The sequence below is a fragment of the Schistocerca nitens genome, chromosome 1, assembly GCF_023898315.1.
Source record: "Schistocerca nitens isolate TAMUIC-IGC-003100 chromosome 1, iqSchNite1.1, whole genome shotgun sequence".
Classification (NCBI taxonomy): domain Eukaryota; kingdom Metazoa; phylum Arthropoda; class Insecta; order Orthoptera; family Acrididae; genus Schistocerca; species Schistocerca nitens.
In genome coordinates this window covers 999,578,417-999,722,595 of record NC_064614.1, presented here as the reverse complement: position 1 = coordinate 999,722,595, position 144,179 = coordinate 999,578,417, and positions in this window count along the sequence as shown.

Here is a 144,179-nt window from a genome sequence, read left to right as displayed (position 1 = left end):
ACAACTGACGGAAAATGCTTCAATGCTCTAATTACGCACCAAAATTGTCGTCCAAAAATCACCACTCGTAAACAAACGATCATGATGCAACAAATGCACTTCGAATTGGGAAAAATCACTGTGAGAATACAACTACCGCAAAAACTGACGCCAAAAGATCACGTCAGGAGAGAGTGGATGCACAAAGAGATCCATCTGTTGGCAGTGACATACTGCTCCTTGTCTATAGAAATCTGTCACAGATGGACAAAAGGCCCAAGAACAGGATGCTTCCTGCAATCCATTAAAAGCATTTCTCGGAAAGACTGGCCCCCAGGAAAAATAGCGAAACACTTAACCATTTTAAGAGGTTGAAAAAAATCTGCGAACTATTTGTCACGGATGAAAAACTAAACAGTGTGCGTTTGAAAGTTCTTGATATGCCTCCACTGTCTGAATGTGTTTCTCAGCTAATTAAAAGCAATCCCAAGTGCGAAAAACATTTAAATAATACATTGACTCTCTGACTGGTAGACGTGTCAGACGCTCCACAGCTGTGTGTGTGTGTGTGTGTGTGTATGTGTGTGTGTCTTCTCGTATACTGTGGAAAGATGAGAGTCCTGCTCTACACATGGCACAGAAATAGAAGCAGAGGGTTTTTACACAGGTCATTTGCTCCTTGTGGTGTAACACACTATGTATCTACCCGTAGTGCTACTGTTCTTAACATATCAACTGCTGTAATGTAAGCTTATTTATTTAAAAAAGAGTGACTGAATGAACAGAAATACTCATTTGTTGCATGAAGTATTACCATCGTGTATTCTTCAGGTGTGATTCTTATGCCTGCTACAATGAATATTGCACTGATGGATTGCACGTCACATCATGTAAAGTGTGTAGTCTTACACTTTTAAAACAAATACTATGACCATGCAGATAGGGGATATAGGACTAAAATCAATGAAATCTCCAGCTAAATAAGTAAACTCACTCAGTGGCGCAGTTGATGGACATTCCAAGTTTGGAATCAGTTCTGCCTGTTGACTTGATTCCCACTCCATCATGTAGGGAACTGCAACAGGGAGGTGAGTTGAGTTGCAACAGGAAGGTGAGTTGTGTATGGAGCTGATTTCTCCTGCTGCTGCTGCCAAGATTGTCCATAAGTATATGATCATATTGCTTACCAGGTGCTGTCAGCTACTTCTGTTTGTACCACTGCAATTTGATACATGCCCCAACTCACCCAGAGTATATACAATTCATCGATAAAACATAAGTACATGGAACACTGTTTGGTGTAAGATGGTTGATGTTATTCTGTTATAAACACAGCACAATTATGCTATTTCATGCGTTGGGTTCCCAGGTGTGGACCCCACGCCCTCTCTCCCTCACTCGACCACTGACTTAATGCAAGACTGTATAACTGTATTGAAATCTGATGATGATGATGAAGCCCCATACTCCTTGACGGAGCGTATGGGAACTATGTGGGAGACCCGCACCGCCGTACTAGCCAAGGTCCTAGCGGAGGTGGTTTGCCATGCCTTCCTCCGACTATTAAAATCTAACAAATAGTACTTACAGTGTCTGGATATGTGATTACGATAACCTTTTCGTCCTCCTTAGCCAAAGTACATTGTATTACCAGTTTGTGGATTGAAAAATACACCTACAGAATGGATTGTCTGTTCGACCCCATGCAAGCATGTTTCAGTGTTTTAAAGTATAACAAACAGTATTTACAATGTACTTCTCTGTACTTTCACAACCATGCGGTGACAGCTAACAAATATGTTACAGAACACTTGCAACACAGTTTTTAACAACATTCTGCAAGTTGGCAGCCGCCTTGGATGCTTTCCTAGAAAAGAGAAATATATGCCTGTAAATTAACATGGATCTGCATTAAAGGGTGATAGAAAGTAAATGGGATAATTGCTTGAGACAGGTTATAATGAAGTAGACAGATGATACAATCTAGAGAGTCGCACATGTTGTGGTAGGTGATATATCATACATTTAAATATTTTTTTCCATTGTTCTCTCAGACTGTTTAAGTTGTGTGATATAACTGCGTTTAGCTCAATACAATTGTGTGTTCTGGGTGTGAGATAGAGCGCTATCTATATAAAACTGTTAACAGCAAAACCTCCCCATAACGCAGTCGCCTAAGGGCTTCCGACGCATATGGGGTGAATCATGTTTACCAAACAAATGGAAAACCAGTTTCGTCACCTTCCTCTAGACGAATGAAGATGCATGTAAAGTACTCCATTTCACTGCCACATCTTGGACCCAAATCGAGTCATTAGACTCATAACTGCAGTAATTCGAAGTCAGTGACAGTGGTTTGTGAGGTACTGCAATCTCTGTGTACACATTTTCTTGATAGTTGTTCTGTGTGGAAGAGGCAGCGTTCTGTTCACTGAGTTACTGTACCATGACGCGTAATTTCACATGTGAAACACCGCTGATTTACCTTTGCATGTTTCCTCATACGATACAGTTGTTTCTTGCGTTTTACATTGCTGACAATCATTTTGTAGGACTGATGCTAGTACAGCACAATTTCCCAACCCTAATCGGACGTGAACAGTGGGCGCTGCACACCTGTGCAGTGCATGTATCGCAAAGAACTTTCTTGTGTGTAGGAAGTAGCTTCATCATCTTAAAGTATGGCACAACAGTGAGTGAGATAAGAAACTTGCATGTTGAATGTATGTCAGGAGTTGGAAGTATATTATCTGCTTTGGAATATTAACAGCGTTGCTTTCCTGACTAATATATTGGACCCACAATATTTTAACAATACAAGATATTTATGTGCAGAAACATGTAACCTTACAAATGTGAATTGCTATTCTATGATCATCTCTCTCTTTCCAGTATCTTCTTGGCATGAACTCCAAACACTAGGACAATACTCCAGAATTGATAGCACAAGTGATTTATGTAAAATGTTTCAAATTCCTTCCATGTGGAGCTGTATTATGCGTAAACCATACATTCTTCTTCTTCTTCTCCTTCTTCTTAACCAGATGTTATATCACCACAATACACCAATAATGAGAGTTATCTCCTCAGCATGCATGCATCTAGAGAGATCATGCATAATGTCAGAGGTGACGTAAGATTGGTACAAAACAGTATTTGCAGAATCGCAGTGGATAATGGATAATGGAATGATACTACTGGTTTGTATCAAAGTGTCTGTCAGTTGTGTTTGTTAGGATCAGGTGTTATGCTATTGCCAAAACCAAACTATCGAAGTATATTGATTAAGTGGAGTTCAGCTCATTCTGTTATTCCAGGAGACATCGAATGTAGTGGGTATAGCGCCTTCCTACTTCTGGTCAGTTCCAGATTACGTCAGAGACAATGTTGCAGGTAGGATTGATTAACGACGCAGGAACAGTTACAAGATGCATCTAGAGATTCACTCAGGATCTTTTATGAAGTGTTTCAGCTAATGAATGTAGATTTTTCACCTCCTCTCTGCTGCTGGTTATTTCTCATACTATGAAACAGTATTTGTGTCATGTGCTGTAGGCAGTGTAACAGGTTTCACGATATGTCCACTTGTATGTAGCACTTGGTAAGTAACGGAAGTAATGATTTACCAATGATACAGAAATTGAGAACCATGCTGCAGTGCCAATGGCTGGTAGCATCACGAGATCGACGCGATGGGACGCTTAGTTGACATGGCAGGTCGTCTAGAGCAGTGATCTGGAAGTCGAGTAGCTGGGTACAAAGAATTGAAATTACAGAAAACCTGGTTAAATTGCGAAAATTGATTGAAAGTACGTCTGATCGAGAAAAATAGGACAAAAATTGTCATTATAGAGCTCCGAAATCAGCAGTCCGCACAGTCATCATTGACAACAGTATTGTAGACTGAGTTCGCAGTTTTATTCAGTTGCATGTTACGAAACAACGAGGAGTAAGCAGATGAGAACTGCAGCTTGCTGTCTGGTGTAAAAATGACTATATCTTATTTCTGACAAGTGGATAAACTATGTGAAAGCCGCTGTTCTGTACTGATATTTGTGCGTCTGAAATGTATGTAATACACACGTACATGACGATTCATTTACAAGGCTTCCACAGACACTAAATTTCAGTGCATGGAGGCTAGCAGAGCATGACTGCTATGGGAGACTGCTGGAAGTGGACTGTGGCAGCAGGGGTCGTCAGTGTCAGCATATTAAATAGCGACTACCTGCAGCAACCTCAGCTGCTGTCGACCACAGCGCTTGCACTCTGGTGAGAGCTACCTGTTCTCATTGATAGACACAGACGAGTGTAGTAACATGCTGTTGGCCATTCCTCTCCAGGAGAATTGTCTTTGCCATTTCGCTCTTGTTCCACGGTTTGGCACTTCCTAGAATTACATTTGATTTACGCAGACCTAGAGCAGTATATCATTGTCAACCCAACACTAACGAAATCAGAACATCCGCAGTGGATGGTTCTCCTTCTCTTCCGTCAGCAACATGTTCGATCAGGCCTGGAAAACCAGTATTCCCACCTGCAGGGAGAGGAGGTCGGATGACAGGAGATTGGAGGGAGTTAAGACTGGTTCTAAGTTGTTTAGTATGTATCCACACACTGAGCTGAAGACACATGCATGCACTGTTCTGGTGGAAAACTATTTTTTTCATTTTTTTTTATGCTTGTGTGATGTTACTACAGTCTTTCGTCTTGCTGTAGGACCAAGGCCAAAATTCACTCATGGCATAATATAGCCATTGTTATTGCGCTTTTTAAATAGTTGCTCGCTTATAAGAGCATTATGTCTCATGGACTACTCACAAGAAAAACATGTCCATCCATCCCGGAATTTTCATGTTCACTCCAGTTTCGTTATCACATTGTTGTTCGGTCCTACCATCAATACGTTATTGCTGAAGTCTTCTAATCACCATTGCGTATGGAACTTGCTTGAGGACTGTTGGGTGCTGTTAAGTACTTATTTTGTATTATACTCAATAGAAGATACAGTTTTATTGGTACAGTATTCGTTGTAGCAAGTACTTATTTTACTGGGGATTTCATTGATTTTAGTATACCATCTATTTGCATCGCACAGTATTCGTTCTAAAAGTGTAAGACTACATTCTTTGCACTATTTGAGGTGAGCTTATCGGTAGTGTATTTGTTGAAGCCAGCATAAGAAACACGCCTGAAGAATACACCATGGTTTAGTCAGACACTTTTTTTTAAATATATGAGCTGATATTACAGCTGCTGAGCTGTTAAGAACAGTTTCACCATAGGCAGACAAGCAGTCTGTCACTCGCAAGGGGCAAACTACATGTGTAGAAACCCTCTGCGTCTATTCCTGCGCCATCTGTACAGCAGGAATCTCGTCCATCCGCAGTACATGAGAAGACACACACACACACAAACACACACACACACACAGTGGAGATGCTGAGACCTGTGTCTTACGTCTGTTTTATTTGGATGTTTGTCTTCTGTGACATGGATTTTACTTATCCGAGGACCACTTTTAGACAGCGATGCCACATCCAGAACGTTTGAAACCACATTGCTGTTGACTTTCAGTTCTTCATCCATGATGAATAGCCAGGAGTTTCGCTGTTGTTCCTGGCGGCCTGTCTGTCCGCAAAATACGTTTAACAGCTTCCAGGAAGCGCCCTGTTCTGGATTCTTTTGCCCACCTGTGACTGATTTCTGCAGATCAGGAACTGTATATCAACTGCCAGCACATGGGCCTCTAAGTGCATCATCGGCCACAGGTAACAACATGGCTGGAGAACCGTTATTCCTACCTATGGAGGGAGGAGGTAAAAGGTGAGGTAAGACCGATTTTAAGCTGCTTAGTCTACGAGATAAACAAACAAGCAGCTGTGTTCACTGTCTCCTGATGTGATCCTCTGGGATCGGGTTTTTAGGTGGTTGTGTTATCACAATGATTTTTCTCAATTCCTAGTGCATGTGTTGCATTATGCCAACAGTAAAATTCGGGGGCAGTGGTGTTATGGTGTGGTCGTGTTTTTCATGGAGGGGGCTTCTATCTCTTGTTGTTTAACGTAGAACTATCCTAGCACAGGCCAACATTGACATTTTGAGGACCTTCTTGCTTCCCGCTGTTGAAGAGCAATTCGGGATTGGCGATTGCATCTTTCAACACGATCGAGCACCTGTTCATAATGAACGGAGTGTGGTGGAATGGTTACACGACAATAACATCTCTGTAATGGACTGTCCTGCACAGAGTACTAATCTGAATCCTATAGAACACCTTTGGAATGTTTTCGAACGCCAACTTCGCGCCAGGTCTCACCGACCGACATCTATACCTCTCCTGAGTCGAGCACTCCGTGAAGAATGGGCCGCCATTCCCCAAGAAACCTTCCAGCACCTGATTGAACGTACGCACGCGAGAGTGGAACCTGTCATCAACGCTATGGGTGAGCCAACACCATATTGAATTCCAGCTTTACTTACGGAGGGCGCCACGAACTTGTAAGTCATTTTCAGTCAGGTGTCCGGATACTTTTGATCAGATAGTGTACAAGCTCCTCAGCAGCTATTTCACTTGCAGATCTGTAGGAGGCAACTCTTCCTACACTTCATTGATAGTTTGCTGCCTCGTCCCTTCTTACCATGTATCTTTCTACAAGTGTCTCAGTAGCTATATACTTGTAGATCCGTCGGAGCCAGTTCTTTCCGCAGCGGCTACAGGACAGTTCCTCGCTCATTTAGATTGGTATTTTGGACTAGAGCGCACAGAAAATTGAACACACACACACATTTGTGTGTGGTCAGAAAGACGAAGAAAACTCGTTTCAATCGTCCTCAGTCGAGCACCATAGACCATGGCGAGCACCTCTGGTTCATTTAGTCTGGAGTAGTGGAATAGGAGGAAATTGTTTCCTGCACTGTGGACTGACCGGCCATTTCAAAAAACATGAAGAACTCCGGCACCGGGGGTAGTCCTGACGAGTTGTGAAATGCATCCACAGGCCATCCTGCTCCATCACCATTATTTGCTGAAAAATATTTCCCCTATACTCGTCAGTTATTGCCCTGTTCCATTCTTCATGCAGTATGCTATGGATGCAGTCGTCAGCTGTGTGCTTGCAGATAATACACTTATTAAACACTTACCCGTCTGATACCAACATCTCATCAACTGAACACATTTCCCAGCGTTTTAATTCATTAATTTAATTAACCTTTAAATATACAAGCAATAGATTTCTGGAATTTACCGTCCACTTCGTGTCATGTGATAAATGTCTTCACAAGACTATTTTTCTGTCATCCCACTAATTTTAAGCACTGGTGTTCGTTTGAATTTCATGCAGCGCGACTGTGGGGTAAATGTCAGGTCGGATTCCCTATCAAATATTAGGACATTCTTCCAGTAAGATGTAAATAATCCGTTTACAGAATAATGCATTAAAAGGTACTACAGACGTAACTCGCTAGTTCGACAATAAAGGGGATATTAAAAAGGGTTTTCAATTTCAGGAAGATTAAGGTGCGTTTTCCTAGTGCTTAGGTCTTATAGTTTAGGATTGTATTTATAGCAGTAATTTCGACGTATCTGACGAACACTTCAGTGCTGTCACCGTCTTTGTGTCACAAATAATAGAATTTTAAGAAAACATATTCTTGTTACGTTTATGAATTTCCATTTTTCGATAATAGTTCAGTGGCTGCATTGTCATAATTTTCTTGCGGTGCACGTCTGTTAAGTACTTTTGGCCCTTTTTTCTTTAATCAAACATGTAGGGGCCTGTTAATTTTGGTCATTGAGTTGTTTGATGAATAATGGTACCGCTTAGGAAAACGGCACGAAGGGGTGGAAAGGTACTTTCGCTGTACTGGGTATGTATGACTGGGGGCCTCATTCAATGTGATGACGAGGTGCTTTAAGTAGACACTGGCGAACAGGGCGCAACTGGGGGTTGTGCTGCATGTTGGAACATACGATACTGTCGTCTGAGCCCTGAGGTCATACAGTGACTGGCAGAGAAAAATGTGGAAACCAGCACTGCTCGCAGAGTTTCAACGAAACTCACTGGCTACTGCATTCTTCGCAGAACTGTATGTTCCCCCAACGTCTGAGTCGAGTGGAAGGCTTGAACCAGAGGCTTCTAAGGTTCTGTGATAATCTAGGCTGTGAACTCGTAGACTTGAACTGTAGCATCCTCCTAAGTGGGTCAAGTGTGCGCTATACATCAGAGGCTGCTACCCAGATATCTGTGTGTAGTATGCACATGATGTTTCTTTTTGTGTTTTCTAGGCGTTGAAAGCTGGTTAAACACGAACATTGGTAGAAGTGGAATTTTGCAGAAAGCTTAAGTATAAACTTAAAGTATAGGTTAATGGTAATTAAGGTGGTGTACTTGTTGCAGTTCACAGGAAATTCGGCCGCGGTGGCCGTGCGGTTCTAGGCGCTCCAGTCCGGAACCACGCGACCGCTACGGTTGCAGGTTCGAATCCTGCCTCGGGAATGGATGTGTTTGATGTCCTTAGGTTAGTTAGGTTTAAGTAGTTCTAAGTTCTAGGGGACTGATGAACTCAGAAGTTAAGTCCCATAGTGCTGATAGCCATTTGAACCATTTTGTTACCTAGACAAATGTATTCCCGACATTTCATTACTGTGCATTAATTATTTTTGGTGTTGCGATTTTTTTTATCAGCGTAGTTCTTAAGCCCATTCGTGATGGAAATATAGTGGATTTAATGGAAGCAAAGAAAGGTGACCTCTCTGAGGATATCCACGTTGAAATTGATATAAGTGACCGGTGACCATGAACTTGATATTGTGTACTCAGTGAAACCGTTCATGATGGCACGTACTCTATTGTCGTATACGGTCATTGTAAAGATACGTCTAAAGAAACGGAGAGTACAGCGTGAAAAGCTAAATATGAAGCTATAGGTAGAGAGATGTTGAATGAAGCAAATTTAGCTGTCAAGTGTGAATTGCATAAGAACTTCAATGACTGCCATATCAGAATACAATCAAAACATCTCTCACAAAACCCTAAGGAAATCTGGTCATATTTCAAGGCTTTTATATCGTGGGGGAGCAAAGTACTCTTTGGATAAGATATTATCTTTGACCTTAGCGCTGCCCAAAAGTAGCGGCAAAGTTTCGGCGAGGAATGTGGCGGGATGCTCTGTCAACATACGCAGAACACACACAACTACGACAGAACACACACACACACACACACACACACACACACACACACACACACACGCTCGCGCGGGCGAGCGCGCGCTTACACACACACACACACACATACACACGCGCGCGCAAGCGCGCGCGTGCGCGGAGTTTGCTCTCCCACTCACAGCTCCCTATTTTACAGCCATAAGAAAATGAAAAAGCCAATCAAGAGAGCTTCCAACACTAAGGATGGGCAGGGGATATGATATCATTCTCTTGCAGCATACTCCTCCAAAGTGAGGGCATCTGCGTAAGGTCTGCATATTATGACTGTCTCCAATGCTCGTATTTTGCTAGTCTGCATGCTGTCGGGTCCTTGCATGTGTACTCTCTCAAAGCTAGTACATCATATAATCTATGCATCTGTATACATCTGTGAAGGAGTTGGACTTTCTGTCCTCCATGGAGGTTCAAACAGGCACTGTAGATGTTGAGTACAAGAAAACTCACAGATATGTGCCAAGTGAGGTGGCACAGTTGTTAGCAAAAGAGATTTGCTTTCGGGAGGGTCATACAGACTTATGTTTTCCGTCATCTTCCACTGAGGCTGACTTCCTTCTACTTGCTTTTGTTATCTGAGCTTGAGCTCCATCTCTAATAACAGCGCTATCGCCGGGACCTTAAATTCTAATATTCTGATTTCTTTTGTGTCTGGTTCAATACAGGGTGATTTTGTTCACCGCGTACAAACTCAGGGATTGATCGATGACAGGATATGGAACAAAAAATATCCAATGAACTTAAGTCCGTAAGTGCATGGGTCCCGTACTACAGATCATTTATTCAATCATGTTTTGTTAAAGAGACTGCAGTCTAAATCGCGCTGTACCATGCAGCCAGAGTTCCAGAATTCATGATTTTCTCCTAGAAGGTGGTACTGTTCCATCTTAAGTCATGCCCAAGCGCACTCTCCTGTTACAGTAGTTCGTAATATTGTGTACGATTCACTTCTCTTGCTCAATCACCTTGTAGTGGATGTGATACAGCGTTTTACACAAAGGTTCCATATTCGAATCGAGAGCTTCCCGGCATGGTGTTTACTTACGGAAAGACAAATAGCAATGGGCACCAGGCAGAATGTTTGTATCAGGAAACCTATCCCTGCCGATTCTCGTAATCACAGCATTCAGTGTTTCGCCGTTTCTCTGCGACAAGGCCGTTTCAGATAGCAGGAAATCACGGACTATCCGAAATGTTCGGACACCAGACTTGGAGGAAAATGTGATAAACACATTGGAAGGTGATCGCTTTGTCAGTATCAGGTAGCTGGCCGACGAGCACAGGGTAAGCCAGAGGACAGTGTGGAAAATTCTCCATGACAATCGTTACTAGCCTTATCACTTACAGCTCGTGCAGCGCTTACTAGCGACAGACTTTCCACATCGGGAACAGTTTTGTCACTGGTTTCTTCAATAGGCTATCACAATTCTGGGATATGAAACATCCATCCTATTCACAGATGAGGGCACCTTTATGTGTAGTGGTGTCTTCGACTTTCATAACAGTCATCTGTAGGATAGAGTGCACAACTCCCATGGTATGGTGACAGCGAATCATTAGCATCGGTGGAGCTGGAATGTGTGGGCGGATAATTGATGACCGTCAAACTTCCTGGCAGATTAAAACTGTGTGCCCGACCGCTGCAAAGAGTGAAAATCTCATTCTGGAATTGATGACCGAATTTTGGGACCAGTCTTCCTTCCTAATAGGCCAGAACTATCGGTGTTTCTTTTGGGTGGCTTTGCTTCCCCTGCTCGAAGAAGGGCCATTGATGATGCGAAGGGCTATGTGGCTGTACCATGATGGTGCTCCAGCCCACTTCGCCGTTTACGCCCGAACGCATCTCAATCGTGTCTTCCCTGGTCGAATGATCGGAGAAGGTGGTTAAGTTGCACGGTCTTCTTGTTCACCGGTTCTCAACCCGTGCGACTTCCGGTTATGGGGCGATCTCAAACGTATTGTGTATGCAGAACCCATTCCAGATGTGGAGACACTGGAGCAACATATTTACACTGCCTTTGACACTGTGCGGATGCAGCCTCACTGATGTGAACATGCGAGACAGAACATGCTATGGCGTGTACATGCATGCGATGAGGCACATAAGCACATAGAAACCATTTTCAACACATACTGTAACTGTGGCTGCATGGTACAGGTCATATTAGACCTCAGCCTCTGTAACAATGTAAGACTGAATAAATGGTATCATTTCCGGATATAAGTTAATTAGACCATTTTTGTTCTGCATCCTCTCAACGATCAGTCCCCCAGTAGTTTGTATACATAGAAAAAATCACCCTTTATAATATGGAACAATATATTGCCACAATACACATACAACAAGTAGGTTATAATTACATTGTCATGACACATCTACAGACAATTTGTTATAGTTTCATAACATTAAATTATACCATTTCCACATCTGTAACGAGTATGTTTCCACTTCAGGGCAGTGTGTTAACATCACCCTAGGTAACAATTTCATTTTCATCCACATCCATTATTTTATTGCTAAGGCAATCTTAAACCAAATACTGCTGACTAGCACTGTCTTCTCGCAAATGACTCCCACAACAGCACTCACTTATCATCGAATATAAAGTATTTATCGTGTTTTGCCGACAGCGACAATTTGCATTGTTCATAACAGAGACTTTATACAGCGTGCATCGAAATATGTACTCAACGGTGGATTTATTAACATCATTTAATATACATGCTCAATAATCGGCAGTGCAAAATTCCCTAGCGGATGAGCTGATGGCTGTGCATACAGGATCCTAATGGGGTACTCAACGGGGGACAACACTCTGCAATCTTTTCATTGGTTTCATCATTGCTTCTTCGATGTATAGATTTCAATCAGAGCATTCGCTCTTAGTCTACCATTCTTATTTATTTATTATTTTCTGTCCATCGATGCATACTTTGATATAAAGAACGAAAATAAAAACTTATCAGTTTTTTGTTGCAAAAACTAACTTACAGCTGTATATATTGTTTTACGAAAGGGCATTACAACTTTAAATATTGCACTGACTAATAGGTTTTCTCTATTAATAAATGCTTCAGGTTATTTTTAAGGTGTTTAAATTAGCTATTTTGAGGTCAGATGGTAGTTTGTTACAAAAAATTGCTCCTAATGCAGGTGGACTATGGTCCATATCGATTTTTTTACTTTAAATTCTGTGAAAGTTTTCCCTGCCCCATATATTGTAGTTATGTACATTACTATTTACTAACTTGTGTTCTGGATTTAGTTTCACAAACATGATCCTGCAGGATGTATATAGAGTAGGTGGTAAACATATGATATTTCCAAAACCTTTCTCTACAAGGCTACCATTCTTACTTCCTGTTTTTCAAGTTTAAAAATCCTGTCTACATAGACTGCTGGTGCCCCATCCTGTATCCCAGAACCATACTGAAGATGTGGGTGTATACATCCGAAATGTATTTGCCTTAGGCTATCATGGCGCAGGGAGGCAGAGACCCATTTCAGTAGCTACGCATATGTACTGATTTTCTTAAAAATATGATTATGTACTCTTTCTATGACAAGTGTTCATCAACAACAAGACCAAAAGTTTGTATCTATTCACGTAGCTAAGTGCCAGTGTAAACTTGAATACCATTTATGTCCTGCTTATAGCCAAGCATGAACTGCACTGTCACTGTTTTCTCTTTATTTACAAGTGACTTAATTGCAATAAGGTAAGTTGACAGAAAATTGTAAATGATTTCATTGTTGTTGGCAGCAGTTTCCATATCATGGCCCCAACTGACAAAAAATGTGTCATCGGCATAGCTTACAACCTTAAAATTTTGAGGTTCATTTAAAGCATTAATATACACAAGAAACTGAGAAGGTGCTAATATATACTTCCATGAGGCATACCACACAGAAGTATCGTCAGGTTGATTTAGTTGTTACCAACTGTAAGTTCCTTTTTATAAGTTAGCTTGTTACACTATTTGCTGTCTTTCAAACAGGAAGTAAGTAATTGTAAGGCTATTACTGTCATCCCATATTCTAATTTATGTAATAGAACTTTATGATTCGTGATATCACAAGCTGTATCCATATCCAGGAAAGTGCATGTTTCCTTCACTCCTTTATCCAGGTTGTTTACTATTTCACATATAAAATTTCCTATTGCTGTTACAGTGGATCTTTCTCTTTTAAAATCATATTGTAGATCCTTCAATGGATTATGTTTGAAGAAATATTCTCGAATTGATTTAATACTATTTCCTCTAGAAATTTAACGATATTGGCCTATGGTTCTCTTGTGTCAGTTTTTATTCCGTTCTTATACACTGTTAGCATGTCAGTGATTTTCAAGAGGTCAGGTAATTCTCCATGGCAGGGAGATGGATCAGCAGGGTGTCACAGGCTTCGTTAATTCTCCTGTATATTCCTTTGGCAACCTTACGTGAAATGTTATCCCAGACGCAATATATTTTAGCCTAAAGTTTTGAAATAATTGCCAGGAGGTCCCTGTCACTAATGTAAAGGATAAAAAGGCTTGTTAAAGTTTCTATCACTAAAATTAGTTCCCCAGACTGTAACATCATAACACAGTGGACTGCACCAGAAAATACATTCAATTATTGCCGGATTTTCGAAGCTAATACATAAAATCAAATGCAAACGTATTCCCATACACGTATACTGAAGGCAGCCAACATTAATATTCTGCTGGACGTGATCCTTTTGCTAAAGTGAACTTAATGGGTAGTGGCAGTGCTTTGAGCAGCTATTCTGTTCAACAGCCAGAAAGGAAACCTTCCTTTCTCTATACCATTTCCGTTTCATAGCTCTGTCAATGCGTTGTGAGGAGCTGATTGGTGTCATACGCTAATAACAAAATGAGTTAAGTTGCTATTGTCATTATTTCAGTATACTAGAGTTGTTTGTGCAGCGAGTTGGCGACTGTAAGTTTGTTTCAGTGAACTGTGTATGTTAATGAACAAAAAATCAGGACAACTAACTACTGATATTTGATATCGACCATTAAATAATATTTCAGTTAACCGAAACTTCGTTTATCGTCATTAGTAGAAAAGTGGGTTGGTGACGAATCGATTATAACATCCATTACGTTACTACCGGATAATTTTCATTCAGAGTAGATGCCTTATTCCATACTGAAGGGATCCTTAGGAACATGTGTCATTACAAAGTGTATCACGGGAGTAGGGGTGTTAGAAGTACATTACTTGTGCCAATTTCATTAAACTTCTGTTTGAATTTCTCACACTTTTTGAGTCATTTATTATTTTATAATTTTCTTGTACAGTTATGCAATTGTGTTCACGAGATGGCTGTTTCCGACACTGTTTAAACATTATTTTCCAGGTTGTTTCACTCACACTGCTGGAGTTGCTTTTAGACAGGCATATTTCTAAGCTTTAATGTTAGTCAAGGAATCAGTATTTTTTCTGAGGAGTTTGTATTTTGGAAAAAAAAGGGATTGTAATTTAGTATTTATGAAGAGTACAAAATGTTCTTTCATGTTCTCTCTCAGATGAATGATTTCATGACGGAAATTCTCAGGTTTATGATTTATAGCTTTGTTCACTAATGGACATGTTCCATTTAAAGTTCTATTGAGTGGTTTATTATACACATGAGTTGCATTCTATAATGGTTCCAATTTTTCATTCAATAATGCCCTCTTAAGTTAATTATAATTAAATTTTTTATGTGTAAATGTGTCACTTTCACTCATTCCCACATTCGCCATATCAATACCTACAGTAAGAGCTCTGAGGCTGGATATGTGGTTTCCAAAGGTTGTTATGTTTAATTGCTCCTTTGTTACGTTTTTGAGAAGGTGGTCAATGCGTGTCGTGTATCTGTAGTAAGTCTTTCATGTTCTGAGTTTTTATGGTTATAGTTATGTCGCTGTACTATGTCGATAGAATGCAAATAATTAAGGGCATTATTTAATGAGTCAACGCTGATGTCCCCAACAAACAGCATATGTTTTCTGTACGCTGATGTCTTCTCCAGCAAGTCCTCCAGACAATTAAAAAAGATTCAGTGCTGTTTCCTAATGACCTATGTAGAGCTGCTATAAATAGTCTGTGTTCCCTAGTTTTAAATCTAGTGCCGCAACCTCAAGTACCCTTTCGGTATGCTACTTGACTTTTTCACATGCTAAATAATTTCTGCTGTAAATGCCTATCTCACCACCTTTTGTGTCCTTCTACAGAATGATTTTATGAGTTAGTAATTATTTAGCTTGTATCCATAATTTTTTTTCTTCCTTGCAGAATAGTACACTTGCATGATTAAATGTGGCTTAGTTGCATTAGGAATATGCCCAAATGTTCTGTTTTATACATATATAGATACATACATACATACATACATACATTAATAGTTGTTCCATAGATAATGATGTGGAACGTGTCAGTTTGCATTACTTTTCTGCACAAAAAACAATATTCTTTCTTTCTTTTACAGCTGCTACTTCATATATAAAAAGTCATCTATTGAGTATAAGGAGTTGCCATTCAGAAATTCTATTATTTTGTTTTTAATTGTTGGTTGGCTTTCTGTCAGACTTTTAATGTTATTTGGCAAATGAGCAAAGATGTAGCTATGCACTTCGCTGTTATTTTTGAATTGGTATGGGTTAGTAACGACAAATTTCAGAAGTGGAATGTCTGCATTTTGAAGGTGCTGTGGATATCGCGACTTTCTTAAATAAATGTCTGGAAGGTGATCTTGCATGGGCTGCAGCTTTCAGTCTGATTACACCCGTTTGTGCAATGAATGCCTTTTCCCTTAGAGATGAATTACCCTAACTCATGATGCCATATGAAAGCAGTGAATGAAAATAGGCATGGTAGACTAATTTAGTGATACGTTTATCCCCAAAACTTGCAGTGAGCCTAATAGCACAAGCAGCTGAACCTATCCACTTTAGTAGATCATCGATGTGTTTCTTCCAATTCAATATCTCATCATTACACACACACACACACACACACACACACAGAGAGAGAGAGAGAGAGAGAGAGAGAGAGAGAGAGATTTTGATTCTGCCTTAGCAACAGACTTATGTCCGTGGTCTATATTAATCAATAGTGTTATGCTATTTACTGTACAGAATTGTATATACTGTGTTTCCTCAAAATTTAGTGAGAGTCCATTTGCTGAGAACCACGTAACAATTTTCTGAAAGGCCTTAATTACAATTTCCTCAGCTGATTCTTGTTTGTTGGGTATGATAACTAGACTTGTGTAATCAGCAAAAAGAACTAGCTTTGCATCTCCATGGATATAGAGTGGCAAGTCATTAATAGATATTAAGAACAAGGGACCCAAGCCTGAACTTGTGGAACACCATTGGTGATATCTCCCCAGTTAGAGGACTGCTGATGAATTTTGCAGGCTATCTGTACTGTTAATTTCAACATTCTGTACTCATCCAGTTGAATATGAACTAAACCATTTGTGCACTGTTCCACTCATACCACATTACGTAACATTGTCTTGAAAAATTTTATGATTCACGCAATGAAAAGCCTTTGAGAGATCACAAAATTTCCCAATGGGTGATGTTCAGTTATTCAACGCATTTAATATTAGATCAGTGAAAGCATGTATAGCATTTCCGTTGAAAAGCCTCTCTGAAAACCAAATTGACATATTCTTAGTACTTCATTATTGCAAATATGTGATGCTACTCTCGAATACATTCTGTTTTCAAAAATTTATGGATAAGGCTGTAAGAAGTGAAATTGGGTGGTAGTTAGCATCAGATCCATCCCCTTTTTTACGCAACGATTTAACAATAGCGTATTTCAGTCTATCTGGAAAAATGCCCTGTTTCAGTGAGCTATTACATACGTGGCTGAGAATCCAACTTATCTATTGCGAACAAGCTTTTAGTAATCTGTTGGAATTGCCATCAATTCCATGTGCGCTTTTACTTTTGATGAATTTATTATTTTCCTAATTTCAGAAGGAGAGCTGGGATGAATTTCAGTTTTACCAAATTGCGTAAGCGTTGCCTCTTCCATATGTTGCCTTGAATTTTCTAATGAATAGCTGGATCCTATTTTCTAGACAACACTTAAAACTGATTATTAAAAATGTTTTCTAATTCTGAGTTCTTGTTAACAGACTTTTCATTGAGTTTGATAGAAATACAGTCTTCCTGTGCTCTCAGTTGCCCTGTTTCCCTTTCAACAATATTCAAACTTGTTTTAATTTTATTATTAGATGTGCTAATCTCACACATAATGTACATACTTCTGGATTTTTTCTTAACTTCTGTTAATACAGTGTAGTAGTTTTTATAATGTTTCACTGTTTCTAAATCATTACTCCTCCTAGCTATAAGATTCATTTCCCTTTTCTGTTTGCAAGGTATTTTTGTCCTTCTAGTAAGCCATGGCTTTCTACATGGTTTCTTACAACTATGTTTCACTGTTTTCTTATGGAGACTGTATTCAGATATACTCACAAAGGTATCAAGAAATAGGTTAAATTCTAAATTAGCTCTAGGTCCCCTGAACAACTCATCCCAGTCTTAATGTTCCAAGCTCTCCCTACAATTTTCAAATTTTAAATCGTTAACTGAATGCACTATTTTGGAGGACTGTTTTGCATTACTGTATGGAAATATGTCTTACACTGTATGTATCTGTTCATCATGATCAGACAGACAATTCTTAACAAGAAAAGTTTTTATTGGATTAAATTTAGCTTCATCTACAGAAACATTGTCTATTAGTGTGCTGCTTTCCTGTACCACCCAAGTAGCAAAATCAATAACTGACGTTAAACTGAAAGAACCAAGTAATACTACAAGGTCAAACTCTCTATCGGACTCTTTCAGAAAATCTACATTGAAATCCCGACAGACAATAATTTGCTTCCCTCTGTCTGACGGACAGCACAACAAAGAATCCAAGTTTTTCAAAACGAGCAGTAAATTTCCCAATGGGGCCTATACATGGTTACAATTATAAAAGTACCAGTATTTAGTTAAAGCTCACAAGCACATGCTTGTATATGTTGCTCTACAGAAAATTTTATAGTTTCGAAATTTTTCGCACTGTGACCGATTTTAACATGTACGGAAACTCCTCCTCTCTCCATAGTGTCTCTACTTACATCCACATCTACATATACCATTACCATACATGTGATTGTATGATGATCAGACAGGTGTAGTACATCTAGTCCACTTTCAGTTTTTAAATCTTCTAAACAAAGAAGAAGTTCATCTACTTTGTTTTTTAATCTCCTGATATTCTGATGCAATATACTAACATTAATTTTCACTGTGCTTTTATGAGAAATTTTTGACATAATAACATTATTTTTCACTGTACTGTTGTGAGAATCGTGTAATATTTTAACATCTCTAGTACCTGCGTGACTGAGCTTAACATTAAGCTTAATTTCTATCAATGTTGGATGAGTCGACACTGATCTTAGTAAAAAAAAAAAAAAAACACTCCCATGAGTTTCAGTGCCACCCCCTAAAGATTGTGCTGTCATCCCACGCAATTTACACTCCTCTTTCCTACTGAGATGTACTTCAGAACCGACACTCCCAGGGTTGCAATCACGCTGTACTGATAGGGGTGGCCTAGGAAAACATTTCAAGTGCCACGAAAAGGCCACAGGCGATGCCATAAAAGGCATCAAAGAAACCATCCTCTCTTGAGATTTGATCTCCTCGCAATTCGTGGTCTAAAACACAGTTCGCAGTTTTGTGAGCAACAGATGGACGTTCTTGACAAAATTTGACTCTGCTCTCACCCTTCGGACGATTCAGCTTTTTTCTAAGGACATCGTAGGGCTGCAATATCATTGAACATGGCGCAGTGGCAGGTTTTCCCTGTAGATGGGGTTAAACCACTAGGCACTTTTCAAAACCATTACGACATTTACACGTGATCAGAAGAAGCAAATTGTGTTAATGGCCTCCTGTTTCATACTCTCCTGTGGTTTGATCACACAGGTGTGGAGTTCGGGGGGTAGGGGGAGGGGGGGGGGAGGGGGTGCGACATTGACATGTGTGAATAAAATTGTAAAATGGCAAAGGCTCTCACTAAGATCCACCAATTTGGCAACATCGTCGGTGCCCCCTGCGCACTTTTGTTGGATACTTTAAAAGTGCTTCTGTACAGAGACAGTCATTCACTGATTCCTAGTCGCTGGAGTGACAGACATCCCTTTCGATACCCCTTAGATTTCCCATGCGCCCAGCAGGCGCTGGTTTAGCGATGTACTACCACTCATCTGTTTGTGTGTCGAATTAGTTGCCTATCACACCGATGCCTAGAAATCAGTGAGCGCCTGTCTGTCTGCAGTGTCTGCCAAAAGATCCAATCATATCCCCATAGAAAATGTATGGTATTATTTATAAGAGCGGGCAAAACGTAGCAATCAACATCCCTGCACGTTGTGGCTCGTTACAGGATTTAATTTCCTATGAGTGGCTTCAGCTGAATACGGCATACCTAGAGAAAATTGTGGACTCTTTTCATCGTCGAATAGAGCCTGTAGACGATATTATATGCTATGAGCGGATGTCACCCATGGAAAACTGAGATTTGACCGTTTTGGTATAATGCAAGTTTGTACCTAATAGCTGATTGAACTTTTGATATACCAAACACGACAAAACAGGCTAATCCACGCATGCACCTGTGAAGTATTAAATTTCAAGTGCAAAACTTATAAATAATACACTCTGGGACCACAAAAAAAGAAAAAAAGAAAACGCACATGTAACAATTTTTCGTATGGGCCAGAAGTCAATATATGTGATGTTCATGTACAGACAAACAAATTGTGTTCAGGAAAATTGGCTGATGTAGTGAAGAGAAACAGCTTCAGCATGTCAATAACGCGTTGGTCTATCTCCGGCCCTTATACAAGCAGTTTTTGGCTTGCCATTGATTGATAGCGTTGCTGGATGTCCTCCTGAGCGATGTAGTGCAAAATTCTGCCTAACTGGCCCGTTAGGTCGTCAAAATTTCGAGTTCGTTGGAGGGCCCTACCCATAAAGCCTCAAACGTTCTCAGTTTGGGTGGTATCCAGTGACCTTACTGGCGAAGGTAGTATTTGGCAAGCACATAGACATACGCTAGAAATTCTCACCTTGTGCAGGTGGGCGTTACCTTGCCAAATGTAATCCCAGGATGGTTTGGCATGAGGGCCAACAAAACGTGGCGAAGGACGTCGTCAACATACCACTACGCTGTAACAGTGCCGCGAATGTGACAACCAAAGGGATTCTGCTATGGAATGAAATGGCATCCCAGATCACCATTCCCGGATGTCGGGTTGTACGGTGGACGATGGCCAGGCTGGTATCCCTCCACTTCCTGAGGAGTCTCCAGACACATCTTCGCCGGATATCGGGGCTCCGTACGAAGCGGGACTCATCACTGAAGACAATTCTACTCCGGACAATGTGTCTGGAGGTCGAGTGTGGCCGAAACCACTGCAGACGAACTTGTTAGTGTACAGAGGCCAATGGCAGTCCGTTCAACGGGCACCGTGAGCTCCCCCCCCCCCCCCTCCCCCTCCTTTCCGTGACCCGCCTTCTAATGATCCTTGTGCTCACAGAAGCACCAATTGCACTTCGGATGGATAATAAAGCTGATATGGGATTATATGTGCCTCTCTGACGATTGCTAGGTCGTCACGTTCTCTCGTCTCTCTACGTCGACTGCTTCCTTCTTGACGCTGTGTTCCGCCATGGGTCACCCATTCCAGCCAATATCGTCCAATAATGGTATTGCTCCTATTCAAATATCGAGCGATTCGCCAATTACTCCAAATGGCTTCTTTGAGCCCAACAATACGTCGCCTCTCAGATGCTGAAATCTATATAGTTCACGTGCCTGTCTGCGAAGCATACTTACTGTCCAACTGAGTACACGGAATGATATTCTCATAGACTTCATTCCCCTTATTAATATCCTCGCCAGTTGCGCGGTGAAACTGCGCTGCGGCGCCACACATTAATTCATCAGCCACCAAAGTTAACAATTTTGCATTTTCCAACAAGATCTGCATGAATATCTATTTGTGACTAATTTGCAAATTTGTATAGCTCCTTCGAGGTGCTTTCGTTTTTCTTTTTTTAATTTTTTTTAACTACATATTGGCTCAGAGCCACTTCCACTAGTAACGCTACTTCGAATGATGTGTTAAACAAGAAAAAATTTTCTCATTATAGAAATTAGTTTCTTATTGGAATACTTCTGGTTTAATGAAATAGCTATAAGATGAAAGTGTTTACAGACCGGCAATATAAATATTAACACACCAAGGTTAATTACGTGAAAGCAACAATAACTAGCCAAACGACATACCCGCGTCTCTGCAAGATACCACCTCTACAATGACGGCGAAACTCCCGAATGGAAACGAGGCTGCCAAACCCAACTACATAGCCTCAGCAATAGCCAATTTTAAGGCTCAGGCACCTCGTAAGCCAATACAATTAAAAGATCGATGATGACTGCAATGTCCGAAGGTATCTCGAAACCAGCACCATCCGTATTACAAGGGAAAAGTACTTATCTTGTGCTCGAAGACAGCTGATAGCGGGCGGTCAGCTAAGGCTTACCCATCTAGGGACTGTGTGACGAAGGGGTCGGGGGAGGGGTGGGTCCGGCCACAGCATAGAGAAAACACGTCATCCCTCCGGCTGAGGAAACACCATCAGCTCACAGTTTATGATAGCCTGTTAACAAACAGCCAAGGCCAGTATCGACTCAGGTAAAACAAACAATAGCCATAGTTCAGGGAACTAACTGGTGATGAAATAAGAAATCGCAATGATCGCAACAGACCTATAGGTATCAATAAGAAAATAACAAAAATTCAAATGGCTCTGAGCACTATGGGACTTAACATCTATGGTCATCAGTCCCCTAGAACTTAGAACTACTTAAACCTAACTAACCTAAGGACAGCACACAACACCCAGCCATCACGAGGCAGAGAAAATCCCTGACCCCGCCGGGAATCGAACCCGGGAACCCGGGCGTGGGAAGCGAGAACGCTACCGCACGACCACGAGATGCGGGCAAGAAAATAACAGTAAAAACATCAAAATCCAAAAGTTAACTGACGTTCATGAATCGAAGCTGAAGCTTGTTGGTTCCAAACACGGCCCACCATTCAGCGCCGGCCGAAGTGGCCGTGCGGTTAAAGGCGCTGCAGTCTGGAACCGCAAGACCGCTACGGTCGCAGGTTCGAATCCTGCCTCGGGCATGGATGTTTGTGATGACCTTAGGTTAGTTAGGTTTACCTAGTTCTACGTTCTAGGGGACTAATGACCTCAGCAGTTGAGTCCCATAGTGCTCAGAGCCATTTTGAACCATTCAGCACAGCGAAACTGGCTTCAACTCTCTCATTGGCATGCCACGTCCCGGGGCTAGCAGGCTGGCTAGGCTACGCATGAAGACGTCAGCCACGGACTCAAATCTGCGCACAAATGTGCCCACCAACGGCTCACTGGACTCCGTGCCCAAGAGGCCAGCACAAGTGCCCGCCTTACTCGTTGGGCCGACTTCTCACGTCATCCACCTCACTCAGTTATCACTCCCCAAGTCCCACCCCACAACACGCCCAATAGCCAACAACAACCTCGAGCAAGGATCTTAGTGGCCCCAGAGCAGAGGGACGTCACACGACAGATCGAGTTAGTGGCGCCAGGAATTCGAAAGGCGACGCCAGAAGCCCGACCACAGCTCAGCCTCCCACTCTTAAACCTCTGGACCCTGGTCCAGTCTGTAGAAGAGGAAGGGAAAGGTTAATTAACGGGCTTAAGTTGATTAAGATGCACCCTTTGTACCTTACCAGTGGCCAGATGCTTGACAAGCAAGTTGACAGGTCCTAGAATTTTGATGCTAGAGCATGGACCTATGAAAGAAGTGAACTTCGCGAGGTTGGCACCACCCCTCACCTGACCTGCACAGTTCTTCACAGAAATCTCATCTCCTACCTTGCCCTGGAAGGGGCGTCCATTCCCATTATATCACCTTGCCTGGCGGTGGTGGTTAGTGTAATGTTATTCCTGGCCTGTTCCCAATTTTCCCTAAGATCTTTAGGAGTAATTGACGAAGGTAGGAGGTCGTTGCTATCCAACAAGTTGAATAGAAACAAGAAAGCGGCAGTAACTGCCTTGCATGCTTCCTGCTGCGCAGTGTTAAATGTAAAATTGAGCCAAGGCGAGGTGGTATCCCACTTACTCGGAGACTTATGATGGTAAATGATCAAAGCTGACTTATGGTTACGATTTACTTTCTCGCCAAAAGATGCTTAAACTGAACGGAAACAACTGCCAGAGCGTTATCGGTAACAAGAGCCTTAGGGGGTCCAACCAGCTGAAGATGGTCAGATGTGCAATGGTAATGGCCGCCGTGACCCCATGACTAGGAATTAACCATACAAATCTGAAAAACGTGTCATCGACCACCAGAATATACCGGTTCCCCTTCTTGCTGCGAGGAAGACGCAATACGTAATGGATAAATAGTTAGTCCATAGGGTTCCTCTCGCGGTCGGGTCGTACAACCCCTACGGAGGAATATTACTGGGTTTAGCCTTCTTACACGTTTCACAGTCACCCACTAATCGCCTGATATCCTTATACAATGTGTCCCAAGTGAGGTGAGCCTTAACCTTTTCCAAGGTTTTATAAGAGGCTCAGTTGTCCTTCCACCAAAGAATTATCAAAATAGTAGGAAACGGGAGGCACTAGCTCCTGAGGCAAACAAAATTTTAATGGTGTGGCTTCGTTAACGCTTTTACATAGTATACCACTCCTGATGGAGTAGTCGCTAGCCTCACCACCAGATAAGAGTTGCTTTCTTAATGAACCCCACAAAGGATCTTGATCGTGTTTGGTTTTAAGGTCCACGAACAATAGGGGAATTTCAGCTAAAACGGTACTCATAGCTGTGTTAGACTCACTAACGCATTTATTCGCGACAGACCCTTTATCCTGAAACTTGCAACTAAGGGCGTCGGCGACTTGGTTGTCCGATTCTTTTATGTGTCGCACCTTGAAATGAAACGCCGAGATGAGGACCGGCCACCGGGCAATCCAACCAGTTTTCCTGGGTCGAGCCAATACCCAACTTAGAGCGTAATTATCCGTCCCGAGATCAAACTCCCCATGTTCAAGATAGAACTGAAACTTCTCTAAGGCGAAAGGAACAGCTAACACCTCGCACTCACGAACAGAATAATTCATCTCGGGACAAGAGAACCTTCTAGACGCGAAAAATAATAGGCGTCTTATATCTTGATCTTCCTGCATAACACTGCAGCGATACCGGCATTAGAGGAATCAGAATGAGCGATAAATCTTTTGCCGATATCCGGGATGGCTGAGATTGGCGGTTTGGTGATAGCGGTCTTGAAGGCTTCAAAAGCCGCCTGTGGTTCCTCACGCCAGACAGACTCGAAGTCAGCCACGGAGTCAAATCGGCCCACTAATATGCCCAGTAACCACTCGCGGGACTCCGTGTCCAAGACGCCTGCGCAAGTGCTCGCCTTACTTGCTGGGTGGACCTCTCACACCGTCTCCCTCGCTCTGTTATCACTCCCCAGTCCCCACGCCACAAAACACTCCGTCCCCATCAACAACCTCGAACAAAGATCTTAGTGGCCTCAAACCAGATGGATACCACACGACAGGTCGAACTAGTGGCGTCAGGAATCCGAAAGACGACACCAGCAACACCGCTATAGCTCAACTGGATACCCATTCGAAATCACAGAAGAATATCTTAAGATAGTCTACCATTTCCAAAAATCTCATAATACAGCTTTAATGGAGGAACTTAAGGTTTTTGTACACCACAAACAGCAAGGAGAAGAAATTCTAAGTGATTCATAGTAAACAAATGCACTTGAAAAAAGAATAAATTCTCCAAAAGCATGAAAAAATAAGTAATTCGTGTGGTTTTCATAATGTAAATCTTTCGTTCGACCAATCGGCTGTGAGCGGGCAGCGTTAAGTAGTGAACGTGTGGGCATAACGCAACATCGTTGCCGTGTCACAAATCACAATGTAGCAACATTTCTAAATCATGTTTTCAAGAGGTTCTCCAGAATGTTTTGAAGTAGAAAGAAGTGTGTGCAAACTCTCTCCAACACCCGTTGATTCCTGAACAAAAAGAATTATGCTTGGATGCCTGCTTTGACTCCATTCATATGCAAAACATGGGCATTTCTTTCCCGGAAAAACTCGTGACGAGGCTTGGTGTTACCAATAAGAACCTACCACAAAGCGACAAAATGCCAAAATCCACATGAAGGGTGAACTCTTTGACGAAATAACCAACACTGAACGCGATGTGACGCTTGAGTTGAACAACTTCCAGAAGAAAGACATTTCCGACTGTTTCACGTGATTGTATGGAAGTTTGTTCGTTGTAATCGAGCGAGTGAAGTCTGTGTAGAACACCTGATGCATTTAAAGCATCATCTCATCTTTTCTCAATTCAGTCTCGAATCTTTTTGGGTTGACTGCGTATATCTTTTGGAGTATTTGTCTATTACATTTTTAATTTTATGATAGCTCATAACAGTTCACAAATAGTGTTCCGACTCGATATCATCTGCCGAAATATAAATTTAAATTCAGTGACATACTGATTTCTGAACACATTCAAATGCACCTCGCCTCTTGTGTACTGTCTGAAACGCTTCAAAACTCGCGTGAGAAGAAAATTTTTATCCGTGAGAAGTGCTGCAGATTTATTTCTCTTAACACAACTCTCAGACAGACTTACAGTAAGGTTAAATCACATAACTGTGGCGATAAAATAATTGGCTCACGGTTATCCCTTCACTGATCGAACCCTGTGCATTAGTGTTCACTGACATTCTTACGACCGAGGTCGAGCATGTAGGACACACCTCGACAGTGTACTAGCTTACGAAATGTCCTCATTTTGCCCACGAAGGTCCCTTGGCACTAAATGAGCTGTCACAAAACGTGTATTGCTATAATGAACTAAGTATTTGAGGACCCATCTTCTATATTTTTCATTTTTTTTATATGAGGAATACATCACTGACACTATCTCAGTATTTTTGGTACATGCTTCATCGATCAATGAGAGATGATTTCAGAATATCTTACTCACCAGTGAACCCTTTAAGGAATCCCAGTACACCTTGGACCTGTAACAAAATAGTATAGTATGACAGACAATGAAGAGACTGGCATTCTCACGTCTTTTATTAATATTATTTAATAGCCACTGCAAGCTGGCACTGCACACGCTGAAAAATTCGAGATAGCAACTGCTGTAAATTTAAAAATACAAGAAGGCGTTAGTGAGAAATTTAAAAATTGCACGACGGTGTCTGCAGGGAATTTTTAAAAATGTAAGGAAGCATCCAAACCCAGCACAGTATTTCGTCAGTCATTAAAATGAAACAGTCCATCATTGCCCAGTTATTTACCACCCATAGACATGAAATCACAGTGTAGTATTTTGCTGACATTTAAAGCGAAACAGCCAATCGTTGCATAGCCACGTTGATCAAAAGTATCTGAACGATTTGAACTATTGCACCGTGTTAAAAAAATATACAAATGACTGTAATTATTTATCAAAATACATAAAGGTAATCACAATGCTACACTATTTCCTGATAAAATAATTACTTAAGTTCCACCTGATTTGCATAAATTGGTGTCGTATTAAAAAGTATTTGAACAACTTGTATTATATTATATACCTGTATTAGTTATCAGAAAACGGAAACACACACACACACTCATCTGAGAAAGATATTATGCTCACATTTCCAGACTTGAGTGCAGCTAGTGGCTGGACAAGTGAGAGAGAAGACCTCGACTAGCTTAGCATTAGGCATCACATATGCCTGCAAAAACTTGGTTAACTCACCAACAGCAAGAGTGAGGTGTCATAATGTATGACATGTTCGCTGATTAGCCAGCAAGTCAGCAGCTTACGTCACATATGTGCCTCCTGTTCTGGATATCTCTCACCTGTGAGCAATCACTGTCATGGAGGACCCACATATTTTATATTATACTTTTAACAACTTCATGATGGAGAATGTGTAATGCTATTCATTCACTTTATTTTCGGCAGATATCATAAAGTTCAAGCAATAATTACTACTTCTCAGTGTTCGTCTTCAATATATGTTACTGATTATTATGTGAATTATCCCCTGCCAATTTTAAAGCTAGCAATAAAGCTAATCGCCCTGCCAATTTATCCAAATTATTGCAATGGGCAAATTGATTTGTGCAGACGATTTATTGGGGACTGCCCTCCAGATGTGAGCACTAAATGCATTTCAGTTCTATCCAGTGCCAATAGGTGAGTCATTATCTCTCAATAATGATCCGCCTCTTGTACCTACCGGAGGCTTAACGAAATCGATATATTATCACCTCTAATGCAGTTTCCTGGCACGTGGAAGAAATAGCTTCTTTGCGTATAAGAACTGATAGCCGTGGTAATTTTACCATAATTTTGAAAATCCTGTATAGCATAAAGATTTTTTGGGGATTCTACTTTAAATCAATAGATTGTAAAACCCTCTTAGTTCCTCGGTGTCTTACACTTTTAGTTATTAAACAATCTTCATCACTGGCTACCTGTGAATCATCTGTCATCCACACTCTGATAGTTGAAATATAATACCATATACAGTATCATGCATTTTCCCTATTGGTTTACCAATGAAGATGCTATCTCTCTACCTCTTGCCTCTGCTTTAATTTTATTTTGTGACTCTTCATCTTCTTCAACATCATCATTGTCATCATCATCATCATCACCATCACCATCTTCATTGTCATATCCATTATTTTCTTCTTCTCATCCTCTCAAATGTCTTCTTTCTGCTTTCTTAAATTTTTTGTCTTTATTTTAGTCTTTTTCCCTTTACTCCTTTCTGAGTGGTTGTCTTTATTTTTTGTTTTTGGAGAAAGAAAAGTTTTCTGTTGATATTTCAACGTAATTTCAACATAGGTCTTTTCGCTTTTAAGATTCATTTTGAGTCCGATATAATCCTGATTATAAGGAAAGGTTTCAGTTTGTCAGTTTGTACCTCAATATTGGTGACATGTTGGGGATTATATTAAATATAAATATAGTTATTGAAATTAATATGATAACATCTGTTACTTAACACTACAGCAGGAAAGTTTCTGACGGTCCGGAAATGATGGAAGGAGGTTTTTCAAGTGCATGTTAATACCTACCTTTTCTTGAGCTACAAAAATAATTATTTAACAAAATAACTAATACATTACTTACTTATTTCAACAAAGGATATCTTACTGAATTACCGTTGCAAATGCTGACACATTTTCTAAACTGTAGACTCACATAGTAATAACCTTACAGACACATTTAGCACACGATTATATGGCCCAGAAGATGTTGTCACATGTTCTACAGACCGCTATGTTGTACATTTTACCCAAGTCATTGGAAACTCTTCGATACACTCAATAACAGTGCCTGCTGTTTTGTGTGCACATTTTCTGTACACAGCCTTGGCATTTTATGCAGTTGTCGCTCGTCCTGTGGTCTTTATGAGGGCTAAGGTTGCACTTCTGCTTTCTTTATGATTTTTGTATTTATCATCTTCTTTTGTCTCTTCTCCTTCCTGCTCTTTCGTTCCATTCAGTTTGTCTGGCAGCTGATGTATGAATTTCTTTTTTTCTCTTTTCATGTTCGTTACTATTCCATGTATAGCTCATATGTTTATTTCCGCTATATATAAGATATAAATTCGGCAATTTCCCGGTTGGAAACTTTGTAGCATATTTTACAAGTCGGGTTGATCAACCATGGCCACCCCTTACTTTGTTCAACATTAGAATATTATTGGTTCAGGTCTTCCTTTCATCTTTTGTTTATTGTAACTTCAGCATGCAGTGTACTGAACTGGACCTACAAATTAAATATTTTATTTGAAACCATGCAACTACCCTCGTAGAGTCACACTACAGTGGCCATTCCCCTATCAGCACGAGGTGAGGATAGCACGTGGCGCACGGCCAACCGTTGGCCAGTTGGCAGTGATATTTACATCCTGGAATCCTGACGCCAGGAGCTCGCTCAGCAGTGCGTCCCAGCTGGACGCTTCACCTCTGCTTGCGAGATGAGTCAACTGAATGTAATGCTGCCATAATAGGCTACTTGGCGGGGATGACAGCACTGGTGGTGGATCTCACTCCTGCGCCAGTTGGCCTCAGTGCACCTGTACCAGAACAGAAGGGTGAGTACGAGTGATGGTCTGGTCTCGATCTGCAGCCCACCATGACAGAAGTCTGACTGCTGAGCCTAGAGATGGTCCACAGTGGAGAGACCCCAAGCCCAGCAAGGATGACTTCTGATGGTGGCTGTGGGAGGGGCCTGAACTCTTGGCGAACGCTTATAGTTCCATATTACTTCAGCACCTGGAGTAGGCCTCTTTCGCAGTAGGCACTGCTGGATTCCTGACCCCTCTGCTATGACTGATTTATATATGGATTAGTAGCTCACTTGATGTGCTAGAGTTCTGTTTCAGTCATGTTTGGAACAACAAACCCATGGCCTGGCGATGTGGAAATTGCTAGGCTTGTTCTACAAGAGCCTCTTCTTCCTGCTGCATCGACAAGATTGTGGTTCTTGGCCTGACCCACCTCGCAATGCTTAAATAGCCCTGTTGATGCACGTACCGTCCCGAAACCTTAGCGCCTGCCAGTTACTTATGGCTTCTTCTACTGCTGTGTCAAAGCTGCTGTTTCTCGCAGAAACGTCCAAAATTTAGGGCGGTGCTGCAATACCTACCTGCTTCAGGCGACCTGGCCCCCAGGTCTCTACCTTGGCCCAGTCTGCAACAAAACTCAGTATATCCGTACAACAATGTACAATATTTACAATTTTTCCTCTTAAGTAATAGGTGTTGTAAGCCACAAGGTGTAGAGGCTGAGAATTTACTCTATTGCCTTTGGACCCGTCGCTCCTAGTTGACATAGTCTCTATAGTTCTCACAAATCTTCTCTTAAAACTTCTAGGTTCTATATTCCGTCCTCAGTTTTAAGAGCCCAATAGTTTCTCAAAAAATCTTGCAACACAGCTTACAACTGCAATCTCTCCATGTCTCAGTTAACCTCGACCAAGGTCCCACGACCTGCTAAGCAGTGGTTTGGATGTTAAATCCTAGGAAACATATTTTTCACTAATTATATTTCTCACTACTATATTTTACTTTTGACTTTCAACTAAGAAAGAGACTGAAAACCTCTTCCCCGCCATTTTTGTCCATTGGTGGTCCTTTTAACCTGTTGTTTTGGAATATCATTCAGGACTTCATTCCTCTGATAAGTTCTGCTTAAGCTCCTCTAGAAAACATATTCTCCAACCTATCCTGACACACGAACCACAAACAATAGCACTGCTGGCAGTTTGTCGACAAGTTGGCCCACCTAGGTCCCTCAAATTTCTAATACAGACTGGGTTCCCCTCAAAATGCTTGGCTTTATGGTAGCCTGTTCCCATGAAGCAACTTCTTGGTTCCTAGTGGCTTCATATGATAGTAATGAAGCCTTAATGCTTTTATCCGTACTTTAAACGAACTGCCCCGTAAGACAGACGTACCTTGTGACAGTAATCCACTGGCGAGGGTTTCCCTTTGTTCCTAAGATTCCACTGCGCGCGGCCGAAGGTCAATTTTGGAATGATATTCGAACAGGAAGCTTACTGTCTGGTTTCCCTCGTACTCTTCACCTATACTACACCCATCGTGCCCAGTACAATGCAGCTGAGTAGTAAACAGCTTGTGATGTACTTCAGCAGCTTGCTATGCGACGTTGCGACATAAAGTCTGAGCTACTATAACATTCCAAACATTAGGCATGCACTCCTCAAAATATTCCACCTAGTCGGTCCGATGACTCGCTTTACAGACACGTCTCCTCTTTATTTTCCTAAGCTCATCTGATTTTAAGGAAGAGCATGCGTCTGTACCGTTTCATCCAAATACCTGCAACAAAACTATCAACATCAACAGCTTCTTGTGTATCCCCTGTAGTACACAAATTAGCATACTCGTCGGCAGCTCCATTCTGCACGATACGAAACGCAATGTGACCTGTACTTCTCTGCATATCTGGCACACGTTCCACAGTCTGTCACCAACACGCATCATCACGCAGTGAAGAACATAATACTGCCCATAAATTACCCATGCTGCTGTCCACACACTTATTCACTCCTCTACAGCATACACTTTCATTGACTGGCACTACTGCTACTTCAGACTGCACAATTCCACATTATATTGGATTGATACTTGTACCTTAATCCCCTTAATGTTAACAAAGATAGTCCTCCGTGGACTGAGCAATCTCGCAGGAATTTGCACAACGCCCGTAACATGTTCATTAATTATCTTCATTTTCTCATTCAAGATATGGTCCCATCGGTACTAAAATTATGTCCCACCCCTCAGATAGTTAACAGGATTAACTATACCAGATGTAGCAAAAACAAGGAAACTAGACATAGGCCTGTTCTCTTCCCTTTTAACTTTTTCACTCTCCCTCCTCTCTGCTTCCTCTCTTTTCCCCCTTTCCTCCTTACCTCTTCCTGTGTTTCTTCAGATCTCCTAAGCAAATCCTCTTCATATTACGAAGAATTGGAAAAAGCTGATCCTTCTCCCTAGGCCAAAGTGATTCCAGTCTCCTATACAGTTTTACATTCTTCGCTCATATCTTACATGTACACAACAGTTTTCTATACTTCCGCCGTGGTAGCCTCCTGTGGTTCGAAAATCTCACTCTATGTGTTACCGTCCATGACATGATTACGTTCACCTTTTAAAGACACAAACGACTTAAAAATACTACTTTCGCAATACTTCTCACTAGCTTACACGCTTACATATTGAGCAGTATTCTTTGATCACAAGTGGTACCCGTTAACACACATTTCTCACAATTCTCAACTCTGGCGCCGTGAAAGCTCTTATCAATAGATGGACAAAACATAAAAATAATAATGTAAAGAAGACTCATAACCACAACACTGTCATAATATCTTTTACTGCAGTTAAATTACTGTTCCTGAGCCACTGCTCATTACTGCTTTACCCACTGAAATCAGTGAATACTCCGTCACAGCACTCTGGTTCACCTTTTGAATCGCCACGGGTGATTACACCTTACATACTCCTAGATAATAACCCACACGTCTTGCACATGATAACACACATTCCGAAACAAAATTCTTATTTACACATTGAGACGAGGGGCTTCATATCCCCCTAAGTTGGTAAGAGGCTGTAGGGGATATACAGCATCAGACAATGAGTCATGGTTGTCGCATAACAGATGCGCTCTGATCCAGTAGCTACCTACAGTTAGTTACGACTATGGCCGAAAACTGTCGGAATCTTACTATCAAAGTATCAAGTAGTTAAAACATATTTTGGAAACAAAACTATATTGATTGTGATTACTATCACTGTAATTAATTAATGGTAATTTGTTTATTAATGTGAATGAAAGTGTGGAAGGAAAGTAAGACATTAAATGAATATTGTTATGTCTGTTAACTAAATACACGTTAGAGTGAGAACTGTGATTGTAGATAGAAAGTGAATTAAACTCTCAGAGAAATTTTGTGAAGTACAAGTAGCCAGTTTATGAGACTGCGAAACCAAGAAACATTTTACGATTATTCTGTTATTTAAACAGGGAGTTATTTGTCATTTGTGAACTTAAGATTAGCACTGGCTTGGTAGGGTTATTTGTATCATACAAGTGCCAATATATCGAAGGTTTAATTTAAAAAATACGTTTCAATCAATAGTTTAGTTAACCTTATACTGAAAACCATTTGTTGCACCCTTTGAATTCCTGTAAAGCAACTGGTTGTAATACAACTTTTTCAGTAGAGGAACATCATTCGTTTCTGACAGGGAAGGCATAGGGACCGGACTGCAGAACAAGAAATCACTGCAAAGAAAGTGAACATTATTTCTGTAGAACGAGAACAAAAAAAAAAAGCGCGTCATTGCAACACCCACAGAACACTGTGATTACTCGCCACAACTGTACTTATCAATACAATTGCACATTTGAATCCCACAATGGAATAAAGATATAAACAAAAAGACTGCAGTCACTCCATCGCAAGTTGACTAAACTACAACCCTGCAGTAGTAGAGTCATTTTATTCCCTAGATAACAGTTGTGGGCGTTGTCGATCCAACTTCTGACACCAACTGAAGTGGACCCAGCGTAAAGGGGCACTGTGCGGGGTTGGGCTGCAGCGCTAAGTCATGGCGAGGATGCAGACCGGTGCCTGCTCAGACAGACAACATCAAAAATCAAATATTTTGTTAAAACTCACGCTAGTTCACTAGTAGCATCACCTGCAGCGCCCACGTCGCCTCTCGTCACTTGTCAAGAATGATGTGTGGCGTCAGCTGTTGGCCAGAAGCCTGTGACGTCTGTGTCCAGGAATGTTGATACCAAGAGCTCGCTCAGCGGTGTTAAAGTTAGACATTGTACGACTGCTCGTGAGGGGCACCACCAGTGCAGAACACTGCTGGAACACGTACAGGGATGACTACCTCCTATTATGGTTCTTGCGGCTGAAGATGACGATGTGTGACACCAGCGTGCCCACATCAGTGCAGCAGTGTGAGAGGCTCCACTGCTGTGGTCTTAGTTTTGTTGTCCTCCTGGTCAGGAGTCTGGCTGCTGCTGGAGTGAGGCTTTAGATGCACCACCTTTCATGTAGGAGGACTTGGTGCTAGAAGATGATGTGGCAGTGGAGGCCCGAAATCACAACGACTGCTTGCTACACCGTATGCACCGTCTCAACTCAATGCTTGTCATAGCTCTATCGTCGTAGTAGGTACTGCTGGACTGCTGATCACTCTGCTACGTTGTATGGATTAGGAACTCACTTGCTGCGCTGATGTGCATGTTGACACTTTAGCACCTGGCAGCTGCTTATGACTCCCTCAACTTCTGTGGCTGAGCTGCTGGTTTCTGATGTAATAAAAAAAAAAAAAAAAAAAAAAAAGATAGTGGCGGGGCCACAATAGCAGGAGAATAACATTTTTCTTCTTCTTCCCTTCGTATACTATCATGGTGCAGTCTGTGCAGTCGCCCTGGCATAGGATATTCGTGGAGTGTATTCAGGATTTCGCTTCTTTACCTAACTGTAGACTTTGTTCATTGTGCCAAGTAATAACTTTCGTTTTCCTCGAACCTCTTGGCAAGTTGAAGAAACACGAAGAAGGTTTTTTCATCACGATTATTTCTTGAGTTAGAAATGGCTACAGAAGATGCTGGACACTATAATCTCCGATTGGTTGCTTCTCTCTATGCCTATCTTCTTTTCCACTGTATGGGAAACCATTAAATATACATCGGCAGCAGTCCGTATTTTGAGACTGTACTTGTCGTGCTTGTTGGGCATGAACTGAATGAATCTACATCTCGCTGTGCTTGGTATTAATTGCTCGTCAATGGTTAAATTTTCTAGGTGTGTAAGAACGAATATCGTTCCCCATGAAATTTCGCACATATCATATAGAAAAACGCATTTTTCGGGTGATTCTTTTTGTTGATTTTTCATAGAAATAGAGAAATTTGTGAAGCTCCTGAAATCAGTACCTTAGCATAACGCGCTTGTTGAAAGTAGTCATGCGACCAAAGATCATCTATAGCTGTGCCTTATACAGTTTGAACAAATGACACTCCTAGCATATGAGACAGCTATCCATTTTTCCAGTTTCTCAAGTGACATGGTTAAATGATTATTTTTTAATACGCTCCACATGTTTGATTCTGTGTATTTGTTCACCAGAAACCGAATTTCTCTGTCAAAAATAAGGCAGAAACCACTGCTGGCAGATTCATCCACGGCTTGGCAAACGTAAGTAGTGGTAGCCTCCCTACCCTTTAGAACGTTCACAGACGATCTCCCTCCAGCAGATGAAAAACTGGCGATCTCCCACACGGTTCCGTTCCTAGTGACTATCTCTGTAAATGTTGACATTAAACTGGGCCTGCTTTGATGGATTAGGTGAGGACTGACGTACAGCAATATCTGAATCCTCCTCCACTAATCCCCTTCGCGCTCATCTGTATTTTCACTTGCCTCTGGTACAAAATCCTCATCTTTATCAGTGAAGTAAATTACTGATTCAACAGTGGAATTCTATACCAGAGAGAATTGTTCATCAAAATGTCCACACTGACGATACATGTTCGAAAACATCGTTCATGGACAAAGGTTGACATGAATGACATTACGTAAACTTTGGTACATATGAATGTGCACATGCTAAGATGCAACGATCAGCTGCAACAACTCTGCATGACTATTGATTGTTGCCACTTCATTGTGGGATTATTTACGTATATTCGGAAGATAAAAGTTGCAGCAGCGTTCTACCATTCAACATATATCGAATAAAATGTCCAAGGAAATATAAAAATTTTGTAAATCGTAATACATCATTGTAAAGTTAAGAAAAAGTAGTCATATGACTTTTTCAACAAAATATAAACTACTGTATATGATATTAAAGGAAAACGTATCTTTTCTTCTAACTAAAATGTTGTGTGCATGCTCACTCAACGCTAGCTTACACACTTCGTGCATTCAAAGTTGTATCGGGATTAACGTGGTTACTGAACATGTGCCTCAAATAACATTCGTCCTGATTGAAGAGGATAACTACATTAACACCGTCTTTAATTAATTGTTTCAGAATTTTGCTGTATGTCTGACACAGATAAAAGCTGTCTGTATCACAATGATGAACCACAGAAAGGCATGAGTTCATATGATCTTGGTTATAACAAGCAATATCGTCAAAAGTAAAAACGAAAACGCCAACACTTCATTGGGCGATATTACATCATCTTTATTTGAAAATGTGAAATATCCAGTGTCAATCAAGTTTTCAGATCTTCCTCTAGCAATTTACACTTTTATTTTTAAAGTGATGAGAAAGATACCCATATGGTCTTAACCCAGATACTATTTTCATGAAGGAGAAAGTTAATCACATTCGTTATCCACAGTCATAAAGATCAGATATAACGCACCTAATTGTATCTGGAATAGTTCACCATGTTTTAAATTTTGTGGTTGTCGGAAAGACACAAAGCCGGAGGGGGTCTGACTGAAACAGCATGGCGAAGAATGAAAGTAAAAGATGCTACGCCAGTAAAAAATCGGAAGTTGTACAATGACTCATGCAATGAAAGCTAAAGTTAAAATGGCCGTGGGTATGAAAAAAAAGGAGAAGAGAATGTAAGAAAAAATAATAGAAACAGTTAAAACGTGTCTAAAATATGTCAAACCAGTCAATATCGCATGGCAGCTGTGTAAACTGCTTGTAAAACTATTTTAAATATTGCTCCAAAAGCAAAATGTCTTGACGGAGACTGTATAATATCTGTCCCCAAAACAAGTGGTATGTTATCTATCACTCCCATATTTGCTGCATTATCAGTGCTTGGAGGACTAGCTGAAGATGTAGGGGGGATTGCTAAGGCTCTTAGTCATTAAAAAGCTACCCTCTTAAGGGTAAATGAGATGCCTAAACGTAATCCTACAATGGAAGCAATAGCTTTTCATGAAAGGAATGACCTGTATTTAGAACCATGAGCGATAAAAAGATATAATGTATATTTGAAGAAAAAGACCGAAGTTCTTAAGCAGTTTGCCAAGAACAGCGCTTACTTATATTGACATAGAATATTATGTTACCATAACTGAAAATACCACATTTTCATGGTGTGTTTGCGAGAGATATTTTACCTAAAACGACAAAAGATTGAGAGTATGATTGTTAACCTCCACACCGGAAATGAGCCTGGTTCACGTTGAGTATCTTTCAAGAAGAAGGGTGATGTGTATTACTTCGACAGCTTCAGCAGTTGACCACCTTCTCTATAAATTCGGAGGAGTGCCCTCCACTGTTTAAAGTTTATGAACTCTAAACAAATTAGCAAATTTCGTAGCCCATACTGATAGTATCACAATGGATGTTGTTGACCAAGCTGAAACGTTTAGCCTGTCAGGTAAGAACTCGATTATAACATGCTGTCCTTGACCCCACACTAAATTTATGTCATTATTCATATGAAATTACCTTACTCAGCTAACTTACCCACAATTCCACACGGAATATACGTTGCGGAGCAGCAACTTCTACTTTTATAATCAAACAGGTGATTAGAAATTCTTGACACCGTTATGTCGAAACGTGGAAGTTATGAACTCTTTGACCTTATTTCCCCCTTGTTGAAGAATGATAACGAAAATGATTCCTCAGACAGAAAAAAGTCATTTTAAAACTGATCATCAGTACAATAAAATTCTCGCACAACGTGAGTGAAAAAGAAGCTTTTCAAGACAGCAGAACATCTAGTAAATATTTTGCACATTAACGCCTTACGCATGTACTGTAACTTATCTGGAAGTTCATTCCACAACGCTGAAACTAAGCACACATTAAATCATTTCTGGCCTTCAGTACGACCTGGATATAAGATTTTTCAAATCATCAAATTCACCCATTTACATGTCAGTTGCGATACGTTACGTTGCAGAATTAAGTACACTCCTGGAAATTGGAATAAGAACACCGTGAATTCATTGTCCCAGGAAGGGGAAACTTTATTGACACATTCCTGGGGTCAGATACATCACATGATCACACTGACAGAACCACAGGCACATAGACACAGGCAACAGAGCAAGCACAATGTCGGCACTAGTACAGTATATCCACCTTACGCAGCAATGCAGGCTGCTATTCTCCCATGGAGACGATCGTAGAGGTGCTGGATGTAGTCCTGTGGAACGGCTTGCCATGCCATTTCCACCTGGCGCCTCAGTTGGACCAGTGTTCGTGCTGGACGTGCAGACCGCGTGAGACGACGCTTCATCCAGTCCCAAACATGCTCAATGGGGGACAGATCCGGAGATCTTGCTGGCCAGGGTAGTTGACTTACACCTTCTAGAGCACGTTGGGTGGCACGGGATACATGCGGACGTGCATTGTCCTGTTGGAACAGCAAGTTCCCTTGCCGGTCTAGGAATGGCAGAACGATGGGTTCGATGACGGTTTGGATGTACCGTGCACTATTCAGTGTCCCATCGACGATCACCAGTGGTGTACGGCCAGTGTAGGAGATCGCTCCCCACACCATGATGCCGGGTGTTGGCCCTGTGTGCCTCGGTCGTATGCAGTCCTGATTGTGGCGCTCACCTGCACGGCGCCAAACACGCATACGACCATCATTGGCACCAAGGCAGAAGCGACTCTCATCGCTGAAGACGACACGTCTCCATTCGTCCCTCCATTCACGCCTGTCGCGACACCACTGGAGGCTGGCTGCACGATGTTGGGGCGTGAGCGGAAGACGGCCTAACGGTGTGCGGGACCGTAGCCCAGCTTCATGGAGACGGTTGCGAATGGTCCTCGCCGATACCCCAGGAGCAACAGTGTCCCTAATGTGCTGGGAAGTGGCGGTGCGGTCCCCTACGGCACTGCGTAGCATCCTACGGTCTTGGCGTGCATCCGTGCGTCGCTGCGGTCCGGTCCCAGGTCGACGGGCACGTGCACCTTCCGCCGACCACTGGCGACAACATCGATGTACTGTGGAGACCTCACGCCCCACGTGTTGAGCAATTCGGCGGTACGTCCACCCGGCCTCTCGCATGCCCACTATATGCCCTCGCTCAAAGTCCGTCAACTGCACATACGGTTCACGTCCACGCTGTCGCGGTATGCTACCAGTGTTAAAGACTGCGATGGAGCTCCGTATGCCACGGCAAACTGGCTGACACTGACGGCGGCGGTGCACAAATGCTGCGCAGCTAGCGCCATTCGACGGCCAACACCGCGGTTCCTGGTGTGTCCGCTGTGCCGTGCGTGTGATCATTGCTTGTACAGCCCTCTCGCAGTGTCCGGAGCAAGTATGGTGGGTCTGACACACCGGTGTCAATGTGTTCTTTTTTCCATTTCCAGGAGTGTATATGAACCGAAAATATAAATGGAATTCATGTGGATTGCGATGATGAAGAAGTAACTATTCGATTACATTTCAGGAAATGTAATGGTCACCGTATAACACCCAGTATGTCGTGTCTGAAACGAAAAAGACGAATAAGAAAGTGAAAAAGTGTTGAGTCCTCGCAGTCAACAAATGGGATATTATCAATAATAGTTTAGGAGACATAATGCTGCAAATACTAACATCACTCTCTGTAAGCTGTCGTTCGACATTGTCGTGTGTGAAGAAGAAGAACGAGAACAAGAAGGCGAGGAAAAAGGTGAACTACATACCATATTACCAGTAAAGAAACATATTATAGCGGTAGTGATTGTGTCGTAAGCGTCCAACGTGTGGTTTTCCTTTTCACCGTTTGCTCAAGCTGTAGAGAGGGTTGTAGCAATAATTATGCATTTTGCGGAATTTATCAAGCGCAGACACACTTCAGTTTAGGGAATATAATTGGAAGTGACGTCATAATCATGCTATCGGTAGTGTGGCCATCCTCGATCTTAATGCACAAAGACTCTATAGTGGAAACTCTCGACTCAGTTATCAGTTGTGTGCACATGACGGGAGGCAGGCATCTTACTCAAAGCAAGGAAAACTTCACTCATGCTTCGTAAGGTAGTTCGACTTATTGGTAGTGTGAGGTTGCTCATTGCCACGTTTTCTTTTCCAGAGACGCGAACACTATCCTGTTTGATTGTCAAGGATCCTGCATCAAAGAAAATCAATTTGTTGTAAGGGAACTTGTTTTTCTGGTTTTGGATGGTGCTTAAAGATGTGTGGTTGTTTCTGGTGATTTCATTCTACACTGCATAACGCCCTACTATAAGATGGATATAAGTTCAGCAAAAGTTTACGGAAAATCGTCATCAGCATTCGTTCAGCTGGTGTGGAGACGACACTGAGGCACTGAACGTTTTATTCTCAGTTACAGCACAGTCGTAAGTTTTCATGAAAGGTTTGAAGTGTATAAAGGACTTGTCGCCAGAGTATGATGTGCATAATGTGGAGAACAAGGGTTTCCTCTTATTTCTTGTGATAAGATTGAAAATTTATGTTGATAAATACGAGCATTCGATTGGACCAGTGGCTGCATGATTTGCAGTTGAGATATTTCTCATTTCATACAAATGACTAGAATATATTTTGTAACTCAGTACATAAGGAAATGTGATGTTTTTTAACAATAAAATGTATATCTAGAGAACTTTTTTTTGTTTTTTCGATTCTTTTTCCTTCGCCTATGTTATACATTACGTATAGAAATATATTATTAGTGATGCCTCATTCTGACAACACCTTCTTCTTATTGCTGACTTGATTGTAATCAGCATGCAAGATGAAATAGCTGAGGATCTGCATCACCCAGCAAGCAAAATTTATATGAGGAGAGTGGTTATCACCGAAAGAACTGATGATCTTCGTCAGACTGATTAAGTTGACCTGACTGCCTATTCTAAACACAGTTCTGGGCTAAAAATATTTAATAACAGTAATTGATGTGTACTTGTAACATGTATGGGTTGTATCCCTAGAAACTAAAGCTGGTCCTGAGGTTGTAGTTGCGCTACAAATACATACAGAAGGAGTAGTGGGATTCCGTATCATTTACAAACCGACTTCTATAAGGAATTTTACACTACTCATTTCAAACAGTTAATGTAAAAACATAAGTTGAACCACCAATCAAGGGTTTTCACCTTGAAATATTAAGTTGTGCGTTTTTCAATACAAGCCTTATGGTTCAAATGGCTCTGAGCACTATGGGACTCAACTGCTGAGGTCATTAGTCCCCTAGAACTTAGAACTACTTAAACCTAACTAACCTAAGGACATCACAAACATCCATGCCCGAGGCAGGATTCGAACCTGCGACCGTAGCGGTCTTGCGGTTTCAGACTGCAGTGCCTTTAACCGCACGGCCACTTCGGCCGGCTACAAGCCTTATGGTTAAGATACGTAAACGTTTCACTGTGCAAGGTTCTTTCAAATGGATTCGATTGATATGGTGCAGTATCTAGTACGTCAAATTAATACCTTGAGATAAGACGGTTACGGTTTGCAAAGTCTTTTTTATTTACAGGAAATGACACGTTTCGCCCTTTTCGGTCATCATCAGAATGTCATAGGGGTGAAAGATGACATTAGCGAGGCATATGCAGATTAAAATGGGAAAATGGAGCTAATATAAAACCACAAAGGAGGCTACGTTCCAGGCTGTGCAGCCGTCTCTACAGTTAACCATAACAGTGAACGTACGTAAAAATTAATGTGGAATACCAACATTTGTTCATTAATGCACACATGTGGCATTAAGATAAAATTTTGTAAGGAATCATTGTCCTATAGTCGAGGGATGAATGAAAGGACTGCAGAACCTAGAACCGGGAATGCAATGCCAACTCTAACTAAAGTGTCTGATGGACAGGAAAACGATGACAAACCAAGAAAATTTAAGAAATCTTACGTTAATACGAAGCCACCCTGCGTTGGGTACAGCTGACAAATAGCACGCAATGCGGTAGAGAACAGGATACGTCAGTCCTCCAACCCGGCCAAACGAGTACAAACATGGAGCCTTAGAGGCAAGTTTATACAACCGTAGTTGCAGACATTAAAGGTAGATGGCGTTGGCTAATCAATGTGCTTACAAAAAGCGATTCTATAACAAAATTATATACGCAGAAGACAAATTAGGTAAAAAAGTGAATTATTAAAATTGAATTTAGTGCAAGCATATTAATAAACTAAGTGCAAAACCACAAAGTTAGTACATTAAAAAGATTTCTATGAAGAGTAAAGTTTTTAAAAGCTGTCAAGAAGTAAAACTTAAAATTACGCTATCACTTTATATCTCTTCATCTTGATAAATAATGATAACATGGGAATAAAACCAAATTCGGAATTGAGTCTAACCAGTGATTCGATACACGACCCTCTTCTGCATTTGTCCTCGTTAAATGATTTACATTCTGTAAACAGCCCGCGCGATAAGGGACTTACCAGCGGCTGTAGTGAACACCGCAAGGCAAAACCAGAGGTCTGATATCGCAATGTCGAGGTTAGTTTCTAAATACGAACACGTTGTAACGTATTTCACAACATAAATGTACACTGACCCTATTCACTGCATTTCTTATGGCAATTAAGTTAAAAACGTCCGAGAAGTCAATGAATCTTCGGCAAGGTGGTACTTAATGTTGCTCGTACACTATATAACATTTTTTCACGACTAGCAAACGGTCTGTAATACTGTACCTTTTTCCAAAGCTATAATAATAACATTTCAACTTTTCTTCTGTTGTCACATTGCGAGACTGAGGACTTCAGCGAAGAAAACACCATGGACTATGCTATACACAACACGCACAGCCATTTATACGGGAACACGAGCTACTATTAAGGTTTCTTCATTAGATTCAACATATTCTCTCATGTAGCAAGACTGTAATAATGACCTCGTTATGCTGATGTAAATATTAAAGGGTTACGTTTGTATTTCTACCTAGCCTGTACGTTGAATAACCTAATTAGCCAATATAATTGTAGTGTGTTAGCTACTGTCAAAAGAAATTGGTATTGTACCTTCATGAATGGAATTTCTACTACATAAATGTATTTACTCATTTATGTCGAATGTTTCGTGAAAAGTTTTGGGAAGACTCTCATTTTCTTTAAAATAATACGAGAGCATCAAAAACTGAACTTGATGCACTGTCTGATCAAAAATAACGGGCATCCCTATTAATGCTACTTGGCCACGAGATGTGGACTCGTTATTGTAAAAGTAGGTGGTGTGTGTTGTGTTGTCAATATAGAAGCAATAACAGCTGAATACGTCGATCAAGAGAGCTCTGAGACTTCTAACGTGGAACAGCCATTGGATGTAGCCTGAGTAACTAATCCAACAAGATTATTTCAACCGTTCTAAATCTGCCTAAGTGATGTGACGTGATGCAGTGTAATGTGTTTCCGAAGTGAAAACGTGAAGCAACAACCTCAGCTAACCCAAGCCAAGTAGACCTCATATTTTGACGGACAGAGGCCATAGAGCATTGCGGAGAGTGGTTGTAAAATAACCGCATGAAATCAGCGGAAGGAGTCATTCGAGATTTTCAAAGTGCTACCAGAAATCCAGCTAGCACAATGACTGTGCGTAGGGAGTTAGAAAGGATGGGGTAAAATGGTCTAACAGCTCCTCATGAGACACAAATTTCTACATCAATGGCTATATGATGCGCGAGGTGGGGTAAAGAGCGATGGACACTGGATGAGTTGAAAAGACTGATGTGCAGGAATTATGCTATACCCTGCGGCAGTCTAATGGAAGGGATATCTGCCACTGCGTTTAGTGCCAACAGTGAAAGTGAAGTACATAGCAGGCGGTGTTACGGTATCAGAGTGGTTCTTCGTGGTTATAGCATCGTCACCTTATTTCGTTTAACAAAAAGCTAAATGCGCAACGATTAGAACATATTTTACAGCACTGTGTGCAACTTACAGTGGAGGAACAGTTCAGAGATGTGACTGCATCAGAATGACCGAGCAGGTTGTGTCAATAACCGTTTGTGAACGATAACTGTCCTGAAATGGACTGAATTGCCTCTCCCGAGCTGGCCAGAGTGGCCGAGAGGTTCTAGGCGCTACAGTCTGGAACCGCGCGACCACTACGGTCGCAGGTTCGAATCCTGCCTCGGGTTTGGATGTGTGTGATGTCCTTAGGTTAGTTAGGTTTAAGTAGTTCTAAGTTCTAGGGGACTGATGACCTTAGCAGTTAAGTCCCATAGTGCTCAGAGCCATTTTTGCCTTTCCCGACCACAAACAAATGGAAAACCTTTGGGCTGAGTTAGAACGTGGACTTCCCTCCAGATCCCAGCAACCAGTACCTTCTCTGATTTCTGCCATTGAGAAAAAATGGGCCGCCTTTCCTACACTGACAATAAGACATTCCACTAAAAATTTCTTCACCGCAGTTCATCCCGTCATTAAGACGGAGGGTGTACACACACTACATTAACTAATGGGTCTCCCGAAACGTTTGATCAGGCAGTGCACAATCATACGTTACGCAAATAGAAAACATTTAACAAGTTATCTCACCATACAGATTGTTACGGTTGAAAGAAAAGCTAGCGAGCACTTACAAGGTGAAAAGCGCCGATGAGAATAGTTCCGGTCCGCAGACTGAAGTAACAGCAACAGGAATTCACCGTGAGCTGGCTCATTGCGTATCTGAAATAGCGAAAGGAAGGCTGATGTAATGTAAAACCCTGCAGAGTGACTCATCGTTAAAGTTTCACCTATTGCAGTTGAAGGGATGCAAGCTTATGGAGTGAGAAAGGTGTACCTCGTGGTGCATACCATGCGTAGTCCGTAAGTTCAAAGTCAAAGATATATGACAGTTTAATCATTCAAATTAAGATCCGTTTCACGCCACACATGGTCCATCCTCCATTGAATGTCTCGTACAAATCTTATTTCGAATCTTTCTGAAGTTTTTCGGTTATATCCTCAGGATCTCCGCCGTCGAGTCGAATCAGAAATCCTATCAGGAGATTTTCAACCTCAGCGAGAAGAACACGATCGATATCCTTCTCATACTTCAGAAATAGGAAGTGTCGCTTTTCTCGATGCTGAATATTCCACCGAACTATTTGGAAGACCTATTCGTAGGCAAGAAACGAAATCTCGTCACTTGTAATAATATCGTCTAAATACACTCCTGGAAATGGAAAAAAGAACACATTGACACCGGTGTGTCAGACCCACCATACTTGCTCCGGACACTGCGAGAGGGCTGTACAAGCAATGATCACACGCACGGCACGGCGGACACACCAGGAACCGCGGTGTTGGCCGTCGAATGGCGCTAGCTGCGCAGCATTTGTGCACCGCCGCCGTCAGTGTCAGCCAGTTTGCCGTGGCATACGGAGCTCCATCGCAGTCTTTAACACTGGTAGCATGCCGCGACAGCGTGGACGTGAACCGTATGTGCAGTTGACGGACTTTGAGCGAGGGCGTATAGTGGGCATGCGAGAGGCCGGGTGGACGTACCGCCGAATTGCTCAACACGTGGGGCGTGAGGTCTCCACAGTACATCGATGTTGTCGCCAGTGGTCGGCGGAAGGTGCACGTGCCCGTTGACCTGGGACCGGACCGCAGCGACGCACGGATGCACGCCAAGACCGTAGGATGCTACGCAGTGCCGTAGGGGACCGCACCGCCACTTCCCAGCAAATTAGGGACACTGTTGCTCCTGGGGTATCGGCGAGGACCATTCGCAACCGTCTCCATGAAGCTGGGCTACGGTCCCGCACACCGTTAGGCCGTCTTCCGCTCACGCCCCAACATCGTGCAGCCCGCCTCCAATGGTGTCGCGACAGGCGTGAATGGAGGGACGAATGGAGACGTGTCGTCTTCAGCGATGAGAGTCGCTTCTGCCTTGGTGCCAATGATGGTCGTATGCGTGTTTGGCGCCGTGCAGGTGAGCGCCACAATCAGGACTGCATACGACCGAGGCACACAGGGCCAACACCCGGCATCATGGTGTGGGGAGCGATCTCCTACACTGGCCGTACACCACTGGTGATCGTCGAGGGGACACTGAATAGTGCACGGTACATCCAAACCGTCATCGAACCCATCGTTCTGCCATTCCTAGACCGGCAAGGGAACTTGCTGTTCCAACAGGACAATGCACGTCCGCATGTATCCCGTGCCACCCAACGTGCTCTAGAAGGTGTAAGTCAACTACCCTGGCCAGCAAGATCTCCGGATCTGTCCCCCATTGAGCATGTTTGGGACAGGATGAAGCGTCGTCTCACGCGGTCTGCACGTCCAGCACGAACGCTGGTCCAACTGAGGCGCCAGGTGGAAATGGCATGGCAAGCCGTTCCACAGGACTACATCCAGCATCTCTACGATCGTCTCCATGAGAGAATAGCAGCCTGCATTGCTGCGAAAGGTGGATATACACTGTAACAGTGCCGACCTTGTGCATGCTCTGTTGCCTGTGTCTATGTGCCTGTGGTTCTGTCAGTGTGATCATGTGATGTATCTGACCCAAGGAATGTGTCAATAAAGTTTCCCCTTCCTGGGACAATGAATTCACGGTGTTCTAATTTCAATTTCCAGGAGTGTATATAAAAAGCCATCTATTGAGTATAAGGAGTTGCCATTCAGAAATTCTATTATTTTGTTTTTAATTGTTGGTTGGCTTCTGTCAGACTTTTAATGTTATTTGGCAAATGAGCAAAGATGTAGCTATGCACTTCGCTGTTATTTTTGAATTGGTATGGGTTTTTAACGACAAATTTCAGAAGTGGAATGTCTGCATTTTGAAGGTGCTGTGGATATCGCGACTTTCTTAAATAAATGTCTGGAAGGTGATCTTGCATGGGCTGCAGCTTTCAGTCTGATTACACCCGTTTGTGCAATGAATGCCTTTTCCCTTAGAGATGAATTACCCTAACTTATGATGCCATATGAAAGCAGTGAATGAAAATAGGCATGGTAGACTAATTTAGTCATACGTTCATCCCCAAAACTTGCAGTGAGCCTAATAGCACAAGTAGCTGAACCTATCCACTTTAGTAGATCATCGATGTGTTTCTTCCAATTCAATTTCTCATCAATACACACACACACACACACACACACACACACACAGAGAGAGAGAGAGAGAGAGAGAGAGATTTTGATTCTGCCTTAGCAACAGACTTATGTTCGTGGTCTATATTTATCAATAGTGTTATGCTATTTACTGTACAGAATTGTATATACTGTGTTTCCTCAAAATTTATTGAGAGTCCATTTGCTGAGAACCACGTAATAATTTTCTGAAAGGCCTTAATTACAATTTCCTCAGCTGATTCTTGTTTGTTGGGTATGATAACTATACTTGTGTAATCAGCAAAAAGAACTAGCTTTGCATCTCCATGGATATAGAGTGGCAAGTCATTAATAAATACTAAGAACAAGGGACCCAAGCCTGAACTTGTGGAACACCATTGGTGATATCTCCCCAGTTAGAGGACTGCTGATGAATTTTGCAGGCTATCTGTACTGTTAATTTCAACATTCTGTACTCATCCAGTTAAATATGAACTAAACCATTTGTGCACTGTTCCACTCATACCACATTACGTAACATTATCTTGAAAAATTTCATGATTCACACAATGAAAAGCCTTTGAGAGATCACAAAATTTCCCAATGGGTGATGTTCGGTTATTCAACGCATTTAATGTTAGATCAGTGAAAGCATGTATAGCATTTCCGTTGAAAAGCCTCTCTGAAAACCAAATTGACATTTTCTTAGTACTTCATTATTGCAAATATGTGATGCTACTCTCGAATACACTCTGTTTTCAAAAATTTATGGATAAGGCTGTAAGAAGTGAAATTGGGTGGTAGTTAGCATCAGATCCATCCCCTTTTTTACGCAACGATTTAACAATAGCGTATTTCAGTCTATCTGGAAAAATGCCCTGTTTCAGTGAGCTATTACATACGTGGCTGAGAATCCAACTTATCTATTGCGAACAAGCTTTTAGAAATCTGTTGGAATTGCCATCAATTCCATGTGCGCTTTTACTTTTGAGTGAATTTATTATTTTCCTAATTTCAGAAGGAGAGCTGGGATGAATTTCAGTTTTACCAAATTGCGTAGGCGTTGCCTCTTCCATATGTTGCCTTGAATTTTCTAATGAATAGCTGGATCCTATTTTCTAGACAACACTTAAAAATGATTATTAAAAATGTATTCTTATTCTGAGTTCTTGTTAACAGATTTTTCATTGAGTTTGATAGAAATACAGTCTTCCTGTGCTCTCAGTTGCCCTGTTTCCCTTTCAACAATATTCAAACTTGTTTTAATTTTATTATTAGATGTGCTAATCTCACACATAATGTACATACTTCTGGATTTTTTCTTAACTTCTGTTAATACAGTGTAGTAGTTTTTATAATGTTTCACTGTTTCTAATTCATTACTCCTCCTAGCTATAAGATACATTTCCCTTTTCTGTTTGCAAGGTATTTTTGTCCTTCTAGTAAGCCATGGCTTTCTAGATGGTTTCTTACAACTATGTTTCACTGTTTTCTTATGGAGACTGTTTTCAGATATACTCACAAAGGTATCAAGAAATAGGCTAAATTCTAAATTAGCTCTAGGTTCGCTGAACAACTCATCCCAGTCTTAATGTTCCAAGCTCTCCCTAGAATTATCAAATTTTAAATCGTTAACTGAATGCACTATTTTGGAGGACTGTTTTGCATTACTGTATGGAAATATGTCTTACACTGTAACTAGCTGTTCATCATGATCAGACAGACAATTCTTATTGGATTAAATTTATCTTCATCTATAGAAACATTGTCTATTAGTGTGCTGCTTTCCTGTACCACCCAAGTAGCAAAATCAATAACTGACGTTAAACTGAAAGAACCAAGTAATACTACAAGGTCAAACTCTCTATCGGACTCTTCCAGAAAATCTACATTGAAATCCCGACAGACAATAATTTGCTTCCCTCTGTCTGACAGACAGCACAACAAAGAATCCAAGTTTTTCAAAACGAGCAGTAAATTTCCCAATGGGGACCTATACATGGTTACAATTATAAAAGTACCAGTATTTAGTTAAAGCTTCGGTCGATTCAGCTTTTTTCTAAGGACATCGTAGGGCTGCAATATCATTGAACATGGCGCAGTGGCAGGTTTTCCCTGTAGATGGGGTTAAACCACTAGGCACTTTTCAAAACCATTACGACATTTACACGTGATCAGAAGAAGCAAATTGTGTTAATGGCCTCCTGTTTCATACTCTCCTGTGGTTTGATCACACAGGTGTGGAGTTCGGGGGAAGGGGGGGGAGGCTCAAAAAATGGTTCAAATGGCTCGGAGCACTATGGGACTTAACATCTATGGTCATCAGTCCCCTAGAACTTAGAACTACTTAAACCTAACTAACCTAAGGACAGCACACAACACCCAGCCATCACGAGGCAGAGAAAATCTCTAACCCCGCCGGGAATCGAACCCGGGAACCCGGGCGTGGGAAGCGAGAACGCTACCGCACGACCACGAGATGCAGGCAAGGGGGGGGGGGTGCGATATTGACATGTGTGAATAAAATTGTAAAATGGCAAAGGCTCTCACTAAGATCCACCAATTTGGCAACATCGTCGGTGCCCCCTGCGCACTTTTGTTGGATACTTTAAAAGTGCTTCTGTACAGAGACAGTCATTCACTGATTCCTAGTCGCTGGAGTGACAGACATCCCTTTCGATACCCCTTAGATTTCCCATGCGCCCAGCAGGCGCTGGATTAGCGATGTACTACCACTCATCTGTTTGTGTGTCGAATTAGTTGCCTATCACACCGATGCCTAGAAATCAGTGAGCGTCTGTCTGTCTGCAGTGTCTGCCAAAAGATCCAATCATATCCCCATAGAAAATGTATGGTATTATTTGTACGAGCGGGCAAAACTTATACTTTTCTACGTAAGCAGTTTTACAATATTAAAGATAACTTACACAAATACTAAAATTAATGCCAACTTTTACTACAAACGTGAAAGAAATGAGAACAAGGGTTCAACACAGAATGTGTGTAGTTTTTCGTGAACTCGTGTTACAACCTGGGCCCGAATTAAAGTATTTGTAACCTTCCACATGGCCTTCGGAAATTACCGTTACAGGATTTCAGAGGGGAACGAATACATAATATTTTGAATAGGAACTCGTGTCCGGTATCGAATCGTTTACGTTCTCCGACAGTTCCAATTCAAATGTGTAACTCATCCACTTCTGCTTGAGGAACTGAATTATCCGTGATGCAGTACAATAGTTAGGCAACAATTCAAAAGGAAGCAATACGAGAAATCAAGGTATCACTTAAGTACATTTATATGTATCAACACTTAACCATTATGTGTTTACTTTATTCCAAAACAAAAAAGAACGCAGCATGTTGAATGTACAGAATATTCCTGATGAATTACAACAGCGGCTCGATGTGGCGACCACAGGCATTGTACCTACGAAACATGTTCTGGTAAACACTCTCCATCACACCTGATGTCTCTTCAGTTTCTAGAGCAGAATTCGTGCCTTCATATCTTCGTCTGTCTCCAAAGGAGACTCGTAAATTAAACTTTGCATAAGATCCCAGAATAAGTAGTCCACAGGACCTCAACCCTGCGCTTCCGGTCAACTCGGCCTATTCATCTCCCACCATCTCGTTTGTTCAGGTGTCTCCGGACAGCATATCATGCTGAAACCATATTTCCTGACGAGCATTGAGTGGCACAGCTTCCAAGAATGAGTCCAGTACGTTTTGTAGGAAGACCAAATGTGTGGGACAGTTAGCTCGACTGGTAGGAGGCTGGGCCCAATCACATGACCTTCCACAATACCTGTCCGCACGTTAATACCAAACAGTGCTGAAATTCCTGAACGTACGTGGCACGTGGCGTTTCGTCTGCCCACACGTGGCTGTTTCACGAGTTCAGAACGCAGTCAATACTGAACTTACAGGGTGGCGCACGAAATGTGTTACCATTTTGTTTTTGAATATAAACTTTATTGTCAATACAATCTGAAAGGAACATATACTACAATGAAGAGGCGTCCACGGTGATTTACTCTAACTCAGCACATGCTCAATATGTCCACAGTTTCTTCAAAGAAAAAGGATCCAATAAGTGCGTGACTGGAAATTGCTGCCCACGCTGTAATCTCCGGAGCATAATGTTGTCGTTCATGAAGCACTTATGGGTTTTCAGTGGCCCAAAAGCGTTCCTTTTTGTTTGTTAACCACACCGTCTAAATGAAAATGCGCCTCGTCTAAAAACCAAACGTTGTTGAGAGGTTCTTCTCTATCCTCCGCCCACTGAGCAAACAACAGTTCAAATGGCTCTGAGCACTATGGGACTTAACATCTTAGGTCATCAGTCCCCTAGAACTTAAAACTACTTAAACCTAACTAACTAAGCTAAGGAGGCAGCATTCGAACCTGCGACCGTAGCAGCAGCGCGGTTCCGGGCTGAAGCGCCTATAACCGCTCGGCCACCACGGTCGGCAGCAAACAACAGTCTCTGCTGCTTGCGTTCTTCAGTGAGCTTCTGTGCACAGGTCATCTTGTATGGGTGCATATGGAGGTCACTTTTAAGAATGCGTTGAATGGAGCGTCTGGATATTCCCAATTGCACTGCTGCCTTTCTACACGATTTCCCGGGACTTCTCTCTACAGCAACTCGTACCGTTTCAATATTCTCCGGCGAACAAACAGGCTTAGTTCCAGATCGCTTCGCTTCCAATAATGTTCCTTCCTGAACAAATTTATCGTACAACCTGTGCATGGTCTTCTCGCAAGGGGCCCATCGTGTGTTAAACTGTTGTCGAAAACGCCTCTGAGTCACAACAAGGCTTTTCGTTTCATGAAAAAGTAACACAATTGCCGATCGTTGCTGTGTCGTCAGTCTTCTATTGTCAGCCATTGCTGCTAACTAGTGTCTTAGCGGCAGTATCGTGAATTACACATCATTTCGTAACTCATTTGTTTATCCAAGCTCTGCTGGTACTGCTTTAGAAACCCCAGCGGGATACCTAACGCGCGTCGTAAAATGTGAAAAAAAAAACAATTGGTAACACATTTCGTGCGCCACCCTGTACATTTCCCTGTGAACAGAACTCGACATGGAAACAGGGATGTGTCGATGCAGAGGTGCAGGAACCACGGACAGTAGGCAACGCCTTGTGAAAAATCGGCTGGACCCAAGCGTGTGCCCTTTGTAAATGGTACGGATGTAATTGTCGCTCACGTAGAACGTCCCAGGCGATACTGTAACTAAAACCCATTGAACGTGCAGTTGTTCGAGGGCTCGTTGACATGTCCTCTTCAACGCGATGCAGTACATCTTCTTGAAATTTGGATGTGCAGCGTTGCCGTGAAGCACTACAGTCCTGCCTCCTCACGATGGAGGTACCTGTTTCTCGGAGCCGCTGTGTAACTTTGCCAAAATTTTTATGTGATGGAGTGCTACGTTGCGGGAAACATACGCTATACAGCCGACTAATAGCTCTTCCGTTACCTGGAGCTTCGCATTTCTGTGTTTTCCGAGAGCGTGTACCGATTTACGTTTACTGTATCGGAGACGTACAGGCATTAGGTGACCGTCTGACTTAGTGCACGTCTTCCTGTCTACTGTACTGCATACCAGGACAAGCAGCTCTGAAACTTTTCTCTTTTCTCCAGCAGACGCGGACATATTATACATCCGATCTGAAATCGTCGTAGAACGGAAAAGGTACTTTTGCAGACACGGGTTCCTATTCAGAATACTCCCGTCTGTAAGTCCTATAATCTGTAACATGAAGTTCCAAACACACTGTAAATTTTCTCACTAAATGTCACGGATTACGTGCAAACAAACTGATAGTGCTGCAAGTATTACTGTTGATCAGGAGAGACTAAGAAGTTTAACTTTGAAACATGTATGTTAAACAGCACTTTCACATTTTCAATTTTGTTTTCCGTACGTTGCGTAGTATTCTTGGCAAACTATTCGCAAAGATATGTTGTAATCGGTATCGATTGGTCACGCAAAAGTTTTCAGTTATCTGTTTGTGAGGCAGTGTGATACACAGTGATTCACCATTGGCGAGTTCCGTTCGGAGTCAGTTAATCAAGATTAGTTGACTGTGTATGCCATATCCCTGAGGGAATTTGCTTTCACACATATTTGTTCTGGACGTGAAGGTCATGAGTTGTATCCTGTTTGGAGATGGCGATTGCAATTCGAGGTACAGTTATTTGCAGTGGTTGTGAATATGCAACGCGTAACCCATTGCAATCGGGCAATATTAATGTTAGCACACGTAAATTATTAGCGTCTCGCTTGCTGATTTGGCGAATAATTCCTACCGTGGTCTCGTATTTAGTCCAAATGTTCAAATGTGTGTGAATTCCTAAGGGACCTAACTAAAATGGTTCAAATGGCTCTGAGCACTATGCGACTTAACTTCTGAGGTCATCAGTCGCCTAGAACTTAGAACTAATTAAACCTAACTAACCTAAGTACATCACACACATCCATGCCCGAGGCAGGATTCGAACCTGCGACCGTAGCGGTCGCTCGGTTCCAGACTGTAGTGCCTAGAACCGCACGACCATTCCGGCCGGCCGGGACCTAACTGCTTAGGTCATCGGTCCCTATACTTACACACTACTTAAACTAACATATTCTAAGAACAACACACACAGCAATACCCGAGAGAGGACTCGAACCTCCGGCGGGAGGGCCCACGCAGTCCGTGATATGACTCCTCGAACAGCGCGGCCACTCCGCGTGGCCATCTTTAGTCACGTGATGTTACACAGGCTCACAGACTGGTTACTTTCCGTTAAATTGCAATCTGATTACCGAACCGTGTCATAGTTATTCAGTCTAATGCATTTTTTTTCTCTTTGGATTCATCAGTCTTCTGACTGGTTCGATGCAGCCCGCCACGAACTTCTCTCCTGTGACAACCTCTTCATCTCAGATTAGCACTTGCAACCTACGTCCTCAGTTATCTGCTGGATGTGTTCCAATCTCTGTCTCCCTCTACAGTTCTTGCCCTCTACTGCTCCCTCTAGTACCATGGAAGTGAGACCCTGATGTCTTAACAGATGTCCTGTCATCCTGTCCCTTCTCCTTGTCAGTGTTTTCCGCATATTCATTTCCTCTCTAACCCTGCGCAGAACACCCTCATTCCTTACCTTATCAGTCCACCTAATTTTCAATATTCGTCTGTGGTACCACATCTAAAACGCTTCGATTCTCTTCTGTTCCGGATTTCTGACAATCCATGTTTCACTACCATACAGTGCAGTGTTCCAAACGTACTTTCTCAGAAACTTCTTCCGCAAATTAAGGCCTATGTCTGATGCTAGTAGACTTATCTGAGCCAGAAATGCCGTTTTCGCCAGTGGTAATCCGCTTTTGATGTCCTTCTTGCTCCGTCCACCATTGGTTCTTTTGTTGCCTAGGCAAAAGAATTCCTTAACTTGATCTACATTGTGACCATCAATCATGATGTTAAGCTTCTCACTGTTCTTGTTTCTGCTTCTTCTCATTACTCTCGTCTTTACACTCAATTCATATTCGGTAGTCATTAGATTGCTCATTCCATTCAGCAGATCATGTAATTCTTCTTCACTTTCACTCAGGACAGCAGTTTCGTCTGCGAATCGTATCATCGATATCCTTTTACCTTGATTTTTAATCCCACTCCCTCTCTTTTATTTCAATTATTGCTCATTCGATGTACAGACTGAAGAGTAGGGGCGAAAGACTACATTTCTGTCTTACACCCTTTTTAATCCGAGCACGTCGTTTTTGGTCGTCCACTCTTACAATTCTTCCTTGTCTCTTGTACATAATGTATATTACCCGTCTCTCTCTATAGCTTACCCCTATTTTTCTCAGATTTTCGAACAAAACCTATGAACGTGTCTTGATTTTTATTTAGTCTTGCTTCCATTATCAATTGCAAAATCAGAAATGCCTGTCTGGTGCCTTTACGTTTCCTAAAGCCAAACTGATCGTCATCTAATACATCCTCAATTTTCTTTTCCATTCTTCTCTAAATTAATCTTGTCAGCAACATGGATGCATGAGTTGTTAAGCTGATTGTGCGCTAATTTTCGCACTTTTCAACTCTTGCAGTCTTCGGAACTGTGTGGATGATGTTTTTCCGGAAGTCAGACTGTATATTGCCAGACTTATAAATTCTACGGACCAACGTGAATAGTCGTTTTGTTGCCACTTCCACTAATGATTTTAGAAATTCTTATGGAATGTTGTTGATCCCTTCTGCCTTATTTGATTCTAAGTCCTCCAAAGCTGTCTTAAATTCTGATTCCAATACTGGATCCCCCAATCTCTTCTAAATCCATTCCTGTTTCTTCTTCTATCACATCAAACAAATCTTCCCTCTGTCAGAGGCCTTCAGTGTACACTTTCAACCTTTCCGCTCTCTCCTCCACATTTAACAATGAAATTCCGGTTGCATTCTTAATGTTACCACCCTTGCTTTTAATTTCACAGAAGGTTCTTTTGACTTTCCTATATGCTGAGTCAGTCTTTCCGACTATCATTTCTTTTTCGATTTCATCACATTTTTCATGCAACCATGAATGCATAATGCACTTAATTCCGTCATTTTTCACTTAATTTCAGGTTATTCAATGCATAACTGGAAAATATGTATTAAAAATTTGTGTTTCTGTGATTCCTAGAACTTAGATTAATGATCACGAGTTTTGTAAGGGCCATGTGGTGTATTTTTACTGCATTATTAATTTGAGGTTAATACACAGTGTCAATTCAACATTGTAGTTACTCAAATATGCTCTCCTCAGTTCTTTATTTCATTTTCTTATATAATATTGATTGACATATTATGCAACGTCAGTATTCCTTTTTTCAATTCACTCATCATCTACGCTAAAAGTAGGAAATATTTCAGTGTTATACAGTTTCCTTCATGGGTTAGTAATAAATATCCCGTTCTCTGCATGAACAGCTTTCAGATAGTGGAAGGTAAGTTTCATTGATGACGATGTGATATAGATAAACTGTGGAAGATTAGAATGTGTATTTTGATGTGTCCATGTTATAATTAATACAGAACATGGTAATAAGGCTTCAGCTCTTGCAGTAGTATATCCAGATTTGTTCAGTTATTTGGTGAGGTGTTTTCTGTCATTGAGCATTTTCAGTTTCAAGTTTACGAATGCAAAATGAAAGTATATAGTTTCAGGAACCTTTTCAAGCTTCAAACATCTACATTCATGCTCACAAATTAATGATAATTGCAGAATGTGGTGCCACACAACGTGGCACTACACAAAACTGGCTGTAATAGCATAGGCACAAAGGGAACACACACGATATAGATCTGTAAGTCCTCGGTATTGGTGATAAGTTGAGAAAACCGTCCTGAAACACATGTTTTACTAAACGCCACTGTTTTCTGCGCATGTACCCCGACATCAATATGCGATATGATCACCATGCACACGTACACAGGCCGCACAACGGGTTGGCATACACTAGATCAGGTGATCGAGCAGATGCTGGGGTATAGCCTCCCATTCTTGCATCAGAGCCTGTCGGAGCTCTTGAAGTGTCCTAGGGGTTTGAAGACATGCAGCGATACGTCAACCGAGAGTATCCCAGACGTGCTCGATGGGGTTTAGGTCTGGAGAACAGGCCGCTCCATTCGCCTGATATCTTCTGTTTCAAGGTACTCCTCCCAGATGGTAGCTCGGTGGGGCCGTGTGTTATCATCCATCAGGAGGAAGGTGGGGCATACTGCACCCCTGAAAAGGGGGACTCAGTGGTACAAAATGACGTCGCGTACACCTGACCTGTTACAGTTCCTCTGTCAAAGACATGCAGGGGTGTTCGTACACCAATCATTATCGCACCACACACCATCAAACCACGACCTATATATAGGTCCCTTTCAAGGACATTAAGGGGTTGGGATCTGGTTCCTCGTTCACCTCAGATGAAAACCCGGGGAGAATCACTGTTCAGACTATACCTGGACTCGTCCATGAACATAACCTTGTACCACTGTTCCAATTACCATGTACCCTGTTCTTGACACCAGGCTTTACGGGCGCTGCTGTGACCAGGGGTCAGTGGAATGCACCTTGCAGGTCTCCGGGCGAATAAACTATGTCTGTTCAGCCGTCTGTAGACTGTGTGTCTGGAGACAATTGTTCCAATGGCTCCGGTAAGGTCCCGAGCAAGGCTACCTGCAGTACTCCGTGGCCGTCTGCGGGCACTGATGGTGAGATATCGGTCTTCTTGTGGTGTTGTACACTGTGGATGTCCCGTATTGTAGCTCCTGGACCCGTTTCCTGTCTGCTGGAATCGTTGCCATAAACGTGAGATAACACTTTGTGGCACACGGAGGGCCCATGCTATGACATACTGTGTTTGACCAGCCTCCAGTCGCCCTAGTATTCTACACCTCATAACGTCATCAATATGTGTTCTTTGAGCCATTTTCAACACACAGTCACCATCAGCACGTCTGAAAACGTCTGCACACTTACTCGCTGCACCGTAGTCAAACATGCACCAACACAACTCTGCTTATGTGGACTGCTGCCACCGTGCCACGACCGTAGGTCAAATGCACCGCATGGTCATACCCCGAGGTGATTTAAGCCCGCAAACAGCCCACCAGAGCGTTGTTTCACCATGTATCAGCATTATCCTTAATTTATGAGCATGAGTGTATGATGTATATACGCTGACTCAAACAAATTTGTACCAAAAACAAAATCCGAACCCTAGTGCCGCGCGTGGTAGCCATGCGGTCAGGGGCGACTTGTCGCGATTCGCACGGATCCCTCCGTCGGAGGTTGAGTCCTCCCTCTGGCATGGTGTTGTCCTTCGAGTAAGTTACTTTAAGTTAGGATCAGTGGTGCGTAAGCCTAGGGACCGATGGCCTCAGCAGTGTGGTCCTATAGCGCTTACCACAAATTTCCAATTTTCGAACCCTGGTCCCCTGTTCACTAAGCAGATACGCTAGCCACTACGCCGCCCTGGCACAGTCAGTATGCACAGCTCCACAGACTACCATAGCACGTCTTCTTCCTCAATTAGAATTTCAATTTATTGGGGGCAATAGCGAGTGCTCTGAAGTGTGGATGGGAAATTGGACTGAGGACGGAAGCGTGCTGACCCTGTCCGTGCAGCTGTGCAGAGCCACTGTGCGAGAGAGGCGTAGTGGTTAGCGTATCTGCTTACTGAGCAGGAGACTAGCATTCGAATTTTGGTCTTGCTACGAATTTTCTTTTGTTGTTTGAGTCTGGCCATTAAAATTGCTACACCAAGAAGAAATGCAAATGATAAACGGGTATTCATTGGACGAATATATTATACTAGAACTGATGTGTGATTACATTTTCACGTAATTTGGGTGGATAGACCCTGAGAAATCAGTACCCAGAACGACCACCTCTGGCTGTAATAACGGCCTTGATGTTGCTGTTGATGTGGTCTTCAGTCCTGAGACTTGTTTGATGCAGCTAACGGCCTTAATACGCCTGGGCATTGTGTGACACAGAGCTTGGATGGCGTGTACAGGTACAGCTGCCCATGCAGCTTCCACACGATACCGCAGTTCATCAAGAGTAGTGTCTGGCGTATTGTGACGAGCCAGTGGCTCGGCCACCATTGTCCAGACGTTTTCAATTGGTTAGAGATCCGGAGAATGTGCTGGCCAGGGCAGCAGTCGAACATTTTCTGTATCCAGAAAGGCCCGTACAGAACCTGCAACATGCGGTCGTGCATTATCCTGCTGAAATGTACGGTTTCGCAGTGATCGAATGAAGGGTAGAGTCACGGGTCGTAACACATCTGAAATGTAACGTCCACCGTACAAAGTGCCGTCAATGCGAACAAGAGGCGACCGACACTTGTAACCAATGGCACCCCAACGTTTAGCTTAACTACTGAAGTTAGTAGAGCAGTTTTTAACGTAGGTGACGGATTACAGCCTCGGAATTGGCGCTACAACTTTTATATCACGTAAACAGCAAAATAGCTACACGAATACTCAAGGTAGATAGTTTAGAAGCAAAGTTTCACCAGGTGCTGAATCGTTTTGTCTAGCATTTATTTCAAGTCGAACGTTGTATTAACTTGAGAGTGGCAGCCACATATTTTGAGATACTTTGAATTAGCAGACATTTTTAGTAGTTTTTTTATCTGATGGCAGACGTGACTACACACCGAATAGAAAATGATCCGCTCTGCAAAATTAACCAACAATTTCTATATGAGTAACTATCACACTGTAGTTATTACAGGCTATTTTGCTTTAGTTATGTTAGCGTCAGTATCTGATCCTTGATATGTTGCAACCCCACTTTTTCAGGTCTACATGACTTTCAGTATTGCTGAACTGTTAGAGGTATCCTGGCTGCACATGTGTTTCAGAACACAACATCTTAACTTCCTTTCCCGCTGGATTAGACTGACGAACGTACTCAGCACGTAAACGAAGAAATGAGTTTTTCTCTAAAAATACCATTTGACTGGAAAGGTAAAAGTAATATCAACCTTCGTGAATATATCTGGTGGCAAACGGGCAAGGGGATATAACAGTTTGTGATACGGGAAAGGAAGGTCAAGAATGTGATTTACAAGTTCGCTGTGGGCAATGTACTCAAGATAATATACACGTTTCTGCGTTTATCGAATTTCGTGACGTATTAGATCAGGGTTCACTTGAAAGTTACGTCACTGAGCTCTCTCGTCAGTTCTTATTGCTGCTCACTCGAGCCTGTGATATTTACTGCCGAAAACATAGATCATATTTCCCCCACTCGCTGCCAGTAGGAGTTTGAGTGTTAACACTTCTACACATAAGCCTTGAGACACTCAATCTTTTCTATCTCATGGATGACTTCAACAATTAGCAGAAAGAATAACAGGGAAGTCTCAATGTGAAAAAATTCAACTGATCTAACGCTTCGAACTAAGTTAGCTAGTGAGAAGCAGAAACAGAATGAAGTGAAGGGAGACTTTTGATGCATTATATGCAGAAATAAATTATGTAGTTTGCGCACTGGTCTGAATATCTCCCACACAGTATGACTTTGAAGCAGCAGGAGGTTCACTTGAAAGCAGATTGACAAGTTTTCATATACAGAATGTTTCACAGTTCCTGTTACAGGCTACTAGCGGTTGAAGAGGCGAATTAGTAGGTCAAGTTGTCATGAATAACCTATGTACGAAAATGTACCGTTTTAATGTAAAATAAGTTTGTAGATCGGATTACTTTCAAATCTCCCACTCCACGGGGTTCCCACAGCGCACACAATGAGCTCTGATCTGTGTGCTCTACAGGAGCCCATGAGATGGGCAATGGTTAGCGTACTCCTCGACGGGTTCTCTTCCACGTGACGGAGGACGTCATCTGCAATGTGCAATGCCTCCGTGGAGCACCACAACCAATCTATGTAGTTTCGTACCTAGCAGTTAGTAGAAAGCCGTTGTTGTAGTAGTGTTCCCCAATATGCGGGTAATTATCGCCTGAGGGGTGAAATGAAATTTTCTGAGGGGTAAGAACTAAACGATTCGATCCTGTTTCAGTCACGAAAATAAATTATTTTCAAAAGAACATTTGTACTAATATTATCACAATTTTGCAAGGCTGTGATACTGATTATGTAAGTTGTCAATAATTACTTATTCTCAATTAGTAGCATTAGTGCGGTGGATGTTACAGGTTCTTCACATAGCCCGCCCACTACTCAGATATGTTGTGCTTTGACCCGCACGTCGCTGATGATAAAAGTGAGACATACATGTAATAAATGCTAAATATCTCAAGAAAAGTCTTCTCAAAGTTGTATATAGTACCTGAAGTAGTCCAGAAAATGCTTCATTACTCGCCTCAAACCAGATAAATGAATTAATTGACAGCACGACACCGTGGCGACTACATAAGGGATACTATAGTTCTGTACACAGTATTATTATTATTGTTATTATTATTATTATTACCATTACTATTAGTGGCTGTATTCTGCCAGTTCGGAAGCAAACAGTGCAGTAATCAGGTTATTTACGAACAGTTTAAATTTAAATAGGGTTTCAGCGAGCAGGTCAAGCAAGTGCTGCAATAGAGAGGAATAATGTAGGGAAAAATGTTTTGTAACAAGTGTGTAACCTGGATACTTGGCTTTCTCTTCTGGAAGGGAATTGTGGGTAGCAATTGCGATACAGAACGAATTCTTTCGTCATTCATTCTGACACACACACACACACACACACACACACACACACACACACACACACACACACACACACACACACACGCATACACAGACACACACACAAACAAACAAACTATATATCGTTCATCTTTCCTCATTAAAAAAAAAAAAAAAAAAAAAGAAAGAAAGAAAGAAAAAGTGTTCCAAGAAAACTCTTTCATACTGCAGTTCAGGTAGGTCTAATGTTGGTGACAATGTGGGGAAGGAACAGTACTTTAAACAAGGAGGGAGTCAACAAACAGAGGGTGGTACTGAGTGGGGGAGGAGGATGGTGATACTAGCTAATATCTGATTTCACTCAGGGCTAATGGTCTAAGAAAGGTTGGGACGAAAATAGTACGTGCTGTCACAATTACAACAGCGTCTGACGCTGACGCCCTGTTCTCATCCAGTGTGCGTACCGTGAAGTGGAAGGACTGGAAGTTATCCCATCTTCATACTTGTCATACATCCAATTTGGACACTTACGGACATTCAGAAAATGTACTTCCATGCAACTCTGAAAAATTCTCGAGAAAACTAACATTGAAATTTTCCGACCGTTTTTAATATGCTAAAGCTAGGTCAGGTCTTCTCGATAGGTCATGTTGCTATGTGGCAGAATGCTCCCCTAAAACGTAGGTGTCACGGGTTCGATTCCCTGCAGTACCAAAACCTTAAAAAAAAAGGTGCATGATTTAGAACATTTCCATGAAGCGTACATATACTATGACGAAAAAGAATTTAATTAGTAATGTTTCTTTGATTTCAACAATCTTTTATAATTGATTTAAACAATCTTTTATAAATGATCAGAAATTAAAAATGCAATGCCCATCGCAAAACAGTGGCCTGGCTTTAGAATCTTAAAGACGATCAGAAAACTTCAAAGTCGATTTTGTTCAGAATTTTTGAGAGAGAGTTGCACAGAACTGTTGCGGGGGATTAGGATTTGAGTTTCGAATTTCAAGTACCATAAATATGAAAAAAATTATAATAATCCGATTACTGTTTGGTTTCACTATACAAACCGTCAGTAGATAACATATATATTTTCGATATATTGTTTCATAATGTACGTGGTTAGAATCGCTGAGTCAAATTTTCGGATGAAAGTGTATGAGTATGACGGGAGATAGGATACATACGAACTTACCACAATCAGTAGAAATGCTAGGGTGACATGTAAGCCAACTATGATAAAGGAAAGAAACAATGACTTATAACTTTGTTAGGATGACCCAAATTATCTTGCAAAGTAAGGGCGTAGGAATCTGCCTCCCTTTTATTGTACGGCTTAATTCTGTGTCATTACTGTAGGGGTTATATCGTAAAACACACGCAATGGAGGCGCAGTTTGCTCACAGCAGGTTGGAACTGTTGACAGAATGTTATCAGCCGTTATAGAAAACAGGTTCTCACTACAGAGAGACCTAATGTTGACGTTTTGATCACGTCTCACAACTATGGAACATCAATTACCTGTGGAACATGTTGATAGAAAGACGAATTTGTTTCGTTACCTTCAGAGGCATTAATACTCAAGTATCAGTGGAACAACTGTTTTGTAAGCTGTCTAAGATTTCTCCCAAAGAATTTCAGTCTGGCATTTGCCTTACCTGATATTTATACTATACGGTCGCTACACTTTGAGATTCGCCGATGACATTGTAATTGTATCAGCGACAGCAAAGGACTTGGAAGAGCAGTTGAACGGAATGGGCAGTGTCTTGAAAGGAGGGTATAAGATGAACATCAACAAAAGCAAAACGAGGATAATAGAATGTAGTCGAATTAAGTCGGGTGATGCTGGGGGAACTAGATTAGGAAATGAGACACTTAAAGTAGTAAAGGAGTTTTGCTGTTTGGGGAGCAAATTAACTGATGATGGTCGAAGTAGAGAGAATATAAAATGTAGACTGGCAATGGCAAGGAAAGCGTTTCTGAAGAAGATAAATTTGTTAACATCGAGTATTGATTTAAGTGTCAGGAAGTCGCTTCTGAAAGTATTTGTATGGAGTGTAGCCCTGTATGGATGTGAAACGTGGACGATAAATAGTTTAGACAAGAAGAGAATAGATGCTTTCGAAATGTGGTGCTACAGAAGAATGCTGAAGATTAGATGGGTAGATCACATAACTAATGAGGAGGTATTGAATAGAATTGGGGAGAAGAGGAGTTTGTGGCACAACTTGACTAGAAGAAGGGATCCGTTGGTAGGACATGTTCTGAGGCATCAAGGGATCACCAATTTAGTACTGGAGGGCAGCGTGGAGGGTACAAATCGTAGAGGGAGACCAAGAGATGAATACACTAAGCAGATGCAGAAGGATGTAGGCTGCAGTAGGTTCTGGGAGATGAAGAAGCTTGCACAGGATAGAGTGGCATGGAGAGCTGCATCAAACCAGTCTCAGGACTGAAGACCACAACAACAACAACAACAACAACACTTTCAATCGTCCAGTACGTATATTTCTAGCTAATTTATGGATATGACTGCATACAGCAATAGGTCTTGCGGCCATTTATGCACAATATATTGCACTTTTAGAATTCACGTGTCAATTACCAGTCTCTGCACCAAGCGACGATCCTCTGGTCTTCATGCTCTTCACTACAATTTTATAATTTTGCGGCTTCTATATAGACTACATAACAGCTTCATGATGCTTTCGGTGTTTTCCCATAAGTGGTGTACATATATCATGAACGCAAGCCACCAGTATTTCGCTTCGATCGGTGTAGGAAAGCCATGTGAAACGAAAAGTCTTGTGACAAAATGGTGACTGGAAATCTGATTAACCCAAATGCGAGTCGAGTACCTTCGAGTAGCAGCAGAAACTTCTGAAAGCAAGTTCCATGACGTCGTAGTCACTCTGTGTATTTTCTTATTATGCGCTGTCGATCGCAGAATATCATCATTTACAATCACTATTACATCGATTAACTCTTCATCTCGTAATGGAAGGTCAGCTAGAGAGACCTTAAGGCCATAGAGCCTTAATATAATTATTTGTGGATAGGAATTGAGTAATTAGTAAGAAATGGAACGAAATTTCATTTTTGTTTTCTCAAACGCACACAAATGAAAACGAGAACGAGAAATACAATTACTTGGAATGAATGACTGGATATCAAAGATTCGTAAGAGAGCAACCTTTCGCAGCAGTTGCTGTTGGAAATATTATTATCCTGAGCCTGTGCAGTGAACAGTCCCGCTTGACTGGAAAAAGAGGGTTATCACTCTTGTTTACAACAAAGTAAAATAATGGATGCACGGAATTACTGACCAGTATCGATGATGTACGTCTGTTGTAAGATCCTAGAGAGTATGACGTTCTTGGACGAAGACAAGCTACTTCTAAAACATCAATGCAAATTAAGGGAAAAATTACCAACATGAAACACAACTTGCTTTATTCATACATTGCTGCTTGCAAATATTAGATGCAGCTGAACAGGTAGAGTCTATCGTTCAAGATATCCGTAGGGTGTTGACTAGCGACAAGAATGTGATCACACGGAGTGTCTTCGCAAATATGTGGTTGCCGTGATGGATATTTGACTGAAACAAAGATTTTCTTTTAACGGTGCCCTACAGCCGTGAAAAAGAGAAACTATTACGGAACTCAGTATTTGACATTATGATGAACATTATCTTTGCGTATAATATAAATTAACTGACAACGATTAGATATCGAAATAGCAAGACAATTAAAACTTCACTATCTAAGGAAAACATCGTGACAGCAGAAATCAGCTGTAATACAAAATTTAAAATCTACCAGAGCGTATCGGAGCTTGCCAATATTAACTACAGTGACAGTGAAACAAACTTATTACAGAAAGGTTTAACTTATATCATTAAATGAAAACCGTCCCATAGTACTACATTAAGGACGATTCGCCTTGTAAGAAATGAAAGCGACATAGAAAAGTACCAGAAGTAGAGCAGGACAACATAGTTACCAAAATATCCACAACAACCGAGTAAGATAATAATAAAAATATAACAACAATAAACTTACAGTAGAAACTCGGGACGTACACAATTTAAAAGACAAAATAAGGGGGGGGGGGGCTTATGGGCGAAAGACAAAATAAATAAGAACGAATGTATGATTATAAAAGTAAACGGGGAAAAACTATCACACTAATGAATAAATAAGAATACATCAACAAAGTAATTTGTGTAGGTGAAAATATTTGTCAAGTGGTAGAACGGAGAACCACGAATAGCATATTAAAAATCCTGACTGGTGGAATATGATTACGGAAGTGTCAGTGCGTTTGAAAGTTACTTTTATAAACTATTCTGGTACAACTCGAAAACCGCGATCTCTAAGGAAAACGTATCCCAGTACAGAATATAATAAATTTTCTACAAAAGTGGTCGTACTCAGGTTATCTTAACAATAAAGTTTGCACTTAGGGAGGAAGAGAATATGAAATACTCGCACGATGTCCATGTGTTATGACTTAGGTGCTACATGTAGACCCGTCAGAGGTACTGTCCTGTAATCCATTTTTGTTTACACCCTGTGTGCACTAACGTTGTAGTCACATTGTCGAACAAAGTGTTTGAAGACATATCTGTATGAGAAGAGTAGCAATACATGAATTTATCTTACTACTCACACTTATTTTATCACATAACTCTTATTTTCAGTAACAAATGCCAAGACAAAGGCTTGCAGCGGAAGAAACTGTCTTGTTGATACTCCAGCGAACTAACACACTGAAAAAAGTGAGAATGACTTCTTCAATAAAAACACAGCATAGAATTATAAAATATAATACCATCGAAGATACGTTAACGACAGTCTTGTTCTAATCAGTGAAATAAACCTAGAAATATGTACAACCCATCAGCAATTCGACAGACTAATTCCCAACATCACTTTAACAATCGAGCATGAAGAGAACAACAACATAATTTTTCCTAGTCGTAGAAATTGCGGAAGAAAGTCAGCACCTACCTTCAACATTTCCAGAAAACCTACAACTAGAGATACAGTGATTCACAGCAACTCGTACCATCTTACAAGCCAGAAAGAGGTCTGGTTTCGATCTTGTATCTACGGAATATACAAATATCCACAAAGTCAAGTCAGTACTACAGCATAAATTGTCACCGTACAGACTGCAGTACATATCAATGGATATAATCCAACACTTGTCGACAAAATTCATTCCAAAACAAAGAAAACTAATAACAGTAAACTAAAAGAAACAATGCACTTGACTGAAAGCAAAAAGGTAAGTACAAAGACTCTGTCTTACCTTACTGGAGACAAATATCCGATAAAATTCAGCACGCCCTACTAAACACAAACCTAAAAGTCGGATTCAAATCACAGAACACCGTAAGAGTACACTTATGTGATTAGCTTGAACAACGTACATAAATTTATCGATATGGAGTTTACAAACTAAAATGACAAGTATGTGGAAAAATATACATCGAAAAATTAGGGAGAAATTTTAAAACGTGGTTCGTGAACCCACGAATAAAAGAGAAAGAGAAAACCATCGGCGTTCAGTAGGCCTACACATCTACCACGAAATGACAAACACAACACAGGGCCTGTCAATTTTGGACACAGCTTATTATTTTCGAAGAAATAGAAATTTTTACTCACATGGAAAGATCCGTGTAGTACTCTGAGTCACGCGACATTAGTAACAAAAAATTTTTGAAAACTTCACAAGTAATCTCGTCCAGAGATAAAGTAAATTGTAAACAAAACACAACAGAATTTACACTAATTAAATGTTACATAATTTACTTTTATATCAATTATATTTGATCTAACTACTATCAATAAATGAAACAACCCAAAGAAATTACATAAACCGGGTACATCAGTTATCTCTACACTATGGAAATCACTGGGTTACATACGTTTCCTAAATCACAGAAAACACTACACACAAACCGACATCTTTGACGACAAAATATATCGCTGGTATTGTACAGCACGCTGCATCGTCGATAACATTACGCGAACGTGCTGGAAGCCAGCTAGAAGTTAAACATCTGCAAAAATATCTACAAAAAATTCTATAATGGCGGAAAACCAAATTTAATATGAGTACCTGACATTTTGACACATTAGACGATGGTTTTAGCAGCCCTACAATAGGTTCATTTTGAAAGATTAAGGCGTAATCAAAGATGGAATCGTGGAGAAGAGCGAAAGTAAACTAGCTCGTAAATTACGCACCCTGTTTCTCAGCACATTACGCAACGGCTCTTTACCCGACAGATGGAGATTTTCTGATGCATAATGGAACGTGTTAGGTGAATATATCGACCAGTACCAAGTCACCAGTCACTACCACAGAGATGAGCGTTAAAATGCGTTGAGAGGACGTCATTCAGAATGCACTTTGAGAGCTGAACAAACGCAGATTCATCTAGAAGTTGTGATTTATGCACGAGAATGAAGATGCAGATCTCTGTTGACAGCGTTGTCAACCGATAATCTTCCATTACTGTTTTGTGAAATTTTCTGTGCGCTGTTTTTCACGCGTGTAAAGTTTTCTGGTGTTCATCATCGTTTTAGGTAGTATTGTACTCGCCTGTTTGCTATTTAATCTTTTGGGCCCATTTACTTTGGCCTCTTTTGCTCAGGAAATTTGAAGCGAATAAAACTGACCCGTTTCAATCAAAGATGCAAACAGTCACACTTCTTCAAGCAAGATGGATTTTATTAAACACCGCGGCTGATACTCAGTAAGAATTATTGATGGACAATGGTACTAACCACAAATTCCTTTAAGGCATTTTACTGTCATGACCGGTTTCGGGATATCGCTAGTGTTTTTCACGTGGCTACAGGTTTCTTTTATTTTTTTATTTAAGTATTAGATTCATCAGCGACACGTTGTACATGAAAGTTTATATGCTGTGTAGATCTCTTGTATGACATATACAAATATGCTTACGTGGCTGCAGTTGACAACTCATATTTGTCTTACTGAACGACACAAAACGACGATAACTCGAACAAATGGCCCCGCATATAAATGAAACGTTCTCGGTAAACAGAGGCCCTGAACTCTTTGAGAATGTGCACATCGAAACTGGTATCAGTAACCATGACGCGGTTGCAGCAACAATGACTACCAAAATAAAAAGTGGACTGTGGAGGCAGTGAGAATTTGGACTGAGAAGGGAGCAGTACCAGGGTAATCCGTGCAGCTGAGTGAATCGTAGTGCTAGAGTTGGCTTATTGACTAACGCATCTGCTTAGTAAGCAGGAGACTCGGGTTCAATTCCCGGTCTTCACGCAAGTTTTCCACTCGTCGCTTCAGTCTATTCGCATAAAATCACACAACTACCTGGGTGAAGCACTTTGTAGTTGCCTCATCTTGAAGTATTGGGGAATAGTTAATTTGATCACTCCTAAGAATGTTTCTCGAAATTCTACAACCGTGTCAATAATTATTTAAATGCTCTAATAAAATAGGGCAATAGTTAGGACTTTTACATTCATAGTACGAATGTAGTGTCCGTTAATGTAGGCTATATTAAAATTAAAATTTTATTTCTGATTAATTTATTAATTGAGCAGAACTGAATATAGTCAACTATTATTTCATACTGATTCGACTTGGACCATGCCATAGATCCGATTTTTAAATAACAACAAAACTTTGATCTTCATGTATCGCGTGATTATTGGCCGGATTTAAATAAAATAAAATATCATCCGAAACTGTGCTAAAAGCATTATCTGAAAATTATTTCGAGCAGTTAGTTCATGAACCCAAGCGAATAGTAAACGGTTGTGAAAACACACATGACCTGCAACTGCTGTGTTCGGATGCAGGCTGAGTTGGCATCGCTTCGCTCCCACCTTTAGGCAGTGTTGGCTTCGGTCACACAGCTTGAGACTGTTGCCAATGGGCATCACTGTGGGGGTCCGGATGGGGGTTTGTCGGGGACGGCCAGCTCGTCCCACGCATCCCCCGATCGGACTAAGACTGTGGCTGCCCGGGATACTGCCCACATTGAGGCTGATCCCTCACCTGTGGTAGTGTGGGAGGTCGTCTCGAGGTGTGGCAGGGGGCGAAAGACATTCCAGAGGGCTGAACGGAAGGCCTCTCCAGTTTTTCTGACGAACTGGTTTCAGGTTCTGTCTCTGGCTGATACTGATCTTTGGCCGGACATGGCTGCTTGTCCTGTTCCAGAGGTTGCCCCTCAGTCTGCAAGATCCGGGCGGTCGCTGAGGGTGGGCTTACTGGTAGTTGGGAGCTCCAACGTCAGGCGCGTAATGGGGCCCCTCAGGGATATGGCAGCAAGAGAGGGGAAGAAAACCAAAGTGCACTCCGTGTGCATGCCGGGGGGAGTCATTCCAGATGTGGGAAGGGTCCTTCCGGATGCCACGAATGGTACAGGGTGCACCCATCTGCAGGTGGTCGCTCATGTCGGCACCAATGATGTGTGTCGCTATGGATTGGAGGAAATCCTCTCTGGCTTTCGGCGGCTATCTGATTTGGTGAAGACTGCCAGTCTCGCTAGCGGGATGAAAGCAGAGCTCACCATCTGCAGCATCGTCGACAGGACTAACTGCGGACCTTTGGTACAGAGCCGAGTGGAGGGTCTGAATCAGAGGCTGAGACGGTTCTACGACCGTGTGGGCTGCAGATTCCTCGACTTGCGCCATAGGGTGGTGGGGTTTCGGGTTCCGCTGGATAGGTCAGGAGTCCACTACACGCAGCAAGTGGCTACACGGGTAGCAGGGGTTGTGTGGCGTGGACTGGGCGGTTTTTTAGGTTAGATGGCCTCGTGCAAGTACAGAAAGAGCAAGAGCCTCAAAGGGTGCGGGGCAAAGTCAGGACATGCGGGACCAAGCAGCAATCGGTATTGTAATTGTAAACTGTGGAAGCTGCGTTGGTAAAGTACCGGAACTTCAAGCGCTGATAGAAAGCACCGAAGCTGAAATCGTTATAGGTACAGAAAGCTGGCTGAAACCAGAGATAAATTCTGCCGAAATTTTTACAAAGGTACAGACGGTGTTTAGAAAGGATAGATTGCATGCAACCGGTGGTGGAGTGTTCGTCCCTGTTAGTAGTAGTTTATCCTGTAGTGTAGTAGAAGTGGATAGTTCCTGTGAATTATTATGGGTGGAGGTTACACTCAACAACCGAGCTAGGTTAATAATTGGCTCCTTTTACCGACCTCCCGACTCAGCAGCATTAGTGGCAGAACAACTGAGAGAAAATTTGGAATACATTTCACATAAATTTTCTCAGCATGTTATAGTCTTAGGTGGAGATTTCAATTTACCAGATATAGACTGGGACACTCAGATGTTTAGGACGGGTGGTAGGGACAGAGCATCGAGTGACATTATACTGAGTGCACTATCCGAAAATTACCTCGAGCAATTAAACAGAGAACCGACTCTTGGAGATAGCATCTTGGACCTACTGATAACAAACAGACCCGAACTTTTCGACTCTGTAAGTGCAGAATAGGGAATCAGTGATCATAAGGCCGTTGCAGCATTCCTGAATATGGAAGTTAATAGGAATATAAAAAAGGGAGGAAGGTTTATCTGTTTAGCAAGAGCAATAGAAGACAGATTTCAGACTATCTAAAAGATCAAAACGAAAATTTCTGTTCCGACACTGACAATGTTGAGTGTTTATGGAAAAGTTCAAGGCAATCGTAAAATGCGTTTTAGACAGGTACGTGCCGAGTAAAGCTGTGAGGGACGGGAAAAACCCTCCGTGGTTCAACAACAAAGTTAAGACACTACTGCGAAAGCAAAGAGAGCTTCACTCCAAGTTTAAACGCAGCCAAAACCTCTCAGACAACAAAAGCTAAACGATGTCAAAGTTAGCGTAAGGAGGACTATGCGTGAAGCGTTCAGTGAATTCGAAAGTAAAATTCTATGTACCGACTTGACAGAAAATCCTAGGAAGTTCTGGTCTTACGTTAAATCCGTAAGTGGCTCGAAACAGCATATCCAGACACTCCGGGATGATGATGGCATTGAAACAGGGGATGACACGCGTAAAGCTGAAATACTGAACACCTTTTTCCAAAGCTGTTTCACAGAAGAAGACCGCACTGCAGTTCCTTCTCTAAATCCTCGCACAAACGAAAAACTGGCTGACATCGAAATAAGTGTCCAAGGAATAGAAAAGCAACTGGAATCACTCAACAGAGGAAAGTCCACTGGACCTGACGTGATACCAATTCGATTCTACACAGAGTACGGGAAAGAACTTGCCCCACTTCTAACAGCCGTGTACCACAAGTCTCTAGAGGAACGGAGGGTTCCAAATGATTGGAAAAGAGCACAGGTAGTCCCAGTCTTCAAGAAGGGTCGTCGAGCAGATGCGCAAAACAATAGACCTATATCTCTGACGTCGATTTGTTGTAGAATTGTAGAAAATCTTTTTTGCTCGAGTATCATGTCGTTTTTGGAAACCCAGAATCTACTCTGTAGGAATCAACATGGATTCCGGAAACAGCGATCGTGTGAGACCCAACTCGCTTTATTTGTTCATGAGACCCAGAAAATATTAGATACAGGCTCCCAGGTAGATGCTATTTTCCTTGACTTCCGGAAGGCGTTCGATACAGTTCCGCACTGTCGCCTGATAAACAAAGTAAGAGCCTACGGAATATCAGACCAGCTGTGTGGCTGGATTGAAGAATTGTTAGCAAACAGAACACAGCATGTTGTTATCAATGGAGAGATGTCTACAGACGTTAAAGTAACCTCTGGCGTGCCACAGGGGAGTGTTATGGGACCATTGCTTTTCACAATATATATAAATGACCTAGTAGATAGTGTCGGAAGTTCCATGCGGCTTTTCGCGGATGATGCTGTAGCATACAGAGGAGTTGCACCATTAGAAAATTGCAGCGAAATGCAGGAAGATCTGCAGCGGATAGGCACTTGGTGCAGGGAGTGGAAAACTGACCCTTAACATAGACAAATGAAATGTATTGCGAAAATACATAGAAAGAAGGATCCTTTATTGTATTATTACATGATAGCGGAACAAACACTGGTAGCAGTTACTTCTGCAAAATATCTGGGAGTATGCGTGCGGAACGATTTGAAGTGGAATGATTATATAAAATTAATTGTTGGTAAGGCGGGTACCAGGTTGAGATTTATTGGGAGAGTCCTTAGAAAATATAGTCCATCAACAAAGGAGGTAGCTTACAAAACACTCGTTCGACCTATACATGCGTATTGTTCATCAGTGTGGGATCCGTACCAGATCGGGTTGACGGAGGAGATAGAGAAGATCCAAAGAAGAGCGGCGCGTTTCGTCACAGGGTTATTTGGTAACCGTGATAGCGTGGCAGACTCTGCAAGAGAGGCGCTCTGCATCGTGGTGTAGCTTGCTCGCAAGATTTCGAGAGGGTGCGTTTCTGGGTGAGGTATCGAATATATTGCTTCCCCCTACTTATACCTCCCGAGGAGATCACGAATGTAAAATTAGAGAGATTCGAGCGCGCATGGAGGCTTTCAGACAGTCGTTCTACCCCCGAACCGTACGCGACTAGAACAGAAAAGGGAGGTAATGACAGTGGCACGTAAAGTGCCCTCCGCGACACACCGTTGGGTGGCTTGCGGAGTATAAATGTAGATGTGGATGTAGATGTAGACCTCTTAGCAGCAAATAATCCCGAAATCCCCCCCAAGATCCAAGGACCTTGCCGTTGGTGGGGAGGCTTTCGTGCCTCAGCGATACAGATAGCCGTACCGTAGGTGCAACCACAACGGAGGGGTATCTGTTGAGAGGCCAGACAAACGTGTGGTTCCTGAAGAGGGGCAGCAGCCTTTTCAGTAGTTGCAGGGGCGACAGTCTGGGTGATTGACTGATCTGGCCTTGTAACACTAACCAATACGGCCTTGCTCTGTTGGTACTGCGAACGGCTGAAAGCAAGGGAAAACTACAGCCGTAATTTTTTCCCGAGGGCATGCAGCTTTACTGTATGGTTAACTGATGATGGCGTCCTCTTGGGTAAAATATTCTGGAGGTAAGATAGTCCCCCATTAGGATCTCCAGTCGGCGACTACTCAGGAGGACGTCGTTATCAGAAGAAAGGAAACTGGCGTTCTACGGATCGGAGCATGGAATGTCAGATCCCTTAATCGAACAGGTAGGTTAGAAAATTTAAAAAGGGAAATGGATAGATTAAAGTTTGATATAGTAGGAATTAGTGAAGTTCGCTGGCAGGAGGAACAAGACTTTTGGTCAGGTGAATACAGGGTTATAAATACAAAATCGAATAGGGGTAATGCAGGAGTCGGTTTAATAATGAATAAAAAAATAGGAGTGCGGGTAAGCTACTACAAACAGCAAAGTGAACGCATTATTGTGGCCAAGATGGACACGAAGCCCACGCCTACTACAGTAGTACAAGTTTATATGCCAACTAGCTCTGCAGACGATGAAGAAATTGAAGAAAAGTATGATGAAATAAAAGAAATTATTCAGATAGTGAAGAGAGACGAAAATTTAATAGTCATGGGCGACTGGAATTCTGTAGTAGGAAAAGGGAGAGAAGGAAACATAGTAGGTGAATATGGATTGGGGCTAAGAAATTAAAGGGGAAGCCACCTGGTAGAATTTTGCACAGAGCACAGCTTAATCATAGCTAACACTTGGTTCAAGAATCATAAAAGAAGGTTGTATACATGGAAGAAGCCTGGAGATACTGACCGGTTTCAGAGAGATTATATAATTGTAAGACAGAGATCTAGGAACCAGGTTTTAAATTGTAAGACATTTCCAGGAGCAAATGTGGACTCTGATCACAATCTATTGGTTATGAACTGTAGATTAACACTGAAGAAACTGCAAAAAGTTGGGAATTTAAGGAGATGGGACCTGGATAAACTGACTAAACCAGAAGTTGTAAGGAGTTTCAGGGAGAGCATAAGGGAACAATTGACAGGAATGGGGGAAATAAATACAGTAGAAGAAGAATGGGTAGCTTTGAGAGATGAAGTAGTGAAGGCAGCAGAGGATCAAGTAGGTAAAAAGACGAGGGCTAGTAGAAATCTTTGGGTAACAGAAGAAATATTGAATTTAATTGATGAAAGGAGAAAATATGAAAATGCAGTAAATGAAGCAGTCAAAAAGGAATACATACGTCTCAAAAATGAGATGACAGGAAGTGCAAAATGTCTAAGCAGGGATTGCTAGAGGACAAATGTAAGGATGTAGAAGGTTATCTCACTAGGGGTAAGATAGATACTGCCTACAGGAAAATTAAAGAGACTTTTGGAGAAAAGAGAACCACTTGTTTGAATATCAAGAGCTCAGATGGCAACCCAGTTCTAAGCAAAGAAGGGAAGGCAGAAAGGTGGAAGGAGTATATAGAGGGTTTATACAAGGGCGATGTACTTGAGGACAATATTATGGAAATGGAAGAGGATTTAGATGAAGATGAAGTGGTAGATACGATACTGCATGAAGAGTTTGACAGAACACTGAAAGACCTGAGTCGAAACAAGGCTCCGGGAGTAGACAACATTCCATTAGAACTACTGACTGCCTTGGGAGAGACAGTCCTGACAAAACTCTACCACCTGGTGAGCAAGATGATTGAGACAGGCTAAATACCATCAGATTTCGAGAAGAATATTGTGGTGTCACCGCCAGACACCACACTTGCTAGGTGGCAGAATTTAAATCGGCCGCGGTCGGTTAGTATATGTCGCACCCGCGTGTCGCCACTATCAGTTATTGCAGACCGAGCGCCGCCACACGGCAGGTCTAGAGAGACTTCCTAGCACTCGACCCAGTTGTACAGCCGACTTTGCTAGCCATGGTTCACTGACAAAATACTCTCTCATTTGCCGAGACGATAGTTAGCATAGCCTTCAACTCTGTCATTTGCTATGACCTAACAAGGCGCCATTACCAGTTACTATTGATGCTGTAAAACATGTACCATCAAGAGCGATGTTCACCATTTATGGATTACACTTAAGTATTCCACACCTCTGTCCTTTTTTGCTAGTCTAATTTCCTTGTCCTGTTCCAGACCTCACGCCAGCCTGCGTGAGCTAAAACGCGTGCCTTTCGGCTTCAGGTTGGCTCTCTTGCCAATCCACAACATTTGGCGACTAGGCCACACCGCGTTCGTAACTATACTTGCCCTGAATTACTTGTGTAATGGCTTCGCCACTATCTCCAGATGTACTGACCGAATTTTATCGCTTACAGAATCAGCAGACGCAGGCCTTACTGGATGCCCTTGGACAGCTCGTCCAGGGTCAACATGCAATGCAAAACGATGCGGCAACCGCCGCTCCACCGCTAACGCAGCCACAACACGCAGTTGCACCTACTTTTCGTCCTTTTGATGCTGCACTGGGAAGCTGGACGGAGTGGTCACGTCAATTTGGGGTCCATCTCGCCGCCTACAGAATTCAAGGTAACGAGCGGCAGCCTTTCTTATTATCTTCCTTCGGGGTGACCACGTACCATGTGATAGTCAAATTATTTCCCCGGCGCGACGTAGCAACTCTGTCCTACGACGAAATTTTGTCTGCATTAGATGCATATTTCAAAGAATCAGTCAATGTAGTTGCGAAAAGGTATACCTTCTTTCGTACAAAACGTACGGCAGGTCATACTAATAGGGAGTGGGTTGCCACCTTGCAAGGCCTTACTAGGGATTGTGCTTTTGAGTGACAATGTGGACTCCCTTATTCAGATACAATGGTACATGATGCAATTGCACAGAACTTTTCTGATGTTCGTATCTGGGAACAGGTTTTGAAACTAGTCAATCCGTCCCTTCAACAAGTGAGGACATATGGGAAACGGCAGGACACACTTGACTTTGCTCAGGAATCATTTGAAACTTCGCCACCCGTGTGTCAGGTTAACCGGCCCGCCGGGCGAGCTGCATGGAACAGTAAACAGTCCTCGCGCCCAGCCGCGCCAAATCCGCCTGGCTCCCAGCCACGTGTACCGCGCCGGCAAGCAAATGCAGTGCTAAAATCATGCCCGCGGTGTGCTACTAGACATTCGCGTGAGAATTGCCCATCACGCCAAGCTCTTTGCTTTTTCTGTAATAAAAAAGGACATGTTCAAAGTGTTTGCCAGAAGAAGCTCAGATTGGAAGCTCAAAACCATTCCAGGCCCTTTGTTTCGCGCCGGAATCGGAATCGAACCAAGGATACTCAGGCTCGCGACACTTCGCCCATGGAAATTCATGTAGTTCATGCCACTCCGCCCAGTGCCACTCTCTCTAACAATGACTGTGTTCGTGCCACAAATAGTGTGCGTCGACATCGCAGGAACTTCCGTCAAGTCGCAAGTGATTTTGTACCAGTGTCACTTATTGTTGCACGAGACAGTCGCTCTTGTCGTCAGCAGGACAATAAACTTTTTGTGGACTTGGACATGAATGGCAAAGTGATACCGTTCCAGCTCGATACTGGAGCTGGAGTTTCACTGATCAATCAAGACACTTACAAACTGCTGGGCACACCTCCGTTGCATGCCACAAATGTTCAGTTACGTACCTATTTAGGTCAGCATATTCCTGTGTTAGGACAGTGCAGCCTTTTTGCAACATACAAGGCACAAACAAAACTTGTGTCATTGCACGTCCTTCTTTCTTCTTCTGCAGTGAACTTGTTTGGTTTCGATTTATTTCAGTTGTATAACTTGTCTATAGTAAATCAGGTCCTATCAGTGAACCAGACTGCGCCTTCAGACAGTGTTTCTCGTCTATGTGCCGGATTTGCAGACATTTTTGCACTGGGCCTCGGTTGCACTAAGAACTATAAAGCACATTTGGAACTGAAAGTAACGCGCAACCCAATTTTTTGAGAGCGCGCAATGTTCCCCACGCATTGCGTGATGAGGTCGCAGAAAGGTGTAATTGAACGTGTGCAGGCTTCTCTCTGGGCATCACCCTTAGTAATTTTGCAAAAACCTTTGCGTGGACTTCAAGGCAACAGTGAGTCCTCAACTAGTGACTACAACTTTTCCTTTACCCCGCCCAGAAGATCTTTTAGACAAACTGTGCCCGGGTAAATATTTTTCGAAGTTGGACCCAGCAGATGCGTACTTGCAAATACCGGTGGACGAAGGATCCCAGCGCGTTTTGGTGGTTAACACGCAATTTGGTTTGTATCGATTCAAACGACTGCCATTCGGGTGTGGATCCGCCCCTGGATTGTTTCAGCAATATCTACAAACTGTTTGTGCGTCGGTCCCTACTGCAGCAAACTATCTGGACGATATTGTGATCTCCGGAAAGTCGGAAGAAGAACGTTTAGCCAATCTCAGAAGATTATTTCGGGTCTTGCGACAAAATGGTCTTCGCTTGCGGAAGCACAAATGTGTGTTTTTTGCTCGTGACTTACCCTATCTGGGACATGTTCTCAGTGCCCAAGGAATACATCCAAGTCCAGAGCACCTCCGTGCCATACAAGATTTGCCTTCGCCACAGAATTTGAAGCAGCTACAGTGTGTGCTGGGAAAAATTAATTACTATCATAAATATATCCACCACGCCTCTTCCATTTCAGCTCCGCTTCATCGCTTACGCCGTAAAGGTGTTCCGTTCGTCTGGACGACGGAATGCGAACGCACCTTTCGCCAGTTGAAATCGGCGTTGATTTCCAATACTTGCCTTACGCCATTCGATCCCCGGAAGCCCCTTTTGTTGATAGTGGATGCATCGGATTTCGGGATCGGTGCTGTGCTTGCGCACAAAGATGGATCGCACGATCGCCCTATTGCCTTTGCGTCCAAATTGCTCTCGTCTGCAGAAAGAAATTATTCACAGATCGAGAAAGAAGCATTGGCTCTCGTATTTGGTGTTACAAAGTTTCATGATTTCTTGTATGGTCGTCACTTTACCATCATCACAGACCACAAACCTTTGACATCGCTTTTTCATCCGACCAAGCCTGTACCTCCATGTACAGCGCAGAAATTCATTCGCTGGTCTATCTTCCTCTCGCAGTACCGCTACGATATCTTGTATCGGTCCACTGCGAAGCACAGAAATGCCGATGCGATGTCCCGTTTGCCTGTTGCTGAGGATAGAGCATTCGATTCCTTCGAACTTGCTTGCATGTTCCTTGATTCGGAAACCGATGACGTGGTCGAATCGTTTCCGATTGATTTTCGTCGTATAGCTACAGCCACAGCTGCCGACCCTGTCCTTGCTACCGTTCTGCGTTTTGTTGCTACGCAATGGCGCTTGTCGAAGACACGGATCGGAGATCCGTTGGTTCGCCGATTTTTTGCTCACCAGGAGAGACTTTTTGTACGACGTGGTGTTTTGCTGTTGCGTTCTGATAATGATCAGTCCAGGGTCGTGGTCCCACGTTCGTTAGAGTCCTCTGTCTTACGGCTTCTCCTCCGAGGACATTGGGGTATAGTGAGAACGAAACAACTTGCTCGTCAGCACTGTACTTGGTTCGGAATCGATGCCGCGATTACGAATATGCGTTCCTCTTGCATGGTGTGTGCCGAACAACAATCAGCACCACCGCGAAAATTCTTTGCATGCCCAAAAGCCACTTCCCCTTGGCAACGCTTACACATCGATTTTGCTGGTCCATTCTGGAATGCTCGATGGTTGGTTGTGGTAGATTCAGTCAGTAATTTTCCTTTTGTTGTCCGGATGTCTTTCACGACGTCATCTGCCACCATCCAAGCGTAATCCGCTATCTTTTGCATTGAAGGTCTTTCACAACTGTTTCCGACAATGGCCCACAATTCATGTCCGCAGAATTTCAGTCCTTCTGCAAGGCCAATGGTATTCAACATCTGACGTCCGCGCCGTTTTCGCCAGAGTCAAACGGTGCCGCTGAACGATTGGTCAGGACTTTGAAGTCACAGATGTTGATGTTGAAAGAGCCGCATTCTCGGGAGGATGCGTTATTGCTCTTTTTGTCCTCGTATCGATCTCAGCCCCGAGATGGTCGCTCGCCGGCTGAGTTGCTCCACGGTCGCCCTCATCGCACCTTGATGTCTTTACTACATCCGCCGCATCAGGTTCCTGTGCAGCAGCAGACACCTGCTTTGCCCAAGGCGATCTTGTCTACTACCGCAACTATCGAGGTTCACGGCGTTGGCTCGAAGGGCACATTCTTCGCTGCCTCGGCCGCGCTATGTACCTGGTTTTGGAGGCCTCTGGTGAGGTGCGTCGGCATCTCAATCAGCTGCGCCTCTGTCGTCGCATGGGATCTGCCGCTCGCCGTCAGCTTTCAGCGACGGTGCCGTCCGGTCACCGACCTGGGGACCCATCTACTGGCTCGCCTGAGCCCCAGGTGTTACCGACGCTGCCTTCCATTTTGCTCCATGGCGACGCGCCGCCGCCGCCGCCGCCGCCGCCGCCGCCTGTTCTCCCTCCGGCGACGCCCGCAGTGGACGCAGCGCTGCAACCGCCGGGCGCCTCCCTGGGTCCCGCGCCGCCGATTGCTTCCTGTGACCAGTTGTCCTCCGACATGGACCTCTTGCCCGCTCCGGACCATATGTCGTCTTCGCCCGTCGGGTGCCCCGGCCCAATGGAGGTCAACCCTTCGGCCCCTCCTGTCTCTCTACGGGCGCATACACCGCATGTTGGCGTGCACCCTGGAGCAGGTTTTCAGGTGTTTCCTAGCTCACCTCGGTCCGAATGGCAGGGTGCAGGTGGCACAGCCTCGCCTGTTGTTAGGCTCCCCACCTCGTCGCATACGTCAAAATGGTTCAAATGGCTCTGAGCACTATGGGACTGAACTGCTGTGGTCATTAGTCCCCTAGAACTTAGAACTACTTAAACCTAACTAACCTAAGGACATCACACACATCCATGCCCGAGGCAGGATTCGAACCTGCGACCGTAGCAGTAGCACGGTTCAGGACTGCGCGCCTAGAACCGCGAGACCACCGCGGCCGGCGCATACGTCAACATGGGGTCCTCCCCACGGCGGGCGGAAGCCTTATGCCACAACCGTGCGCCGATTTGCGGGGGAGGAATGTGGTGTCACCGCCAGACACCACACTTGCTATGTGGTAGCCTTTAAATCGGCCGCGGTCCGTTAGTATACGTCGGACCCGCGTGTCGCCACTATCAGTGATTGCAGACCGAGAGCCGCCACACGGCAGGTCTAGAGAGACTTCCTAGCACTCGACCCAGTTGTACAGCCGACTTTGCTAGCGATGGTTCACTGACAAAATACGCTACGACCTAGCAAGGCGCCATTACCAGTTACTATTGATGCTGTAAAACATGTACCGTCAAGAGCGATGTTCACCGTTTATGGATTAAAGTTAAGTATTCCACACCTCTGTCCTTTTTAGGTAGTATAATTTCCTTGTCCTGTTCCAGACCTCACGCCAGCCTGCGTGAGCTAAAACGCGTGCCTTTCGGCTTCCTCTCAAAACCGGGTTGGCTCTCTTGCCAATCCACAACAAATATAATAATTCCAATCCCAAAGAAAGAAGGTGTTGACAGATGTGAAAATTACAGAACAATGAGTTTAATAAGTCACGGATGCAAAATACTAACGCGAATTCTTTACAGACGAATGGAAAAACTGATAGAAGCCGACCTCGGGTAAGATCAGTTTGGATTCCGTAGAAATATTGGAACACGTGAGGCAATACTGACCGTACGACTTGTCTTAGAAGCTAGATTAAGGAAAAGCAAACCTACGTTTGTAGCATTTGTAGTCTTAGAGAAAGCTTTTGAATATGTTGACTGGAATACTCTTTTTCAAATTCTGAAGGTGGCAGGGGTAAAATACAGGGAGCGAAAGGCTATTTAAAATTTGTACAGAAACCAGATGGCAGTTATAAGAGGCTAGGGACATGAAAGGGAAGCACTGGTTGGGAAGGGAGTGAGATATGGTTGTAGCCTCTCCCCGGTGTTATTCAATCTGTATATTGAGCAAGCAGTAAAGGAAACAAAAGAAAAGTTCGGAGTAGGTATTAAAATCCATGGAGAAGAAATAAAAACTTTGAGGTTCGCCGATGACATTGTAATTCTGTCAGAGAAAGCAAAGGACTTGGAAGAGCAGTTGAACGGAATGGACAGTGTCTTGAAAGGAGGATATAAGATGAACATCAACAAAAGAAAAACGAGAATAATGGAATGTAGTCGAATTACATCAGGTGATGATGAGAAAATTAGATTAGGAAATGAGACACTTAAAGTAGTAAACGCGTTTTGCTATTTTGGGAGCAAAATAACTGATAATGGTAGAAGTAGAAAGGATATAAAAGTTAGACTGGCAATGACAAGGAAAGCGTTTCTGAAGAAGAGAAATTTTGTTAACATCCAGTATTGATTTAAGTGTCAGGAAGTCGTTTCTGAAAGTATTTGTATGGAGTGTAGCGATGTATGGAAGTGAAACATGGACGATAAATAGTTTAGACAAAAAGAGGATAGAAGCTTTTGAAATATGGTGCTACAGAAGAATGCTGAAGATTAGATGGGTAGATCACATAAGTAATGAGGAGGTATTGAATAGAATTGGGGAGAAGAGGAGTTTGTGGCACAACTTGACTAGAAGAAGGGATCGGTTGGTAGGACATGTTCTGAGGCATCAAGGGATCACCAATTTAGTACTGGAGGTGAGCGTGGAGGGTAAAAATCGTAGAGGGAGACAAAGAGATGAATACTTTAAGCAGATTCAGAAGGATGTAGGCTGCAGTAGGTAGTAGGAGATGAAGAAGCTTGCACAGGATAGAGTAGCATGGAGAGCTGCATCAAACCAGTCTCTGGACTGAAGACCACATCAACAACAACAACAGCAACAACAACATCGTTAACGTCGATATGCAGAAGAATTTTGGAACATATATTGTGTTCAATAATTATGAATTACCTCGAAGAAAAGTGTCTATTGACACACATTCAACATGGGTTTAGAAAACATCGTTCCTGTGAAACACAACTAGCTCTTTATTCACATGAAGTGTTGAGTGATATTGACAAGGGATTTCAGTCTTTTGACACTGTACCACACCAGCGGCTTGTAATGAAATTGCGTCGTTATCGAATACCGTCTCAGTTATGTGACTGGATTTGTGGTTTCCTGTCAGAGAGGTCACAGTTGGTAGCAATTGACGGAAAGTCATCGAGTAAAAAAGAAGTGATTTCTGGAGTTCCCCCAGGGAGGGTTATAGGCCCTTTACCGTTCCTTATGTATATAAACTATTTGGGAGACAATCTGAGCAGCCGTATTATGTTGTTTGCAGTAGACGCTGTCGTTGATCGACTAATAAAGTCATCAGAAGATCAAAACAAATTGCAAAACGATTTAGAAGAAGATATCTGAATGGTGCGAAAATTGGCAGTTGACCCCAAATACCGAGAAGTGAGATGTCATCCACATGAGTGCTAAAAGGAACTCGTTAAACTTCGGTTACACGATAAATAAGTCTAATCTAAAAGCCGTAAATTCAACTAAATACCTAGGAATTACAATTATGAATAACTTAAATTGGAATGAACACATAGAAAATGTTGTGGAGAAGGCTAACCAAAGACTACGTTTTATTGGCAGGACACTTAGAAAATGTAGCAGACCTACTAAGGAGACTGCCTACGCTACGCGTGTCCGTCCTCTTTTTAGAATACTGCTGCGCGATGTAGGATCCTTACCATATAGGATTGACGGAGTACATCGAAAAAGTTGAAAGAAAGGCCGCACGTTTTGCATTATCGCGAAATATGGGAGAGAGTGTCACAGAAATGATGTTTTTTGTTGCGGCGGTATCTTCTCACGAAATCCAATCACTAACTTTCTCCTCCGAAGTGGAAATATTTTTTTGACACCGACCTACATAGGGAGAAACGAGCACCACGATAAAATATGGGAAATCAGAGCTCGTACGGAAAGATATAGGTGTTCGTTCTTTCCGTTCGCTATACGAGATTAGAATAATAGAGAATTGTGAAGGTGGTTCGGTGAACCCTGTGCCAGGCACTCCAATGTGATTCGCAGAGTATACATGTAGATGCAGATGTAACAATTTTAAATTCTGTCATAATACAACCTATTAAGAGGTATTGCCTTGTGTTAAAAGTTTTATTCAACGACAACTATCACAGATAGAAACTGCGTTTTTCTTGAGACAGCATAACTGAAGTCGGGCGATATACGGACTTGATCCATCCAGCATTTGAAAATGAGAGTATTTAGCGACTTAACACAAAATTTGAAATCCGTGAGAAACTTTTGCTAACACCTTCCACAAAATGATGAAAGGAAAAATGAATACAGCTTATAACATTTTCGTTGTTGAAGCAGCAAATCTTCAGCATCGCACATTTCTTTTTATTTCTTTGTTCTTTACTATTAACTTTATTCGCAGCGCAATTTGCAGACAGTATCCAGACATACCACCAAAAGTATCTACACAATTATGTCACTGTAGGATACATAGTTCAGGAGACAATTAGACAATTAGGTAGATGAAAACTAAATTCTCTTAAATTGGCAAGCAGTAAAAGTCTAACATTAGCAATGACGTTTTGATTTATTACTGTTTTACAACTAACTTTATTAGCAAAACATTTTGTAGACAGGATCTACATATATCACTGAATGCACGTGCATAATTGTATCTTTCTACGATACTTAATTCGAAAGCCGTGACGTCATAAACATTGTGATTCATTATGAAAGCAGTTTTTGCTTAAAATGGAGTGCGAATTGGCCAGATTGTATTCATGTAAAGTTAAATAATGAGAGCACATAGCGACTACCAATAAATTTTAAGCGTAATTTGAAACCTTGTTTAAACTTTTTCTCACGTACATGGTTTAAATCAATTATTTAACACATTAACTCATTTGTAAAGTAAGCAAACATTTCAGCTGTTTTATAACTGGAAGTGCGGTTGTTTAGGGAATCGGTGGTTTACTGATGCCGCAGTAACAGCTCTACTGCAGCAGCACAGAACATTAGCAGTGCGGACGCGACGCACAGCCTTTACTACTACAAGAACTTAAAAAAAAGAAAGTGAATTACTGTGTGATACGTACTATACTACAAATAAGTAAAGAATAATTATATTTTTATACTTGTTCAGTACCTTGCATTGTCTTTCAACATCCGCAAGACTAGAACCTCAAGTCGACAATCTAGCGGAATATAAATGTATTAATTTGTGCATTTACGGGAGCAGCCAAAATTTGCTAGCTAGCACGACTGCTGTTGACCGACATTTGTGGAGAATTGGACTACGTGAACTCAAGATATACAGGAGAACCAAATTTTAAGATTTCAAATGGTTCAAATGGCTCTGAGCGCTATGGGACTTAACATCTGAGGTCTTCAGTCACATAGAACTTGGAACTACTTAAACCTAACTAACCTAAGGACATCACACACATCCATGCCCGAGGCAGGATTCGAACCTGCGACCGCAGCAGTCGCGCGGTTTCAGACTGTAGCGCCTAGAACCGCTCGGCCACTCCAGCCGGCAATGTAATCCATAGCCTTTGCGAACTAACATAATTAGGTATGTGTAATTTTCAAGTATTAAATATGGAGTTTCAGTGCTTTTCGTTGCGCTAAATTTATGAAAGAATGTATGTTGTGTGACTACTTTTTACTCAGTTCATGAGTCAGATCGCATTTACAGTTTGTCTCTTGGCCATTGAACTTAATTATTCTGCACATCATGAAAGTATCAGGGCTACTTATCTCTGCTTCGGGAGTAGTCTATGGTTTTCCAAAGACACACACACACTCCCACACACTCCCACAGACCTTTCAAATGGCGTGTCTGTCAGTGGTGGTGGTTCACATGACCTCTTGGTACCAATTCTACACCACCTAAAGCACTCCAAAGCGACCAGTGTGTTCTTCAAAGAGGCAACACTTTTTACTGTGTTGAAATTACGTTAAGAAACTAATACTGCACTGTCACATCTGCTATGAAGTCTGACTATAGCTTAGTAATGATAAAACGTAGAGTGTTACTCAAAATACTCAAGTGGAAATCACTTAAAAAGGCCAGAGTGTTACTCTTATTATGGTAACGGCTAAGGTGATAAAGCTATGGTAGTATCCGATTACAGGTGGAATCAAATATGTACTGGTAGAATGCGACGACAAACAGCTGCATTAAGTCACTCAGGGATATAACTGGCAGGATTGTGCAAAGAAGCAAAATCATAATGACTTAGACGTTCATTGTTGGTAATTGTAGCGCAAGTGGAATATGAAAAATCCGTGTTGTGCACGAGAATACCAAGCGTAATTAATGCATGATGTTCAAATATGAATCCTTCGTTTAAATGGGCTGATATCAGAAAAACTTCTTGCTTGCTTCACGATAAATTCGAGCTGTCCCGCAGGGTGATTGAAGAAGTAGTGATGGCTCAGTTCGAATTACGTAATGTAATTAATAATGTAATCAGTCACCGAGTGACTTAAGCTCAGCTAAGACAGAACTCGATCTCCTTACCTAAAGATTTGCAAAACAGTATTGTATATGAAGTGTCGAAGGTTCCTCGGAATGATAAATTGACGATTTATCAAACAAGTAACCTCACATCTTACTCTAATTAATGTTTAGATAATATATTAACCGAAAAACGCCACATTTATATAACGACATCTACACATCTCCATCTACGTGATTACTCCGCTATTCACAATAAAGTGCCTAGCAGAGGGTTCAATGAACCACCTTCAAGCTGTCTCCCTATTGTTCCACTCTCCAACGGCACGCGGGAAAAACGAGGATTTAAATTTTTCTGTGCGAGCCCAGATTTCTCTTATTTTATCGTGATCATTTCTCCCTATGTAGGTGAGTGCCAACAGAATGTTTTCGCATTCGGAGGAGAAAACTGGTGATTGAAATTTCATGAGGACATCCCGTCGCAACGACAAACGCCTTTTTTTTAATGATTGCCGCTCCAATTCACGTATCATGTCTGTGACACTATGTCCCGTATTTCGCGATAATACAAAACGAGCTGGCCTACTTCGTACTTTTTCGATGTCATCCGTCAGTCCTACCTGATGCAGATCCCACACCGCCCGGCAATGTGCCACAATAGGTCGGAAAATGCGTCTCTTTAGTAGACCTGTTCCACCTTCTAAGTGTTCTGCCAATGAATCGCAGTCTTTGGTTTGCTCTACCCACAATATTATCTATGTGATCGCTCTAATTTAGGTTATTTGTAATTATAACCCCTAAGTCTTTAGTTGAATTTACAGTCTTTAGACTTGTGTGACTTATCGCGTAATCGAAATTTAGGTGATTTTTATTAGTACTCACGTGAATAACTTTACACTTCTCCTTATTCAGGGTCAACTGCCACTTTCCGCACCATACAGATATCTTATCTAATTCATTTTGCAAGTCGTTTTGATCATCTGATGACTTTACAAGACGGTAAATGACAGCATCATCTGCAAACAATCTAAGGCAGCTACTCAGATTGTCTCCTATGTCGTTAATATAGATCAGGAACAATAGAATGCGTATAACACTTCCTTGAGGAACGAAACAAGTAATGTATTCATAAAAATAACGGCAGTAACACTTACACCCATCTTCTAACTGAAACAACTATATGAACGATACAGTGGACATTATAAATTACCAAATAGTTTGAGCTTAATGTTGAGGCCTTCGTGGCATGCCTGCAGAAAAAATCTTTGATGATAAAAATATGCTAGAAACATGCAGCACAATTTTAAACAGTAGGGCTTTGGAAATTACCGTTGGAAATTTCTAGGACTTGTAAGGGAGAATGAGTAGATAATATTTCGAATAGGAAACCAAGTCCGGAAACGTACTGTTTTCGTGCTACAGCGATTTGAAAACAATCTTACCAGGTAGGTATAGAACACGGTAGTCATGGATCGGCTGATGTCATTTGACGGCTGTCCTACCTCTTTGACCTGGTTGAGCACACGTTTGCTGAATACACCGATGTGATCCTTCTGAATGGCGAGGCTCACAGTAATGGAAGAATGTTCGCTACATTTATCAAGATTGTTGTTGCCACACACAGCGGCGTTGAGAAAGGGTACCATCAGCTGACGTTGAGTGTGGTGGTCCAAGGAGACGGCACGTACCCGAATTGGAGGAAGTCGTACTGCATCACATTGAAGAGAACCTGTAGACGAATACACGAGCCATTTCTTTGGCTATTAGTGTGTGGAACTGTAAAACAAGTGACGTACTGGGTCATGCCTAAACAATTACTCGTAAAAGTAGTCGCGTTACGAACATGTTTTCAAATGGTTGTGGCATTGAAACGGTACGATTCGGACAAGGGTTCCAGTTCAAAATATTATCTATTCATTGCCCTCTGGTCCTAGAAGTTTGTAACGGAAATTCTGAACACCCTGTATAACGAAATAAGTAATGTGACTAGCATAAGTAGGAAACGTATAATATGTTCTCAGCTCTGTTTACCTATTTTGACCACGGTTAAAAAATTTAATTTCGGCGAAGAAAAACGCTAATCTAGACTTTATTGATGGAAAGGCAACGATACCATTACACTATTTATAAAAATAGATAAAGCGAAAGGAAGTAAAGGGGAATAAAAGGTTCAAAATCCCAAGGAAATAGGCAATACATAAAAGCAATGCAAGTGTCTGTAAAGCCCGAATGCGAACATCACCAGGGAAAAATCAAACGTAGTCGCTTATTATAAAAACTATGAAAGGAAAGAAAGCAGAAAAGCTCTATATGGTTGCTGAAGGGCATTTACAGTCAGCGGCGTAACATGGAATACGTATGAATCACAAATAAAATCAGTGATGCATGATTTCTTCTCTCCGGGCTTCAGGATAACTCAAGACAACGAAAGGAAGAGATTCCGCATAGTGGCGCCAGGAAACGAAATTTTCTTCAACGACAGAGCAGGAAAGAAATCTACGGGAACCCTATACCACAAGATGGAACAAGTTCAAGGAACACGACCTAAGGGTTCAAAAATGGCTCTGAGCACTATGGGACTCAACTGCTGAGGTCATTAGTCCCCTAGAACTTAGAACTAGTTAAACCTAACTAACCTAAGGACATCACACACATCCATGCCCGAGGCAGGATTCGAACCTGCGACCGTAGCGGTCTCGCGGTTCCAGACTGCAGCGCCTTTAACCGCACGGCCACTGCGGCCGGCTGACCTAAGGGATTAGAGGCAGGTGACTTGTACTAAAAGTTAGCCGAAAGCTTTATAAGTGACCCAGGCAGTGCTGCTAAATTATTCGGTGCTGCCTGTCTCCTCTTCATCTCAGTCATCTGATAATGTACTGTAGAATGAAATGTTCCAATGAAAACAGGTAATGGCGGTAATAGGTGTTGTCTGTACGATTTATTGCTGAAATTGCTATTCATTTCGAACCAGTATAGACACACACTATTTTAGCAGTGTCCTGTATGTCACAGTACAACATTAATCACTTCACACTGAAACCTTAAGTTCATACGAATGCGGGGGGATAATCAGCCCAAGCTCAGTCCCTCAACGACACTGACAGTCTATAATCATCTTTATGCTACCGCAGTGCTACATGTGTATGAAGCAACAATCACACTTTCAGGAAGCACTGTCAGTGGGCCAATATCATTCTAAAAAGCTAGACAGCGACCAGGAGTAGCTGCATTAATATCACCATGACCAGAAGGATCCTGCATTAAAACTGAATTAGTTTCTAGATGTTCTTAACAGAGTAATTCAACTCAATTATTTCCATGAACTTAGGTGCGACACTAATTTGATATAAGTGAAAGAAACTGTCTATTTGCTTTTGTTTAGTGATAACTTACCTACAGTTAACTTGTCGATATGTTATAATGATTCTGAATTCCTGACTCATTCCAGGAACCATCTACCCCCTGTCCTACTTTTATGTTTATTAATTTAACACAGAGCCCACTGTTAACAGTTCATCTGACTGGTCCAGCCTTCCATTCCGTTTCCTTGTTCATACATCATTAGCGTGGATATGGACTGTAAAGGGGCAATTTGTGTAATGAAAGGGGACTCATATGATATGCTCATGTACTAAAATTGTAATCTTAACTGCGGTAACATCCTGCTTTAAAAGGGCGATTCCGCCAGGACTTAACTGTCAGGTACTCCTGTGATCGAGTTATTTTATAGGATACTGCATCTGTCATGACGTCTACTTTTTGTCAGTATAATGGTAGTATGGAGAATAATGGAGACTGTGAAAATACTTTTAATTCATTCGCGAACTAAGGGGAAAGTTTTTGGCGTATTTCATCAAGGTGGCGAGAAATTAAATTTAAGTAGCAGCACACATTAGTTAATCTGATCTGTTTCTCTCAACTCCGATATATCTGCGTTGTGTTTTACCCTATGTTGTCGTTCTGCACTGTTTGAACTGAAATTATGGAAGGGTTTCTTTATGTGTCTTATATACTGGTGTTTGGTAGAATATGTGTCGGGAATTTTTATAGACATGTGAACTCATAGTCAGAAGAGGTGGAAGAGAGTTCTTGGGCTGAATAGCTGTTTTAATATGGAGATCAGCCTGCATCTCGTGGTCGTGCGGTAGCGTTCTCGCTTCCCACGCCCGGGTTCCCGGGTTCGATTCCCGGCGGGGTCAGGGATTTTCTCTGCCTCGTGATGGCTGGGTGTTGTGTGCTGTCCTTAGGTTAGTTAGGTTTAAGTAGTTCTAAGTTCTAGGGGACTGATGACCATAGATGTTAAGTCCCATAGTGCTCAGAGCCATTTGAACCATTTATGGAGATCAATTAGGGTATTTAAGAAATGGCACTTGTCATAGATCCAGTCTCGTTGAACAATGAACCAATAATTCGAAGAACAAGAAAATCTGCAACTAGACTGGAAGATAGCTTACCAGGTGGCAAAATGGGAAGGGATGTTGGTGACGATTTAGGTGCTACAGGGAATCATACGCTTGATGCTGCATATATAACCAGGATCTGTGGTGAGGAGGGTTGTGTAGAAACACCAAAAGCACCCCTGAAAAATGCTCAAATGAGTTTGCCTATCCCTGCCTTACCTAAAACCGATGGAAAAGGTGACCTCATAGCAGAGATCTTCGAGATGCTAAAGAGGATAGTTTCTAAACCTGAGGCTAGGAATTCCGCTACTCAGGCTACTCAAGAGGAGATAAAGAAGATGGATTCTAAAATTACAGCCTGAATTCCGTTACTCAGGAGGGGACAAAGAAGACCAAAGGGGATTGCTTATATGGGTAAAGATGTCGTGGACGTTGGTGGTGAATATATGAATATATGAAATGTTACGTTATGTACGTTGGAGATGGAGGGAGGAGGAATGAAAGGGAAAGGACTGTTGATGTCAACTGCATGAGGACTTTATGCGGCATTAGCGGTGTCGAGTGAAACATTGTGCTTGACTGAGATTCGAATCTGGAATCTACAGCTTACTGGGCAGTTGCGTTAACCACTGCACCAACCGTCCATAGCCTTTATTGAAATTGTATGAACTATCTCAGCACACCTGTCGACCGACCCACATTCCTCCCTAGAGCCTATCCACAGTCCCACAGTCCACATCCATGTCCTCCGTGCTCTCTACATAGAGATTTCTGCAGAAGCTCGGACATAACTGTGTGCTCGTACTGAAGGTGGTGGATTCATGTCAAGAACACGCCCAAACATGCAAACAACCATGCAATAGCAGCGCCTATCAGACGGAGGGGGTCCGACAGCCAATCAGGTCCAGTCATTCCACCAGGAAGGAGGTACACGGCTCGTGTTGTCTGTAGTTCAACCATGCCTAGACGGTCAACACCGCGGTTCTATCACGTCCGCATTGTTACTTAGTGCTAGGAAGGGCTCTCAACAAGGGAAGTTTTGAATAGTATTCAATGAACTGTGGACAAAGACGACCAAGAGGCATTACATGCATTGACAAAAATGATAGTGCATTGAGAATGGCTAGTTTCTAGCTGAAATCTAGATCTGCCAATAAAAATTCCAAAGGACGACTGATAGCTGGAATCTATTATTTAGAAATCAAAATAACGGTCGCTGCGTGCAATAGCCTCTGAATGGAGGGTAACCTGAACAAGGGAAGTGTCCAGGCGTTTCGGAGCGAACCAAAGCGATGTTGTTCGGACATGGAAGAGATACGAAGTCAGGAATTGTCGATGACATGCCTCGCTCAGGCTGCCCAAGGGCTACTCCTGCGATAGATGACCGCTACGTAGGATTATGGCTTGGAGGAACATTGACAGAAACGCCACCATGTTGAATAATGCTTCTCGTGCAGCCACAGGACGTAGTGTTACGACTCAAACTGTGCGCAATAGGCTCCACGATGTGCAGCTTCACTCCCGACGCCCATGGCGAGGTCAGTCTTTGCAACCACGACACCATGCAGTGTGGTACAAATGGGCCCAAAAACATGCCGAATGGACCACTCAGGGTTGACATCACGTTCTCTTCAGTGATGAGTGTCACATACGCCTTCAATCAGACAATCGTCGGAGACGTGTTTGGAGGCAACCGAGTCATGCTGAACGCCTTAGACACATTGTCCAGCGAGTGCAGCGAGGTGGAGGTTCCCTGCTGTTTTGGGGTGGCATTATGTGGGGCCGACGTACGCCGCTGGTAGTCATGGAAGGCACCGTAACGGCTGCACGATAAGTGAATGACATCCTCCCACCTATAGTACAACCACACCGACAGCATTTTGACGAGGCATTCGTCTTAATGGACGATAATTCGCACCCCCATCCTGCACATATTGTGGATGACTTCCTTCAGGATAACGACATCAGTCGACTAGAGTAGCCAGCATGTTCTCCAGACATGAACCCTATCTAACACGCCTGGGATTGATTTATGGACGACGTGACCCACCAACCAGTCTGAGGGATCTACGACGAATCGCCGTTGAGGAGTGGGGTAATCTGGACCAACTGTGCCTTGATGAACTTGTGCACACTATGCCACGACAGATACAGGCATTCATCAATGCAAGAGAACATGTCACTGCATGCGGTGTGTACAGTTATCTGGACCACCACCTCTGAAGGTCTCGCTGTATGGTGGTACAACATGCAGTGTGCGGTTTTAATGAGCAATAGAAAGGGACAAAATGATGTTCATGTTGATCTCTATTTCAATTTTCTGAATAGGTTCTGGAACTCTCGAAACCGAGGTGATGTATGTATAAATGAGTGATATATGTGAAGCTGCATAATTATGTCCAACCTCCTCAAAGCAGTGAGGCGGGGTCTGCAGACACGTGGCGCTGTATGGGAACGTGATTCAGCCGATAGACGTGCCAAGATAGCCTGTCAAATGTAGCAGTCACTGTCTCCGGGGATGCAGTGGTTAATGGAACCGCCTTGTAAGCAGGAGATCCCAGGTTCGAATCCAGTCCCACACACATTTCCACTCGCATAAAGTCCCCAGTCCTGTGGACAACTTCTAAAATATTACTGAGTGCAGGAGGTGAGCCAATAGCATGTTGCATAAGCTTGCGTCACTGAGCCATTGGCAAGTTGTTAACCACCAAAGGTGTCTGCTTCTTCTACACAGACCAATGGAAAACTTTCGGCATACACTGCAATGTAGCTTAGTTCTCGGACCTGTTTCTCTTCTCAGTGTGGAAAACGCCATTCCTTACTCATCCGTCAGGTCTCCGTTACACTAAGACACTTCCTTATTCCATATGACTGATGATTGAGACATGTTCCTCTTCATATTAAGTGACCAACTGTATCACCACTGTAAATGTACTTTGCAATTATTTTTAGTGGTGTTGTCTCGTTTACTTCAACACGTATCCTGTGGTTTTGATGCTTACATCTGAATTAGCCTGTCTATAAACTATGAGAAATTTTTATTGAAGCACTTTGAACAGGACTCCACATTAGGTGCTTCTTGTTCCAGACACTACACTAATTGGCTCTAAGAGCATTAACTTGCAAACTCTCTGTTATTGCAAAGTTCATTATCAATCAGAATTTTGCACTATTGCGTGGCCTACTGACACTCGGCTGAGCCAGCCTGCAAGTCGCTCCCTTGTAACCACAGCATCCAACTCGTTTATGAAACTGGGCACCGCGAGGTGGAATCCATTTATCTCAAGCAAAGTGACACCATTGGTTCTACTTCATTCTTGGAGAGCAGCGACTAGCAGTGGGCCATCAGCATGCCAACCAGATGGAGCTCAAATGCAGACATCGAGAGGCTACAGACGCAGTAATCTTCAACGCGGAGTGGCTCAGCCCCCTTTTGTCGAACGAAATGCCCGAACTATGCACCCTGTCATGTGTCTGGGCCCTGGGCACCGTGCTACTATCGATATTAACCCGTCGAGGCGACAGCATCGTCTCCTGGCAAGGAATGACCACTAGTCTGACACAAGTATGGTGGATGTAGTATCAGTGACAGTGCTGTCCATGTGCAGTATGGGGAAGGCTCGCGATCTATCTGAGATTGACTGAGAGCAGATTGTAATGTCCCAGAGGCTAGACACGAGCGTTCCGGAAACTGCACCACTGTTCGGTGAGTGCTGTGGTGAGTGTCTTCGAAAGGTGGTGAAAGCAACGTGAAACCACATCCAGACGTCGTGGGATTGGGCAGCCAACTCTCATTACAATGTCGGACTGGGTAGACTGGGCTCACTAGTGCAACAGGACAGGCGACGAACCATTGCGAAACTACATCCGACGACCCACGTATAAGCTAGTGTTAACACCACAATATCGCCAACTACGACTCGAATGGGCACGATACCATCGGCATTGGACGTAGGCGTAGTGGCAGATTGTTGTATAGTCTCATGAATACAATTGTTTTCTTTATCATGCCTATAGGACATCGCGGATCCGTCGTCTTCCAGGGAAACAGTTGCTTGACATCTGTACTGCGGGACGGAGACAAGTTGGGGCGGCTCCATTACGCTCTGGGGAAAATCCACGTGGGCATCCATGGCTCCAGAGGAGCTCGTGCGAGGCACAATGACGGCCATGGAGTATCGTACACTAGTTGCTGACCACGTACAGCCATTCGTGACAGTCATGTTACCCAGTGGCAGTGGCGTCCTGCAACAAGATGAAGTGCCATGTCTCAAGGTCAGAAGTGTGATGGAGTGGTTCGAGGAACACAGTGGCGAGTTCCAATTGATGTGCTGGTCCCCCATCTCGCCAGATGTGATGTGACTGAACGTGGCGTCAGGGCTCATCGCTTACCTCCGCTGAATGTACAGGAATTAGGTGACATGTGTCTGCAGAAGTGGTGCCACCTCTCTCCAGCGACCAACCAAGCCATCATTCCTTTCACGCCACAAGGCGTCGCTGCTGTTAGCCAAGCCAAAGATGGACGGACCAGCTATTAGGTAGGCGGGCAGAGTGTTCTGGCTGATCAGTGTATAAAACCATAGTACATGTACTAGGGCATCTGCAGTCATTTTTTGTCATAGATATTTTTCTAAATGGAGAATTCATTTATTTGTGCGTATATGTTGTAAAAATATGTGCTAAATGGTAGGGTCTTATTAAAGTCACTTAGTTCTTCTCATTCTTGGATCCTCAGTTTGTCGCCAGAAACTTGGTGATATGTGACTGATATCTTATTTAATTTGATTCAGAAACGTAAAGTTTTTCTTATGTTGTTAGATGATATTGCGAGTGTTAGTTTCCATAATTTTTGGCGAAGTTTTCGTCATACCATTCGTTTGTACGGCTGACCTTTTTTAGATTGTTGCTGATACTCTTGAAAGTTTATTAAAAGTTCACAATCATTTGAAAGATGTTAGTTTCTTCACTAAGCAAGCACTTGGGCGTCGTTTTAATTGACTTCGCAATTACTTTTGCTGATGTAGTCTCTCATGGTTCAACACATGTCCTATGTCCTTTATCGTTATATGTGAATTACCATGCCTAAAGACTATGAGAATTTTTTGTCGAACCACTTTGATGCGCTATAATTACTTTGTGATTGTGTAAGGTTTTGAGGTAAGATTTTCGTACGAAGTTTTGCAATCCATGTAATATGGAGTACGTATATATTTGTGTGTAAATGTTTGGATGATGGAACCGCGAGACCGCTACGGTGGCAGCTTCGAATCCTGCCTAGGGCATGGATGTGTGTGATGTCCTTAGGTTAGTTAACTTTAAGTAGTTCTAAGTCTAGGGGACTGATGACCTCAGAAGTTCAGTCCCATAGTGCTCAGGGCCATTTCAACGATCTGAGCTTTCCACAGCCTGAAGCCCGGAAGTTCAAGTTAATATTATTGTGCCTGCTTCACAAATTATTTACGTGAGTGACTCAGTTGTGGTGCTTCTCGCAGTTAATTTGACCGACACGATGTTTTTATAATAAAAGACGCCTCTACTTTCATATGGCATCCCGCTTAAGTAAGGCATTTCAATTCAGCATATGATTTTTTTTATCTCAGTGTGCACCATGCGATCCAATATGCTAAGGAAATTACATTTCAATTCAGCATATGATTTTTTTTATCTCAGTGTGCACCATGCGATCCAATATGCTAAGGAAATTACAGATACATGCTTGTGTTTGTTGTCAAACTTTTATTTTTATTAGTTTTTCTTACTTCAGTGAATATGCGAGGCTTTGAGATTTTCGGGATTTCGTTAAGCGAGGATCGAAAAAATTACTGAACTCAGTTTATTCCAGGATGATTCAATATTGGAAATATTGATTACATTTAGTGTTGCAAACGAAGAATCGCTAATCAAGAGGCGTCTCCTACATTTACATTTATTTTTATTTGTCAAAACTAGAGCATATTAAAACATTTGTTATGACTCTTCAAATGGCTCTGAGCACTACGGGACTTAACATCTATGGTCATCAGTCCCCTAGAACTACTTAAACCTAACTAACCTAAGGACAGCACACAACACCCAGCCATCACGAGGCAGAGAAAATCCCTCACCCCGCCGGGAATCGAACCCGGGCGTGGGAAGCGAGAACGCTACCGCACTACCACGAGATGCGGGCTGTTATGACTCTGAGCCGTTATCTTTAGAACAATGGCGCTGATCTCTCCGCCAATGTCCCCCTAAAAAATTTGAATAAAGCAACTAATTTTACCACTTCATGAATATTGGAGGTGCTGCATATAAAAACTGACAACATGAATATAGTAGGTGGTGCATATAAAAACTGACAACATTTTTAATTAATATTTGATTATATTTCGGGTAAATATTACATGAAACTTACACATTTTCGTGCCTCGTCACAAAATAGCTTCTTACACTACGAAAAACCAAAAGGGAAGAGACAGACCTTTTTTCAAATAAAAAAAAATTGCAATTACAAGCGCAGATCATATTAATTGATTAAATTTCTGAGAAGAGATAATATTTGCATCTTTGAAAGTTCGCACAATAATATTTTTCGTTACGACATCAGTTTTGGTATCTTTGCGAAGTTATTTATTATCTTCTTATCACGTTATGTGGCGTACCGCCAAGCGTTTTATCACATTCCAACCCAGTTAAAAATTTAAGCTGAGGTTATCGATTTAGACTGCTCCCACTATGGTAAACTCAATTGAGTGTTTGAGCCTCCACGCTCCCACCAATCATTGCCAGAGGGGAGAAAAGGGAACGGAAAATCAGTTCTGTGCCTTTTTGACTTCTTGCCATGCTCTTGGCATGTGGGTCAAACCATCACCTGTCAAACTTTCAACAGCTGGTACAAACATATCTTTAAGCACAGTCAAACGCAAGGCAACAACACAACTGCAATAACACGTTGCCACAGGATCTTGTGTAAAATGAATCAAGTATTGTCGGATATAAGCATTCCAGTAAGACAACACGTTCTCATGATGTTGAAGCTGCAGACACATACCCACGCAACCAAGTGATGACTCGTTTAATCCAGCATTCACTTCATCCAAACAAAAAATTGGTTCAAAAGGCTCTGAGCACTATGGGACTTCACTTCTGAGGTCATCAGTCCCCTAGACTTAGAACTACTTAAACCTAACTAAACTAAGGATATCACACACATCCATGCCTGAGGCAGGATTCGAACCTACGACCTTAGCAGCAGCGCGGATCCGGACTGAAGCGCCTAGAACCTCTCGGTCATACCGGCCGGCTGTAGAAAACGTGTTAGGCTTTACGCCTTGGCAAGATAAGATCCGTTCGTAATGTGCGAAGAGAAAAATTCCACCTTCAGGGCCAGCTCTGTAACCCATCGCCGTCTTGTTGGGGCCGCTATTAAAAACGCAGTGCGTATGGAGTATAGGCGGGCAAGTGTGGCCAAGTTAGGATTAGCGAAATCTATGCTCGATTTTTTATTATTTCCCTGCATTTCTTCAATCAGCCATTGTTTATCTGCCTTAATTTTTTGCTTATTATTGTCTAGTTTTTTGTTCAAACCTGCCTTCAAATCTTGATTAGTATCATGTAGTTTTTTATGCATATTTTGATTACTATCAATGAATATCTTTCAGAAAATCAGCCGACGGATTTTGTAAAAATTGCGTAATACACCGTCGCTTCCTACATTGTAATGTACTACTGCCTCCTGTGACTCAGTGTCATGTTCAGATTTGAACTTTCATTCCTGTTATATCTATATTTCGAATTGTCTTAATTATACCCAATTCATTAAATAACCTTCATGTTAACTCTATCCAAATCGACACCGCCTTCTCATTATTTATGTCATGATCTTAATTTTGACTGTCCATTGTTATTCAAATATGTACAATGGAAATGGAATTGATAATCGAAATAATATTACACTGTAACGTTTTTTCTGTCCAGCGTTGCTTAAAAAGCCGAGGCGACACTGAAGATTCCAAATTCACTCATACATTGACGCTGGCATTCCGGTCCCCGATCCGATGATTGTTGCAGTATACGACGTCCATGTTACGGGTCCCCATTTTAAGGGCACATTTGCACAATGAAAGAATGAAGTACAGGAAAGGTATAGAACTGAAAACAAAGCTATGCCGTATGCAGATGATGTTGCCTTAGTACAAAACAAGAGAGCAAATTTACAACGTTAGCTGTATACATTATATGAACTAGGAAGACTATGCTACACTATGAAAATATCCAACACTGGCTAATTATGTAAAACATCCTGTCCGATGTAAAACTGTGCTGAAGAGAAGGCACTGGATCAAGTATCCAGTTTAGATATTCAGAGCGAGATATTATATTAAATAAGGATAATGAGGTATAGAATAACATAAATAAATTTCAAAACTGTGCTGAAGAGAAGGCACTGGAACAAGTATCCAGTTTTAGATACTCAGAACGAGATATAATATTAAATAAGGATAATGAGGTATAGAATAACATCAATAAATTTCAACAGATATGTGGAACTACAAATGAAACCTTAAAGAACAAGACACAAAATTACAGTTTCTAAAAGAAATGTTAGTGGCTGTCTTTCTCTAAGGCAGTGAATCTCGGATTGAAATAAAAGCGACATAGAATCGTCTGGAATGATATTTTTAAGATCTCTAAATGGTTGCTGAAGGACTAAGAATATACGATAAGAATTAGCAATACTTAACGTAAGCTACAAAACGAAAAAATATAAGGAGAAATGGCGGGAACATCTTAAATGTATGGAACAAGACAGAATTCCAGTCATTCTGAATAATTACAAGCTTCCACTTTCTAAGAAAATTAATGTTAAAGACAAAAATGAGGAATTTACCAATGTATGTGGCTCAATATCCGAAAAAGGAAGAAAAAAAGACACAAAAGGAAACAATGATACAGTTTTATAAGGTTAATGCAGTACGAACATATGTTTACACTCCTGTATTACGGCTCCTTACAAGTGTTCATTTCGTTACGTAAAGACAGCGGAGATTTAGCTGGGAACTCCTCTGTGTAGCATCTATAGTAAAGAAGACATTAAAACAGTAACGACAGGACATTTGCAAAAGCGAATGGGTACGTAGGAGTGAATGAGAGAACAAAAATTCCATATTATTAGTATTAGCTCAACAATCATCACAAGATTCAGTACCTAAACGAAGTTGTTAGAAATTATGACCAGATAAAGAAGCTGAAATGCCGACTCCGGAACCGGAACCACTAAGAAGAAAAATAGCCGTGGTTGTAACTGTGGTGCTACTTGTTTGAAAAAAAAAAAAAAATTGGAGGCAAGACAGTAATTTAGTCTCACGTTTGATCCTGCTTTGGGATGGACGTAGTTGGTAAGTTCTACAAAATTCACCGTAGCATTTTAAGAGTCTTGCAGTTATACCCTCATAGGAAAACAAATGTGGAGGAGACAAATGTTAGAACCAGAACGGATTTAGAACTAGGAAAATTTATCAGGATATAAGATGATAAAAATATCAGTAATTTATAGAGCAACGGTTGCAGAGATTGTAGGTAGCAAAAGGACAGAGCAGGGTCATTGATTTAAGTAATATGACCTATTAAACGAGAAACCGATACAGATCCTACTGTATTCAGTTTCTGATTACAGAACCAGACGCTTCCTTGTCCTTCGAGTGTATCATGAGACACAAGTAAAACATCTAATGAATTTTCAGGGATTAATACTACTAGCAAAAGATAGTGATAATAAATGTAGCATTAGGACTTATTAGACAGCCGAGACATGAAAGGACAAAGAACTCAAGATTCTCGAAGTTGCGATTGGAGGAAATATGTGGGACATACCTCTACAATTACATGAAATTTTTGAATTAGTTAAAGCAAATAGAGAAAATAAAGAAGCATAACAACTTGTAAAGTACCGGACTACACGCAGATATATCACTTGAGACGTGCCCAAATTATATACAGTTATTTTAATATCTGAAATTGGTATTTCAAGAATGTTTTTGTGAAGTTATGAAGATGAATCGTGGCTTAGTACTCCAAATATTCGGCTGAAGTCTAAGAGAGTACGCGCAAAAGATGTAAAACAAAGAATTTTGTGTGTGGAAATAATCGAATCCTCTTAGAATTGAGCAAGCAGCGAACAGGGAACTATGTGGAGAATATATTAGGTACACGATATGGTGCATGTAAGGTCCCTTCCGCGGACCCAAACTCCTGCGCTCACATTCTGTTCACACATTTTGCAAATATTAAGTCAAAAGCAGCGATTTGACTTGGAAGAAGGAAATTACAATATAACTCACATTCCACCGTATTAAATTATGTCATGTTGATAGAAGGTTCTTCAATTCGAAATATACTTAACGAATGGATCGTTGAAATAAAAAAGTGCACATTTACTCTTTATCATCTCTCATGACAATGCACTATTTTAACAAATACGTCACACTCATTCATTAAAAATTTAATAACACTTAAATAACACTAGTATTTGCCATCGCCTATTAGATCATGATATAGTTTATGGTTATTAAATTTCCATCCCAAAGTATGATCCAAGATCGTCGCAATTAAAAATGTTAGTTAGGCAATGTAAATATTGTAGTGACAGTCCGTGTCGGGATTCTGTATTCCGTCAGCAAAACTGGAGGCTATAGTTTCACCTAATGCAACAAGTCTCTTCCGGATATTTTCCTGTTCACATGGTGCAATAACTGTTTGTTTCGCGCTAAATAGGCAACACGTCGCCAGTACTTCACAACTTAACTCAGTTGGCTTTATTGAGGAGAGCAGCCGTTCCCAAACTTTCTGAGACAGTTACACCTACACGATAGCAAATACCAGTTAATAGCCCCAACAGAGCTGGATACCTCACTGAAATATTGATATTTAAAAAAAATACTAGCTCTTCTTTATAGTGACAAATAATAAATAATACTAACAAATGTTGTTCAGACGAATGAAACTCGCGGTTTTTCTTAGTTTCTTAGTTTTGATTACACTAAGAAGCAATGAATCAACGAGACATTTGGCACTGCTAGTTTCTAACAATTCTTTCTATTTTGGGCTTCAAGTCGAGAAAGGTGAGTGCTTAGACAGTGCTTTTCTTTTCATTTCTACTGTCACATTTTGTTATTTTTGTTATTTTCCACATCGTTAAGTAATGGTAATTGAAAATGGTACTCTTTGAACATTTTCCGTTAGTAGTGGAGATTAATCACCGACCGTTCCACAGAAGAGTGATAGTTATGTTTTACGAAAATCTGTGTTTAGTGTAGTGTCTCTGCGGACTCCAAGACACTGCACTTTGGTTGAAATGTCATTTTTGGAAAATATTTCTTCGTCCACTCAAAGTGGTCTTTGGACCCATTCATTTACAAATCGATTCATAAAAACATGAAAAACTTGCTAAGAGAATTTACTACTGGTGGCAAGTGATTAAGTGAACAATTGGATTTACGGCAAAATAAATCAAAACAGGCATAAAACTGTGCTGAAGCACTCTTAGTAAACTAAATTAGTTTTCCAAATAGAGTTGCCAGTGTGGCCGACACTGAAAATGCATAATCCGTTTGTCTTAATAGCTTTTACCATCAGCAGTGAGAGGTGGACTATACTAGACATTATTCGAAATCTGAGAGACGTTCAGCGATCAATGGAGAGGTGTAGATAAGTATTAGTAGGACAGACAGGGAAACAAACAAGTCGAATGGGGAAAGAACAAAATTATGACCACAATGAAAACGACATGTAGTGGGTGCATAAGTTAACAGGTGAATGGATGGAAGATGAACTGAGAAAATTCTTTGTTAGCTTCAAAGAGCTAAGAGACGTCCCAGATGAAGAACTGATGGTAGGTCAGTAACGTGCCACGCAGGCCAGCGCAACCAGCGCGCGACACATTATCGACTCAGCTTTGGTTTTATGTTGCTAGTGCAGTAACCACTACACTTTCAGTGAGAACTACCCTATTTTGGTCTGTGGTTAGAAAGTGATAAATCTTTGCCATTTCTTGATTTTTTTCTGACTCTATGTGAAATGAGCGTACTCTTAGAACTAGCTTGATGGACCATATACCTGATTAATTTGTAATACTGCTCTATATAATTCTTCATCTACATCTACATCTACATCCATACTCCGCAAGCCACCTGACGGTGTGTGGCGGAGGGTACCTTGAGTACCTCTACCGGTTGTCCCTTCTATACTAGTCTCGTATCGTTCGTGGAAAGAAGGATTGTCGGTATGTCTCTGTGTGGGCTCTAATCTTTCTGATTTTATCCTCATGGTCTCTTCGTGAGATATACGTAGGAGGGAGCAGTATACTGCTTGACTCTTCGGTGAAGGTATGTTCTCGAAAATTCAACAAAAGCCTGTACCGTCCTACTGAGCGTCTCTCCTGCAGACTCTTCCACTGGAGTTTACCTGTCATCTCCGTAACGCTTTCGCGCTGCTCTCCATTGGATCTTCTCTATCTCTTCTATCAACCCTATCTGGTACGGATCCCACACTGCTGAGCAGTATTCAAGCAGTGGGAAAACAAGTGTACTGTAACCTACTTCCTTTGTTTTTGGATTGCATTTCCTTAGGCTTCTTCCAATGAATCTCAGTCTGGCATCTGCTTTACCGATGATCAACTTTATATGATCATTCCATTTTAAATCACTCCTGATGCGTACTCCTAGATAATTTATGGAATTAACTGCTTCCAGTTCCTGACCTGCTATATTGTAGCTAAATGATAAGGGATCTTTCTTTCTATGTGTTGGCAGCACGTTACACTTGTCTACATTGAGATTCAATTGCCATTCCCTGCACCATGCGTCAATTCGCTGCAGATCCTCCTGCATTTCAGTACAATTTTCCATTGTTACAACCTCTCGATATACCACAACATCATCCGCAAAAAGCCTCAGTGAACTTTCGATGTCATCCACAAGGTCATTTATGTATATTGTGAATAGCAACGGTCCTACGACACTCCCCTGCGGCACACCTGAAACCACTCTTACTTCGGAAGACTTCTCTCCATTGAGAATGACATGCTGCGTTCTGTTATCTAGGAACTCTTCAATCCAATCACACAATTGGTCTGATAGTCCATATGCTCTTACTTTGTTCATTAAACGACTGTGGGGAACTGTATCGAACGCCTTGCGGAAGTCAAGAAACACGACATCTACCTGGGAACCCGTGTCTATGGCCCTCTTGAGTCTCGTGGACGAAAAGCGCGTGCTGGGTTTCACACGATCGTCTTTTTCGAAACCCATGCTGATTCCTACAGAGTAGATTTCTAGTCTCCAGGAAAGTGATTATACTCGAACATAATACGTGTTCCAAAATTCTACAACTTATAGACGTTAGAGATATAGGTCTGTAGTTCTGCACATGTGTTCGACGTCCCTTCTTGAAAACGGGGATGACCTGTGCCCTTCGCAGTCGTGTGCCTTAAGTATATTGAGTGGCAAGTCATACGACTGTTTTGAATACCTCCTTTGTATATATGATTGTTTAGCGAGTGACTGAGTGTTTGTTTTCTACTACATCTTGTGTCAGCATCTTATTTAATGTTGTTCACGGTCGTATATCTTGAGTAAATCATTTGACAAGTCATACGGCAGTTGCAATACCTTTATTCTGCTAAGTGTTCGGAGGTGAACAGTGAACGACTGCGCACCTGGCTTTTTGTATATATATTACAGTTTTTGGACTGTACGAATAGCAGAAAGCTCACGTCTTTGTCAGCCTGGTGTCTTCTGTTGGAACGGCTCGCTCGACTCACGTTACTGACTGTAGAATTTGAAAACTGTGTTGAGTAAGGAGGCCAGGTATTTTATGTTTCGAATTATATTTCTGATCATATTGTGTGTTAGCTGGCAGCTCGAGACTAAGGATATTTATAGTTACGAGAAGAACACGCAAGTGCCATCACCTGATTTACCCGGAATCTTCTCGCAGTTTAAGATGAGTCAAAATAAGCAAAAGTGTGTTTCGCCTTATCCGTAGATAATCAACCGTTGTAACGTGTATGATACTAATTTGCAGCAGCAGCGGCTAAATCTAACCTGCATAACACTGCGTGTATGTTGTATGAGTGTCAGTTTCACTGTCATTTAAGCCCTCAACAGATCGTTACATTAAATATTTAAAACTAACATTTGGATAAGCTATCTGACTGTGAATTTGAACAAGAACTTTCAAGTGATAAAGACTTTGACTTGTGCAACGGAATTGACTGGACTAGAGTACATATCATGTTGTGGTGTGTTAGTGTCTCTGTTTTGGCACTAAGTTTTGCACTCAACTATTTAGGTGATTGCGTTTTTTCATTGGTTTACAGCAATGTGCAGCAGCATGCAGCTGCAGCGGCTAAAGATTATTGTTATTAAGAATGAATTTAATAAAAAGGAGTTAGCTTGGGTCCTGTTAACTACCAAATAACTTTTGAGAAGGGATTTCATTAATTAAGTCTATTTGAAACTTCTGAATCATCATGAACAAATATTAATAATGACAATGGCAAATGACATATTTGTCAGTAATGGCTGAGAGCCTGATTAACAAATTAGTTCAATTTCATAATTGCATTAACATTTAGTAACCACAGCATATTATTTAAATGTGGAGAATAATTACTATTATTTGGAGGATGAGAAGGTTTCTTTCACTGACAAGCAAAACATGAAATTATTGCAAACAAGCCTAAACCCCGCATCGCTTTAGCGCTATGCCTGCGAATTTTACCTTGAATTCCACCTTCAAACGTAGTTAAGCCATTTAAATCTCTCCTGGTTATATAAATGAAATGAGGCCTTGTTTGTGGTAAGATCTGTCATCACCGACGTGAGGGCAGCGTGACACATCTTTTGTCTCCGAGCTCTCGGCCGACAATACAACTTCCACTCTCGCAGACAGACCTCGTTCGATTGTTACTATCGGTGTCTGAGTGCTTATATACTATGCAAAGAATAGCGTTAAGTAGGACTTATTGTTTAATGTAATGGAAAGTTCTGACACACTCCTTACATTGCCTCCCTGTCGCCTCTTTAAGAATTTGAAAGGGACTTATGTACAAATACGATAAAAGGAGCTAAAAATTTTTAATTCAATTTTTTAAACAAAATACATAAAGATGTAGAAGTTCCGTTAAAAGATTTAGAAGTTCCATTAATGTTAAAAGGATTGTTCATTATTGGCTGATTTATCTTGTGACCATTTTGTGAGCCTATTAAAATAAGTAGTAAGGCACATCTTATTACATGAAAAATTTCAAACAGTAAAGTTTAGAAATATAACAAGAAAAACATCTAGAGTGTTATTATTTTGTAAAAAGGGAAAGTTCACTGCGCAGGAAGTTTTATATTGTTTTGCACTTTGCGCACTTGTAGAACTATGAGAGGAGAAGAAACGTCAAAAACTGAGGGTAGAGGTGTGTTTAGTGTCAATATCACTAACACCTCAATGTAGAAACGTAGAGTGTAGTAGAACCGTGCAGTGGTGTGCACAGTGTCTATCGCACTGACACCTTTACTTCGAGAAACTGTATTTTTGGTGACACAGTGGTTTCTATTATCAGTGCGCTTTCACTGAGACATCACTAATTGTGGCTCTCGAAGGCCAAGTTCAGCATTTTCGACACAGTGGTTTGTATTGTTAGTGTCCTTTCACTGAGACAGGACTGTGTGATTGTGGCTCTTGAAGGCAAGACTCAGTATTGATCACTGATTTGCACTGAAGAACAGATATCTACTGCAGACATCCTCCACATGACAGACTTCCTTGGCTGCTGCCATCAATGGAAGTGGCATCATTGTTGCAGCCATCAGGTGTGCATGTGCATTTTGTAACTGTTTGTGCCCGGACATATCCCAGTTACTTGATACTCTATAGACAGAAAATACTTATCGTAACAACTTTCCAATTTTTTTTACATATTCCTGTAAACATAAGTGAAGATAGGCAAATAAGTAACTTCACATGTAGTTTATATTAATAGAAGTTTGTAAATTGTTTCATATGAGACACAAATATATTATCACGAATATAAAATTATTTTACATAAAACTGAAATGTGTGCGATTACGAGAACTCTTCAATTACTATTTAAGATATCTGCTCATGAAGTCTATTAAGGCAAACATATAAAATATTAAGTAATTCTGAACAGGCAGTGTTTACTTATCATACAAACATCAAATAAACTGTGCTGCATTATACAAAAATGACGCAAAAATACTATATTGCATAACAAAATGCTTTGTACGTATATGGAGATAGGATATGCTGCTTGAGGCAGCTATATGCAAGAATGCTAAAAACGTTATTTGCCTGCACAGGTAGTATTTGGCGCATATTGGTTAAAAATCTTAACAATTATTTGTACTATCAGAAGTGCACTTCTGTTGGGGCATGGAGGTATTATCCTGCCATCAGCCTAACTACCACAAAACACACAGAGATCTATACTACACAAACTGGACCCATCTTTCTGCAGGATATGGACTGTAGTAAGAGGGATCGGTATAGTTAGGTTTTTCAGTGTTGTATTCACTGCGGAATACTATTCAACATATGTTTTCCCTTGTCTTTTCATGTAAAAGGATTTGATTAGTTCTTACACTAGCAGTAGTATAAATGTTACATAAAATTCTTATTTTTACATTCAGGATTTTATGTCTCAGTGGGTGCTGGTAAGTCTATTGTCGTCATTTTGGTTTTCTATAGGAAAAAATTCGTTAGTGTCTAAGCTTACAAGTAGTAAGTTTTTTTCTTTCTGGATTGGCTGTCAAGTTCAGTTTTCTCTGACACCTGCAAAAAGATTATTAGTACATGAAATATTTTTTAAACCTTTGTGGTTCGCTTGCTTTCATTTTAGTATGATTTACTCCCATCTCTGGTCTTTTCCTGCCTTGTTTGATTTCTATTATTACCTGAAAAGATTTCATTAGTGGCATACATATATGCATTATAAATTCTACAGCGCTGCGTTTGTCTATATTTACTTGTGACAGTGAAAACTTGTTCCACGATTTTAGTTTTACCTTTCACCATAAATGTTACATACTTCGGCTTTCCGTCTCTTTTTCTTATCCGAGCTATGCCCTGAACTATGAGACTCCCTTGATTCCTTAGAAAAGTTTGCTTAACCTAGAGTAATGGTAACAATGACGATATATTAGTAATATAATAATCTAAGTGTCTTCCACAGACCTCCTTACGTAATATTTCGTATTGGAGGCGTCTGCAATGGACCCTCAAGACGTCTTACCTTCATTTACTTACTTTAATATGGAGGAATTCCTTTGAATCCTCTTGTATTAGTTAACACTAATCCTGTTTTGAGAGTGGTGTCATCTTGTTGCTTTAATTGTGCTTTCCGAATCTGTTCCTACTGGCAGCTCATACATTTGATAAGTGGTATTATGCTTCAACTTCTGGAGTGTTCTCAAAACTATCATTATATGCTTTAGCAAGTGGAAGTTTCTATATGTAACATGCTGGATTCTTTTATGAAGCTAATGATACAACAGAGAGTACCGTATATTATTTAAAGGGGGAAGGACAGAGGAAACATTTACCATGGACACAACAGCGACCACTTCTTTTGACAATGCAGTAAATCTCTTTCTCTCTTACAAGGAACGCTTCAGTGAGGGCTGTGACGCGTTTTACCAGCTGTCAGTGGGAGGAACACATAAAAGGTGAACTGGTAACAGCGTCCTAAACGGGGCAATGAAATCCCGCTAATGCCTTTGGCCTTGACCTACTAAAAGAAAAAAAATGGTTCACTCTCCCCCCCCCCCCTTTCATTCGGAAGATTATTGTGGTGTCGTAGTTTCTTACACATAGTGGACACTTGTCGTTAACATAATGAAGAAAATACATCTTATAACTAACACATAATATGGAAAATATACGTACAGTAAAACACTTGAAAATACACAGCTTATTCAAAGAATGGCTTTATGTGTGAAATATGATATAGGCCTTTATTCTTGTGAGTACGTAAAGTTTCCAGTAAGGCAACATTGTCATGCACGATGCGGTGAATGCGATATGGGAAATTCTACATCAGGAAAAATTTCTTTCTAAGACTCTTACCTTTATTGGAGTCACAATGGCTCTTAACCAATACATTCTGACTAACAGCAATTTTCATGACTCTGATCCTTTTAAACAGAGATTTAATTCTTCGTTCTGCCGCCTCTTATTTTGTGGAGTGCAAGATTTACAACTTCTCTATGCCTTAACGTCCTTGTTGCTGGAAAGGGCATCATTACCCTGATCATATCCGGTGGCTGTTCGTTTTTGAGAACTAGGATGCGAGGCAATGATCTGTACTCATGTGGTAACTCGTTTATTATATCCCGAAATATCTTAATACAGGTGTCCCATGTTCTGTGTTTACTTTGACAGTACAGTATGCACGATTTATTGAGCTCTTTCATACAACGTTCCGCCAGATTAGATGCTGACCAGCACAAGGAAATAAAATCAGGTTTTATTTTCGTTCGACATAGCCAAGAATGTGAATGGAATTGGGAGTCATTATCGAATATAACCTTATCGACATGGCCTACGTCTTTCAGGAAAGTTTTTAAGAAACCTGCAGCAACTGTCCTTGCGGTAGCTTTTCTCAAGGCAGTGAGAGAAATATATTTTGACGTCAATTCAACTGCTACAAAAATGTAAGCATACCCATTCTCTGACGTTACAAGAGGTCCTAGTAAATCAACTGCCTCAGTTTTACAGGGATAATAGGAAACAATTGGGCCTGAAGTGACACAGTGGGTGGCTTGCTTTCAGACAAAGCTTACATCTGCTGAGGACATTTTTAATTCTCTTTGCCATGTTATTAAAATACCATGCTGCGTGAAGTTTATGGAAGCACTTGCGTGCACCATAACGTGCATAACTAAGATAAATGTACGAGTTTGTTCACTAGCTCACCTTGTATACATACCACTCAAAAAGAAGTGTTACCAGAGCTATGTTTAAAGAGAATATTGTTCCTGACCAGGTAATAATACCTAATTTCTGTGTTAGCTTCATCTTGACACTTCTCCTGGAACTGGGTCCTTATCCTGCTCGTTCCCAATGGTCTGTAATAAGAACGAAACTAAATTCTCAAACATGACTTTCTTTATGTAAAGAAGACTGAAATTATTTTCACGTTGAACTTCCTAACTATTTCTAGATAGTCGAATGGGTGCACCAGACAGTGTATCTGCAACAATGTTATGCTCACCAGGGATGTGGATAATGGTCATATGAAATTCTTGAACATACCAGGTCCAGCTTCTTAGGCGCTCTTGTTTCAGTTTTGAAGACATTACAAAATGGAATTCACGATGATCTGTATAGACCTTCGTGTTTTTACCAAAGAGAAAATAACGGAACTTCGTAAAATCCCATACAATGGTTCAAAGCTCCAATTCTGTGAAAGAGTAGTTTTGTTCTGACTTCGTCAGAACGCGACTAAAGAAGGCTACACTCCTTTGTACAGTAACACCATTTTCCTCCGCCTCTTTAAACAGGTGAGCCCCAAGCCCAACCTTGGAAGAGTCTGTAGACAAGCCAAAACCTTTCGATAAGTCTTGCTGACCTAATATTTTAGCTTCAAATAGAGCTTCTTTCAAGCATTGGAATTCCATTTCAGCCTGCTCATCCCATTCCCACAGTGCGTTTTTTCCTGTGAGAGCATACAATATTGGTGTTGTGGAAATTTTTAAGTTCAGAAATCTACTATAAAAATTGATTAAGCCGAGGAAACTTCTCGCTTATTAGAGGGTGAAGAGATCTACCTTATGCATTCCAATTTGTCAGGATCCATTCTATGCCTGAAAATTGAATGACAGCCTAAAAATTTTGCCTTAAATTTTCCAAATGCGGATTTCTCCAGATTTACAGTAATGCCTGTGTCAAGAAAGAGTCGCAGAAGAGAGTTTAGAATTTTATTATTTTGGTGTCAAGATTTTTCTGCTATAAGACTGTCGTCGACATAAGCCATAATATAGTGTTTCAAAAAAGCAGGGAGAATAGTATTTAGCCCATGAATAAATGTTGAGCACAAAGGGTACCTTGCAGAATTGGTAACAGGTACCAAAACACAAGAATGCTGCGCATTGTCGGCATTCTGGATGACGTTCAGTTTGCCAAAAATTTGCCGGAGGTCAACTGAAGACAGAACCTGTACTCCAAAGAAATTTTGGAGGAGTTCCTCAGTAGTTTGAGGCCTATCAGTTTCTGGTTCTATAATGGTATTAATTTGTCTCCAACCCAAGACCAAATGGATCGAGAAATTTTTCTTCTTAACAATGTGTAACAGACTATTGTAGGAGCTTACTGCTGGCACAATTATTCTGTGTTGTAACATAGTTTGAATTTCAGCTTTAACCTTTCAGGTATGATACATGGTGGCACTAAATTTATGGCGAGGTTTGGCCTAGAACTTACAATTAATTTGCTGTTGCTGGTGCCAGGACGATAGGTGAATACTTCAGCATGATTACACAACATGTTTGCAAGGTCTTATTTGTCATCCTCTGGGCACTGTTGTGTTCTTGCTACTTTTTCGTGGATTATACTATCAATATCTATGATCTTATTAGTGTTCTGCCATGAATCATATTCTAAATTTAATTCGTCACAAATGCTAATCGGTGAGGTGTACAGATTCTGTTCTCTTAGAAGACAAAGAAAGTCAGCATCTTCCTCTTGAGGAAAGATCCATTCCTCCAATTGCAGGCAAACAAGTTTATCCTCTATTTCCAGTTCTACTTCTCCTTCGTTGAAGTTTACCACTGCTTTACATGCACTCCTAAGATAATGGGAGCGGACAGGAGTGGCACAAGGACAATAGTGTTCCTATTATCTTCTTTTTCCTCTAATAGAAAATCCCATGGATCTTCTAAGTGTTCAAAGTTTAGTGCTGTAGTGTCATTGCCATCTCTACTATAACGTACTTTTGCTGTCCTAGTCACAGGGCTATTTCATAGGAATTGTTTCGACGATCTGGTAATCTTATTTCACCAAATTCACGCTGATTTTTCTGCTTTACATCTTCGCTGGGTTGCCAATCTGTTGCTGGCGGTTGCTGTTGGCTTCTGTGAAAACTGGGAGCAGAACTATTAAGATTATTGCTCTGAGTAGACATTGCCTAACCTTGATCTGTGGTGCACTGGCTCTTAGATGGCAAACCATAGTGATTGTTGTAGATACCTGGAGGATAGTTACCAACATTGTCAAAACTATAGTGTCTTGCATTATTATAATGCATGTTCTGGGGAGCAATGTTTCGCTTGAAACTGTTACTGTTATAATAACTGTTTCTTCTATTACCTTCGTTACTAAAATTTGTCTTACCATTTAAGTGTCCATTCTGGAAATTTCCCTTGTGTCTGTTTCTTTGGAAATGATCAGAGTTGCCACTGAATTTTTGCTTGGACACACTACCTTGATCATAATGTGTGTGCTGATGGTTTCGTTGGTCGTAATTGTTGGAGTTGTTAGGGCTACTGTTAAAACCTTGCATAGGCTGATTGTTCTGAGCAGACTGTGGGTTCCTTTCAGAATGTTGTGAATGGTCATGTTGGTATGCATGATTTTCGTAATTATAATGGTCATTTGAGTGGGCATTATTAGCTTACTGGTTCACAGAAACTTGCGTTTGCCTATTATTTCTACTTTTATTATAGTTAGAGCCCTGCCTGTTGAGGTGATTGTCGTCATCATCTTCAAGTTCTTGCAAAACACCTGTGAACTCGTCAATATCGTCTTTGCATCTACTAGCTACAATGTTCTATGTAACTGGGCAGTTTTGCAATGCAAATTTTGATAAGTTCTGCTGGACTGTGAAGATGGTCTAAATACTGGTTTCTGCGCACCATGTCCTCAAAGTACAATGTCGGCGTGGTAAATTACGATCTAGTTTCATTTGATAGTTTTTACACGTGACTGCTTTGTGGGAGACCAGTATGTCGTTGAAAAGGCGTCCTGAAATTCTGCCAATGATCGGCATTGTTGCGCTATTGGACACATTCTAGAACCCGGCTCATTTGCCAAATAAGAGCACATCAGTTCTAATTTTTCTGCAATCGACCATTCAGGGGGTAAAGAATAATGTAAGTGATCAAGCCAGGCCCTTGCGTGTATTACGAAATGTTTTAAATTTTCGTACCTGAAGCAAGTGTTTCCCTTTTTGGTTCAAAATTTTGAGGATAGAATCTCATTGATTGTTCTGGTTGTTACCTATTGTAACATTGAGGTTGTTGGACACTAGTGCAAATGCGTTCTGAATGAGACTGTCCTCCAATATTGTCACCTATACGGTCGACGGGTATCTGACCGCTGACGCCGTCCGATAGATGCGTAATATCACAGTTGTTTGCGCTTCAGTAGCGGCTGGCATTTTTTTCAGAGTTAAGAAATTTTTCGTTCTGAAGAAATTAATCTATCTTTTACTTTCGCGTTGATGAGCACTTGCCCTTCCTGTACACGTTTCATTTTTACTCTTCCGTTTGGAGGAAGTGTTCAGGGGCAGTGAAGTCAGAGCGTTTACATTGTTGGATAAATCTGTAACTTTTGTCGTTAGGTTGTCAGTTTTCTGAGAAATTGTCCCTAACTGCTCTACAACAGAATGGACTATTTATTTTACAGAGTTTGTTTTGGTGCTAATTTCTGTAATTTTACAGGCATTTTGATCGCAGTGCTGTTTGAGACACGTGATCAAAGTGCTGGGTATTCCTGCTTTAACGGCAGTTAACACATCCTGTTTGTGCTTTTGGAAACCTATCTCAGTCCTTGAGATTCTTTCTGTTTGTTGAGTTTGCACAGTCTCAACAGTAATAATTTTAGTTTCTAAAGTCTGCACTTTAGGGAACAATTCTTCATGCAGTGTTTTTGTAGGTTCCTTCAGAATTGTTTTATATTCTGTTTGCGACGTCGTGATTTGAGTCAGCAAGTCTGTTTGCGACGTCATGGTTTGAGTTTTCAAGCCTTCTGTCACTGATTGTGTGTTCTGTTTAGACTTGTTAAACATGGTTTGTGTATCTTGTTGTAATTTGTTAAATATGTTTTCTAACAGTGTTTGCAATGAATCATTCGTACCAAATGGAGCATTGCTGTTATGTGTACCTCAGAGTGACTTACGCAACCTGAATTTACTGTCTCTGAAAGGATTTGTCGCGACGTGTCATTGTGCTGCGATACATAACTATTTGTTAAATCTGTAGTGCGTTCTGCATTGCAGCTAAGGTCATCCGTTACATTGTTTGATCCTTGTAGTGAGGCAGTAGAAAATTGTGTCGTTACCTGTGTGAACATTTTCCGCTTCAGTCTCTGAAGGCTGGGACTGTTCTGAAGGGATAATGTCGTCATTAGTGGTGTCTGCATTTGAAAGTTCCCTTAGGTCCCCATAGCGACTGGCGGATCTCGTGTTGTAAGCCATCGTTAATAGAAAATAATGTCTCACCAACGAATCTATCTCGTTAGAAAATCACTTACAAAACAGAGATAATGAGTTCTGCTAAGGCAAGATAAATTGCCTTCCACTTAGAATCAGTCATATCACACGAAAAAAAACGATGTTCGTAACAATTATTGCTGAAAAACAACGTACTTCTATAATTAGTAACAAGGCAGCGCAGCTGTAACCACTATGTTTGTAATGTTGATCTGATTGCGTTTTTATAATTTCCAATGGCGTCGTCTTGCAACAGAGTTCGCCATATGTAACATATAAGTATGCTACACAATTGCAGCAGCAGCGGCTAAATCTAGCCTGCATAACACTTTGTGTGTGTTGTATGAGTGTCAGTTTCACTGTCATTTAAGCCCTCAACAGGTAATTACATTAAAAACTTAAAACTAACATTATGATAAGCTCTCTGACAGCGTTTTTTAACATGATGCAAAATCTGACTTACGCAAAGTAATTTACTGGACTAGATTACATGACACGTTGTGGTGTGTCAGTGACTCTGTTTTGGCCGTAAGCTTTGCACTCACCTATTTCGGTGAATGCGTTTTTAATGTGGTTTACAGCAATGCGGAGAAACATGCAGCTGCAGCGGCTAAAGCTTATTCTTACTAAGAATAAATTTAATAAAAAGTAGTTTGTTTGGGTCCTGTTTACTACCAAATAACTTTTGAGAAGAGATTTCACTCATTAAGTCTATTTAAAACTTCAGAATGATCATGAACAAGTTTTAATAACGACAATGACTAATGACATATGTGTCAGTAATGGCTGGGTGCCAGATTAACAAATTATTTCAGTTTCAAAACTGCATTAATATTTAGTAACCACAGCATATTATTTAAATGTGGAGAATAATAATAATTATTTGGAGGATAAGGTGGCTCCTTTCAGTGGCAAGCAAAATTTGCGATTATTGTAAACTCGGACTAACAATCTCGAGCTTAACCCCGCATTGCTTTAGCGCTATGCTGCGAATTTTACCTTGAATTCCATCTTCAAGCGTAGTTAATCCATCTAAATCTCTCCTGGCTATATAAATGAAATCAGGCCTACCATCACCGACGTGAGGGCAGCGTGACACATTTTCTGTCTCCGAGCTCTCGACCGACACTACTACTTCCACTCTTGCAGACAGACCTCGTCCCACAACATCGCTTAGAATCGCGCTCCCATGTTCCGCTCTCAGATTGTTACCATCGATATCTGAGTGCTTACACAATGCTAAAAATAGCGTTAAGTTGGGCGTATTGTTTTATGTCATGGAGAGTTCTGACACACTCGTTACACCATTTCCGAAAAATCCACGGTAAAAGTTTCGTGGTATTTTGTGAGGTGCTTTATGTATGTTTTTTTTTTTTTTTTTTTTTTTTTACCTCCCGATATTCTCCGACGAAGCGGCTAAGTGATTACCGTCGCAATTTTCTTATTTTGCGCCCCGTGTTCGAAATCCGATTACTATTTTTACTTATTTTATTTTTATTATTTTCATTTATCTGTCCATATCCATGGAATGTTACTACCTGAATGTTTCTTGTCATGTTAGGTGATAAAAACGCGTTGTATGAGCTGTAAATTTACAACTGGATTCCATAACAAGCTTCGAGAGAAGTGGAGTAGTAGTTAGCACACTGGACCTGCATTTCGGAGAACGACGGCTTAAACCCGCGTCCAGCCATTCTAATTTAGGTTTCTCGTGATTTTCCTGAATTGCACCAGACCGATTTCCTTCCCTTCCTTGGGCGGATGGCCGGAGCTGAAAAGGCTCATCACGACGACGGCGGTGGGCTGCTTCCCACCGGCGCTCTACGTCGGGTCCGCGAGTCCCACTTGAGTGAGTAGGTTGTCGTTTACCGGGCCACGGGCGCAGTTAACGCACGCGGCGGCCACTTAGCCGTGGCGCGAGTAGGATGGCTGCGTCCGCCAAGGCTGCGCAACTGGACGCCGACGCTGCGAGTTCCGGTATTTCGCGTTGGCGCTGACCCGCGCAAGCCGCGCGGCGCTATCGCCGAGTTCAGCGTAAAGCCGGCTGTTACCTTCGATATAGTAGAGTCAGTGACAGACTTGCCTGTATTTCTCTGTACGCTCCATTCTTCTCTGTCTATCTGACATACTACAACCCTGAGCCTTGTGGTGGAGGGGGGGGTTGTAACAATTTTGTGCCAGGAAGTGGTCGTTTCGCTTTCCAACATAATAGGTTACATCCGAAAGGGTCCGTCCAAGTTCAACACTACGTTTTTGTGGTTCAAATATGGTTCAAATGGCTCTGAGCACTATGGGACTTAACATCTATGGTCATCAGTCTCCTAAAGTTAGAACTACTTAAACCTAACTAACCTAAGGACATCACACAACACCCATTCATCACGAACGTTTTTGTGCGAGAGTTGGTTTTGGTGAGTGGTAAGTGAGACAGTGGCACTTAACGTAGGTATCATCTCAACACATGTGGTGTGGTGCGTCTTTTTTGTATTATTTTTTTATCTTTGCTCTCGTCGTCAGAGTTAGTTGTGTATCTATGGTACGAGATGTTTAGAGTTACTTCTGTAAAGCTACACGGACTCGTGGACTTATCTTTGTTTAGAGGTAATGGTGAATGTTATAATGCAGTGCCAACGGGGTGTCCACTTTGCCATTTATCTGGGCACGAGTTGTTGAGTACCAGAGCTCTAGCAGCTGTTTGTTCTGAATATAGGCGTGCTGGTCATCTGTCTAGTAGTTGTGCTGAGCGTAGATGGGGGATGATTCGTCGAAGTCATTAATTTCTGTTTACTTCTTTTGTATATAGTTGAATGGGAGTTTGTGTTTTGTCTTGTTTTAAGGAATCGGTTGCATTAAGGTAGAAGCAGAGTGTGCAAAATGGTGGAAACACTTGCTACTACCGCAAATGCAGTTGCTGCTTTGAACCGGCAAGTGTAAGCGTTAATAGAGCAGTTTTAGAGCATGAAGGAGAGAAATAACGATCTTAATAGTGAGTTACAGGCTCGCAATCAGAGTCTTGGAGACGTAAGTCTTAACTGCGAGTGCCTTTTTTTCCATATGACTAGGCAGTGGTCTCACTGATTAATTCCTTCTCGGGCAAGGTAATGGAGGACGTGACAATTCCCGTCAAAGACGTTAGGGACGCTGCGGAAGCCCTGGGTGGTCAGATGCAATAACGCTGTATGTTGCTAATAAGCAGGGGACGCAAAGCATATGTTGTCTACCATGGGACATTGAGTAAAGCACGTATGTTTCAGGAGTGGGTGCGAGCGGTACGAAAAACAGAACACTGCCCATTGTTCTGGAAGAAATTAAGTACGTTGTCGATGCAGCGCAACGAGTCCGTGGAAGCAATTTCGGATAGAATCCATAAGCTAAACGCAAAGACATATGTACAGACCCAGAATGCAGAAGCTAATAGGGTACCGTTAGACGAGGCAGAAAATAGAGGGGGGGGGGATTTCTTTCTTTTTTTGTGTGGTATAACAGCTGAACTGTAAAGGAGGGTGGGGACGGAGAACACAGTGGAATTAGTTAGCTCTTAGGATCGCAACACTTATAGAGGAGGTGGATATGGTCACAAAACAGAGACTGGACCATCGCATATTCGTTTCTGAAGTCAAGTGTTATACATGTGGTAGGGAGGGGCATGTAGGGAAGCAATGTAAGCAGAGTGCTATATGTGTAGCGTAGTGGGCCACTGGGAATTTGAGTGTAGAGGTAGGAACGGTGAAAAGCAACGTTAAACGTTTGCTTCAACCGTCGGAAGGCAGTCCGAATAGACCGTAACACGGCACAAGTTAGCGTACAGACGAAATCTAGTTTAGAGGGCTTAGTGGCAGGCGGGGAACAGAGAGTCTTCGTGGACACGGGTGCGAATGTGCCCTTCACCAGTCTGGACCTCGTGGGAAAGAGGAGACTGGAGCCAGCACGATATAAGTTACGTGGTGTTGGCGATATAGGGTGAAATTATTGGGTACGCAAGTACTGAAGTTTTCAGTGGGAAACACTAAGTTTAGCGAGATCGATGACCTCGCTGCCTGGTCTCCTTACCCAAACAACATAATCCAACTAAGTTTAGCGAACGCGTAGAGGTGTTGCTATGAGTAGGCGATAGTTATTCAGTGATTCTCTGGCTAGATTTTCTCGACAAACATCATGCTAAAATAGATCTTATGCAACGCGTAGTGGTACTCCTTGGGAATTGGTTTCAACTGGAGGAAACAGTTGCAACTGAGACAATGGCGCAAGGTTCACCTACCACGGAAGTGAGACCAACTAAACTATGTACGTTTTCAGTAAACATCGAGCAGCAGGATAAAATATCAGCAGGTATTTCAGTGGAAACCGATTTGCCGAGGGAAGCATTATATGTGGTTGAACCGCTCTTAAGCAGTGAAGAGTTGGATAGTTCGCACTGTTCTATCCGCAGGACTTTAGCGCATGTGAGTAACATTAATGGGGAGCAGATGATTCCGGTAAATGTGGATAACTTTGGCTGAAGGGCGGAGACTCTGTCAAAGGGTGCCTTAATAGCCACTTTGCAAATCTTGGAAGATGAGGACTTCGATAGGTCGAGCCTAGAGGAAAGCCACAAGCAAACCATAGATAAGAAAGTGTCACGAGGGAAAGTAAATAATTTGAATGGCTATGAAGAACTTTTTGAAGTTTACTGATCTATTCTGTGCGATCGGATGTTTACCAGCTACCCCGCTGATGCAACATCACGTACCGCGGAGTCAGTGCACAAGTTTCTAGGAAGACATACTGAAAGCAAAGCAACTCCAACCATTGACAGAAGAATTTTTTTAAACAACAGCTACGAGATGGGATCATAGAACCTAGTGATAGTCGCTGGAGTACCAATATTGTCATCGTGTCAAAAAAGTCGGCGTACGGGACACAGAAACAAAGACTTTGCTGTGACTACAGATATATAAATACACGAACCCTTTTGGAGGCTTATCCTGTTCCACACATCACGAAGGGTTAAAGCCAAAAGCTGTCTATCTCGACAACATAATTGTCTATTAAGGGAATTACCGGAGCATCTGAGTCGTTTGCATGACGCCTTTAGTAGACTGCGATCGGCACTTTTAACGTTAAGTGTGGACACGTTCCGCTTTGCACACACTCAAGTAAACAATCTAAGGTACGTGAGCAGTGAGCGTTGTGTACAGACCGATCCTCGTCTTACAGACGGAGTTCAGAATTATTTAATACCATAAGCAACGAAGCAGGTACAGTAGTTCATTGGCCTCCGTGATTACTATAGACGATTCGTGAAAGACTTCGCTAAAATAACCGAACAGCTGAACGAAATTTCATTGGTCACACGAATGTCAGGAAGCATTTGAAAAATTCAAAGAAATATTAGTTTCACAGTTTATCCTTCTCTGATGCTTCAAATGAAGCCATCTGTTGTATTTTGGGACAGATGACAGATGGTCAGGAACATCCGGTAGCTCATGCTTCAAGGGAGTTAAACACTCACCAACAGAGAAAGAGATGTTGGCGGTCATACATAATATTACATATTTGCAATGTAATCTGTATGGTAGGAAGTTTAAGGTAGTGACAGATCATGCCTTAGTGAAATGGTTGCTTGGTTTGGAGTGGCCATCTAGTAGATTAATTCGGTGGGCACTTAAGCTTAGTGAATTCTATTACAAAATAGTCCATAAGACAGAGAAATCACACTCAAAAGACGATTCGTTAAGACATGGGGTGGCAATGTTCTGTATGCTAGGGAAGAGCGTGGAAGAGTGGCCAAAGTTAAGTCACAGCCAAATTTCTCTATGCTGGATGGTTTGTTGTTTAGAACGACGCGGCGTGGACCACGTGTGGTTGTCGCAGAGGATTTTCTGAAGGTCGTTTTGCAGCAAGCTCACGACCATATGTTATGAGGTCATGGTGGGCGATGTGCGATGGACAAGCGTGTAATAGAGCAGTTTTGGTTGAATAACATGAAGCACGCAAAGAGCCAACACCAGGCAACAGGCAATGCCGCTGCAAAGCTTACCAGAGATGTCCAGTCCATTTATTATGTTGGATGTCCACGGGCCATTTAATAAATAGGTATGTTCTCAAGATCATCGATCATTTTTCTCGATTTTTGGCAATGATACCGATGCTAGACCAACAAGGTAGTACTGTAGCATAGGCAATAGCAAAGAACTGGCTCTGAAAGTTTAGGGTGCCTGAGACCATAATTACAGACCAAGGTACGAATTTTGTCCCTGACTTAATGAAGCAGCTATGCTGCGTGTTGCGTATAAGGAATTTACCGTCGAGTCTGTTTCACCAGCAGACAAATGGGAGAATGCAATGCGTGCACAAGACGATTGCTAAAATGCTGAGCTATTACGCAGGTTCCAGACACGACGACTGGGACGTCCACTTTGCAGTGTGCCTGTAATTCGAATGTTCATACTGCAACAGTCTTGTCGCCACTTGAGGTAGTGTACAGCAGACGAATGTCATCTTCCTTTAACGTTTTTATTCCTAAATTAAGACTGAATGGTCAGTCGGTGAGGAAGTTTCCCAGATGAATCAGGCAAGTGTGGAGGATGTGTAAGAGGCAAACACGAAGTTTCTAGAACGGCAGGAACAACCAAACAGACGCTTGGGCAAATTGCCACTACACCACGTGGGCTAATGGGTAATGGTAAAATCTGTGGTTCAATCACTACAAAGGAGGAGGACAGGCAGGGTTGAAAAAATTAGCTTCAGGATAACGGAGTGATCATCAATGACATCACGACTTGCGAGGTAGTCGGGCCGGATTTTCGTCTTCCAGCGACGCTCACAGGCTGAACTGTTATGAAATTGCCGCACAATACGTTGCATTGGCCAGAAGGGTCTCTGAGGGAATTAACTGTTCAAAATTTAACGTACTGAAATGACACACTCAATCCAGAGCTTTTGCAGTCCTTGAAGAGATTAATAGAATGCCAACAAGGGAGAAATTCGATGGAACAAATGCGGCGGCATGTACACAGTTTCTGGGAAGAACAGGAACACAAGGTATTAGTGGTGAGCTTATCACCCTCCCTTGTGGCGTGTTTGTACCAGGTCTTTGCGTACTATATTTCTGGGTAAGATGCAGGAGGGCACAGGCTGTGGACGTGCTAACACACCAGTTACCAGTTGTATGGTTGACCAGCCTTAGTCGGGGAAGCAATTAGTTTTAAGGTCTTAATTAGTTTATAAGGGTATGGTAAGGGATACATGTGCGGAAGTCCTGTATGGATGGGAGGAGGTATCCCGCACCACGAATATGTACAGGGGTGGATTTGGGAAATTCTTGTAAATTTCGCGCAGCTGTGGCTGGAAGGCATAGAGGACCAATTGGAACATTGAAAGGCATGCACGGGCGATGTTGATATTTAGCGAACGACTCTGCGAGGCAGCTTTACGACACGGCTTGCAGGCTAGAATGCACGGCCCGCCATGCACTATGTACAAATGTGGAGTAATCAGCGCAGGACAGGGCAGCGACGTGCTGTGAAGAACCCGTACGTTGCAATTACAACACCGCTTATTGACCTGAGTGCAGGAGCTGAAGCTGGCTCAAGAAAGCTGTCGTAATTGTGAAAGAGCAATCGACTTGTCCCCTCCAGAGGAACGACGTCAGAGACACAGGGAAAAGACGAATAAATAAGCGCGCGCGGATGGTCAAAGGGACAGTCGGGTCGCCATTTTGTCAGCATCTAGAACCGGAGAGAATTACGGTTGTTAAAGTTGGAGGACAATCATGATAATCTATTGGTGTTGGACATCGACAGCCAAACAGCGCGCTTAAAGTACCCCCAACTTCCAACCTCCTCTGTTCGGACATGTCGTTGCTGTGGCGGGGTGCGTCGTATCTTGGAGCTGCACCGGCCCGTGGAGCGAGAGGGCTGCTAGCCTCCACCCTCTGGGCTGCATCGTTCGGCGGACCGCAAGCTGCCGTCCGCAGGAGCGCGGCCGGGGCGCGAACTTCGCAGGTGCAGAGCTGTCTGCGGGCACTGAGCGAGCTGCCCTGGGCGGAAGGCCGGAACTGCTAAGGCTCGCTACAACGACGTCGGTCGGAGCCGCGCCTGAGGGAGCAGTCAGCCGTGTTCCAGACCACGGGCGCGGTTAACGCATGTGGCGGCCAGTTGGCCGTCGTGCGAGTAGGATCGCTACGTCCACAAGGTTGGGCAACAGAACCCCGATGCTGCGGATTCCGGCATTTCGCGTTGGCGCTGAACCACGCACGCTGCGCGGCGCCTGCTGTGTACCTTCCATATGGTAAAGTCAATGACACACTTGCCTTTATTTCTCTGCACACTTCGGTGTGAGTCATTTCTCTCTACCAAACAATACCTCTCGGTCGTTCTGACATATTTCACGGGAAAACAAATAACAAAAGTAAATTGCTTTCTGTTCTTGTGGTTGTGATTCAGCTTCACCTCGGAACATACACATATGGCCTTCACCATCCACTTCGCATGATAAACTCTTTGGAGCAAGGAATGCTACTGCTTAAGTTAGTTCTTCGAGGAGTTATCAGTTAATCAATGTTATCCTCTCATGTATGTGATGCCTGCAATTTAAGTACAAGAGGTGTTTTTCCAAACTGTTTTCAGTCTAAATATATGCACCCCTAATATTCGCCATGCTTTAAGTTCTCGGGACTAATGATTTAGCTAAAAACACATTCACTGAAAGTTAAGCACAAAGTTTTCGGCATTGAACTAATACTGGAATTTCTTTTCTTTTTTTTTCGAATACATCTGTGTACAAAATTTTTATCTTAATTAAATTAGTACATAATTTACTTTATTATGAATTGCCTATTTTCTTTTTTTTGTCTTTTGTCTGTAAATGCGCTCGGTCAGAAGCTCTATTTCACAAACAACTAATGATTTATTCCATGCATGAACCTTGCCTCTCCTTCAGCTGTTGCCTGACCAAAAACTGGTTATCTTTTTTGATTGAAAAGACCTTCAATGCAGTCTACGTTGGATAAAAGAAATTTTTTTCCTCTTATTTGTAAATTTCTGACGACCTTCCAGCAGAGTTATGTAGATGCCACTGTTGCTGATACAAAGCTTCTAATTTCAATACACAGTTTCTCAACTCCTGTGTCGGAAGTTGTAATTTTTCCCAATAACTCATCACTTCCCAAAAGCTACTATGGCACTTTGACGCGTAGTTAAATTACACGCTATCATTATGCGAAAAAAAGCTATTCATGTTGGTTTGTCAGACGACAGTTCACTTCCAGTTGTTTCGTGGTACTAATGCCCGTGCAAATAAACCACATGTTATAATTAAAGTGCCGCTACTTGCACAGGTCCAGTGTGGGCTGTAATTATTGCACGGCAGCTGAACTTGGTAGATATCCTAACGTGTTAACGCAGAATCGATTCACGCTGGTAAAAGTCAGTTCCAGTTTTGGCCACCAGGTGCAAATATGGAGCTGTACGGCATCTCGTCGACGACTCCGGTGATCATATTGCACAAATTGTGTAAGCAGCTGTTAATAATGACATCAACATTAAGTATTCTTTGACATTTTCTGCCCATGTCCAGTTTCTAATCCATTGTATATGGATTTCTGTATTCCTTTCTAGCATTCATAGCGACAGATGGGCACTTGGTGGCCAAAATTGGAAATACCAGGGCCGGCGAGTACTAAAGAATGCCTAGAATTGCTGGGCGTTGCTGGAAAGCGTCAGCGTATATTCTGTGTCTAACCAAAGTTGGTCCTAACGACGTGATCTATCACGTCATCTCCAGGCAGTACAGTCAAGTCACAGATGTACGCTCTAAGAGATAGGAACGACTCACCAATGAATGAGTTATGCAAACTGATATTCATATCGATATAACATGTAAAATTTTGGTCTTTGGCCGCCAATGGATGAAAGTGTGACATTGCATCGCAGTTTCGCCGGGTACCTGGCAAGGATAGTAAGCAGTGGATATGGCAACAGCAGGGCGTAAAATCTTTGCGAATATCACTTCATGCACTCAGTTGGACAATAACTATGCCTCGCGGACAGACCCGTGAACAATTTACGCAGATGTCAATATTTGTGAGAGGGCGTCTATTTGGTCTCAAAGAAGTTGGTTGGCGTGATTAGTGAATCGCTCGACCATTGACTAGGAGTGATGGCACTATTGGACGATGTTGGCCGGAATAGGTGAACCATGGCTGAACACTGCATCAACAAGGAAGCCACGGACCTAGAGAGATGACGGAAACAGAGCACCGAACAATCGTGAGAAAAGCACTCAGAGAGCGAATTCATCGTTATCATTAACCGACGTGCAACGGGTGTTTCAGTAGCTCAGTAAACAGTGACTCACAAAAAGTGGGCTAAACTCACGACCTTCCACGGATTACCCTTGACATTTACACACTAACAAGCCCGTTTGCAGTGGCGTCGGACACATTCAACCTGTAATCTCATTGACTAGAGTAGAATTCTCTTGAGTGATGAGCCCTACTTCGAATTGTGTTCGACGAGCAGCGAAACCGTGTCTGGAGTCGTCCTGGACAGTGCTGGGATACCATTCTGACGGCCTCCCGCCATACAGTCCTACAGCCAGGAGTGATGGTCCGAGGTGCCATTTCGTTTCATAGCAGGACCCCTTTGGTTGTCGTCCGCGGTACTATTACAACACACCTGTGCAGTGTATTGCCCGCTTTACTACCCTTGACAGCAAGTCATACATGGCTTACATTCAGCAAGATAATGTCCGCGCGCACATGGCACAAGCACATGCACTGCTTGTCTTCGTGCTTACCGAACCCTTCCTTGGCCAGCAAGGTCGCCGGATCTCTCCCCAATTGCGAACGCTTTCTGCATTACGGGCAGTGCCCTCCAACCAGATCCGGATTTCGACGTTCTATGTCCCTCAGGAGGACATACAATAACTCTGTCAATCAACGCCAAACCGAATAATTGCTTCCATAAGAGGCAGTGGTGGACCAACGCGTTATTGACTTGTTCATCATCCAGTTTTTGTGAAACTGCAATCATGTGTCTGTCTGCGTCTGTACACGTATGTCACATCTACCGATTTCTGTCCCGAATCATTCGGATAATTTCTTGTGGTGCGTCGTGTTTTAGGTCTTAGAGGGTACATGGTAGCCCATTGATAGTGACTGGGTCAAATATCTCACAAAATAAGCATCAAACGAAAAAACTACAAAGAAGGAAACTCGTCTAGCTTGAAGAGGGAAACCAGATGGCGCTATGGTTGGCCCGCTACATGGCGCTGCCATAGGTCAAACGGATATCAACTGCGTTTTTTAAAATAGGAACCCCCATTTTTGTTACATATTCGTGTAGTACGTAAAGAAATATGAATGTTTTAGTTTGTACCACTGTTTTCGCTTTGTGATAGATGGCGCTCTAATAGTCACACCTAAATTCGCAATTCCACATTTTCCAGATTTCCACATCATCTTGGTAGAGTATCCCGCATAAACACTCCACGGACTCTTTGACTGCTGAATCTTATTTGTAAGCGGTCTGTCTGACAGATTAACTAACGAGCCTTTTTTTATTTATTAGAAGACCTAGAACTTTCTTGTATGGTTTCAGATACAGTCCTTTTCCGATGACTGCAGCTTCCAGCATGCTGTTATACCTTCTTGCTTCCTCTAGCTGCTCCTGGGAGTTCTGTGCATCGTACACTGTTCTGGCAATAGCCGCAACACCACCAGACAGTGAACCTATGCCTGTGAGACCAGCGAGGACAGGAACGAAGGAGGGAATAATTCCATCTGTTGTCTTTAGTATCGGCAGCACCCTGGGTATTTTAACCTGTCGTTTATGCTTCAGGGGACTTTCAGCTGCGTACATCGCTGTCAGTATACAGCTTTTTAAACACCCCTTCTTCTTATTCACTGTTGTCGTCTTCTTCTTCTTCAATACACGAGTGCATCTTTCATAACCTGCTTGAAATTCAACGCCCGTAAGCCCCACTTAATTTTACCATGTGTTGTTTTATCAACTACAAATGCTGCAGTGCGCTGTACTGTACCAATATCCTTTCTCGCACGTACTACTTTGGCTTTATCAGCTAAAATTCGATCTGTGACGTTACGACCTGGGGTATCTTTATGTTTTGTGTATTCAGTGTCGTGTTCCAAACAAGTCTCGTCAAGCAGATTAATTCCCTTATCACCACGAGCCAAACGTTTTTGAAACTTTAAACCCGGTCCATAATGATCCACATCCGGAATGTCCGGTTCGACAGGAAGTTTGGCAGGAGTACCACCGACTCCTATAACGCGTCTCCTATCATGCATGTTATGCTACTGTGCTGGCTGTGCTCTGTGCACCCCATTATATAGCAAATCATCAGCGTCAATCGAACGGTTTTGTGTCGTCGGAAAGCTAAGCCATTTAACTAGTGCTCTATTTACTCGTCATCTTCTGACATGCTCTATGAGGAACACATGTGGTTTTAAGATCTTCTACAATTCCTCGGTGTAAAAGCATCCCGAAATTTCAGTGCCACTGCTGTCCTTCAAGATATAAGTTTTGGCACTTGTTCTCTGTGCTTTGTAAACTGTGAATATCTCACTCGACCAGTTTGGGAGATATGACTTCTAGATTGCTGCCTCGTGTTTTGAGATACGTACCAAATCACCTACGTTAAATTTCTATTAACGTCGATGCAGCATTCTAATACCATGGTACACCGTAACCATGAGTCCATTATCGCGAACATCGACTCATCTCATGTTTATTGTGCTATGTTTCGTTACATTTGTAATTATTTCTGGGAGGATGTGTGTCCACTTTTACGAACCATGAACATTAGAACGCATCCACATTTGATATTTTATTGTTCCATTCGGACTTTCCACGATACTTGCCTCCAGGATGGTCTTGAAATACGTATCGTAAAACTCTCCACCGTGATCGGTTTGGATTGTTCGGTCATCGAGTCGTCCCTGCCTGCAACAAACGTTCGAACACATCCGTGACATTTTCCCCCTTTTTGTTTTGACAGATAATGCCCAAGCAAATTTGGAGTATTTATCAATAACCATTAAAATATATTTGAATCTATTATTATCATGTGTATATTCCCTTTTATCTACAAGATCAGCCTGCCGTAAGACTTTCAAACGTTTGATCGTAACATGCCTACGAGGGTACGTTTTGCTTGCTGGTTTGTGCAGTTCTCGAACTGCTGTTTTTGTAGTCATTCGATTATGCCTCTCTCTCCAAGGTCAGAAATAATTGAGACAACCTCATTCGAACGAGGCGTATTACTCGTAGCCGCTGATGCCATGAGTAATCGTAGTCGTTCTCTTACCTCATTGGGGGTCGTCGTATTATACATATTGAAAAGGCTGATTGCTGACTCTTTTATGCTGAATGTCAATATCATAACTACTGCTATATCAGCCTTCTAATAATAATAGCTTTATAATGTCTTCGTATTTCGCCCTGTAAAGGTTTCCTGATTTCCTGTGTAACTGGTCAGTTGTAGTGTTTCACCACACATCTGCAGATTTTTGGGTGAAAATTTCACTGTTTTTGAGGGATTTAGGAGAATGAGGTTCAGTAGACGTGATGTTTGAGTTTCCCCACCCCCTCCATGTATTGTATTTTCATTTAAAGTTATAGGTTGCCTGTCCAAAATGTATAGTTTACCACTACTGAAACCAAACGTTTTGTCTATCCTATCATCGCTGTGACAGTTTACCAAACCGGCAATGGCACTATCGTCGTCGTAGTCTAATTTCGGTAACAGTAGACCGAGAGATTCAGTAACTGGTTTAAACTTTCCTCGCAGTGTCTGCTCTCGATCCAAACATCCTAACCTCAGTAACGTAACCTCTCTCAAACGCCCTTCCGTGAAGTGATGACCTTATGCTTAGTTGACATATTGCTACATACTAAGCTGGCTGCTTCACAGACTGCACCTTATTTACATTTCAATCAAGCTTTGCAGTTAAGTCACGTACTTTCTTTTCAATTCCACCAACTTTTACAACCAAGTCGTCTACTTTCTTTCTCAGAACAATACAGGTGTGCCTCTCTAATTCCTTACCCTAGTATCTAATTCGTTGATCAGTCTCAGAAGGGTCTGGGCATACGTCTCTAGCTCCTTAACTTTACATTTTCCATCTACGTACCGAAGCATTCTCTGTCTATGCGCCTGTATCCTCTCCAGCTAAGTGCTTGACATATTTGCGAACTTGTCCATGGTGTAATGTATACTGACATATTCATCACTTTTATCGTAGCTACATATATAAAAATTCCTGGAAGTTCCGTCTGTACCTACTGACATGCAGTTTTCTTGAATTATCAATAACAAAAAACCCGTATTGTGTGTGATTCCAGCAATCTGCATATATCTTTACATTGAACGACATGTCGGTTCCTACAACCACCTGATTCAAATTTTCTTGCTTCAAAGCTATAATATGATTTGCATTGTGCCTCACTAACTGTTTCGGGATTCTAGAATACGTGTGACACACATAAAATACGTCAATACCCATATGGCGACCAAAACAGAAATATCGTTGAATTTGATTTTGATTTTTCACAGCAACATCGCCACATATGATCACTGTGTTTGGCTTTACTTTTTCTGGCGGGGGGAATTTGACTGCATTGACTGATTTTAGTGTATGTTAAACAATGAACACCTTTCCATGTCTCTTTCAGTAGCTGGTACTTGGGATGAAACAGCGCCTTTGAAAATGCATGTACTTGGTCAAAGTGGACTCTATCCAGGTGTGTTAGTAGTGACATGACAACGTTTGTCTTGCCACACTTGGATGGAAAATTTTGGAAATTTGCGGTAAGATTTTATGGGACGAAACTGCTGAGGTCATCGGTCCCTAAGCTTACACAATACCTAATCTAATTTAAACTAACTTACGCTGAGGACAACACACACACCCATGCCCGAGGGAGATCTCGAACCTCCGAAGGTGGCAGCCACGCGAACATGATAGGACGCCTCGGACCTCGCGGCTACCCCGCGCGGTGCTTGGATGGATCAACAATTATGTTATCGGGTAGAAGTACTCCAATCGTCCTTTTCTTCTGGTCTTCTTTTGCATCATCACTTACAACAAAGTTCCGGCCGGTTTAGCCGAGCGGTTCTACGCGCTTCAGTCTGGAACTACGCGACCGCTGCGGTCGCAGGTTCGAATCCTGCCTCGGGCGTGGATTTGTGTCATGTCCGTAGGTTACTTAGGTTTAAGTAGCTCTAAGTTCTAGGGGCTGATGACCTCAGATGTTAAGTCCCATAGTGCTCAGAGCCATTTAAACCATTTTGAACTTACAAAAAAGTCTTGATGATTCGCCCAACCGGCCATGAAACTGACTACGTCAGGTACTGGTGTGCAATGGCCATTTATAGAAAAATGAACGATTGTAATAATAATAGTCTCTGGTGTCCAAAATTAAAGCAAGAAATAGCTATTTGCCCGTCCTGTGTCTAATTCACGGCATAATCATACAAACTGTCAAAAGAAGTCTGTACGATCATGTCCTGCACCTAAGATAGCATCCCAATCGACGGATAACGACGTCAGCGATGATGTCAGGGCACCTACCAATGGGGTAGTGTCTTCTGGCTTGTCCCACATCCACAATCGCCGTTTACACAGTCACAGACGGTGCGGTATAGCAAAGAGAAGACGCCTATTGGACTCTCTACGGTAGAGGACTGTAGGAAGACTGGAAGCAGGACTGTCGGAAACTGATTTAATCTGATGGTTCAATATGAATCGTTGTATTGTTTCCCGGATGTGTCGACAGTTTATCGAGACCGAAAGTGTACCCGAAGACCAGTACAGGGCCGACCATGTGTGACATCAGAATTAGAGGACCATTATTTGGCTGTAATGATACTACGGTACCGCCTAAGTGGCACACGGTAATTGGCATCTGACTTGGCAGCATCCACTGCACGTGTTGTATCGAGGCAAACGTTGTACAGAAGGCTTCAACAGAATGCCCTTTTTTGTGGGAGTCCTGCTGTATGTGCACCTCTGCCGCGTCTTCACAAAAGGGAACACGTAGAGTGGAATCGTCAACATGCACATGAGCGGTCGAACAGTGGGCCAATGTTCTTTTCAGAGATGAGTCCCGATTTAGTCTGGAGAGTGATTCTCGACGGATTCGCATCTGGAGGGAACGTAGAATACGATATCGGGATCCAAACATTGTGGAAACAGACCAATATAGGGAAGGGTCACTAATGCTGTGGGCAGGGATTATGTTGATCAGTCAAACACCTCTTCATGAAATTACGGGTGAATCGGCAAGGTTTAACTGCTGCCAAGTATTATGACGAGATATTGGTACCTCATGTGCGGTTGTTGCGCATTGGCTGGGGCACAGACTTCGTAATGTTGGAAAATAACGCTTGACGTCATAGGGTACAGGTGGTTGATGTTTCCTTGGAAAAAGAGAAGATATCGCACGAATGGCGTGGTCAGGTCTGTCTGTCGATTTGAATCTCATAGAGCATGGCCTGAAATGCACTATAGCAGACGGGTTGTAAAACGTCAGCATCCGCCAACCGCTCTCCAAGACTTGCGAGCAGCTCTGCAGGAACAATGGGCGTTATTGCCTCAGCGTAAGATGAATGACATCATTCACAGCATACCCCGTCGTCGTCAGGCCTGTATTCCTTCCACAGACGGTCACATCCCATACTGAGCACATTAACCAGTTGTCGGAACTTGTGTGCAAATCCGTTAAGTTGGCCAAAGACGAAGAACATTTTTGTCTACCGTTATTCATGCTGCCGTTTTTCTGTGTTCTTTACATTGTTTCTACTTTAGGATTACCTGTTTATACTGTTTGTGGAAAAATATGCGCAACCTTGCAAAATTTCCTTTTGTTGCTTTAATTTTGGCAACGGCCTTGCCACAGTGGATACACCAGTTCCCGTGAGATCATCGAAGTTATGCGCTGTTGGGCGTGGCCGACACTTGAATGGGTGACCATACAGGCGCCATGCGCTGTAGCCATTTTTCGGGATGCACTCAGCCTCGTGATGCCAATTGAGGAGCTACTCGACCGAATAGTAGCGGCTTCGGTCAAGAATACCATCATAACGACCGGGAGAGCGGTGTGCTGAACCCACGCCACTCCTATCCGCATCCTCCTCTGAGGATGACACGACGGTCGGATGGTCCCGGTAGGCCACTCGTGGCCTGAACGCGGAGTGCTTTTTTTTCCTTTAATTTTGGGCATCAGTGTATAGCACAATCATCTTACCGACTGAGCTATAACGGTCACATTACATTGTATAATGACGAGGTAGTTAAATAACAAAACAACAAATATTTGCGCTATATATTATATATACACTTCAGCAATTATACATAGCCTGCATTACATCTACAACAAAAACAACTCATATTCATTTTTTACAATTTTTCCCGAACAACTGTCTCTTGTAAGCAGTAAATTCAGCGTCTGTTTCTCTCAAACTGATGAATTCCCCTTTCGCTTCTTCTTTTGACACCGTATTGATGCCCTGTTGTAAATCATCTGCACGCACACTATACTATCTCTTTATAAACGTTTGTACACACAGAAGCCCATGATTCTGTCTTTCTGGAAAATGGGACAGCAGTGTCCATAGCCTAAACACGTTTCTAAAGGTGGACGTTGCAGATAGATGGATCGCCCTACAGATCTCACCATGAGTGTCACACTGTCGTACAATGATGTTACGGATAGCGTCAGACTAGCACAGTAATTGTTCGGAGGTGGAGAACACTCCATGTTGATACGGTGTTCTGCACATCACAGTTCATCCCATTCCAACTCATTAAACTGCATTTTAACACTTCTCAGTGCATTTTCAATCTCTGACACAACATGCCAAACACCATCCACTTTTGCTCATATACAAATATATTAATCTACTTGCTGATAATTATAAGTTGAAGTGGAAACCAGTAGAGCACTGGGGGAATCAGCAGCTTCTCATCCACCACACTGTCTGCCCAGTAACAGTGGAGTGTTTCGGGATAGTGCGTATGTCAGAGACCAGTAGTGACCCACACAATACATTGTGGGGCACATTTCTGCTGAGAGTTGAAGACTTACTGGGTGTCTAAATCAATGAGTGGGATGGATATTAGCAGCTTCTTGTCCTGCTCCAACATGCTGGTCAGGTGCACTACAGGATCACTAGGTGCTGCTACCAATGCTCGTCCTCACAGGCCAGAGTTCACTGCAGGTGCCGATGAGCAAATGGTAGCTGCTTCTGGTCCAGACATGCTCGCTGTCGCTGCTGGTCCAGACATACCAGAGGCCAGTGAACAAAGAAGATGAAAAAGAAACGAGAAGCATCCTTAGACAATGACAGAGAGTTGAACAAAGAAAGGGAAATTGACAAAGAAGAGAAGGAAGAACCACTACTTGTGGTAATAGTAGTAACGACACTTAATGAGTTCTTACTTTTACACTTACTCTGTGATGGATAAGCAGATGAGGATGTCGACTGCTGCTGATGATGCTTCATGGTTGTTCGTCTCCTTCCCCTTCTCCTTATACTTCTTCTTCTGTTTCCAGAGACTGACTGCCACTAGGGTGGGTGAACTACCATGCCCGCCAGAAATTAATTAGTCAAACCTCTTATTGGCTTCTGTAGTACTCTGGATTGATCCCCAGTTAGGTACTTGCCTTGAAAGGAGTTTTCACGTGCACTGGTGTCCCACGGAATTGCCGCCACCTGAAGCTTTTTTGCTGAGGATTAGCGCAACACACAAGTTGGCTGGGTGTGGAGCAGTCTATGGTGGTCATGGGAATACGTGAGGCGGCTGGTGTGTGGTGCAGCCTGGCAGAGAGCAGACGATGGATGATGCATGCTTTGTGATCAAAAGATTCTTAACAGTGTAATTACATGCAGTGAGCTATATTGCAAGTATTCCTTGTGCAGCAGGAATAGAAAAAAAGCAGTCAAATTAACTAACTTTTTATGTATTTTGCAGGAACTGCTTCTTCCCAAACAGCAGAGAGTGATGAGCAAGTCGAATATTATAAATACTCAATATGCCCTCTGCTGTTTCATTGACTATCCTGTCATGAGATACCCCATCTCCAACATAGACTCACTAATTTCCAGGAGGGGGAGGGGAGGGAGAGGGATAGGGGACGTCCCAGAGGGGGAAGTTTAATTAATTGATCGATTTAATTAATTAGTCAACCAAACTGATGGAGTCAGATGGGGCTATTCGAGTAACTCAGGCCTTAAAGTGTACTTGTATCAACTGGGGTGAGGGTGGAAGGTCAGAGGTTTCCAGAGGTTGGGGGTGGAGAAGGGGAAGGGGGAGGGGTGGGAGTTTCTCAGGACAGATTATCCCCAGGGGGTCATAAATCAACCCCAGGGAGTCATAATCTACTCAACACAACAAAAGGTTAAGGGGAGGGGGAGAGGCCACAAATCAAGTGTGCCACTGAATGTATGCAACCCACACTAACAAAATGTGGCAGTACCCCTGTTCCCTCACTACTCGTAGCATCATTTATATCACTCTCAAAACACTAATTGTAGATCAATATAATGTCTCCTACTATATTAATAACTTCCATGATTTTTATCTTCATGTGTTATTTGTTCCTGAGAAAAAGGGGCTTAAGTCAGAATATACACTGTTTTGTGAAAATTTAAATGAAAGGTGGCAGTCTGCAGAAACATATCTTTCTCCTACCTGCTTCATAGTCTGTCTCTTTCTCTTCATCTAACTTCATCCTTCATCCTTCTTCTCTTCATTTTCGTCTCCTTGATCAAATGCTGAACTGAAATTGCAGTCTTCAACAATATTAATCAGTTTATGGTTTCAAATGTTCTTGCTGCAATCTGTCCTTTATTTATTGTCAGCCGATCAAGGACTTTTATTCTTAAAAACATTCTGTTCATTGAAAGATATCGATGCATGACATACCTAATTTAAAATTTTTATTCTTAGAACTATGCTTTTGTAGTCCAAGTCCACACAATATTATCACATGCCTCATTAACGCTATGTGTATTCCCATGGAGGCATATGAGCAAAGAATATTTAATAATTAGTATAATTAGTGTGAAGTAAACAAATGCAGAGAAAACAAAACAGAACTACAGCCCTCTAGGTCATGTAATTTCTGAGTTTTGAATATAAATCTGAAAAAAATGCATAGAACAATGCAGACACCTTGTTGCATTGAGCAAAATTTAAAGGAAAACGTTGGAAATATATATAAAGTAATCTATTACAAAAAATTGGCACTAATATATTCAGGAAATTCCAACTGTTTATACAGAACAAAAATTAAGGATACTTTTTTCTTGAAAACTTTTGGATCAGATCTCATCTTAATGTTAAATAATTTCGGTTCATTATTTTGTTTCCTCTCAGCATATTTTATTTTTGCTTTTATTATTGTTGCATCTCCAAACCAAACACAAGCCTTTTCATTCAACAGCCTCATCAGTACTACTGCATCTGCATCATGCAGTCTCCTGTACATTCACTGACGTACAGCGTGCGGTACAGGAATTTCCTTATTTAAAAACAACTAATATGTTAATAAATAAAAGGCAGGATGTACTGGACTTATGAATTTAGTTCTGTTTCCTTTGTACAGAAGTATATTTAAAATAATACTTCATTAGGTTTTGAAAATCTCGAAGGTAGCCTCCATTCTGCTCAATGAATTTAATGAGTCGAAATGGGAAGTTTCCATTCACTTTGTCCAGCACGCCTCTCTCTAGATTGACAGTAGCAGCACAAATAGTGTCCCACAGCTCACCCAGGGTCCGTGGACGAATGGTATACACGAAGGATTTGAGACAGCCCTTTAAGCCCAGTCGCCAGGAGTCTAAATTTGGCGAGCCCTCAAGGAGATGAACCGGTTTGGGAAGTGATCGCGCGCGAGTGTCATTGATGTTCCAGCCATGTGAACCGCGGCACCGTCTCGTTGGAACCAGATGCACTCCATATCCATTCCTTCAAGGTCGTGGACATAATGCTCACAAGAGAACGTACCCTGTCGTTCTCTTCGAAACAATATGGGCGAATAATGGACATTTTTGACAGTGGACACCAGTCACACGTTCTGTATGCAGGTGCTGGTTTTGAAGTTCTCTGGGGTTCGTGCCATTCCAGTATCTCGTGTTTTATTACTAAAGTGTTCCCTGAATACCCGCTGGATTGCCATGATCGAAAGGTCATTAGAAATGTAAGTCTCCATGGCGAACGCGCTCTCCTCTCTCGTCCATTGCGTGACCACCACCAAACTAAAAGAAAAAAAATCCTGCTCTTTCGAACACGCTCATTATCACACACCGAGTAACGACAGTTCTGTGGCGAGCGATTCAAATCGGGAGATTTCCGCACCGCACCCTGTATTAATTTGAGCGTGTCACAAGTGGGTACTAGTGCGATCCATAATCTGTACGTTTGCAAAGTCTGCAGAATCAGTTAAAATGTTCGTCGTCATTAATCGGCGATACAGTAATACGATGGCCTACTTTGTATTTCAAGTAATATTCACATTCGGTTTATACATGACTTCCGCCATAGATTTAGCTTTCAATTTGCGTGCTAATGCAACGGTAATCATGTCTCGAATAACAAAGCTAAAACGTACTCAATTACGCCGCTGAGGACGTTCTTTTTATTTACAGCTGCTTTTCATACCTGCCGTTCACTCATCACCAGTCAAATTGTTCTGAGCAAAGCTGAAAGGCCGCATGGGTTTTACTGCTTTGAGCAATGTGTAAGCAGATCACCTATCCCTGTAATTGCGCTGTTCCAGCCAAATGGGCTGTTTTGCAGCTGAGCACGCTGTTGGAAGTTACAGTCAGACTCTCATCAAAAAGCAAATATTCTATGATTTCTCTGCTGCTACCCTTAGCTAACATTCGCTTAATCCTGTCCTCTGTTCCTCACTTTCTTTCACTACATCCCCTCTTCTCATTCTCCTTCCCTCTCTCTCACTCTCTCTCTCTCTCTCTCTCTTTATGAAATAAAGTATTATAAATCCAAAATGAAAAATGTCCTTTATCAATGGGAAGTAAAAATGTGTGTGTGTGTGTGTGTGTGTTGGTGTATGGGTGTGTGTTTGTAGTAATTCAATAAAATTTATGTGATACAAAATTGTACAGTTTCTGAAATATTAAATTTTTACACACTCTATTTAATCTAAATTCATTAAAATCTATTATTTTCTCATTGTATTAATAATTTTTTCATAATTTACAAAACACTTTAAATTTCTTCACCCCTTTCTGCGGCTATGGTCGCAGGTTCGAATCCTGCCTCGGGCATGGATGTGTGTGATGTCCTTATGTTGGTAAGGGTTAATTAGTTCTAGGCGACTGATGACCTCAGAAGTTAAGTCGCAGGGTGCTTAGAGCCATTTGAACCATTTGAACCCTTTCTGGGGAAAACATGAGTTTCTGTCAGATATGACTATATGAAGTGGGTAAATGTTCTTGTTCCAACCTCCATTTCCTTTCACATTTCAAATATTCATTTCATGGATTTCACCATTTCAGTCCAGTCTAATTTCTTCACCCATTTCTGGGAAAACATGAGTTTCTGTCAGATATGATAATATGGAGTAGGTAAATGTTCTTGTTCCAACCTACATCTCCTTTCAGATTTCAAATGCTCATGTCATGGTTTTCATCATCTCAATCCAGTCTAATCTATCACCTCTCATATTAAGGCCCATGTTGTTTCCACATTCTCATTCATATCTGCTAAACTACTGTTTAACGATCACTACAAGAAATATACAAAACTAGTGTATGCAGAAATGGTAGAAGATAAAATACATAGGCTTTTACACCTAAAATCATGCTGTAATTAGGACAAAGTAGAATCTTTGCAGATTTTGTAGCATATACAGACACTTATGTAAGAAAAAGAGTTCAAAAATATTAGTAAATATGTAAATAATTTCACTAGTTCAAAATTCCAGAAAATTTCTGTTCCAACAATAATACGAGATACAGTATAAACAATGCAAAATTAAAACACAATATTGAAAAATACTACTTATTAAATTATACCCATAATCGGTTCACATATTGGCACTTGTTTTAAACCATCAATGTAACAATAAGACAAAATATTTTTGGACATAACTTGAAAGACTCTATGTTTCAATGTAGGCTCTTATCTTTTATAGGATTCTATTCATTGCTAATAGTAATTATGAAATCTAACAGCCTACTAGTTGTTTAGCTGTCGAGTACTGGTTCATTATCCCATATGCTTTTGGCCGAAATATATAGTTTAAACTAAGTACTTCCGCTCTTTTACATTCAAAATATCAACAAATCACAAATCACTGACTATATTTTTGATTGTGCTCCAGTATTACATATAGTTCATTATGATTTCATGAACACTATATTGACTAACCATAAATCCCTAATATAAACATCATTATATTCATCAAATAATACTCCATGGCTTCCAATAATACTTTGTAATTGTCATCATTATCAGGATCTTCACACTACACAAACCAATGCAGCACACTGACATAATACTATCATCTCACAATAAATCTCATAATGCCAGTTCAACTGCTATCTTTCATCTTACTGCTACATTGTGAAAATAGTGCATCATCATTCTTCTAACCAAAGACAAACATGTTTGGAACAGTACATCGATAATGATCCTCAACTTTACATGGTCCTGCGTTCCCAAAAACATTTCTTCATTTCTAGTACTTGCTGAACAATATCTCAAAGTATGAATGGGATGGATTTAGACAAAGATCTTCCATCTATCAATCATGGACGACGTGACGCATCAACCATTCTGAGGGATCTCCCCTGAATAGTCAATTGAGTAGATGGACAATCTGGACCAACAGTGCCTAGTTGAATTTGTGGATAGCCTGCAACGACGTATACAGGCATGCATCAATGCAAGAGGACGTCCCAGTGGGTATCAGATGTATAGCTGTGTACAGCAATTTGGACCACCACCTCTGAAGGGCTAGCTGTATGGTGGTACAATGTGCAATGTGTGGTTTTCATGAGCAATGAAAAGGGTGGGATTGATGGGTATATTCGTCTCCATTCCAATTTTCTGTACTGGGTCTGGAACTCTCGGAACCGAGGTGATGCAAAACTTTTTTTGATTTGTGTATATTCACAGAAATAATTAATAACAACTACCTTAGCTCATAATACTGGCACTTTCCTCTTTAACACTCATACCTTAAAACCAAAATATTAACTATTCTCCAGGTAGCAATGAGGATGTAACAACGTAAAGTTGAATTCCCATCACTAAGCCAGATACCAATGACTTGCATAACAATGTAAAGCTGAATTCCCATCACTAAGCCAGACGACTTAATCAGTAATCAAAAAACTAAATTATACTATCAATTATAACAATTATTATGTAACAAACTGTTAAGAAGAAGTGGTAGCGCAAGATTTCACCCTCTGCGCACGGTTGTGGACTCCACTTGAGCACATTAACAAACAGTTTGACAAAAGAACCCATGAAACATCGGTTGAATCCACTCAGCCTCGGTGCAGACAATGGTACAGGCTTGGTGCAAGCATATCTACACCCCGGCACTTGCGTACGCGTACATAACAGGCTGGTAACACGGCCCCAGGCACCGCAAGAATGGCACATGCTTGCCCCAACAAAATAATGTAATAGAAGACGGTAGAGAGATTGAACCTACTGCCGCAACAAAATAATGTAATAGAAGATGGCTGGCTCTGAGCACTATGGGACTTACCTTATAAGGTCATCAGTCCCATAGAACTGAGAACTACTTAAACCTAACTAACCTAAGGACATCACACACATCCATGCCCGAGGCAGGATACGAACCTGCGACCGTTGCGGTCGCGCGGTTCCAGACTGTAGCGCCTAGAACCGTGCGGCCACCCACGGCCGGCTGTAATAGAAGAATGTAGAGAGATTGAAACTACTGTCTGAAAGGACTTACAACAAATACTGATGCACTTCATTAATTACAACATGGTGCTCAATACAATTTATGTGTGCGACTCTGCATCGAGTAGTATACACAAATCGTCTAACATTCCCAGGCACAGTGCGATAACAGCAATAATGTTCACCAACAGCCTCACATTGCGTGTCCAGCTGCATACTCAATGTGCAGTATCGTAAACTGTTAGCAACAATGTATCCATTGGCAACACCATACGTTTCCAGCTGTGTAAAATGCTTCCAGTGCATAGTGTTTCTCACAGCTCGCTCCAGCTGACTGCCTGCCCACCTTCCTCTCCTCCCGCCATCGCCTGCCGGTGGCGCTCGTATGGGGGTATAGGCAACGATCCTATACTTAAAGGATCGAATCTACTCGTACCCTACTTGTAACAGCGCAGAGGCATCAGTGACGGCGATGCCCCATAGTTCCAGAAGGGGAAGATTAGCGTCTGGATATCTTTTAGTGCGAGCCTGACTATCTTTTAGTCCAATCTGAGCAAGCCTATAAGGCGGGTCCCCAGGGCTCTGTTCCGTGCATCGCACGTAAAATAAAGTAGTTTGTGGAAAGTTATACTCAAAGTCGCATCAGAGATAAAACGCAAATAGAGGGTTTTCGTTGTTTGGTGGAAGAGACCAAACTGCGAGGTCATCGGTCTCATCGGATTAGGGAAGACAGGTAAGTAATTCGGCCGTGCCGTTACAAAGGAATCATCTCAGTATTAGCCTGGAGCGATTTAGGGAAATTAAGGAAAACCTAAACCTGGATGACCGGACGCGGAAACGCAAGTACGAGAACGATTATGTGTATAGCAGTGTGAGATTTTGAACCTCAGGATTTAATATCGTGGGAAATTTTATGTATGAAAAGGCAATTCCACAACAATCAATCGGCAATGGTAAACTCATAAGCGCTCATGATATATGACTAACAGTATTTGTACAGTGAGTGCAATCAGAACCAGTAAGGCAGTGTGTCGTGCAAAAGTGTTCATTAATGTGTTTATTAATGAAAATATTTTGGATGGGGCAGAATCATAGAACAATGTGGGAGGAAATATCGAGCTTATGTATTAGGGTCACGGTCAGAACTTTAGTCATCGGCACTTGTACTTTGGGAGTAAGTTCACCCTCTATAACTGGCTACTTAGAAATGACCGATGCCCAGTATTTCTAACCAGCCAGACTACAGCAAGAATTAATTGTGTTCACTGACAAAAGAAATAAAATAGTTAGGGTCGGCTTACAGACACGAAGATGTGCCAATCACTTGACACAAGCAAAGATGTGCCAAATTACGCCACAAAAATCTGTCTAGTACCTCTGTCACTTTTCATTCTGAAGGTCAAGCTACAAAGAGATTCCTAATTTACGTTGACCGGTGAGCACTGAACGTATTAATTCGGTTCACTTTGTGTTATTATCTTTTTTTGCATTGTTTAGAGGAACACACTATGCTGAAAGAGTCCGTTTGAGGCGGTATTATTTCACTTTGTTCGGGTTTTCCGCTGATGAGATCTGTGGGTGGGAAGTTTGAGAGAATACGTCGGCGGCGTACAGGAGCACAGAATGAGGTGAACGTCTCTTGTGATACACTTCATTCCGGTACAGCAAATTCTGTAAGATGCACAGGAAAGCTTAGCGACGATCGAAAAGTGGAAGAGAGGTTGTTATGTTGTAGGGTTTAGGCTAAATTGTAACATCCAACCTGACTTAATGTAAACACAAAACTTACGAAAAATTTGCGGCCTGTAGCTGGTTATGCAGCAAATCAATGTACCGTTAACAGATCAAGTACTTGCACTATGATATAAACGTTAAAGTATAATTAGACAGCAAATATCCAAAGACATATCATTTTGTAATTTTACACACTAAATTTCAAAGCCGTAACTTGCAAAACATAAATTCGAAATAATATCTTCTTTACGCAACAAGTTTCAGATTAATTATTCGTTGCCTGAAACCCTACATTTGTCGGTTTGGCGCTCTTGTAATATCCAAGCATCTAATAAGCAATTACAGTGTCGTTTCTAAAGCACTATGATTAACAACACTAAACTACTGTCTACCTGCGCAGTGCTTCAGAGGAATGCTTTCTCCTCACAAGTGCAATGTCAGGGTTTAAAACTGAATTAAGAAATAGAAAACTCACACATACATTTCTATATTAGAAACCATTTCCTTTTATTTTGTTTATGATATAATCAATTAGTTATTTGCATTTTCTGTAAAGCTTCTACTGTAATGGAGGTTAATACGATAAAACGAGTGCTAACTTTCTGTCTTTATCTGATTGTAAGAAATATTTCGTTGTTAGAAAATCTCACATAATCTTAAATGTGCCGCTAAAATATCTGAATCATTTCACCTTCTCTACACAAATCGTTCAAGAAGTAGCAACCTGATACTGAAGAGTTCAGGAAAATTTTACTGAAGCATTTGAGCCTTGTGGTTTAACTGTAACTACGCGAATTATAGTAAACGATTTTTAAGTGTACTTATGTCTTCTCACTAAAATTACCTTATTTAAAGCATTAGAGCAATGCAAAGATATTGTCCAAGACAGTGTAAATGTTTTTCACAAGAATGTATTTAGCACAAAGTACATACAAAACGTGAGAAAAGGAAGAAGAAGAAAAATTGTAACTCCTAATGATTATAAATACACTTATAAAACAGTGGCAAACACATATATTGTTTTTTTCAAACCCAAGAATATAAGTGGAGCTGATCATTTTACAAAACTTCAGTTACTTGAGCTGTAAAGTGCTTTGCACCTTCTAGACAACTGATTACAACATCCAAAGTGATCCATGCTCTCTCCATCTCAACACGAACATTCGGCACTTTGTAACACACAGCATTGGTGCCGCATCAAATTTGACTGTACACCAGACAAAGGACCGAGATTCAATGGGTCCTGCTCGACTCCGCACTCTTCCAGCCACCACAGTTTAACGTCCGCAGTTGGGCTTTCACTGCTACATCCATTGCAACCGTTGAAATTTGTCTATGATGGCGGCTAAATGGAGACTGACTATGCTCTCCCTCCGCTCGCTGAAGCTCGATGCGCCAAACCGTTAAAACTTCCCTTACAATTAAGACAGAATTTCGTAAGTTCTTTTACATTGTTTCTTTTACACTATAAAACTAGATACACACATGTGTGACTGATACACTTAAGAACGTGCGTAACGTTCAGTATACACACAATGAAACATTAACGACACATGGACTACGCTTCACAGGCAGAGCCACTGTCAGACATATGCATGTGTGTAGTGTTACAGTGTTACGTTAGAGCTGAAAGTGTGACAGTGAGTCGAAAAGCTATCTGGAGAGACAATCGGCATGATCATAGCCAGCAAGACGTAACACTACGGGTAAGAGCTTTGGTCGGATATACAGTTTCAATCTCCCAGGAAGTGCCCCTTGCCCCTTATGCTAAAAGTGTTTTTTATTTTTTTATTTTTTTAAATAAACGATCGCCCGTTCCGCATCGAGTAGTCAAACCTCACTGTAAGCACAGCGCTCAGAAAGACTCAACATATAACACTGTTATATGATGTACTACATCATTTTTCATGTATGTCGAGAACTGCTATTTTCTCGTGTAGGTGAAATGAAACACCTGAGTATGGTTGACATAAGGACTTTATTGTTTCTCCACGACTGAATTCGCACCTGCGTATTTCACAGCGAGCTATTACTTGAGAGTGGCACAAAAGCCGAATCACGTGCAATATCAGTCCAAGCGGATCATGCTGCTATTTTTAAAACCCTGCAGGACTCTGGACGCAAGTAAACATAAAATAATCATACTTTATGCTGTATGAGCACTGTTGTACCTTTTCGCGAAAAGGAGAATTTGTCTTTTATAACGCCGTCGATTGCGAAGCGGGAATTCGTATTGACAGCTATGTGTCATCTTCAGTGGTGCCATTTTATTTTTTTATTATCTACTGTCGTATTATTATTTTTATTGTAAAAGATTGTTTGTTAGTGTTCTATTTTAGGATTAAGTACTGTATCATCTACATTTTATTTCGTCGTGATTGCTCACGTATTATTGCGTTCTTTTTAAAGAAGAGATTGTAGAGGATGGACTGTTTCTTACGTTTTATGGCTTGAAAGCAAGTTACCTCAACAACAGTCGGATAAGCGAATGTTTCTTTTTACGTAATTCCTACACTGTGTTGGTATCAGAATCAACGTAGTTAAGGTTTCGCTCAGGGCTTCAAATAATATTTTTATTACTCACTTGTTTCGAGTTTTTCGTTCAGTCTCAAATCAATACAATTTTATTAACAAAAAATGAGCTAAAACATTTTGTGTGCACAGCAATAATTATTTTCTGTCATACCTACATTTGTAATGTTTCACTGTGCATAATACGTTTCTTTTTACATCATATCAACATAATAAATGTTATTTGACTGTGCTACAGCTGTGTTGATACATTCAGAATTCAATAGGTGTCTTTAGTTGTGTAGACATACAGATTTAACAGACACCATAAGATGTTTATTGTGTGTCCGTATGCTCTGTCTCTCGGAGATCATAATGTTACAACTAAATACGTAAATGCTCTACTGGTAAAGGTCTCAGACCTTATCCTACTGCGTTATAAATTACTAATGTCATAAAGGCTGTTTTACTAGCCCATGAATTAATTTTAAGAATATCAAGAAAATTATATTATTTAAATTCAGACTATTCATTCATTAATTTTTCCTGCTCCTTGAGCTTCCATTTATATATTTCCCATTCTTGAAGTGTGTCCAAGTTCATTTCTTTAGATGCTTCATGTAAAATTTTCAAAGCACTGTCAGAATCACCCACTACATGTTTTTTGCTTTGCAAATTGTGGCCAAAAGTACAATTGCTGTTTCTGTATCTCTCTTGATAGTAACTAAACCGGGTGTTCCGTACTTATGCATTGTGTCGCATTGTACATCCTTGGCGTTTTCTTTATGCGTTGTAAATATACACATGTTCTTCAATGCACTCCCACCTAGTACCGTAAGCTTTCATGTGCTGAAATAAAATTGTGGAAAAGCTACGGTATCACACTATAAGAGAGATATTATGTTAATATCATCGTGTGATATTCTTATTTATTTATTTACATGTCAAGTTCCATAGGGCTAAATTGAGGAGCTACTCTCCAAGGTCATGGGACGTGTCAGTACGTTAAATTACAACATAAAAGTAATTACAGATAAAAATAATATGTTTATGAACCCGAAAACAGTTAAGCCATAAGTTTACTTAAAGACAATCAACAATACAACAAAAATCAGCAGAACAGAAGGAGTGACCCGTGAGGAAACTCTCTAGTTTCTATTTGAAAGCGCGTGGATTACTGCTAAGATTTTTGAATTCCAGTGGTAGCTTATTGGAGATTAATGCAGCAGTATACTACACACCTTGTAACACCATAGCTCTAATGCTCTACTGATTTATTTTGCCTTTCGTTTTATTTGATGTTACATCGTTGAGCTTCTGTAAATGTGTTTGATTGAATAGATAATTCAAAACTGTATACTCCTTTCTTTGTTAAAACTTTGATGTCATGAATTGATTCTATGCAATGTAGTACATCTATCATTTAAATTCTTTCTCCCATTTGGAGGGAACAAAACTTACTATATATAATTGCAATTTCTATGTGAATAATTTGTTGTAGAAATGTCAATATGTGCAAATGTTCTGTTTTATTTAATGTGTTTGGTTGCTGTTATCTAAACTGCTAATCCTCATTTATGGTTCTTAGTCATCCTGTATGTAAAAGGTACTGTCG